Source organism: Haliotis rufescens, unplaced genomic scaffold (genome assembly GCF_023055435.1).
Source record: "Haliotis rufescens isolate VD_foot unplaced genomic scaffold, xgHalRufe1.0.p SCAF_70, whole genome shotgun sequence".
Lineage (NCBI taxonomy): Eukaryota > Metazoa > Mollusca > Gastropoda > Lepetellida > Haliotidae > Haliotis > Haliotis rufescens.
The window spans coordinates 1,609,791-1,715,309 of record NW_025964362.1 but is presented as its reverse complement, the minus strand read 5'-3'; the positions used below and the strand labels follow the sequence as shown (position 1 = coordinate 1,715,309).

At 39.0% G+C, this 105,519-nt stretch overlaps 7 protein-coding genes across 9 annotated transcripts; 6 read left to right on the top strand and 1 right to left on the bottom strand.

Annotated features, from left to right (window-relative positions):
* Positions 1-11,222: 11,222 nt before the first annotated feature.
* LOC124135370 (phospholipid-transporting ATPase ABCA3-like) lies at positions 11,223-35,094 on the top strand. 3 transcript variants are annotated; one of them, XM_046500689.2, is made up of 19 exons: positions 11,226-11,778; positions 15,517-15,753; positions 16,276-16,526; positions 19,419-19,656; positions 23,982-24,155; positions 24,414-24,595; positions 25,260-25,388; positions 25,687-25,816; positions 26,654-26,808; positions 27,529-27,684; positions 27,815-28,025; positions 28,168-28,417; positions 28,697-28,842; positions 29,152-30,162; positions 30,277-30,492; positions 31,130-31,641; positions 32,858-33,045; positions 33,184-33,354; positions 33,483-35,094. In XM_046500689.2, the coding sequence occupies exons 1-19, from the start codon at positions 11,463-11,465 to the stop codon at positions 33,934-33,936; spliced, it is 5,127 nt and encodes a 1,708-aa protein (XP_046356645.2). In that variant the 5' UTR covers positions 11,226-11,462; the 3' UTR covers positions 33,937-35,094. The 3 variants fall into 3 exon arrangements, with proteins under 3 accessions (XP_046356636.2, XP_046356645.2, XP_046356650.2); XM_046500680.2 differs by having other exon boundaries at positions 11,223-11,778; positions 29,152-30,492; XM_046500694.2 differs by lacking the exon at positions 29,152-30,162 and having other exon boundaries at positions 11,229-11,778.
* Positions 35,095-38,454: 3,360 nt separating this feature from the next.
* Positions 38,455-42,438, top strand: LOC125376715. The gene is made up of 3 exons (XM_048388419.1): positions 38,455-38,716; positions 40,656-41,832; positions 42,409-42,438. The coding sequence occupies exons 1-3, from the start codon at positions 38,622-38,624 to the stop codon at positions 42,436-42,438; spliced, it is 1,302 nt and encodes a 433-aa protein (XP_048244376.1). The 5' UTR covers positions 38,455-38,621.
* Positions 42,155-55,985, bottom strand: LOC124135418. The gene is made up of 3 exons (XM_048388407.1): positions 55,714-55,985; positions 45,729-45,775; positions 42,155-45,365 (listed from the first exon to the last, which is right to left on the bottom strand). The coding sequence occupies exon 3, from the start codon at positions 45,214-45,216 to the stop codon at positions 44,149-44,151; it is 1,068 nt and encodes a 355-aa protein (XP_048244364.1). The 5' UTR covers positions 45,217-45,365; positions 45,729-45,775; positions 55,714-55,985; the 3' UTR covers positions 42,155-44,148.
* Positions 47,347-51,828, top strand: LOC125376709. Its single transcript, XM_048388408.1, has 5 exons — positions 47,347-47,574; positions 49,216-49,350; positions 49,603-50,128; positions 50,461-50,642; positions 50,939-51,828. Exons 1-4 carry the CDS (start codon positions 47,457-47,459, stop codon positions 50,516-50,518), a joined length of 837 nt encoding a protein of 278 aa, XP_048244365.1. The 5' UTR covers positions 47,347-47,456; the 3' UTR covers positions 50,519-50,642; positions 50,939-51,828.
* On the top strand, positions 50,534-51,273 carry LOC125376714 (piggyBac transposable element-derived protein 2-like). Its single transcript, XM_048388418.1, has 2 exons — positions 50,534-50,642; positions 50,939-51,273. The coding sequence occupies exons 1-2, from the start codon at positions 50,534-50,536 to the stop codon at positions 51,271-51,273; spliced, it is 444 nt and encodes a 147-aa protein (XP_048244375.1).
* A 201-nt stretch (positions 55,986-56,186) lies between the features above and the next one.
* LOC124135386 (phospholipid-transporting ATPase ABCA3-like) lies at positions 56,187-73,460 on the top strand. The gene is made up of 19 exons (XM_046500705.2): positions 56,187-56,710; positions 57,859-58,095; positions 60,000-60,250; positions 61,076-61,313; positions 61,861-62,034; positions 62,274-62,455; positions 63,745-63,873; positions 64,303-64,432; positions 65,908-66,062; positions 66,450-66,605; positions 66,696-66,906; positions 67,158-67,407; positions 67,817-67,938; positions 68,694-69,707; positions 69,905-70,126; positions 70,463-70,974; positions 71,529-71,716; positions 71,892-72,062; positions 72,149-73,460. Exons 1-19 carry the CDS (start codon positions 56,407-56,409, stop codon positions 72,594-72,596), a joined length of 5,094 nt encoding a protein of 1,697 aa, XP_046356661.2. The 5' UTR covers positions 56,187-56,406; the 3' UTR covers positions 72,597-73,460.
* Positions 73,461-79,123: 5,663 nt separating this feature from the next.
* LOC124136782 (phospholipid-transporting ATPase ABCA3-like) lies at positions 79,124-100,877 on the top strand. The gene is made up of 19 exons (XM_046502815.2): positions 79,124-80,766; positions 83,669-83,902; positions 85,656-85,906; positions 86,794-87,031; positions 87,717-87,890; positions 88,333-88,514; positions 89,078-89,206; positions 90,460-90,589; positions 92,093-92,247; positions 93,004-93,159; positions 93,275-93,485; positions 93,743-93,992; positions 94,305-94,435; positions 94,732-95,727; positions 95,902-96,117; positions 96,316-96,827; positions 97,825-98,012; positions 98,246-98,416; positions 98,524-100,877. The coding sequence occupies exons 1-19, from the start codon at positions 80,475-80,477 to the stop codon at positions 99,002-99,004; spliced, it is 5,097 nt and encodes a 1,698-aa protein (XP_046358771.2). The 5' UTR covers positions 79,124-80,474; the 3' UTR covers positions 99,005-100,877.
* Positions 100,878-105,519: the final 4,642 nt, after the last annotated feature.

Here is a 105,519-nt window from a genome sequence, read left to right as displayed (position 1 = left end):
TGGTGAGTGAATGAGTTAGATTTGACAACCCTTGTCGGTGTTCAGGCGAGGTTGGGTAGCCTAGTGGTTGAAGCATTCGCTCGTCACGCTGACGGACCTGCGTTTGGTTCCCCACATGGGTAAAATGTGTAAAGTCCATTTCTGGTGTTACGTTACCCACCGCGACATTGCTAAAAGCGGCGTAAAACCATACTCACTCACTGTGAGTGTTCAGTATTAATATTTTATTCCGCCTGACACTCGGAGATTACACCAGTAGAATGGCTGTAATACACTTCAACAAAGTCATAGAATACTATCATATCTTACAATCGGAAGTATAAATCGATTACCCGAGCTTTATCGGTAAGCCAAACATTTTGATATTGTGACTTCGACGGAACTGCTTCATAGTATTTACTGGTCATTATATACAGATACTGTAGGGACAGGGGTGGCCCAGTCGTCTGAGGCGTCGCAATTCGCTGTGCAGAGTTGCGTCCCTTAGGCTCGCCAGAAATCATGGTCGTGGGTTCGAATCACGGTTCGCCCCGATTATATTTCCAGGTTTGTAATCACCATACCCGTGCTCGTGATCATGAGACCTCAATCACTTCGGGCTTTCCTCCCTAATTAAGCGGACACATCGTGATATAACTGAAATAAATAATAAATAAATAAATAACTGTTCAAAGCGGCGTAAAACCAAATTCACCCACTATACAGATAATGTGTACATATGACGCTCAGAAATCCTTTCCCTCGTTTGTGAGGTCTCTGCTAGCGTCACATGGTACTACTGCATTGGTCGCCCCACACGTTTTTGTTTGTTTATTTTATTGTTTTTAACCCTCATGGTGCCTGGACGTCAGTCAGCCTGCAAACCGCTGTGTCGCACTGTGCTGACGTCGCGGTTACAAAAACGTATACATTGTATCAAAAGTGTTGCAACGTCTTTATTGCTTCATACAGTGTAACCAAATTGTATAACATGCAACTCGAGTTGATTGTCTTTCCAACAGTATCTAAAGTCACCAAATCCAAAAGATCTATGCACTGCCCAGCCATCGATAAATGTGCTGGTATTATAAGTTTCCTACTTTTCCACATTAATCGTAATATGTAAATGACCAATAATTCATATCATTGGCAAGTACATGTCCTAACAGTGATAGACATATGATATTTATGTTGAAGTACACATTCACTGAGAATGTTCCGTGAGTTATATTTACCGATAAAAAATCCTGATGAAATTGTGCGTGTTTTTGACGTCAAAACAAAATTGACGGAAGTGGTCGTGATTAATTCATACGAAGACTGTTTCAAAGATTATGTCACAAAACGAATGACAGTTTGGAATGTATATCTTGAAGAAATCCCGGTTACATCCATGTATGTTTCAATGACCGTGCTCTTTTATTAGTGATAAAAACAACTTCGGGGTAACTGACATCGTACATTTTCAAAGGACAAAATGTGAAAGATCGCTAAACAGCCCTAACAATAGTCAAATTGACATCGCTCAATATCGGGCATCATTGTTATTTCTTAATAATTAACAATATTATACTAACGTAATACCACCCAAGAGTAAGTACATGTAGATTCAATCAAAATTGTTGAAACGTTTTCATGGGCAGCAAATCTATTCAACAAACCTATTTTCGATCACTCGCAACTCGGGCGCCATATGTCATTGTTTCACTATGTCCACCAGAAAACACATCCTCGTACCTTGGCTGCCTAGCTTAGACCTTTGCTCAAAATATACTTGTATGGCCAGTCCATGAAATACCACTTTTTCTTTCATTTATTCATTTGATTTATAAATACGATTTTAGAAGTGTATTTACACCTAGCTCTGCATGTACATGTACATTTAAGGACACACGTGATAGTTTATTTCCACTAGTTTCCCATTCCATCCCATATTCTACTGAAGGAAAAGTTTGAAAAAGATAATCAACATCGGTCAATGATATGAAAGTAATCGAATCATTTGTCCTAAAAGGAAAAATATATTCTTCGTATTGTGCTTCGAAAATTTAACCAGCAAAATCTTTAATAAAAATGGTTTATTATGTCTTTCCTTTTTTTTCTTAATTTTGGCCTAGCTAAACTAGCTTGGAGGGAAGATATACAAATTAAAATGGTAAAAATAAAATTAGAATGCATTGATTTTTCTCTTAGACAAATGTTTATTTAAAAAAAAAATCTATTTCATACTTAGAAATACAAAACAAAGTAGAATCTAATTACAACTATGTCACTGGTCGAAGTATTTGATAATTTAGATAATGTAGAGTGAAAAAAGACCTATATAAAACATGAAAACGAAATCACATTTACACTGAAAACTGTTTGTCTTTCAGAAATTGATTATCTATATATTGTGAGTAGATCTAATTACTTTTACTGTGTATGTTATAAATTGAACGATTCGAGATTAATAGATGAAGTTAAAATATAAAAAATCCAGGTTGTTTAGATATTGGATCCATTTTGACAGCTTTCTCATTGTACTCAACTGAATGCACATTTCTTGTTGTTGAAATATCAAGCCTTCAAACAGATATGAAAAGCACATGTCAACATACCAAAATTAGAAAACTGCGCCAAATATTCTAACACTGTTAGTCAAATGATAAGCGGTCTCATTCACTCGTCACTCGCCGTAGACATTTTCCAATCGTGGTGTACTAGACATGCTTTCTAGTTCAGTGAAAGAGAATATTGTTATTTGGAAAATGAAACCATGTGTATCCATCATACTGCCCAGCATTAGATCAGCTGATTCATGTGACGTCATCCACGTCACAACACGCGAGGTCAAATCACGCGCACCTGTCCAGACGACAAATTCACAGCGGCGGGAAATCACCGACCGTCTATTAGTCTATTTGAATAAAATTTAAGGATTGACTGTGTATTTCTTTCGGTTCATTGAGGTATGAATCGAAAAGCCGATATGCAAACTGTATGAATCCGCTTAGCGGATTCTTACAAAAGTTTGCACATCGGCTTTTCGATTCATTCCTCAATGAACCGAAAAAAATATACAGTCAATGCTTATAATTAAATTCGACAACGTAAAACATGTTTTATCTACAATAGTTTAACCCAAAACAGTTGCATATCAAAACAGACAAAAATGACGACATTGATAAACATTCCAGGTATAGAAATACATACAGTGGCGTGACATGAATCAGGTGATCGTTTAATTTATGCACATAACTTGACACGCCTACACAGTCAGTAGCCAATCAACGGAGAGTGGGATTAAAACAATGTTCATTTGACCTGTCAATTAAGGCAAGAGGCGAAAAGAACTGCAGAACAGTCAGACTGTAACGAACCGGAAGAAATATGTCCGAGAGAAGGCGGAAGTTTCAAATAACATGGTCATTTACTGCGTGATTCAAACATTACTTCCCTGATTACGGTAAATCACAGTTGGAGAAATGCTAGTTATAAATGAAACCCGAAGACATGAAAGTTGAACCGGGGCGAGCGGGAAAAAAACAGGCGAGCGAGCCTGCACGTTTGCTGTTTCATTCATTCTAGGCCTTCGGTTTCAAAGGGTAGTTTGGACAATGAATATGCATGAAAGTCGCTAAATGTCCTGTGCATGACGATACACGTGAGCAGAAAGGGAATTCCCTCGACTGTAATATTGGGATTCCCCGACATTCCGAAGTAATAAAAGTAGTGCGCCGCGGTGGGCGTGGCTTCATTTTTTACATTCATTGGGAAATGAATGCAATAACACGTGACCAATTCAGCTAATCAGAATGCAGGACTTTCCATGAACACAACGAAAATTTAATTATTTAAGGATTGTAACGAAATAAAATTAATTTTACTCATTGATGACATTTCAGATGACATATCAAATAAGATCTGAAGACTTGCAATATATTATCGTACGTTAATCGAGAGTAAAGTGTACATAAATGTTTTGTAAATCTAATATTATTTTTTTAACTAATATCCATGGCAGAATGTTTGAAAACGAGCTGTAATATGTTCCATTTTCTGAAGAGATTACTAATGTGTATTTGATTATATATATGCATACACAATTGGTTATCAATTATCTTCTACAATCACAGCATGTACCATGTACATTAGACTCATGGAAAATACTATTTCAGCAAACCAATCACAGCGCCATTATCACAGTTTCAATGAAAGGAAAAACAAATCGAAATCGAACCTAACAGCACAGCGTATCCATAAGCGGTTAATCCAAATACAAAAAGGTATTGATGTCATCATTGTAGAAGTTATGTTGATGTTTTCAATAGTTGCATTATGTTTGTATCGCGTGTACCATCGACAGAACGGGGGCCGAGCTACCACATGCGGGACAGACCTTGACACAATTTGTTTACAATATGGCGTCGACTCACGTTAGATGTCGTGGCCACACTTTTGAAATCTCCATTTGCGACAAAAATGTGAAACAGTTAGGGCAAGTCACTATCACGGTCGGGTAGTTTGAGCAATCACACATGACTCTTAGTCATTTCATATGAAAAAAGGAGCAGTTATTTGTCTGAACGGGCAAGTATGAAGGACAACCGGTAAACAAGAAATCGCGGCACAGATATGATGCGAATGTGCCCTGTCAATCACTTCGGGCTTGGCCATTCAATGTTTAGGTTTTGATCATGAACCTCCTGCCCATAAATATACACTATACCAACTTAATATTAACGATTATAGCTATATTTCCATATCTTTGTTTTGAATATTTTCTGTAAATCAGCATCATAAACAAAAAGACCATCTGCACTGTCGGTTGGTATGTAGCGCCGTGCTAAATCGCCATGACACACAGTCGATTAACATATGCAATACTTGAACAAAAAACTTCCGTGGCCGACTAAACGTTAGTACTCTTAAGCCAATAACTGTACAGTGGGGACTAGTAAATCTTTCTGACCTGTCCGATCACATTTCTTTTTCAAATTGGCTGTCTGATATAATAATAGTTACGTGTATGTGACATGGGTGCATAATAAAAAATTGCCTTCATTCGCAAAAAGTTCAACATGGCAGAAAAAGATCGAGAAGCGCGGTAACCACATTACTAATCTCGCCATATTTCGCAATCCGTAGCACTGCATAAAATATGGGTTACACGATATTAACGTTGAGATGATTAGGGTGATTATGGTTATAAATTCTTTCAATGAATGTCATAAATGTAATGGAAATACACACTGTCGTTTTCTCATATGTACCGACCATTCCGCCATTACCTATAGTCGATAAAAATATACAAAACGTGGAAATAAACTTGTTAAAGGAGTGAACAGAATTGTATTTACGTGAATAAGTATACAGTTGGGAAAAATATGTCTTTCTGACCACTCAGATCATATTTTTTCTTATGAACAAGGATTTTGTCTGAAAATATTTACGTGTTTGTGACATGGGTGCATAATCAAAATTCACCGTCATTCGCTTGGTGTTCAAACATGGCAAAAAAAGCCCGAGAAGAGCGGTAGCCGCTTTACTAATCTCGCCATATTTCGCAATCCGTAGCATTGTATAAAGTATGAGTTACACGATGTTAAAGCTAAGATGATTGGGGTGATGATGGTTATAGTTTTGACTTTGCGCACTCAGTGTTAAATATCAAAATTCACAGTTTAAAAAGGGCATTTTCTCGGGACCATATATGGTCCCCTGGCACTATGCGGGTGTGAAAAGTGAGGGACAGTATATGGTCCCGTGGCACCAAGAGGGTTAAGTCTAGTTATAATGCGCAAAATTCCACTACGTATTAATAAGTCTAGCTATAATGAGCCAAATTCCACTACGTATTAATAAGTCTAGTTATAATCCGCCAAATTCCACTACGTATTAATAAGTCTAGTTATAATCCGCCAAATTCCACTACGTATTAATAAGTCTAGTTATAATCCGCCAAATTCCACTACGTATTAATAAGTCTAGTTATAATCCGCCAAATTCCACTACGTATTATTAAGTCCAGTCATAATGCGCCAAATTCCTCTACGTATTATTAAGTCTAGTTATAATCCGCCAAATTCCACTACGTATTATTAAGTCCAGTCATAATGCGCCAAATTCCTCTACGTATTATTAAGTCTAGTTACAAAGAGCCATATTCCACTGATCAAGTGGATGCTATGCTACTGCGGTATTCATTCGAATCTCATTTTGGAGTATACAACCCAAGCTGCCTGTGAGGCGCTTGAAAATGAACAGTTATTTTCGAACTAACGGGTACCCATTTACTGCTGGGTGAACAAGGTCATACTTCGAACAAACACACTTGCCCAAGGTGACACGTATGTAACATGTGCATCAGTGTGGGACTGGAGTCACGCTGCCGCTGCCGCTGTCACGTGGTCACCCATCTCACCTCTCTCCGAGACCAACGTTGCTGAAGTTGTGCAACCTACAATACATACTCGGATCAATGTCACATCATGGATTATCTCTGATCTCACCAGTAAAATCACAGAAGTAAAAGACGTGCGTTAGGATGTGTAGATTTTATTTTCAGGTGAACAGTTGCCTTTGCATGCGTTTGTGACGGGTGCCACCGGTGGGGCAGGATACGCGAACACCTGGTATTATCACTGTTTGATAGAGATTTATAAACACATGCTCATGATATAGTCGGAATCGTACAATCGACTCTGCTTTGTGCAGAGATTTCTATTGTATATGGAAAGGGCTTTGTCGCTTTATGTGTAAGCATAAACAACACCTATGACACATGCCTTCAGCTGTTTTGCATTCAATTACATTATTTTTTTTTTGTTTACTTTGATGAAAAAAAGAGGCTCCACCTCCTTAACACTTATCATGCAGAGTGCACGTAATAGTTGAGGGTGTATTTCAGGGAAAACACTCGTTCTGCAGTTGACAGTTCCTTTGCAAACACATGTGTACACCGCATGTGTCCGACGCGGCTCTCAGCAGTGAGTGAGTATGGTTTTACGCCGCTTTTAGCAATATTCCAGCAATATCACGGCGGGGAACACCAGAAATGGACTTCACACAATGTACCCATGTGGAGAGTCGAACCTGGGTGTACGGCGTCACAAGCGAACGCTTTAACCCACAGGCTACCTTACTGTTCCCTCTCTCATCATCCATCTACGAGTGTGTCTGTTTAGTGAACACACCAATATTTATGTACGATTCAAAACGTTATACAAATCATTCTGGGGGCACGGGTGGCCCAGTCATCTACGGCGCCTCGATTCGCTATGCAGGGTTGCGTCCCTTGGGCACGCTATAAACCTATGATTGTGGGTTCGAATCCCAGTTCGCCCCGATTATGTTTCTAGGTTTGTCAGCACCATACCCGTGTTCGTGGGTTTCACCGAAGTCATAAACGTCTGGCATAGAGGATTAAACACTGTGTTTGGTTATTACCGAAAAATCTATACACGAGTGATTAATCTGTCACGATTAGAACGAGGCTTTGCTGAAAAGTATGCGAAAAACATAAACAACTGAAAGCCTTGTAATGAGAGAATAATAAATAAAAATACATTTCTTATTTTGTCATATGTCCAGTTTATCATCCAAAGAAATGCTAAATAATTATCATTGGAATTAAGCTAGCTATGCATATTGGGGCTCTTTATCTGCTGTGATAATATAACAATTGCATTATTAAAGAAGTGGGTTTGTTCAGTAATCATGGTAAATAATAAATCTTTGGTTTAAAGAATATACTTGTGACAAACCTAATTCTACATGTCTTAATACTCTGTATTGTCTGTTAATTCTGAAAATAATTAACTGTGATATTGAGTTTCTACCTAAAACTAATAATATGAAATTAATTTTGAGATTTTCTCATCCTATCTAAAATACAAAATATATTTTAAGATGCATAAATGTACATCATTGTTGAAAAAAAATATATTGTTTTTGAAAAAAATACGTAATAAGGTTGATTGGTGCCCACCATCTTTATCTTCATCATTTTGTCTGCTCCATATTATAAATCAAAATAGTTAAGAAAAAATATAAATACATATATTACGTTCTGGAGCTTATTTAGATTTAGGCATGACTTAATACATTCAAGTTTAAACGGGGTAATGTTGTTTTTTCATAATGAGTTTCTTAATTGTCCTGAGATAGTATGTTTAAATAATTGAAGTCTTCATGTTTAAAAAATACCATATACTTATTGCCAAAATACATCAATTATATTGATCTGGATAAACTCCACCCGTTGAAAGGGGAAACAACTGCTGTGGTTGCAAAACATCTTGGTCGTGAGATGTACGGTCCGCCTGGCAAAGATTGATCGTTTCCAGATTAATCACGAGTGTGTAGATTTTTCGGTAACAACCGAACACAGTGGTTAATCCTCTTTTTCTCCCATAACAAGGTTTACAGTGGTTTATGTTTTTCACATAATCTAATTGGCTGCCTGGGAATGGAAAGCTGTGTCGCAATTTTAATCAGAGACCTTAAGTTATTCTAATGTGTAAACTTTCAGAACATGGTAAGTAAAGAAAATTCAAATTTATGGGTGACGAAGAAATGACCAACAAGAGGTCCTCTTATAACATTTTACCATAAACCTCATTTCTTTACATTAGCAATGTCTAATTTTAATTTTAATACTTTTTACAAAAAGAAATCACATTTGAACAGATCACTAAAATACATATTTATTATTATGTCTTGTTTTCATGAAGATAAAAAGAACAAAATGTTATTTTTAAATTACCTATTGTCAGTAAGTCTTAACTTCTAATCTGACAAAATAACAAAAGAATAAAGTTTGGAGGTAACTGTTGCAGTAAAATAACAACGTAAAATTACAAGGGTATTAAAATGCAAATATTTGTAGAACATAGTGGTTAATCCTCTATATATATCACTTCGGGCTTTCCTCCAACATTAAGCTGACACGCCGCGATATAACTGGAATACTGTTAAAAGCGGCGTTAAACCCAACTCACTCACTCACTCACTCAACAAAGCGTCATTCACCCGACAGGTATTCCTGACTCTACGGTTGGGATGTTCCATTCAAAAGGCCTGTCCTCATCTTGCCTACACCTCATATCGCCTACACTACTATCAAAACAAATTTATGGATGAGTGCACACCACACTTGTACCCTTATCCCTTAAGTAAAATGAACTCTTACAACAAGATAACAAAGAATGTAAATGACTTTTGATACTGTTATTTCATTTTGTATATGAGATCATCTTCACAATTTAAATGTTTTCACAACATCAAATATCATAAATACACATGTATTATCACAGCACTGTACATTTATCTTCACAACTCAAATGTTTTCACAACATCAAATATCATAAATACACATGTATTATCATAGCACTGTACATTTATATCCATCATCTTCATGTTTTATAACATTAGCACTACATCATTTGTTCAAAGGCCCATGTACTCAGGTCATTAATTCATATTAATGAATGAAATCATTACTTGGTTAATGGACAGTACCATTCTACACAACAGGGGTGTGACAGTAACCATTTGTATTTAGTGTAGGCCATATGAGGTGTAGGCGATATAAGGTGTAGGCCAGATGAGGGCAACCCATTCAAAAGTAGGGATGGCTCGTTTCGCTGGGTTCGCCGTGTACCGTACTCGTTGCTTCTTCCCGACTCACATGGTTATTGTGTTTACATCCCTTTGTGTGACCTGTTCATAAAATTAAAATTAGACATTGCTAATGTAAAGAAATGAGGTTTATGGTAAAATGTTAAAAGAGGACCTCTTGATGGTCATTTCTTCATCACCCATAAATTTGAGTTTTTCTTCACTTACTATGTTCTGAAAATTTACACATTAGTATAATTTAAGGTCTCTGATTAAAATAGCGACACAGCTTTCCACTCCCAGGCAGCCAATTAGATTATGTGAAAAACGTGAACCACTGTAAACCTTGTAATTGGAGAATAATAAATTAAAATACATTTCTTATTTTGTCATATGTCCAGTTTATCATCCCAAGAAATGCTAAATAATTATCATTAAAATCAAGCTAGCTATGCATACTGGGGCTCTTTATCTGTTATGATACTATAACAATTGCATTATTAAAGAAGTGTTTTTTTCAGTAATCATGGTAAATAATAAATCTTTGGTTTAAAGAATATACTTGTGACAAACCTAATTCTACATGTCTTAATACTCTGTATTGTCTGTTAATTCTGAAAATAATTAACTGTGATATTGAGTTTCTACCTAAAACTAGTAATATGAAATTATTTTGAGATTATTTCATCCTATCTAAAATACAAAATATATTTTAAGATGCATAAATGTACATCATTGTTGAAAATAAATAAATATTGTTTTTGAAAAAAATACGTAATAAGGTTGATTGGTGCCCACCATCTTTATCTTCATCATTTTGTCTGCTCCCTTAAATAAATCAAAATAGTTAAGAAAAAATATAAATACATATATCACTTTCTGGAGTTTATTTAGATTTAGGTATGACTTAATACATTCAAGTTTAAACGGGATAATGTTGTTTTTTCATAATGAGTTTCTTAATTGTCCTGAGACGGTATGTTTGAATAATTGAAGTCTTCATGTTTAAAAAATACCAAATAATTATAGGCCAAAATACATCATTTATATTGATCTGGATAATCTCCACCTGTTGAAAGGTGAAACAACTGCTGTGGTTGCAAGTGAGGGCAAGCCATTCAAAAGTAGGGGTGGCTCGTTTCGCAGGGCTCGCGTGTTGTCCTTGCTTCTTCCCGCCTCACATGGTCATTGTGTTTATATCCCTTTGTGTGTACAGCCCTATCGACAATCGTCCCTCGTGTTTTAGTCATTGACGTATAATCTGCCGTTTTTCACTCGGATCCTGTTCACATAAAAAAATATTATGTGCATTGATTTTGATAATAAATCAATTCTCCAATGCAGTCATTACGTCATGGCGTCATGGACTGTTTCTTTAGTTCTATATTCAAAGGAATTGGATCAAGCTAATAATACCCAGGTTTGACTTGTTATTCAGGTTTGGGCGTTGTGGTCACTGACAGTCAATCCCCAGGACCAGATGTGAAGTGGCCCGTCTCACATTCAAGTGGGTTACATAACACATATTTTAATGTCTGGTTTAAATAAGACAACAGGGAAGGTAGATTGCGCACGGAAAGGGGAGACAACTAATGGAGAGAGAAATCCGCGGAATGTGTTTTGGCTTTTCCACGTTCGTATCATTTCCACGTTCGTATATTTCCGAGAAAGCAGGTCACGTTACTGTGTACACCAATCAGCCGTCAACGAGGAAAGTCATGAACGCTACCCGGATATTTAATGACAGCTACCATTTGACATATATATCCACTGAGGCGTCCCCGTAACAATCTCGTCATCTCGCGTAAAACACGTGATCAAGGTGTGACAAGTTTACATTATTAACGTAAGGTGGACAGAGGGACGGCTTATCAAGCAACATGGCCTTCTTTCGACAGCTCCGGCTGCTTATGTGGAAGAATTTCCTTCTACAACGTAAAAAGATTTGTGTGACAGTCTTTGAAATTGTTTTACCTCTCCTGTTTGGAGTGATATTCTTCAGCATGAGATTTCTGGTAGATATCAGACATGAACCAGCACAATCATATTACACCAGAGACGTGGCTCGACGAGTGTCGTACTACTGGTATGGTGATGTGACGGTTCTGTTCACACCTAACAATACCCTCATCAATGGACTTATTACGGATATTAACGGAACACTCCACAACCATACCTCCACATATGCTTATTCAAGTAAGTTCATTTTCTGTATTTCCTCAGAGATAAAGGTCCTGTAACCACGTGCACGACCAACACAAAGGCGATCATGTGTAATAAGACAAAAGTAGTGACGATTAACTGAGCATGGTGATATTGATTGGACCCGTCTTCTATGTGTGTACTCGCCATACGCATGCCGTCTCTTATATACATACAAATACACCGTGATGAAATGTATACAATGCGGGGATGAAGCAGAAAACCACACAAGAAATAGATATCTGCGTTTCGCAATATTCTTCTTTCTAAGGGATGTTTCTGAAAGTCTCACTTTTATAACCTATACTGTTGTGAGAAACAATATGCGAGGTATTGATGTTAATGTTAGATGGTGAAGGGATAATGTAAAATAAGTAAAGTAACATATCCCCAATGTCAAAACGTAACTATCAGCGAATTATTATTTATACATTTTATCATATTTTAGAAGCACAACCTGTGACCTGCTCAGTTACAAATTTGCTTGTCCATATTTTTTAAATTGAACGGACCAGCTCTTTGCAAATGATGACAAAGTCACATCAATTATCTTAATGAGCTCTCTGTGTCCATCAATCAATTTACTGTATAAACTTGATGTTAATAAGTATATATACCTACCTATGTTGCTTAGCACTATCCATCACTTGCTTGATAAAGGTGTTAGGATCTACACCGAAACGTCGCACTTATTGTAATAAAGAAGTTGTTAGTCCATAGAACTTGTCTTACTTCATCACACCAACTTCTAAATGCCACTGAAAGAAGTTAAAGTCACAGTCAGTTGAACCGCTTAATATAAATACACGATTTGGGCTGCCTCGCATTGCTATACCACCGCGTAATATGCTCTGGTGCAGGGTTGAGAGTACACGCCCAAACAATCAGAATCCCCTCATCTCTCTGAATCATAATCATTCGGAAGCATTAAAGATGCCCATATTATCTGCTGACATTTTCAAAATAAATGTGTTCATCAACCCCACCTTAATTAATATATTATATAACATAGTCAAAAGCTCAACAGTCAATTAGTAACACAACGTTTCTGCTACAAAATTAATCCATTAAGTTGCCTTTAATGTTATCTTACTGAAAACCATAACAAATATTTTGTAATGTATTGAACACGTGAGGAGGCAACTATTATGTCTAATATTCACACGTATATATGTATGTGCATGTAGTTAAAGGCACAGGTAACTGTGATCTTGTTTATCGTGTTGTAACTTAAAACTTCACTCATATTTAGAAGATTTAAGTTTTTTGGGTTTTTAACTTTTTTATTTGTCTGAATATAATTATTGATAAAACAGTTAGATTTGTTTAGGAATTCAAATTTAAATTCAGCAATTTCAGTTATTTTATTACCCATTAGCGATGGACGGCGATGTTTGTGCGACTGTCTGTACATCCTCATTGGTATTGATACATCAAGCTGGGGCACCTGTCTCGAAAAGCGATAAGCAGTGTGCACAGTTAGAATGTTAATCAATATGTAAAGCGATGTCGTCCACATCATCACAATTTTAATAAGTTGTATGTTTTCAAGAAATGTATATGATCACAGTTGCTTTTTATTGTCTGAAATATTTGATGTTTCTAGTATCTAGAAATGAATGCGAAGCGTCCACTCAATGATTGCCGATTTTTGACGCAGGTATATTTTGACGTAGGTAAAATAAATGGTAGAAATAGCTATTATTTTGAAGGCGGTGGCTCCCGTGCGACCCAATACACATACTTTGGTGAAGTATTTTCTTCCGCATTCTCCAGCAAGCGTACATTTTCCGTATGAGGTCATTGTGACTGTAACACAAACACACAATGTCGAAAACGAAACCATTACGTACAGGGAACTCTATTTTCGATATATTATTTTTACTGACAATTTTTTAACCAATTTTTCTCTGAACACGTATTTCAAATGTAAGCATTACGTCATAGCCATTGTGCATATGTTAATTGAGTAGCTGAATACAAAAAAAGTCAACGCCAGAAATAGACCAGTCTCAGGGGCAACATTATGAGCTGATATGCGGTTCAGTGGTTGCAGACTGGAGTGTTTAACTGTCTGTAGATCAGGTCTCTTTCGGTTTGAACGACAAACATGGACTTTATAGTTATTAATGTATGAGAATGGCTTTCCACATTCTTCACATACATAACTCTCATTGCCATGTATAGTACGCCTATGTCTCATCAGACCCTTGGCGTAGGTAAATGACTTGTTACACAAATCACAACTGTACGATGGAGACGAGGTGGACTGTCCTTGAGCCAATACAGAAGAAGAAGAAGAAGAAGAAGAAGGAATTATTTTTTTACGTGTCACACACTGTACAACAATGACAGTAAAAACACACAAATTGTGTGTACAGTGTCCGGCCATTATGGCCTACGAGACACGCAGGACGTCACATACATATGAGTAAAAATGAGAAATATCACAGTACATACATATACATAATAATGAGTTATCAACAGTGCAAGGTCAAAAGTTGAAAGGAGAACATTCTGATACCAAGAAATAAAATACATTGAACTAAGTTGCTAGAGACGAAAGACACAGTTGTCTTCGCTGATACATGTGATGAGGAATACACCATCATTACTAGCTGTTTGTTGAGCCATCGTCGTCACAGCAGTTATTAGTTGAGGCCCATGCATCCAAGTTGTCAACAGATGTCACTGTGTTACTTGCTTACTTTCTTGCTTGTCATTCTATTTAATAAGAAAAAGAAAGAAAAACAACAACAGTTTTTGAGAGAATTACGTCACATGTGTATTTTGTACGCCTACAGAATAATTTGTATGATCGCATATATAAAAAAATACGTTATTATTATCTTACTTTCAAGTCGCGTAATGATGATTTTAATATAATATCAAATTAGTTCTGAAAGTAAATAAAATTAGTCAAATGTAGTACAAATCAGGTTAATGGTTAAACAATATATTGGTCTCCGTCTTGACCCAACGAGATTCACCAAAGTATTTATATCTGTTTCATGACTTTACATAGAATTATGAAAAAAAGAATTCTACAATGTTACCAACAATACAAAAAAATCATTTTAACCTTGAGATGTTACTAAGCTGCATTTTCCAAAACGAATCAAAGGAAGTGCTATTGAGAGACTTCATTCTAGGTCTTTTCACCGTTGAGAAATGTCAAAAAGAAATGACACAGCCTCAAGATCTGTCTCTTTATATAGCATGTAGAAGGGTCAGTTCAAACCGGTTACAAAGCTCACTGATTCAAATATAACCCAGGCAATCTTCTACATTTTCAAACGATTCAAACACATCTTACAATCATATATAGACACAGACCCCTTTTTTGATAGCAGCTTGTACAAACAAAGGCCTAAGTGGCGAAGCGTTTTTTAGCGTGGAATCGGGGCACCTGGTGCACAACACCCCTATTCCTATCATCATTAAATACCATACTATATTGTTTGAAGAGAAACGTTTAGTGTAGTAAATCCACACTCCAGTGTTAATTCATCAACTAAAAGTGACTTTCTGAACCTCTACCTCGTCTAATCTGGTTCCTGAATATTTTCGTCTAACTTATAACACTTTTACCTGGATATCCTTTCAATTATTAAACGGTTCATCCATATGAATATATCTACTTGCCAACATCCAACACCTAACCCATTACTGTTTATTGATTCATGATATAGCATTGGATGCATTGCATATACATTTTTACCATTCATACAGGTTTGCCTACGTTCAGAGGATTTTCATCGAGAAAAGATATGCTGGACTACTACAGTTACAATTCTAAACAAGTTGGCTTTGCTGTTGAATTTGATAACGTTGCAATGACAGACACGGTCCTACCCAAGACATTGCGATGTGCCATTCGTCCAAAAGGGGACAGATATGGTGGTTGGCACACCACAGAGTCCACTCCCTTCGTGGCTTCTAGTGTTCCAAGATCCCTTTACGGTCCAGGTAACTTGTTGGTATTATTACATTAGAGCTTTCGCTGTGATAGTCGAATGATAAAAAGGAAAGGACACAGTAAGACAATTTACAACAGATAAGCAGGCAACAATGTTTGTCTTTTTGTCAGTTTCCGCGGCAGTTAGCAAACGCCCAGCTGTATCAAAGTCAAGGTACGATGGAACACTGTCTTCCGAGAGACCAAGTTTGACAAACTATAAAGAAAAGGTGACCATCGGGGGCAATTGTTGAACACACTGTTGCAATACTATTGGGATATAAGTTAATACCATTGCAATGGTATTGTTATTGTTTCTATAAGAACTCCGGCATGGGATATAAACTGTTCTTGCATTATATAATGTGATGATTTGCCAAGTTCCGGAATCAGCAGGTTGCTTTAGTATTTGTTAGGGAGGAAGACCGGTACCTTTGAATTCTGTCTGATATGAACTTGTGAATGCAGTGTGTTAACTGCTAATATAAACGCAAATGGAAACTCCCCTCTGCATGTCAATATATATACTTCAGATTATCAAGACTTTCTGGGTGTCCAGCGTCTTTTGCATGAAGCCATCATCAAACATTTCAACCCAAACTCAACTCCTATACTGAACGAGCTTGAGGTTCAAATGCTGCGAATGCCATACCCGCCCTACATCGTTGACACTATGAATGCCCTGCTGCGGTACATGTTTCCGGTCTTACTGATGCTGAGCTTCATCCTGATGGCCATCCAGACAACGAAGGGAGTTGTTTATGAAAAGGAAAGAAAGCTGAAAGTAAGTCTTCAGGTTTTTTTTTAATGTCTTTTGGGGTAAACTGGTCGGGGCATCAAATGTGGAATGACCATTTGACCAACAGTTATTTAGTTCCCAATCAGCATTGGCATGTCACACATTGTAAAACGAATGGACGTGTGTGTCGCAATCTGATTGGTATCACGCAGTTCCAAGTCGGGTTCTAAGTCCTAGCACTTTCTGGACTTTTCACTTACATTCATGTGCTTTTACTCAGTACTAAATTTGAAAAACTTGCCATTCGTCGTTGCGAAATGGATATTCTATTCATGCTGTATTGAATTTATTACCGGGTTGTCATGGGTGCATTAGCTTTCAGTGTGGCGTTATATTGTTGCACAGCTGCTCGAGTAGAACTGATGAACTGACAAGTAACTTTTGTTTTTTACAAAAGAGAATGTCAGCGAATTACATATACATTAACACCAACGAGTTGGACAACACTTGATGTTTACCTCCCCATTAATTTTAAACCGTTTGACAGACAAAGATTCATAATCAATCCATGATCGTAGAATTCTAGGACACCAATGAACTCTTCTGGGGCAAATTGGGACAACTTACACGACTTGGATAGTTTTAACTGGAGAACATATTGGCATTCATCAAATGGCAATAGCAGATCTGTCATTGAAGTTAGCACAACATATCACAGTTTTACCCCGAGTGCTAAGTTTTCTTGTGGTAAACTTAAGGGAAGCCCGCTTATTATAATCTGAGATAATATATGCAAACGCAGTGTGTGCTAAGTAAGGGGCGTCGGGTAGCCTAGTGGTTAAAGCGTTCGCTCGTCACGCCGAAGACCCAGGTTCGATTCCCGACATGGGTACAATGTGTGAAGACCATTTCTGGTGTCCCTCGTCGCTATTACCCCTTTGATTAAACATGATCTTGTAGAACCTCGTTTGTTATATGAGCATTGGTTTACACATTTCACACATTCGACATACACTCTTCAAAACAAAGAGAAACGCACGGGTAGACTTTTAGTAAATTTATTTTACCTAATGAAATTGATATATTAAATTTAATATCATAGATACAAATACGGAATTTTGGAGCTCGATAGTCACATGTTGTCGTACAGAGGCATTGAAAACTGTTCATTGTCATGTCACATAAGGCTACAAGGTTGCATTGAAAACTGTTCATTGTCATATCACATAAGGCCACAAGGTTGCATTGAAAACTGTTCATTGTCATGCCACATAAGGCCCAAAGGTTGCATTGAAAACTGTTTATTGTCATGTCACATAAGGCCACAAGGTTGCATTGAAAACTGTTCATTGTCATGTCACATAAGGCCATAAGGTTGCATTGAAAACTGTTCATTGTCATGTCACATAAGGTCACAAGGTTGCGCAGTGGCAACCGGGCAGCAATCACGGCTCTGCACTGAATCTCCTCGGCACTGACTGGATAAGTGTACGAATTCTGTCGTGCGGAATTCTGCGCCATTCTGCTTGTAAAGCGTTGGTCAGTTGTGGGAGTGTCTGCGGCGTATTCTGAGGTTGACGTACACGTCGATCGAGTTCATCCCAGAGGTGTTCGATTGGGTTGAGATCTGGAGATCTCGACGGCCAGGGCAAGTAGTTGATGTTATCATTATGAAGTTAGTCTACCGTGACACGAGCTGTGTGCGGTGGAGCGTTGTCCTTTTAAGCAGCTCCCTCTGGCGGTCAAGAAGTTGAGGTTGAAGAATTTGATTGATGTAGGGATTTGCTGTCAGATTTCCCTGAACCACAACCAAGTCAGATCTCATGGTGTAGGATGACACTACCGCCACCGAAATTGTTGAATTCACGTACACCATGTGGGGCAAAACGGTCATTTTGACGACGGTAAACACGTTGTCTTCCATCTCGCTGGTGAAGAAGAAATCGTGATTCAATGCTAAATCACACTCGTCTCCAGTTTCTCAAATTCCAATTCTGTAAGGTATGGCACCAACGCAAGCGTCGCTGTCGATGGACCTGTTGCAAAGCAGGGACGATAACTGATCTTCTGGGTCGGATTCCAGTTTCGCGAAGATGGTTCCTGACAGCCTGGTCCGATATACCAGGGGTGGTAACTCTCGGTCGGTCGATTCTCGGACGGTCTGCAGTGGAACTGATCTGATCAAAGGCGGCAAATGGTGCTGTGGTGGACGTTGAAGTGGCGTGCAACAGAAGACTGCGATTCCCATCTTTTTCATACGTCCTATGGCGATGTTCCGATCGGTAGCGCTGAGTCTCGGCAAGTTTCGAACTTGAAAAATGTTGACAATTGAATGACAAATTAATGTCTTATCCTTGCCTTTTTATGACCACTACCACGCGTTACGAATGCCATAACTTGCACGTGCATATTGCTTTACTGTTTTCCTCCATGACATTTTTGAACAAGTGTGAAAACAATGCCGTTTAAAACAATGCAAATCGACAATGGCTGCGTTTTGACGTACTGTTTGTCGAATATCAGGCCACCAACAGTTTCCAATAAAATACATCCAATTTATATACCGGATTTACCGGATGTGTAGTCAGGTTCATTGAATTACACAGTACTTGTGCGTTTCATTTGTTGAAGAGTGTATTTGGGGAACTGAACTCGGATCTTTGGCGTATCAATTTAATGCTTTTACCATTAGGCTAGCCTATCGCCCCTTATGAGTTAAGACATGATCGGGGGCGGTCGGGTAGCCTAGTGGTTATAGCGTTCGCTCGTCACGCCGAAGACCCGGGTTCGATTCCCGACATGGGTACAATGTGTGAAGCCCATTTCTTGTGTCCCCCGCCGTGATATTGCTGGAATATTGCTAAAAGCGGCGTAAAACCATATTCACTCACTCACTCACTCACTAAGACTTGATCGCATATATTTTTTCCTCCGCAGGAATCCATGAAGCTGATGGGTTTGAGTGCTTCAGCTCACTGGACGTCTTTGTTTCTGACCAGCTTTATATATGTGTTGGTAATCATGGCCCTGTACGCTCTACTATGTGGAGTAAATGCAAGTGGAAAGGGGGCTGCTCTTGCCAAATCAGATCCCTCCCTGTTCTTTGTGTTCCTCCTCTGTTACGGCGTCTCCATCATCTCCTACTGCTTCATGATCAGCGTCTTCACTCAAAGGGGTAAATATGCATCATTACGTGACTTTAAGACCTGACATTGACGTACAATATGATATGACCCTGACCATCCATATTGTTTTAGATATTATAGTTAGAAATAATACTTAATGTAATATCTTCGAGATTGTATTGTGGTGTGACGATTGTATTCAATTTTTTTCAGTTTTGTATTTGTCATTCACAGAACGGTGTTCTCACAATTAACCTATCGCCGTCAGTTAATGCATATAGCAAATAGTGTCAAAAACCTTTCATAATTATAAGAAATCCTTTGCAATAAGCAGAGTCTATGGTACACACAAATAATCTCATCGTCCATTGGAAGCAAAATGACTATCAGAGAAAACGACGACAAATTCTGTAATATTGTACCTCACCTCAAACCTGTACCTCATCACAATCGTTTTTCAGGTCAACTTTCAGAACAATATATTTTCTATACAGAGCAATCCCGCATTAAGCAACTGGGAGGATAAGAAATATGGAAGATGAAATCATTTTCAAACTGTATGGAGCTAAACTGACAAATATAATGATCTGAGAAATACATAGTAGACACAAATTTATGGATGACATAGAGGATAAACCAATGTGTTCGGTTATTACCGAAAAATCTACACACGAGTGATTAAACTGTCACGATTAGAACGAGGCTTTGCCGAGTTCTAATTGTGGCAGATTAATCACGAGTGTTAATCCTTTTTCTCCCATAACAATAGAGCCATAAAAAGTCGAGCTCGTAGTTGAAGATTTCCCGTGTTTAGTAACCACTCGGGATTCCCCCAGCCTTGTTTTTGAATATGTTCAGTAAGACAACTGCACCGTAAACAGATATAAAGGATCTAGCTAAGACAACTCACACGAGTTTTCCGTGACAGGCAAGCCACTTGTTAGCATTCATGTTATTTTGTTTTTGTTAACTAAAAAGCTGATGGGAGCAACGTTTTGAGAATTAGTAATGTGATTTGATATTTGTTAATGGTTTTGGATTACTCGGCTAAAATAACTTTATTTGCATTCGTCTCGCCGTGACTATCATTCTCAATGCGCAACACTAAATAAACCAACCTTTTTAGTGTATGTAAATACGTTATTCGTTTATTTGTTCGCTAGAAACAAATGTTATAAACCCATTTAAGAGGAAATTAAATATTGTCTTATATATTGTGAAATATTGTTAACGAAAAACAAGGGCCAAAAGGAACTGTCAGCAGGATTGATTAGGCAAGATTCTGTAAATACCAACCCAGGCAACTGATCAGCTGATTGCATCTTCTCAAATCCATCAATGGATTGTAATATTTTTGGACGAATTTTCCTCTTTAAAACTGATTGTACAGTGAATAATTTCATATGTGAAATGATGATGATTTCATGCCATCTTTTGTTGTTGTTGTTTTGTTCCTGAACATGGTGAGCACATGTTTTTATTATATAAAAAAAACCTTATTCAGTGGACAATTTTTCTTTTGAACCTAATATTGAACATCATGACACCAAAAGAGTTACTAAATGAGTCATCTAATTTCCCCGTATTTGTGAATGACAAGAAACAATGTGAATTTGACACAATACGTTATTGTGTGTGAAACATAAATACATAGGATATATGTAAACAATAAATTATCATTTCAGTAGTTCTACAAATATTTGCATTTTAATACCCTTGTCATTTTACATTGTTATATTACTGCAACAGTTACCTCCAAACTTTATTCTTTTGTTATTTAATCAGATGAGAAGTTAAGACTTACTGATAATAGGTAATTTAAAATTAACATTTTCTTCCTTTTATCTTCATGAAAACAAGACATAATAATAAACATGTATTTCGTGACCTGTTCATATGTGATTTTTTTGTAAAAAGTATTAAATTAAAATTAGACATTGCTAATGTAAAGAAATGAGGTTTATGTTAAAATGTTAAAAGAGGACCTCTTGTTGGTCATTTCTTTATCACCCATAAATTTGAGTTTTTCGTTACTTACCATGTTCTGAAAATTTACACATTAGAATAATTTAAGGTCTCTGATTAAAATAGCGACACAGCTTTCCACTCCCAGGCAGCCAATTAGATTATGTGAAAAAAATAAACTACTGTAAACTTTGTAATGGGAGAATAATAAATAAAAATACATTTCTTATTTTGTCATATGTCCAGTTTATCATCCAAAGAAATGCTAAATAATTATCATTAGAATTAAGCTAGCTATGCATATTGGGGCTCTTTATCTGCTATGATAATATAACAATTGGTTTGAAGACTATACTTGAGACAAACCTAATTCTACATGTCTTAATGATGTAAGCTTTGTTTTTGGGTATTGTGACACAAAGTCTGTGCTTCTGTTAGGGATACCATCAATACTCAGTTATCATTGTGGACACCCAATCAACATAACCCTGTATTGTCTGTTAATTCTGAAAATAATTAACTGTGATATTGAGTTTCTACCTAAAACTTATAATATGAAATTAATTTTGAGATTATTTCATCCTATCAAAAATACAAGATATATTTTAAGATGCATAAATGTAAATCATTGTTGAAAAAAAAAGAATATTGTTTTTGAAGAAAATACCTGATAAGGTTGATTGGCGCCCACCATCTTATCTTCATTATTTTGTCTGCTCCCTATAATAAATCAAAATAGTTAAGAAAAGATATAAATACATATATTACTTTCTTGAGTTTATATAGATTTAGGTATGACTTAATGGTTCAAGTTTAAACGGGGTAATGTTTTTTTTCATAATGAGTTTCTTAATTGTCCTGAGATAGTATGTTTAGATAATTGAAGTCTTCATGTTTAAAAAACACCAAATAATTATAGGCCAAAATACATTAATTATATTGATCTGGATAAACTCCACCTGTTGAAAGGGGAAACAACTGCTGTGGTTGCAAAACATCTTGGTCGTGAGATGTACGGTCCGTCCGGCAAAGATTGATCGTTTGCTGCATTAAAATTGAGTATTGCTTCACATCCAAATTATCTGAGTGTTTATTTTCTTAAATTATGAAATTTAAGTCTCGATTATTTTAATATAACTATGAAAGATGTTTTTGAGCGATCGGCTCTAGATCAACACTTCGTTATAAGGTGACATTTCTTATGTGGTTGATAGTTTGTTTTTTTTAAATACCAAACAATATGGTTTGTTTCACTATTTCATCGGTATTTTTACATGAATTAATTAACTGTTTCATAAGCTTTGTTATTAGCCGTGAAAACGCCCAGTAAATAATGTACCGGAGTTGCTCACCTGGTCCCGTAATATCGATGCGGTATCTCGCTTCGGTTACCGTCTTCTCATTCTGCAACTGAATCTGGTACATTGGGAAGCCGAAATTCCACAAATTTTCTCTCGGTCACGAATTTTCGGAGATGGAAACTGTTACTACAGCTGGGGATTTCCTGTACTAGACGACCTCGGGTATCCCCATCCGAAAATAGTGCCGTCAATTATTTTTAGCCAGCCAATCAAAACGCGATGACACAACTTTCCACTTTCAGCCAGCCAATCAGATTGGGTGAAAAAATAAACCACTGCGAATAAACCACTGCTTGCGATTGACGATTAAGCCCTGTTATGGGAGAAATCTTCTTTAATACTGTAAAAAGGGATGTTTCGGTATAGATCCATATACGGATGTCAAGCAATACTGAATGAGGAACATGGTTCAGAAAATATATAGTTGGTGCAGGATTCACAGAAACAACAATTGCATACATGAGTGGGATAACATGAGTAAGTAACGACAACAGAAGGATTATACAGTAGTGAGTGAGTGAGTGAGATTGGTTTTACGCCGCTTTTAGCAATATTCCAGCAATATCACGGCGGGGGACACCAGAAATGGGCTTCACGCATTGTACCCATGTCGGGATTCGAACCCGGGTCTTCGGCGTGACGAGCGAACGCCTTAACCACTGGGCTACCCGACCGCCCCGATTATACAGTAACAACATGATGGAGAAAGAACACATATCCATTATGTTATCCATAAAATTGTGTCTACTTTGTCATCCGTCAACTTCTAAGTAATGCTTATCAAACGAGATATACCACACACCAGTGTGATTATACCTCCGGATATGTATGATGTCATATTATTGGAATAATACACATGTGGCAAATATGTCCTCTGATTGTTGATGGCTAGTTGTCCAACATATAGAACCAAGCAGAGTGTTTTGATACGTTCTTTTGAAATCATACATGCATCTAATGTTTCAATAGTTTTTTTAAATATTTTTAGACAATGGTCAAAGTATAAGTTGTCATGCGTACACATGGTCCATGCTTTCCTTATAATTCAGCAAACATCGGTGCGGCAATCAGCGGGATCGTGTTCTTCATATCCTACTGCCCGTACTTCTACCTGCAGATCACATACCAGACAATGTCCAGGCCAGCTAAACTGGCTTCCTGTCTCCTGTTCAATGTGGGAATGGCGTTTGGTGCAAATGTCATATCACTCTACGAAGGAGCTGGTGTGTTTCTTTGAACTTTCAAAACGCATGTGTAATAAGGATAAGCACTGATGAATTTCAATGCATCCATTATAAATTGCAAAATAGAGTTTCAATAATTCTTTATAAATTCGAAATTCTCTGAACCTCAGGGAAAATATTGTTGTTTATTTGTCTTAACTGCAGCCTGATATATTACATCTGAAAAGTATATTCAGCGTTTCTATAAGGATACATATTTTGACATGTTATTTACAATTTTATCTTCATGAAATGTAGGCTCGGGTGTGCAGTGGTCTAATTTTCATGAGCCCGCTACTGTGGATGACAACTTCTCCCTGCTGGACGCAATTTTGATGTTGCTAGGCGACACGGCAATCCACCTCCTCATCACCTGGTATATGGACAATGTCTGGCCAGGGGAGTTTGGTGTGCCGAAACCATTCCATTTCCCCTTCACCGTAAGTAATTGTTGTAGCATGTATACCAGTTCATTGTGACTCGTGAAGATCCGGGGTAGAATAGGCCTTCAGCAACCCATGCTTGCCGTAAAAGGCGACTATGATTGTCGTAAAAAGCGACTAACGGGATCGGGTGGTCAGGCTCGCCGACTTGGTTGACGCATGTCATCGTATCCCAATGGCGTGGATCGATGCTCATGTTGTCAATCACTGGATTATCTGGTCCAGACTCAATTATTTACAGACCGCCGTCATATAGCTGGAATATTGCTGAGTGCGGTGTCAAACAACAAACAAACAATGTTTTCAGTTGATCAGACTGTCACCTTATTTTACAAAGTAACAGTGAATAACCATCTCTGGAATATCAAAGGACAGGGTGAATTGGAGAAGTGCCAATCACGCGGGGGTAAAGGTTTGTAAAAAGGGGACGGCCTGTACTCAAAATACAAAACGACAAATGTTTACTTGCTTGTTTTGTATATGTCAACGTGATTAATACGCTCCCAAAGTGGGGAAGTTCACCCCTGCAAAACATGATTTTCTCATTTCATATTAGACGTCTTTCTAATAGTTCTTAATGCAAAATGAAAATGTTTAAATAAGTTTTGTATGTTTAATTTTGCATATTGGGCTGTAATGGTTTTGGACTTTGTAATGCCAGGCCTCTTATTGGTGTGGAACTAAGCAGAGAAATGCCGATTATTCAAGTAATCAGCACTTGGATGAGAAACACTTTGAGAAAGAACCAAGTGGCATGAAAACTGGAATATCCATCCTAAATCTCAAAAAGGTGAGAACATTGAATGATCATAATTATATGCTTGTTTTGGCATTATGCATTGGACTACTAGAAACTATTCTCAAATCTAAATTTATAATTGACAATGTGTTTATTGGTAAACCACATTGTACACACCATCTTTGACCTATTATTAATCATCTCAATGTGGAATGTCTTTAAGAGCAGAATATGTTATACTCATTCTCCATCAGTTTGCCTTATAAAACAGAGCTAGTTTTCTTAATTAAGATATCATTCTAAAACAACAACCAATGAACAATCAAGCAAATGTGTTCTTGCCACAAAGGTTTTCGGCTCTGGGTCTAAGAAGAAGGTAGCTGTGGACGGGATGAGTCTCAACATGTTCGAGGGTCAGATCTCTGTCCTCCTGGGTCACAACGGTGCTGGAAAAACTACAACTATGTCTGTTCTTACAGGTACATACAGTTCGCGACGGGTGCCACCGGTGGGATAGGATACGCGAACACTTGCTATCATCACAACTTGATAGTGATTCATAAACACATGCTTATGATTTTCTCAGAATCGTACAATCGCATCTCTGTTTTGCAGAGATTTTTCATGAATATGAAAAGTGTTTTACTTTAAAATTCAGCATCCATCACTTTAAATGTGCTTGCACATATATAGCGGGAAACATCATTGAGTTTTGATCACGTGGTTACAATACAGGCAAGAATCGACAGCCTGGTGACTGTAAACGGTTATGTTTAGCAGTGACCTTGGTCACTGGCCCTTTGAAATACTACATCTGCACGTATTTTACTTTCAGTTTGTGATGACAGTGTACGTTCGCTGCACGCACTGCTAAAGCCAGTTGCTTGCGGTCACCGATCCTCAGTCGATTGTAACCACGTCAGCGCAAAGAAAGTGGTCATTTCTTGAAAAGCGCACTTTGCAATTTTTGTCATTACTCTAAGCAATATCCCTTATCATCGGAAACGGTTATTTTCACCTTATAAGTATTAGTACACAAGCACCTATCTTTGTTAATTAATCATCGCAATATTTCGTGATTTTAAGTGGTGGGGACTATAGGACTTTATTATTAGGAGGCTACAGGTAAAATCTGTCTTGTAACTGCCGTCTGACTCGAAGTGCGAGCATCATCAAATGTGACGTGACAAGCAGGTGGCATCATGATATCCGAACATTGCCGACCAGTCGTGTATAGATTTATACAAGACGGCAACTGGATGACTTATGTCTTGATCTGGTAACAGTGATGATAACTTTTGTGAATCCATTCAAAGGTTTCATCCCTTCATCTGGAGGCACCGCCATTGTGAACGGTTACGACATCAACAACGACATCCAGAGTGTCCGGCAGAGTCTAGGTCTCTGTCCTCAACACAACATCCTGTTTGACAGCTTGACTGTCCAGGAACATCTCGAGTTCTTTGCCTGTGTAAGTTTCGTTTTTCTTATTTCATCTCCATGATCAGAATGCTGGACTAAATTTGTGAACACTGATTAAGCACTTGTTAAGTGTTATATATCATTATATATGTGCCCAGCAATGGTCGTTATATGTCATGGCGAGATGTGATAGTGGCCAAGTGATAGTTGCTTGATCATCTATGTTGATATTTCCCATGTGGACAGTGCACATCACCGGAAATATACCACTCCTTTTTGTGTGGATAGTCCTTACATACACGCATGGTTGATAACGTGGCCAGTTATATAACACTGAACTCAGTTTATTTAGGTGTTCTTTACCGTTTTGCAAATTTGTACAAGTTGTACCATTTTGTTGGAATAAGATCTCGATGATCACAAACACTGGTTTCATATTTTGCCCCTGAGTCTGTCGTACCAATGTTGCAAAACCAAATCAAGTAATCTTCTGTATACATCTCTATGTCGTCGAAACAAGGTGTAACAGATATTTTACTTTTGCAAACACCCGATCGTTTTTCGTTATTATTTTGGTAGATGAATTCATTTCATGACAGGACACTCTAGAAGGAAAACAAAAGTGAGCGAGTGGGATTTAAATCCGATTTGAACAGTATTTCAATATATTTCAGTAGAAGAATGACTGTAAACTCAAGACGTTTTCCAATTGGTAAAACCCACGAGTACAATAAAAGAAAGCAATAAAATGTAGAATGTCGTGTTGTAGTTGAAAGGTTGTCCGAGTAATGCTGTTCAATCTGAAGTTATCACCATGATAAATGAAGTTGGCTTGAGTCAGAAGAGATTCACCCAGTCTCAGCATCTATCTGGAGGACAGAAGAGGAAGCTTTCTGTTGGCATTGCTCTGATTGGAGGATCGAAGGTAGTCCATTCCCAGCTAATCAATATATTTTATCCTGATGAAAAATAATACAGTTATCAATGTCGCTATTTGCATTTGTATCATATCATTATTATTGTACAAATGATGCTGAAGAAAAGTATGATTTTAGATCGTGATCTTGGACGAACCGACTTCCGGCATGGATCCTGCGGCCAGGAGACAGACATGGGACATCCTTCAGAGGAACAGACAGGGCCGGACCATGCTGCTGACCACTCACTTCATGGACGAGGCTGACCTTCTGGGTGACCGAATCGCCATAATGACAGAAGGGGTGGTCAAGTGCTGTGGGACATCATACTTCCTAAAGAAACTCTATGGTACTACTGAGTTTTTATGCTTGTAAATTATGTATATATGTTCATGTCGAATCCTATGTTGCCTGAAACGATTTCACGTTACCTATTGTCTGTTATAGTTCTGTCATCTCATAATGTCTCTGGCTACATATCTGTATTCCAGGAGCTGGCTACCACCTGGTGATGGTGAAGGAACCCACCTGTCAGGTGCCGTCAGTGACCGCTGTTGTCCAGCGATACGTCCCTACAGCAGTCATGGAGAGTGAGATCAATGCTGAACTTTCCTACCTGTTGCCTGATGACCAGTCAGTCAACTTTGCTGCTCTCTTCACGGAGATTGAAATCCACAGGGGGAAGCTTGGCATATCCAGTTTTGGCGCAAGTGCAACCACTATGGAGGAAGTGTTTCTCAAGTAGGAAGTGTCATCTACTAGTATTTTAAAACATATATGGCGTTTGTGAAAGGAACAGGTACAATATGTCATCAATAAAGTGTCGTTCAAGTCACGATAAATAAGTTAGTCTTTTATGTCATGTCATTTTAAGACATTTTGTACTGCCGATATTGCTCAATTAGGCATACTGGTGATATGATTACAGGTATGTCATGACTGACACTAAAAACACATACCAGCACAAACATATCTGACAGTATCAATCTAAACATATTGAACATTGTATCTGTTTGATAGAGCTGGCGAGGAGGAGCAAAAGGAGGATGGAGATGTCAATGAAGACTACCCAACAGGATCAAGAAACAATTTGATATCTAACGGAACAAATGGTTGGACCAATGGCAATTATGAAATGAGAGAAGCGGGAACGGCAGATATATTAGGTCAATAACAGTTCAATAAAGCATGTGGTCATTTTATAGTTTCCCTGTCTAAACATTTACATCTGCATTCTTCAACTGAAATAATAACCACCCCACCCCCACTAACAATTCGCAGTCACGACCTACAAGTTCCCTAAGTCAACAAGTGGTTTGTTGAGCATTATTATGAAATAATTATCTCTAAAGCAACAAATAATTCATATCTTCATTATATTTCTTAAATTTCAGTCAATATGATACATATGGAACAGAGAGTATGCTTATATCTTATTGATTGTATTTTTTAAATGAGTCATTTATTTATTTCAGCATTCAATCGGGGTTTCACTAAAACCAGAGGAATAATGTTGGAGCTGTCTCGCTTCATAGGAATGTTTGTAAAGAAGGCTCTTCACACATGGAGGAATAGGACCATCACCATTGTCCAGCTTCTGTTGCCAGTACTTTTTGCTATTGCTGCTCTGGCAATCAGCAAGGTAGACCCAGGGGAAGTAGTCGAGGTTCCGTTACCTCTAGACTTGGCACCATTCAAAGGCACCTACGTCCCATATTTTTACGACCCAAACCAAAGAGGTCGAGAACAACTACCACAGCAATTTGCACAGGCATACCGTGATCAGTTTGCGGGAACTGAAAACATACCTGTGATGATAAATCTGTCGACATATGATGTGACAAGCTATTTCTTATCAAGAGCAAAAGAGCTTGGCATCGGTGGCTACAACAAGAAAGTGATCATTGGTGCACAGTTCAAATCTAGCAAAGAAGCAATTGGTATTTTTAATGGACAACCTTACCACGGCCAGCCAATAGCTTTGTCTTTCATGATGAACGCAATCCTCAAACATTTTACATCTCAGGATCATTCCATTACCACAATCAACAACCCTCTTCCTCTTGATGATAAAGAGACATCAGATGAAATAGAGGGACTTGCACTTACACTTGGCTTTTCTATTGCTTTTTGTCTCCTGTTTGGTATGGCCTTCCTAACTTCATCCTTCGTGTATTTCCTCATCAAGGAGAGACAGGTTGGCGCCAAACATCTTCAGATTGTTAGTGGAGTTGGACCATTTGTCTTCTGGTTGTCCAACCTGGCCTGGGACTACATCAACTACCTGATTCCATCCCTGTTGTTGCTGGTTGTGTTTGCAGGATTCCAGTCGCCAGCATATACAGAAGATGGGAGATTAGGCATCGTGTTCCTCGTCCTGCTTGTGTATGGTTTGGCAGTTCTGCCATTCATGTATGCTCTTCAGAATATGTTCAAGTCCCCTCCTACCGGGGTGGTTGTCATCATCATCTTGAATATTATCACAGGTGCGGTATTTAAGAAGGTACTTACAATAAGAAGAGATAGTGTCCATAAATGTATGAGTGAGAGTAATGGTGTTCCATTTTATCATTTTATGTTTTCTTTCTTCTTTCCAACAGGTCTTGCAACTCTGTTATCAGTATTTATGATGACCACCCTAGATAAGAAACCCGAGGCTAACATCGCAGATTGGGTATTTCTAGTAATTTTCCCTCATTACAATTTTGGGAAGTCCTACATGGATATGTACAGCAACTATTTATACCTTGACGGATGTATTAAGCAAAACTACACATCACTTTGTGCAACACCACGGAGAAATGGTTGCTGTAAAGGTTGGTTTCCACATCTTGTTTGTTTGTTTGTATGTCGTTTAACGCCACACGCAGCAATACTCCAACTATCTGACGGGCGTCTGTAAATATTTGGACCAGACAGTCCAGTGACTGACATCAGGAGCATCGATCCAAGCAATTGGGATACGGTGACATGAATCAACCAAGTCAGCAAGCCTGACCAACCGATACCATTAGTCGCCTCTTACTGTCAAGCATAGTAGCCTTTTACGACAAGCATGGGGTTCTGAAGACCTATCCTACCCCGGATCTTCACGGGTTGGTTTCCATATCTTCTTCTCTATGGACACAGGGGCGGTCGGGTAGCCTGGTGGTTAAAGCGTTCGCTCGTCACGCCGAAGACCCGGGTTCGAATGTGTGAAGCCCATTTCTGGTGTCCCCCGCCGTGATATTGCTGGAATATTGCTAAAAGCGGCGTAAAACCAATCTCTCTCACTCACTCTATGGACACACATCATGTGGTTCATAAACAACGAATGCTTTGTAGCAATATCATAAAGATACCCAAAGTTCATGGAATCGAATTGAATGTTCCATGTTACAACTGGACATTTGACGGATTTTTCTTCTTTTCAGGCATATAGGATTTGTTCATTTTCCTGTTGTTTTCTTGCAGATTCCTGTGGTGATTCCTGTTATCCATTCACTGAAAACTTCCTGGATTGGGACTCTCCGGGTGTCGGACGCTATGTTGTCTTCATGCTGTTCCAGGGTATAATGTATATGTCTGTGACACTGTTCATTGAGTATCAGATACCACAGAGAATCTGGTATGCCTTCAGACCACAGGAAACAGAAGTACCACAGCCCGGTGCACCGTCCTTCAGTCCAATGCAACAAGTTCCAGAGGATGGAGATGTTCTCCGTGAGAGGCAACGCATTGATGAATTTGCCATTGGAGCTGGGAACTCAGATGCACTAGTCCTGAAGGACGTTTACAAACGATACGGGAACTTCGTTGCTGTTGATCATCTGAGTGTGGGCATACCTGAGAAGGAGTGTTTTGGTCTCCTTGGACAAAACGGTGCAGGAAAGACAACCACTTTTAAAATGATAACTGGCGATGTGATGCTGACACATGGAAATGTTTTCTTGCGGTCCTTTAACATCAAGAATCACACGCAAAAGGTAATTGAAGTCTTTTATCAGGAATAGCGGAATGAATGAGTGTAATATGTTTTCCGCCACAATCAGCTATATTAAAAGGGAATCAAGTCTTCGCCAGGCAGCTCATCAGCAAGGGGGCATGTCGTTGATGGGCATGTCACACGATCACCCAGATGGTATGGTGCATGCATTCAATTCTCAGTCTGAAGGTCTTACGTCAATAGTATGCTTCTTAACCCCTGGTGCAGTGACTTAAAACAGTGGAAAAGTTAAATATAAACTTTATTTGTTCATATCGTTATGTCTGTTGAAACTATCGATATTGTAAATCAGCACTGATTTTGACATGCCATCAATATGTTGCAAGGCCATGGACAGTAGCGATGCATCTATAACGTGATTTATTTCTTCACCCATAGAAGTTATTGTCATATGTCGATTCCAAAATTCAAACAGTATGTTAACCAAGAAATCTGTATGTAAAAGAACTTAGTGTGAAACCAACAAACAGCCACAAAATGGTATGAATTAATAATAGCATTACAATATTAAGGTTTACAAATCAAAACAAATTATTGCAAACAGCAATTACAATATAGCAGTAGACAATAGGGTGGTGGTGCATTATTCAATGGTAATACATAATATGATGGCAGTGATCAGTATCAAATACAAACAAAAATACAGTGGTGATAGCGAGAGTCAGACTAATATATATTCACTCAGCGGCAACAGCGGTCAAGCTTCCGGGAGTGGCCGAGGCATGGATTCAGGGGTAATGAGTGAAAAGTGTGAGAGATACCTAAACACGCTCTTGTCCCATATATACCAACCTAGCCAGCTTCTGGAAGTTTCTACACAGTACCCTCACCAGTCAAGCGGCACTGGCACATTCCACATGTTTCTGTAGCATACTGTCACCCGCGGTATACCGGACCGGAAGTGTACACACCACACTATCATCTAAATATAACTTCCTGACGACTGATTACTCTAAGTAGTACTAAATTCTTGACGACTAATCACTGCCCAAATACAATGCAATGAGCGTCAACTGAATCATTTAAAAAAAACAATGTAATACAGTGTTTCAACAATAAAACACTCTGCCATATAACATTCTAAAGTATTGCATCACTTAAAAACATTATATTCTACTCATTAAATTAATGTCTCTGTTATACATTAACCCTGTGTCGAGTTCATTTATTCAATGACCTTCACTACTTTACTTCAGGTGCAGGAGAACATGGGCTACTGTCCCCAGTTTGATGCTCTGATTGACCAGATGACAGGACGAGAGACTCTCACCATGTACGCCAGACTCAAGGGAGTGCCGGAGAGCTGCATCAAAGGCGTTTGTGACAACCTTCTGGATATCATGATGCTCAGGCAGTATTCAGACAAAGCAACATCGGAGTACAGGTGAAGGGCTTTACATAAGTTTTGTATCAATTCCTTGAATTGCTGAAAAATATATTCCAGTTTGTATTCACGTGTTAACTTGTTCAACAGTACGTATGCATTTCTTTCATATTAGATGTATGTTAATTATATCTACAGTGGTGGTAACAAGCGTAAGCTGAGCACCGCCATCGCTCTGGTTGGAGACCCGGCCTTCATCATGCTGGATGAGCCGTCCACAGGGATGGACCCCAAGGCCAGGAGGCAGCTCTGGAACGTCCTGTCAAAGGTCCGGGAGTGCGGCAGGACCCTCGTGCTCACGTCTCACAGGTTAGTATAAGGTTGATCTTTAATCTAATAAATCTTTCTTTGTACGATAATTCTTGAAATTGCAGAAAAAAACTGAAAATGGCAATAAATAATACTAAATAGCACTAAATAATATCTGATCTTTTCAGCATGGAAGAATGTGACGCTCTTTGTACAAGAATTGCCATTATGGTGAATGGAAGATTCATGTGTCTTGGAACACCACAACATTTGAAGACCAAATTCGGCCAGGGCTACACACTGATAGCTCGGATGAAAACAGTTGAAACTCAACCAGGAGTATCAGATGAAAGAGCTCCTGCCCCAACAGAACCGCTGGTGAACTTCATCACATCATCCTATCCCAACACCCACGTGTTCGACGACCACCAGGGCTATGTTCACTTCCAAGTTCCTTACAACGCCGTCAGTCTCGCCCAGGTCTTCACACTGATGGAACAATCCAAGGTGCAGTTCTCTGTCGAGGACTATTCAGTTCACCAAACTACCCTTGAACAAGTGTTCCTCTCATTTACACGATGGCAGATTCCACCAAAGGAGGATAAAACAAGCCTTTGCAAAAGAATATGTTGCTGCTGTTGAGGGATTTTAGAATAAGTGTACCTATGAGGAATAACATCACAGTGGAAAAATGTTATCGTTACTATTGTTACAACACATCCGGTGTAGAGACTTGGTCATGTGATGCCTAAGTACTCAAGATCTGGTCCATGTCATCTAAATAATCATAAACCAAGCTGTAGGGTTTCTGATGCAGAAATGTTTTCCCTGGTATAGCTATTGACCATCACTTGTCATCATTCTATATATGCCGCCTTTAAAATGTCGTTAAACGATGGCATCAAATGTCAGGATAACAATTGTTCATGGATGTTGAGGACAGAATCTCTTTTATGATAAATGTGTTTAACGTCTAAATATATAATAATACTAATATGCTAATAGTCTATATACTAATACATTTCTAACATATTCTCTTAACACACGAATATGTCTCTGTATGTTTAGGCAGCGGGTCGAAGGGATGATCCCTTTTTAGTTACTATTAAGAAGCAGTATGCAATAACAACATATTCTGATTAATGTTGACATTGACATTTAAGAATAAGATCAGAGTTAGCAGAAAGAGTTGAAATAATGTTAAATAGATCATCTGAAAACAAAGATCTGAAAGTAAACAGGGAAAATATACTATTTTCAAACTTTAATGTTAAATGACGTCATCCCTCTCACAGCATCACAAAATAACATTGTCAACAACTGTTCTTCAATAAGAAACCAATTGTACATTCTAGTAAACTTATACGTAAACGTAAACCTATACAAAGTTAACTTCAGCTCCTTTCCCACAGTATAACTGTTCTTATATTATGTTGACATTAATGGACATATCATGTTGGCGATTCCTACACAGAACACTATGACATATTATGATGATTATTTTTTAACCTCCTTTTGATTTTTAATGGTTTTACCCGCTTCGCGAACAGCGTTTATCATAATATTAGTTTGCATGATTTGTTTATTAATTGCTGGTCATAAAAAAAACCCGTTCACATACGCCTGTTGACATCATCTTTGTCTCGTGTGAATTTTGAATGCTTTACTTGTTCCACCAGCAATTTTTATCACAGAGTTGAAAAGTCCACACACTCATAAATGCTGCTTGTTGCAAAATGATAATCTTGAAATCAGTTTAGATGTGTGAAGGAACATGCTCAATAAAAGAATTTTTTGCAATACTGTTTTGGAAGGATGTTTTCTTTTATGATTGTTTATCGAGATATGTCCACCTGTACTATCGATGCATCACGATAATAGTTTGTTATTTTACTGGAATAGGCTTCGTGAATTACACTCTTGGGCATTGTCTGCTCTTCCTCTGAGAACGAGGGGCGGTCGGGTAGCCTAGTGGTTAAAGCGTTCGCTCATTACGCAGAAGACCCGGGTTCGATTCCCGACATGGGTACAATGTGTGAAGCCAATTTCTGGTGTCCCCCGTCCTGATATTGCTGGAATATTGCTAAAAGCGACGTAAAACCATACTCACTCACTCACTCCTTTGAGAACAACAGGGTACCTGTGGAGAATCTGGGTTAAAATTGATCCCCAGTGGAGCTTGTTGCAAATGGACAACAATGGATTGCGCAATGAGCCTTTAGTTGTGGGCGTAGTGTTTAGCTTTATCACGCGCACTGACCTTGCAATAGTGTTCTTGGTATCATATTCAAAATTGAAGTTTGGAGACAGAGTGATTATCTCCCTTACCCGAATAGCTTATCGCGCGCTACTTTTACAATGTATCGTATGTTATTCAAGCAGCCAGCGAGAAAAAATCCAAGGAGGAATTCAGTTTAAGCATTTAACGCGTACTCAATCTTTGTGTACACTGCTATTGCAACTTACTGTTAAACACGATTAAATACCAGGCTTCTACAAAGTATGACTTTGTTCAATAAACAACAGATGTAAAACAACGGGTTTGATATGAGAACTTTGTAATTAGTTGTCTTCATACTCATTTGTATGGTGCTTGCTGTGCAAGTAGTTTCTTGTAGTAATGTATTATTGATACGTCAGTTTACGGTTTTACATGGTTCATTGTTTTGACTTTTTTTTTTAAATTCTGGCAGAGATAATGCACCCGTATATGTTCTTTCTTCTGGATACATAGGAAATAAACAGGTTGGTCTGTAGTCTGCAATTATTTTCCTCACAAATAGTACGATATATTCACGATGTTGGGTTGAACATAGTAACATTCTTCTTAATATACTTCAAATCTAAGCCGAAAGTAATCATAACACAAACCCAGTTAACCAAACGAAACCGTACACAATGATGAGTGAGTGAGTGAGTTGGGTTTAAGGCCGCTTTGAATAGTATCACGTCGTGTCAGCTTAATGCTGGAAGAAAGCCCGAAGCACCACTTTGGTGAAACCCACGAGCACGAATATGGTGCTGACAAACCTAGGATAATAATCGGGGCGAACGGGGATTCGAACACACTCTCACAGGTTTCTGGAGTGCCCAAGTGGCACAACCCTGCATAGCGATTGGCAGCACCTTCGGCGACTGGGCCAACCGTTCCCCCGTACACAACTGTAAAAGACCAACATACAACAAATACGTTTTAGATGAGATATGTATTGCATAACATTCAACGAAGAAACAGTGGCAATATTACACTGCTACAAACTACAAAATATATACACAGCAAGTATATTATATCAATTTCATTTTATAATAAGTGTATTATAATGATATGGAAACAATATGAAAATTGAGCAAAACTATGGTCATGTTGTACATACCAAGAATGTGTTTATAATTGTAGATGTGATAACATATCTGGGAATTTGTTTCTAGATAACTGTTGGTAAAAATATTAAGAATTGTTCCTTTTAACAGAGTGTACCAAATTCTATATCCTAATTGAGTGATTCTCTTTTTTGATTGTATTTTGTACAAGAGGGTGCATAGTATTTCTCATCTTCTGAGACATCACTTGTTTCACAGAGAGGTTGTTCCAGTGAGGTTGGTGTTTTTGTATATCTACCAGTTTCAATTTTTAGTTTGTGATGACTTAAACGAAGAGACATATGAGCTTTGTTTTTACAATATGTAATATGATAATCAATATTTATAGATGACTTGTCCAACAGTTCTTAATTTTCTATTGGATATAAGATAATCCCGTATGAATGCTTGAACATATTTTGACATTTGGACTGAAGTTTGTATTTGGATTCATTACATTTAATTGTGTTTACTATTTCCAAAAGTTGTTTTATTTAACCCAGCCAACATTTTGACAAGACAGATTGATATTTGCTTCCAAAGCATGTTTAAGAATGACATTTGTTGTGTTATCTATATAGGACTTCAAAAATAGGAATAATCAATTATTTTATATATTATTGGTACCAATAGTGGGTACATACCAAGTTCTGCCTGACAGGCCCAGTTATGTGTTTTCTTGTCTACTTCTACTAATGACTTTTACACTTGAAGCTGTAGTCTTCTGGAATGGGTATCAATATTGTTTAACATTGCAAAGTCTACACCCCAAACTTCACAATTGTATAAGTAACCTTCCACTAAATAAACACGACAAAACCCCTTCCATATTCATTAGGGGCGGTCTGGTAGCCTAGTGGTTAAAGCGTTCGCCCGTCACGCCGAAGACCCGGTTTCGATTCCCGACATGGGTACAATGTGTGAAGCCCATATCTGGTGTCCCCCGCCGTGATAGTGCTGGAATATTGCTAAAAGCGGCGTAAAACCATACTCACTCACTCACCCACATTCATAAGAGACGTCGACGAGCAAAAAAGCTAATAGCGGAGTGGATTGTCTGATTCCGACTACATGATGAACATATATAGATAAAAGTCCGTGATACAAATTAAGACCCGTGAAGATCGGGGTCAGAGGTGGTCAAGCATGCCTCTGTTAACACGTGATTATGCTTGTCGTAAGAAGCGACTAACGGAACCGGGTGGCCAGGCACGCTAACTTACTTGATGCATGCATCAATGCTCATGATTTCAATCACTGGTCCAGACTTGATTATTTACACTCTGCCGTCATATAAATGGAATATTGCTGAATGTTGCATTAAGGAACAAAAAAAAAGGATTATAAAAAGTAATTGTAAAAAAACTATCTTATTAATTTTAATCAATTGATGATTTAATGGAGTTGCAAGGTTCGTCACAATACATGTCTGAACACCACGTTAAGATTATCGGAGACAATTTAAATAGTTACATACGAATATCCACCCCTTTTAAATTTTACCGTACACTGTGTACGTATTCTCCTGTTTGGTGAAAAATCCATTAGAAGGCAAAAATGGGTATCGATGATTGACAGGCAACAGTATGGTAATGAGTTGCTGTTTAGAGATTCACACTTGTAAATACCACAACAGTTAGTATAGCCTATTTTTAGAAGAGGTTCAAGATAGTGGGGCGTATGTTTATGCATTGTGGAGTTATGTCCCTTTTGTAATTATATACACCTCTCGGCTGTCACGTGCAATACGTTTCAGCGATTATATACATCTGTCATCTTATGGACACTTTTTATCATCGTTATGGCAAACATTCCTGGAGTTGCGCCCCATTGCCCGCTTGGCGGCGCTGCGGTAGTTACGGTCCAACATTCATCGTTGTATCCGCGGGAATATATAAACTTCAGTCGACATTGACCCACTTGCTTTTCTGTAAACAGCCGGTAGTGCTTGAAGGCCTATTTCTATCATGAATTACGGAAGCTGGAAGTTGCCCAAACTGAAGACTGAGCTCAAAGCACGAGGTGCTCGAGTGTCAGGAAGAAAAATCGATCTGATAGAACGGTAAGTTTCTGATATTGCTGTTTCTCGGCTTTTCTTACTGAGCAGTTATTTTATAAGATTGTAACAGTAACTATTCCCCATTTTGTCACTTTACACAGTGCAATATTGGTATCATGGTCATTGGTAGAACATATGTTTAGTTTAGACAACTGAGATCGCTAAACAAATAACGTCAGCATCGACGCGATAATGCCGACAACATAAGTGCTTCAGTTTTCGTTCACGTAAACAACATGCCCCCGTTGCTAAGGACGCTTTGAGATGCACTGACAAGGGAAAGAGCGGTGACCACGGATCTTGTACGGAAGGTAAGTGTCAGTCACAATAATTTATTCTTCGAATTAATGACTCACTGGCAGTGTGCAAAATAGTACACCCTTTTACATGCGGTTGGGATAACTTCCGGTTTATAGATTCTATAATTATTTGGGCAATCATTCAATAATACATCGTTCTTCGATACGAATATACATAGTAAATTTAAGCAGAGATAGTATCTTGGAAGCGGTCTAAGGACTGCATCGCCAACTCACCAACCCCCACACAATCCATGTAACATTTTCTCCTATCTCCCCACCCCCCAATAAATGACAAGTCCCCAAAAATGTATCTTAAATAATCATAATGCCCCCGTCCCTTTCTTCGTTTCTATACACATATTTGGAATTGTGATTCATCTGTGGCCAAAACATGATGTAACAAAGCGTGAGGTAGGTACTGAAATATTTGTAAAACATTACAATTGCTTGAGCTCTGCACCATCCGATGGCTGAAGAAAGGCTGAGGGTTATCAAGTTCATCGTCCTTTACAGGGAGTGCCTTTTAGATTTTCATATAGTTTTATTTATTTTAGCAAGTGTGATGGGTTCACACATTTATTATTTCAACAGTGTGAAAGGTACACACATCTATTATTAAAGCCAGAAGTTTGAAAGGTTCACACATTTATTAGGGCTGAAACGATACATTGGTGCACTGGTGCATCAAGTTTTCATGCATGATACACAGTACTTTTTTACACTTGCTAAATTAAGTTTCTTACTACTTGTTTTATGACACCCAAGTGTCAGTCAAGTACTGCAAATATGATGTAATTAGCATTTCAAATTCACTACTAGAAATTTACTTTTGAACCTGCTCTGAAATATTTAGTCAAGAAGTTTCAACACAATTTGACAAAAAAAATGTGACCTAATGTACTGTGATGTGACCTCCCTGTATCGTTTCACCTAGAACATTTATTTCATCCTCAAGTGTGAAAGGTTCACACATTTTTTATTTCATCCACAGGTGTGAAAGGTTCACACATTTATTATTTCATCCACAGGTGTGAAAGGTTCACACATTTATTATTTCATCCACAGGTGTGAAAGGTTCACACATTTATTATTTCTTCACAAGTATGATGGGTCCATACTTTGATGTGCATAACAGCGTTTATATTTCTAATATTAAAATTAGATGTAATGAAGCTTTTGAATGGTAGTCTAACAGAGTAATCTTTAGACATCGGTTCGATTCCGGTCGAAGGCAAACACATCAAGAATCCTTATTCACTGCATGTATTTTTATTTTGTGACACAATGTCTTATTCTTGTGTTAAAATTAATATCCGTATTATTATATGTTGTTTGTTTTCTAACAAAAAAAATTATATACAATTACTATAGTGCAAGTAAAGATATTATTACTGTACAAAAGTCAAGTTTTAGTACTGATAACAATACAGAGATGGCTTAAGCTTCCTTACTGACAGAAATACTGATTTGTTGACTTTGGAGTTACAGGGATCTGTTCTTAAAATAATTGTACTTTTTGACAAAATGGAAACTAAGACATTTGTGTACTCCAAAAATAATTTAATAGTCCATATATTTTGCAGTGATTTTTTTCAATTAGGTTTTTTCTTTTACAGTTGTTTATTTCAAATGTTTTTCAGACTCGAGAGCTATGACCGAAACTGCAATTTTGGGAGAGAGCCAGAACTTGAAGCTGAGTTTGAAATGACACTGCCCCTAGTTGAAACTTATAGGGATGTAAATGGTGACAGTCATCTTCCTTTTTTAGCATATGAAGCTATAAATTATTACTTACAGCCTTTTCAGAAGAAACTTGGTTCAAGTTCAAAGAATCTGTACACCAGTAGGTTTTTGAAATTTTTCCGTTATTCAAAACCTAATAACATGTGTTTCCTGAAGTCTGAGTGCTGTGCTGAAATGAAGAAGCATGTGACTTACAAAGTCGATGTTGCAATTGATGACGATGGTTCTGTTGTGGAGGGGCAGTGTGAGTGTGCTGCAGGCCAGGGTCCATCAGGACATTGCAAACATATTTGTGCAGTGTTATATGCTATGCACAAGTTTTCAACAACTGGCGATGTTTTAACTGAAGAAACATGTACTCAAAGATTGCAAACATTTCATAAAAGTAAACCCTATAGGGGCAGTCCCATAAAGGCGACTGACCTTGATTTATGCAACAGTGAACTGAATGTTATATTTGACCCACGACCAGTTCAGTATCGCAAAGTGCCAAATTACCCTGACTTTTTCCGCAATGTTTGGTTGAACCACCCTAGTGTCAATACATTTCCAGTTGCTCAAATGTTTCCTCCAGCAAATCCATTTGCTGTTAATCATGATCATGATTATCTTAAGTTATCTTTAGCTGACCAATACCTGAAATCCCAGAATATATCAGAAATATCAGATATGGACAAAACCAACCTTGAAATAATAACCCATAAACAGTCAAAGAGCGAGGAATGGAAAACTGAACACACAAAGAGAATTTCTTTTTCCAATTTTGGGAAAATTTGTTTGGCAACAGACAAAACTGATTTTCATAAACTTGCTAGATCAATGACTAAGCCTTTCGAGGACATTCAAAGTCCACCACTTAGACATGGCAGAAAATATGAAAAGGTGGCAATAAAAGCTTTTGAAAAGTCAAGTGGTTTCAAAACCTCACCATGTGGCATGTTTGTGTCAGATGTTCATCCATTTCTCGCAGCTTCACCAGATTCACTTCTCGGTGATGATACTACCATTGAAGCGAAATGTCCATTTGCATCTAAAGACCGTCTAATCTCTGAGATAACTGTTCCCTATTTGAAGGTATCTGAGGGAAAACTTACCCTTGACAAAAGCAAGCCATATTTCTTTCAAGTGCAAGGGCAGCTCTACTGTACTGGTAGAAAACAGTGCATTTTTATTGTATACACGATGAAGGATTTGAAATATTTTACTGTATCCCGAGATGACCATTTCATTGAATCTATGGTTGAAAAACTTGTGGCATTTTATGACACCTTTTTCAAAAAGGCACTACTTGACAAATTCTATTTCAGAGATTATGACAGGTATTCCTGGTAAATTTCAGTTACTGCTGATACTCATGTGTCAATGGTCATCAGCCCTATAAACAAGAAAGACAGAATTGTAGTCTCAATGTTTAATGCTGAACATATTATATTCTGCATATACATGTATGGACATTCACAAACAAAAAGTTATGAAAAAACTTGCAGGGCTCCATTTAAGGATGATATTTCACCAGATGCATGTTGACGTGAAAAGAGTTGCATCAGACAAAACCAGGTTGAACTCTGGTCCCATACATTGATGCATTCACTTGTGTAAATAAATACAATCTCAGATGTTTATTAAGACATTTAGTACTTACTGTTACAGTACTATGTGACAATGGCAACCATCTCTTAATCACTCCAGTAGTTATAAGTTGGATAATCTAAAAATCACAACGTACACACTGGTCCCATACATGGATGCATTCACTAGTCTAAATAAATACAATCTCAGATGTCAGTTCGTACTTACTGTTACAGTACTATATGACCAGGCACCTCATTATCAACTACTTGAAAGAAAAAATGGTCTGTAAAAAAAAATAATCTAAATATGTATGTGAATCATTAATTGCCTGTTTTTAAATTTGATGTGATGCTATAATCAACTGACATCATTGCTGACTGGCTAGTATTGAGCACAACCACCAGTGGCTTAGTTAATGACATAAATCCTGCTGGGGTATCGTGCAGGAAGCAGAGGCACCGTAAGTCCCCATGATCCCCGGCGAGGTGGCCTAGCTTTGGTTTCTGATGGCCTATAACCTGTGTTTTAAAACTGTATAAATGATATTGTTAAATATACCTTTGCATTCATGAGTAAATTGTGTATATCAACTTGGTCTCGTCGCTATATGGCTGAAATAGTATTGATGTGACATTAACTTTTAACTCCTTTTGTGACAATGGCAACCATCTGTTAAGTACTCCAGTAGTTAATAGTTGGAAGATCTAAATATAGATGAAGCTACAGTGCAATACATAATCACAATTCAGTGTCCATACTCATAAATATCATCACTGCTTGAAGCATACTCCTTCAGCTCTATATCTGAGGAATTACAACTGTCATGTGATTATTATCTGCAGCTGAACTGTTTGAGGGAATGATAAAAAAACATTGTCATTGACTTCTTGCTTGTCATGATTGCCTTTTATAACATCTGAGAGAGCTGAAGCAACAGCACTAAGATGTGCCAAATATCTGGACAGGTCTAGCTGCTGCCAGTATCATATGAAGAATACACAGCCATGGGACACATTAGAATTTTGTCCTCATTACAGCCACAATGCACAAAGTAACAGATTTAAACATGGTCCTCCTAACTTAGGACAATTAATTACAATTTGTTTCTCAGTAAACATGTATCCATTGAAAATATAATGGATATATGATCCAGAAATATACACTTCAACTTATTCAGATTTTAAGTTCGTGAAATAAAAGCAACCAGTATTTGGGTTTAATCCAAATTGCTGCCATGGAAAACAGGAAAGGGCACCAGTTCAACTTGTGTTTGATACATGTGCCAAGTTTCATAATAACATATGAAACAGTTTCCGAATTATGCTCAGACAAGAAATGTGTCTCTCCCACTTTGTGGCAGGGGATAATGTAACAGTACGCACCAAACAATGTCAACATTCTTAAATTCATGTTACTGATGTCATAAATTTAAAACAAATTCAGTGAGTGAGTTGGGTTTAACACCACATTGAACAGGAAGTTGAGCATTACATTATCATAATCTCTGATACTAACACATTTATGTTTGTACCTTGACAAAAGAGTATGATTGATTGTGGCTGCACAAATGGTAAATTTGCTTCAAACTTGCTTTTTGACCACAGATTCCCATTCTAGTCTCAACATGATACATAATCGATAACATGTTACATTCAACTTTATCCTCATGAATATTTAGCAACAATTATCTTTAATCATGTAGCAAACGCAAATAACAGGCCTTTTTGAAAGAAATTAGAAACAAATCTCCATACTCTACGTCTGACTAACGTCCGACTGGAATGAAAGATATTTTTAATGATTTGCTAACCAATATGATTAGCAAGTAGAGGGAACAATGCACTTTTTGAAAGAACAAAGCATGAAGCAAACCGTGGTTATTTCTGTGGCTAATTTGGTTTCTGAACTGTTAAGAGGTTCAGTAAGTATTTTGAATGTTTTTGCCAGACCAATAATACGTTCAATGTGAACTCTTTTGCTTGATATTTTCCTATCATGCATAACAGTCTTGCCAGACATACGGTTTTTCTTTGAGAAGAATGTTGGCATATTAATGGTAACATCTTTTGATGCAAAAATATCTTGTACGTTGAAACCTTTATCGGCCATAATACCATCTCCTGGGTCACACATCACTGTCAAACCACTACGCTCTACTATTTGACGATCACTCGTGGAGCCACCATACGCAGGAGACACATACGACACAAGACCACCTGGTGTGGATCCAACAAGTATTTTGATAGTATTTCGATTTTTATACGTTGAGTAGGTAGACTGCTGAGCTATGGGGCGTTTTGGTTTCTGGATAGGGCATTCATTACCATCAATGATAATTCGTGTGGATGGAAATTTGGATTTGAAATCAGAAGGACAAAAATAGTGCACTAAGTCTCGTTCTGGCCAGTTATCAAGCTCACTCCACTGTCTATACATAAAATTTACCCAGGTGATCCATACATTTAATACAGTTTTCTCTGAAATTCCAAAATGAAGACCAAGTTCAAAGTTAGTCTTATGTCGGCGCAGTTTCATAAGTGTTAAAAGCAATTGATTTTCCACACTGATAGTCATACTGTCAACTTTGCTGTACAAATAATTTAGGTGATATGCACACGGACCCAAACTTGCAAGTACAAAGGTGAAGTCTGTATAGTTTGACAGTCCTGTATAAAACAAAATTGCTGCAGCATTAAACATAATACTTTGTATTGAAAGCATTGGAAATTTGTCTGTCTGAGCTGATGTACTTTCATATTCAACCTCTGCACTATCTGCAGAACAAATGTTTAAGTCGGTATTCATGTCATCAAACTCAACATTGTCAATTATTTCCTCCCCAGCTACCTTACTGATATCACATTCAATATCACAATCTGTATCCATTGCTTTAAATGTCCTCTTTTGACTCTCACGTCTTTCAATGCGGGATTTCCTTAAGCCTCCATCGGCCTCAAGTGCGTTGGCTGATGCAGTCCAGGGAAAGATTGATGGTACAGCATCTGGTTTTCTCTGTTTCCTCAGAGGTGTACACCCTGGGGAAAACAGCAGTAGATTATTATTTTCCAAACAGATATTGTGCAATCTTTTTACTACCAGTTGTGATATAGCTTTTTATGATTAGATTTAAGTTAATTTGCAGGGAAAGAAAAAATTTCTATGGGCACGATATGTTTTGTCACATTATGAACATAATAGTGATACACATCAATACATTAGAAAAGTAAACAAACATTTAAATTAAGGAAAATTATGATATAAATTAGCTGACAATTTTCGTAGATATAGTCTCAACATTACATACATATAATGCCTGATACAGAGAAGTGTCTTCAAGTTCAACACGTACACATGACACTGTTCTGACAAATACATATCAAAAGTGAACAAACATGAACCTGTATTCTTGAATCATCTGTGCCTCATCTCTGTGGAAAACAAGCACCTGCAGGAAAATGTAACATGATGCATTAACCCCCTGGATGCCATTTGGACATATATGTCCCTACACAAAACGCAGTTGCTGTGCCAGAGGGACATATATGTCCTTCTGAAACATCATGTTGAAAGAATTGAAATAAAATATTTTTGGATTACCCCAAGCCCATAGCAATTGCAACATCGCAAAAAGCAGTAAATTTCCAACACATCTGTGTCATTTTCACAACTCTACTGTCAATAAATAACGCATATGGAGTTAGTCAAATTCCCCTTGTTTACACTTTCGTTCAAATGTGCCGCCATTGAAATATTTTTCATTTCTAACAAATTGCACCGACTGATTGAAAATCCACATGCGAAGGAATGTTTGAAACCTTCATAAATATTTTGGTTAAAAGATTGAAAATGGTCAAATATCTACGCATCTATGTATTAATTAGCTAATGAAACCAACTAAATGCCCAGTTTATCGATGGTGAATGGAGTGTATATTATTTTTTTACAGTATTTGTTCAAGGCCTCGTACATCACATTCATATCAAAGCGTATTCAAAAACATTCATACAGTTATACATACCTACTGTCATCTGTAAAAAACAGTTTGTGTGAAAATGTGCCACTTCTCATATTCATACGTATACTTAGAAATTCCATTCATGCTTCCTGAACCTCAAATTCTGCAAAAACACAGAAAAGGTACCGCAACTTTTTAGCCGAAACTTAAAACAAAATGGCGACCGAAGTTGAAGGTCGCTTAGCGGTACTTTTCATGAGAGAAAAAAAGTCGAAAGCATGTCTCCCAGAAGAAACGAAAACGCACATGATAAACGTTGACACACCCTTTTGGGTCTGTGTTGTTCATGCTTTGTGACTGATTATATGTAAGTCACGTTTTCGTATGTTTAATGAGGCGTGTCAATTTATTAAAAGACGTTGAAAAGTAGGTTGGTAGCAACGGCACATAGGAATTTATGCAGTGTCGAATATATTTATAATTTATTGGTTATATAAGTATATAAACAAGAACTATTTGATGTTGAAGTATGAACGTGTAAATGTCAGTTAAAATTACTTGAATACCGGTCCCCGATGAATCTATATATTTATTATTAGTTCGTTTGTCTAAATATAAATAGCTAGCTCTTTGACAGTAGAATTCATTACTAAATTATTAATAATCTTTCGTTTAATGTAAGTATGTAAATTTTGTATTCATGCGGTTTGTTATTGTTAAATACCTTATTATTATTGCAAGACTAAGTTTTTTTATTTCACGAAAACAAATGAAGCTGTTACGGTTATCGACAGTATTTGGTTTCAATCATCCACCGTAACGGGGTTGGCAAGAGCGGCAAATTTCCGATTGTTCGTCTGGAACGAAATACCGTGACCCGCGACCTTTGACATGACACGTCACAGAGGTTACAGGTGCCCGAGTAAAACAAAACAAAGTTCGATGTTGAAATCACCAACAGTGTTAAATATGACATCCAATGTAAATATTTATACATTATATGCTTTAATCTTTATCTTCGTGCTTTGTTTATCGAATCAGCGCGATTAACACAAATCAAATTTTAAAAAACGTTCGCCTCCCGCCGAGAGCATGAATATTCATCGGGATAAAAATAGCCCCATGTGACAGACGACAACATTGCGATCGAAGCTGTCCTTCAACAAAGATCATGTCAGCGGTTGGTGTTGGAGACGACGATGATTTGGGGGAGTCGGACTTCGAGTCGGACATATCAGTCGATTCTCTCGATTCCGACTCCGAGTCCGACTCCCAGGAAGAGATAAGCGGTAAGTAACATTAATTCAGTTTCATTAATAATTGAGTAGGTGTACTGTCAGTGCCAAACCAATGGCGGGAATAGGAATTTGTTATGTTTTTGCAATTTTCGAAATTGTATGGCTAGATGTACTCTTGACAGTTGTGATGTTTCAAATGTTAAAAATATCTACCATACCATGATCGACATAGTAGAAACAGCCAACTTCCTTGTTAAGTATTTCATGAAATATGAATCTTAGAAATGATTTGAACATGTTGAAAGAAAGGCTCTCATGGTAGTGAAATTTTAACATGTCAATATGTGGCCTACACGTGCGTTTGCTAAAGTGCAGTAAGCAGTAATATTAATGGAAAAATGTCTTTGTTAAAAATTAAATTTATCTTGAAGGACACACTAGTTCACACTTTGGACCTGAAGCCATATTTTTAAAGGAGTATAATGTGTCAGTCCTCATAAATCTGAAAGGTCTTACTTATTTTGAAATATTAAAAATAAATGAATATGTGTCATACATTTTAAATGTAAATTGTTATTGATATATCATTGAGGATGTAGATTAATATTTATTATAACTTACTAAGGGGAAAGGGGAGTGGCATTGCACCAAGTGACTGTTGTCCTTGCGCCAATGGGTTGGGGGGTCAGCGCACTGAACAAATTTTCCCTCACCGGGCAGGTAGCCCGGAGCCGCGGAAGCTATGGCCAATTTTTTTATGAAAATTTACCATCATTGTAAAGCTTTTGATTTTAGTTCTAACCCTGAAAATGTTTGTGTCATGATTACACAACTGTTTCCCTGTGACTACTCAAGGAAGCCCTTCATTTGTCATTAATAAATTCATGTGGTGCACATAATGATATGATTATCCTAATCTTATCTTTATCTAGTAGTAATGAAGAATAAGTCTTTCAACATGTTCAATCTGTACTGAAACTAAAAAGGTCAAAGGGTATACATATTAATTAAAAGCAAAATATTAGTCTTGATGAAAATAAAGTTGCCACATGATTATTGATACTGTGTTGTAAAATATGCACTGGATCTACAGGGTCTGAAAAAGTTCCTTCAATAAACTAAATATATGTCTATAGGTCTATGTGTATATATATAATATATTTTTATTGAAATTTAAGATTGATAACAAACATAAAATACATTGGAGAAATGACAAACTTCCATGAAGCAATTTGCAAAATGGGAGTACATTCAAGGGAGAGGGACATTAACAAATCAAATTATCTCCCCTTGATCAATAAATTATAATAAAACATGAGTCAGCAGTTGGTGAGTTCCAGTTATGATAAGAAACATCCATGAAAATTTGCAAATGCAGCGATAGAAAAAAACATTTTAGTCCACCAGCGTTAGAAATTGGCACTAGTCCTGTAGTCCTCACCAAACTGCCCAATGGTAAAGGTATCCTAAGGACTAGTAGAAATTGGCCAATTTTAAGGTTTTGCTGTATGTTATCATCATGAGGACTAATGGACAAAACTTGTTAGTTTCTACCCCTGTCCACTAGTCCATATATTATAATGATAACGTAAAGCAAAACCCTATAATAAGGAATCCTTTCCCTTAGCACTGTTATATGTGATTGTTATTAATAAGAAACATTATTTCAAATTTCATTATTTCAAATTTCAGATCATGAGACTGAAGAAGAGGCAGGGGCCAAACCAATGGTCCGTGGCCCCTGGCTGCCCGTGCTGGACACGGACAGCTTTGACCTCGGCAACAGCATTGACTTTGCCGAGGAGTGCGGCCCTGTCAACCCTCCAGGTAACAGGAATTGATAAATAAACATATCATTAAGTGCATGAATTAATAATCAACATAGACAATGCCTGTCATCCAAAACTGAGTAAGGAATTGTTTCATATTATATTTCACAAGGTTAATTAGATGTTTAGTTATAAATGTGGATATAAGCTGTATGATATTGCGATTATCATTATATGTACATGTATGATGATATGTGTCAGCACGATTAATAATAATTCATGTGGTCATACATTATGATATATGTTTCAGATTACCATGCCCCTCCTATAAGCTATTTCGACCAGCAACTCAGAGGAGGGGATGGAGGTGTTGATTTGTTCGACCTGCTGGTCAGGGAGACAAACAGGTATGCTGAGCAGTACCTGCAGGGCCGCACTCTATCACCGCAGAGCAGGGCTCGGGCGTGGAGACCCGTTGACCGGGAAGAAATGCGGGCATTTCTTGGACTCTTGTTGGCCATGGGTGTCGTCAGGAAGCCAACCATCGCTTCCTACTGGAATGAGGGGGACAAGAACTGGCTGGCATCAACACCTTCCTTCGGGGGGATCATGCCGAGGAATCGCTTCCAAGTCATCATGCGGTTCCTCCACTGCAACGACAACTCTGTTGCAGTGCCCCGAGGGCAGCCAGATCATGACCCCCTCCACAAGATCAGGCCGGTTCTTGATCTTGTGAATGGATCAAACTCTCATGTGAGAAGACAGGGTCCACTGCTGGCAGTGCTCTTTTCAGACAGGAAGGTCTTCACAATCCTTTCTACCATGGGTAGTCCAAGGTAAATTCAAAATAGTAATATACTGCTCAATATCCTGTTCATTGTTCAGCAGCGTTAGAAACTAACAGTTTCAGTCCACTAGTCACATACTAATAACATAGAGCAAAACCCTTAAACATTGTTAAAGAAGGCACATTTCTAATAGTCCTTATAGGACTAGTGCCAATTTATAATGCTGTCAGTATGATTCCTACTCCAAGTGTCCATTTTCTTTCATACATGTTCGCTTTGATGAGTGTCAATTACTTTAAATTTTTCATAAAGATGAAAAGAATATAGAGATTCTATGTGCATGTTTCTGAAAAAATTAATATGAAATATTTTATTTACAGAATGGAGGATGGGCTTAACTCACGGGGCCGGTCTGTCACTCTCCCCTCAGTCGTTTGACTGTACAACACCCTAATGGGGGGAGTTGACCTTGGGGATCAACTCATTGGTGTCTATGATCCCCAAGTCCGCTCCGTGAAGCTGTGGAAGAAAGTTTTAATCAACTTTCTTCTCACAGCATCAGGTAAGAATTATTTTATTTATATGAAATTCAGAATAAAATAATTAGGTATCAAGGAATTTAGGAATAACTTATAATTCTAGACCTATGTCATTACTACCAACTATACAGTCATTATCCTGATAATATCAACCAATATGTAACAAATGGCATGAACTGAATACAATAACAGAATAATTTCGCATCTGGTACCACTTCCATTGTATTTTCATTGTACTGATTAATCAACGTGAACCTTATCTTCTGAACAGCTATTTCATAATGTTTGATTTTAATGTTTCATACTCATTTCATTTCAGTTAATGCCTATCAGACATTCTTGAACACCCATGGTAGAACGACCTCCCGTCTGGACTTCCACATGTCCCTTCTCCACTCACTCGTCGGGAACACTCAGGTGAAGAGGAGGACTGGCAGGCCCAGGACCCAGCCTCCTTCCCGACGACTGACTGGACGTCACTTCATAGAAGTGCTGCCTGAAGGGAAGAGGAAACAGTGTGTTCTCTGCAGAAAGAGACAGAGGGCCATCGATGGCTCTGCAGGAAAGGTCAGGACCTGGTGTCCTGACTGCCACATTGGCCTCTGTGCACGCTGTTTCCGTCAGTATCACACAGCTGATCACATTGAAGAGTGAAAGGCTGTGTGTACTGGCATATGATGGAACATGACTCATGTTCCATCATATCAACCCTTCAAGCAGTTTCCCCATCTGTGTGCTTCATTGTAAATAACTAGTGAGTGAGTAGGACTTCCCACTGCATCTGCAATATTCCAGCAACATTGCAGCGAATCTTTGTAAATACATGATAAATATATTGTATATATGTACTTATTGTAAATATTTCATATGTGTGTATATATATTAAAGGATGTTTTTGTGAAAGAGTATGACCTAACGCCGTATTTGCAATATAACAGCAACATCATGGCGATTTTATTGTAAATAGATCATTGTCTATTGTATATGATTATGTACTTATTGTAAAGAAGTGAGTTTGTTTTATGCCTCTTTTAGCAATATTCCCGCAAAAATATGGCAGTTTAAGGTACTTATGTTCATATTATGTTCTCTATTTATTGTACATGTAATTATTGTGTGTATGTAAGGATCTGTTTATGAGTAGGACTTCCCACTGCATCTGCAATATTCCAGCAACATTGCAGCGAATCTTTGTAAATAGATGATAAAATATATTGCAGCGAATCTTTGTAAATAGATGATAAAATATATTGTATATATGTACTTATTGTAAATATTTCATATGTGTGTATATATATTAAAGGATGTTTTTGTGAGAGAGTATGACCTAACGCCGTATTTGCAATATAACAGCAACATCATGGCGATTTTATTGTAAATAGATCATTGTCTATTGTATATGATTATGTACTTATTGTAAAGAAGTGAGTTTGTTTTATGCCTCTTTTAGCAATATTCCCGCAAAAATATGGCAGTTTAAGGTACATATGTTCATATTATGTTCTCTATTTATTGTACATGTAATTATTGTGTGTATGTAAGGATCTGTTTATGAGTAGGACTTCCCACTGCATCTGCAATATTCCAGCAACATCGCAGCGAATCTTTGTAAATAGATTGTATATATTGTATATTGGTACTTACTGTAAATACTCTATTTGTATATTTCAGGATATATCTGTGAGAGTATGACTCCATGCTGTATTTGCAATATAGCAGCAACATCACAGCGATTAATTGTAAATAGATTAAATTCCATTAATGATATATATTATATATATTTACTGTAAATAGAAAATGGATTTGTGTATATATAAAAGGACATGTTGGTGCGTGAGTATGATTCAACGCCACATTTACAATATTCCAGTTAATTCGTGGCGATTCATTGTATATGGATTATTGATCTTTTGTTCACAATTATGTACTTCATGTAAATAGAGTGAGTATGATTCATGCCGCTTTCAGCAGTATTCCAGCTAAGATGCGGCCTTTTTTTAAAACTTTATTGTACAAAGTTTATATATTATTCACATGTAAATACTGTCAATAAATATGTATAGATTGAGAGATTTGTACATTTGTCTTATATATCTCATTTAAACAGTTACACGATTTTTTACTGATGATACTTTTCAAAATATTAAATAAAGGACATTAAGGACAGTAAGTATAACAGTAAGGACCTTGGAATAAGAATTAATTTTCTAAAGTATTTCAAATTACAGCCATATGAAAGTGTGGTTGTTCCCCTGGAATATTAACAAAATATTCAAAAATGTTCACAGATTATTCATGTATGCATATGTAAGCATACATTTTAATTATTAATTGATATATGGAAATCGATTCTCCAATGTTATCATAACCAATGACTTACATACATCTACACAACTAAAGAAACTTTTTACTTCTAGTCCATATTATGATAAACCCTTAAAAATTGAAAATTTCTTCTTGTCTGTATTATACCTTAACTGTTGGTCAGTTTGGCAAGGACTATTGGACAATTGCCACGTCTTTGCCGTAACGTATTCTGATAAAGTTCGCTCAACAGACATAATGTTATCCATAAATTTTAGCGGTAAATGCCACGAGCAAGCGCGGACGTGAGAGAAGACAGCAAGCCGTGAACGTATTTGTTACGGCTTGCGCAAATCTGAAATGATGCCCGTTTTTTTCGAGCGGGTAACCTGTGCCTTTTGGTGTTTACAAATTCTTCATAGATTACCTTTTTTTCAAATTCGTCAAACAGTACCAGGAATACATGGTTTGATTTGTATTAAATGTCCGTTGAAATATACTTCGGATAATGGTATTCATAACAGCTAGTCTACCACATCGCCATGGAAATCATTCGTCAAAAAGTTCCCGAAAGAAAGATTAATTATCGAGATCAATTTTGATTATACTTTGAACATTTCATGACAAAAATCGCATATACATCCATCTGACTGTAATAAATGTTAGCTAATACAGTTCCTTTGGGTTTGTGATCAGTGGATCCATGTCTTTAATACTGCTTGGTGGTCACTCAGTGGCTGCTGATGTAAGCAGGGACGGAGATGGAAATCGGGAAAATATGACCAGATCGCAACGTTTGAATCTTTGATGAATCAATGCGTTTATCATCTCCAAATTACGACAGATTTCAGACCATCACTAGAACACTAAGGTTTGCTTACAGAATGATGTTCAAATGTACTTACTATCTCGGTTGCTGTCAAAGATGTTATAGTAAATCCAAAATCCCAAACACCGCTGAACACGGTCGACGACATTTTGAAATATTCAAAACTAAAGCTGTCGACAACACAAAAGGCATTTTCGTATTGTTTCTACTTCATGTGATTTTTTTTATTGTTTTGTGTTTGTATAATCGTTATTAGTTAAAAATGAAAATAAAACAACGTTATTAAGGATTCATAAAGATACGAGACTAACTCGTTCAATCGTCTGTATGCAAATTTTGTCGACGTGCAAATGGACATGTCCGCCATCGCCTGGTAGGAGTATTTACAGTGAACTGATTGACATGGGCCGTGAGGAATACCTTTCGGTGCAAGAAAAGTAAAAATATGCCATGCATAAGGGCATGTTCTTTGCAGATTACATGGTATGATTTTCTTACTAAAAAATGAATAATGACCGAAAAGAAAAATCATTTATTGCAATGAAGAAAACACAACACCGCGTATAAGTTTTAGTTTGAAATGCGATTTCGTTCTCTTCTTTCTAAAAGTACGTAATTTTGAATTTCATAGCTAAGGTTACACGTTACAATTTATATCAGCATGTAGGTAATAAACCACAGATTTTAGGGATAAGATTTTATTCCTTATTCATAAATAGTTTTTTCATTAATATGCTTTTTCCGACATGATATGCAAACGATAACGTTACAATTTCACTAATTTACAGACAAAATGGCGTCACACATATTTGAACAAATTCGTAATCGACGATTTCGCGGACGATTTTCCACCGAGATGTTTCATTTTCAACACGGTAATCGGGAAACAAACGGGCTTTCGCATAATGTTTTTGGTTTTTACATTGGTGGAGATTTACAACCTGACAAGACGCTCAAAGTATCCAGTGCGCAATGTCAACAAAACAGCCGCCATGGACATTTTGTAAAAAATCGCATATTCAATACGTTTGCCGAGCTATAAACTACTGTTAATAACGTTAATGCTTTACAATATTTACATAGACAGTTAGGGAAATGGTTGTGCTGTTATAGTGTGAAATTTGAAAATTGTGGGTTTTATCGTTGTTACGTTACGTCGTTTTTAGACGAAAGTGTGCAGTTTCCAGAACGTCACTCGCAAATAAACTCGGCACAGCGATAGTACACAGGCTATTTTTAGGTGGCAGCCAGAGGGTTAAAGGCAAAAACGTCAAATATGTGTTGACATTCCTGGTAATCATCAATTCAACAAATAAAAGAAGAAAACTAAGAAGGGTTATGGTCAAACATCAACAACTTCATAAACAGGAATATAATGGTGGTAAACAGGGTTTTACCGTAATTAACTGGGTATGCACTAGACCCCCAGTAATTGATTTCAAAGGCCCGTGCATGAAATATATGAGGGTCAAACCTAAACATCACCATGATCACTGACTGGCAAAAAAATGGCTACTATAGTAGGGCCTAAATGACACATTATTTCTATCTTGGTTTTAAAAAAACAATGAAATATACTCATAGGTTCACATGCAAACACACACAAACGTGATTACATTAGAATTAGCCAATACTCAAATTTACTCGCCTACTCTGACAGGAGGGAACTAAAATTATTGTGAAAAAAATCACACACTTCGAAGTTTTAAGAATCTGAACTCAATTTAACTCAATGACAAAATCAAACTATCTGTGAAAATAAGTGTGTCCCGCGGGACGGAACATATTCTATTTTGTCTGCGTCCATTCTTCACATTTCTGCATACTGGATACACATTTCTGAGTCACGTAAAACCCTCTTCGTAATTTCAATGCAAGAAAATATAACAAATATAATTGGCATGCACGTTAATTAAATCTGCCAACGAATAGAAACATAACAAGTTACCCAAATATCTTACCATAACTAGTTACAGCAATGAAATCAGACGGTCTGAAGTGGGAATGACACACAACACTGTGAGGTGACGGTTTCCACATCTTGCCTTGGTTTGATTCGTCGCTCCTCCGAATAGCAATCAACCATCGTTTCAGCAACAAAGGTTCTCTCGGAAACGACAAACCACCTCGATTGCAGCATCCCGGGACACAGCAGCACGTCGAAGGCATCGTAAATACTTCGTTGTAGTTGTTGGTCGTGCAAATATCTATGAAACGCGTAATATACCGGAAGTACGCGCAGGACCGTAGCGTTTGGCGCCATCTATTGGCGAAGTAGTAAAGGGGCATAACTGAGGAATGTTGGCCAAAGTTAAGGACTCAATTTCAAGAGGTCAGAGTTCATAGTATCCTTTGTGAAAGTAGGTCAAAACATCGTCACAGTCAACAGTTTCTTACAATACAACAGGTGACTCAACACTCGTGACATTTGTTCCGGGTACAGAAAGCTTCGTGATGCGCTGTCGTGTTTCTCACGTTGTATGGACCTGTTCAGGAAGTGGGATGTGTATACACTATTAGACCGCGTAATCTGAGCTATCTAACCACATGATCATTAGCACGACTATTACGAATACGCTTGTGACAGTGTACTTCGCCTGAGTAGCGTGTCTGTTTACCACATCGCCGACCAGGTAACGGCGACTTCTTTCAATATGGCCTTCTTTCGCCAGCTCCGGCTGCTTATGTGGAAGAATTCCCTTCTACAACGCAAAAAGATTTGTGTGACTGTTTTTGAGATTCTTCTACCTCTCCTTTTTGCGGGAATATTTTTCAGCATGAGATTTCTAGTTCCTATAGAACACGAACCGGCAAGTATCTACCCACCTTCGGTCGTGGCCCGAGGCTTCGACGATTTTTATGAGGGAACTCAGATATTGTACTGGCCTAACAATACACTCATCAATGGCTTGATGACTGACGTGAATGCTACTGTAATTAACAACACACATTATCAACGTAAGTACAGCCTGAAGTATTACCATGCTATTTCAACTGACAAAATTGGAACTATGTAATAAAAAATGAAAAATTCATGACTTTTGTCCTGATGGTGGATTATTGCTCAATGTATAAAACTGCTGACACAGTGGAATGCTATACGCAGGGATTAAATGTCAAGGAGACATTTAAGTATTCGAGTATTAAAAAAGTAACTTAAGCTGAAGGAAAAAAATACACCAGTGAGCATTTGACATTACCGATAGAAGGACGATATACCGTTAAGATTTACCTCCCTTGATTGTAATATTCAAATGTTCTAACACAGGGCAGTGCACTAATCAAGGGATTTGTGTATCGGCTTTGTAAAGTCAAGAAGCCATGACTCGTATTTCCTGTCATCCATGGAATGTCTTTTTCCTGTCGAGCAGTATATAGAGAATCTCACCCTCGTGTCTTTTGATATCAAATATATCAACACGAGTTGATAAAAGTGGAAAAATTCCGAGGCTTGCCGAGGATTTTTGCGACTTTTATCAACGAGTGTCGGCTGAGTCTGAGTGGGATATTCATGTTAAACTGCGGAATGGTATCTCAGTGACAAGCACTATAAATCGGCATTAGTCCGGACTAGTACAAGCAGCCACACACACAGGTGGTAGCATACCTAGCCCCGGGGGGCACGGGGGGCCCAGTCGTCTGAGGCGCCGCGGTTCGCTGTGCAGAGTTGCGTCCCTCGGGCACATCAGAAACATATGATTGTAGGTTCGAATCCCGGTTCACCCCGATTATGTTTCTAGGTTTGTCAGCACCATACCCGTGCTCGTGGGTTTCGTCGAAGTGGTAAACGTATGATGCCTGCATCACTTCGGGCTTTCCTCCCACATTGAGCTGACACGCCTTGATATAAATGGAATACTGTTAAAAGCGGCGTTAAACCCAACTCACTTACCAATCTCCGTGGTGTCTTTAGATCCACTATGTCATACTGAAGGGTGTTTGACGCCACAGGCAGTAATATTCAAGCTATATCACCGTCAGCGGTCGAATCTGGGCCAGGCATGAGCATGAGACTAACTGGGGACCTATTCTCCAGGAATCCCAATGGGCTTCATTCAACCATATACATATGTTACATAAACATTAAGGTGACGGTCTTGTTTCAGATACACATTCGTTCAAAGGGTTTTCCGCCAGAAAAGACATGTTGGAATACTTCAGCATGAATTCTAACAATATTCCCTTTGCTGTTGAGTTTGAGAACGTTGCAAAGACAGACACGGTTTTGCCCAGGGAAGTGCTGCTCGCCATACGCCCCATATCGTATGAATACGACAACTGGCACACAAGAGATACCTTCCCTTTCATGGATTCAGGAACACCACGTTACGCCGGCAATCCTGGTAAGTAGTTCGTCAAAATCTGTATTATTTGGTAAATTTAATTATTCCTGATGCAAAACTACTTATGAATTGGAGCTTTAGTTCTACATTCAATCACCCAGTGAATACTCATGGTTCGGGACATGGATGTGGCAAGACCCAGACATTGAACGGCAATACTACCGTCACACACAAAAGGTGACACAATGCCATAGGGCTACAAAACAACAACGCATCAACAAAATATTTTTTCCACGACACAAACAATGAACAAAAAAAAAGAGCACACGACATGACACGTCAAAGGGGAGGTGAAATGGGGATTTACGACGCGTTCAAGATTATTGAAATAATACAGCATCGTTCATGCACGTGTGTTTAGCTGCTTGTGCTAGTCCGAACGTATGTCGCTTTTATAGTGTTAGTCCGCTGTGATATCAGTGAGTGAGTGGGTTGTGTTTAACGCTGCTTTTAACAGTATTCCAGTTATATCACGGCGTGTCAGCTAATGTGGGAGGAAAGCCCGAAGTGATGCATGTCTCAGACGTTTACCACTTCGGTGAAACCCACGAGCACGGGTATGGTGCTGACAAACCTAGAAACCTAATCGGGGCGAACCGGGATTCGAACCCACAATCATAGGTTTCTGGCGTGCCCAAGGGACGCAACTCTGCACAGCGAATCGCGGCGCCTTAGACGACTGGGCCACCCGTGCCCCCTCGCTGTAACATCAAGTGGCAGTTTAACATGAATACCCCACTTAAACATTGTATTCTGACTCCGAGCCGGCCAGTTTATATTTTATCTTCTGAATTCCCAGCCCCAGGCGCGGGTAACAACAAATACATTTTAACGTCTTTGGCATGACGAGGCAAGGAGATCGAAACCACGACTTCCCGTTCGTGAACAATCCGGGGAAATAATGTGTAAAAATATTGTACCTTTGGTAAAACATATTGTATTACTTTGTAAATGTAATTTTTGATTATGTACATTTAACTTTGATATTAATTATTAATTGGAGCTTCAACTACGTGAATCTTCGAGGCACAGGATATGGATGTTGCATAACCCAGACATTTAACGGCAATACTACCGCCTCGCAAAACACGTGACACAAATCCACTACATCATTGTTCCAAACACATCAACGACGATGAACATTACACGTAACACGACACATAACACTTATAACATCGTGATTCACATCAAAGGTGAGGAGAGGCGGGTTTTAACGAAATGGCGTTCAAGTTTAATGCATTTATTTAGCGACGTGCATGTTTAACGCCGCACTCAGCAATATTACAGCTATATGATGGCGGACTATAAATAATCAAGTCTGGACCAGACAGCCAAGTGATTGAAACCCTGAGCATCGATCCACGCAGTTGGGGGAATACGATGACATACATCAACCAAGTCAGCGATCCTGAACCCCCGATCCCCTTAGTGCCTTTTGCGACAAACATGGGTTCCTGAAGACTTGCCTCCACACAACCTTCGCAATTAAAAGCAACAAAGCCACTTCCATTACCTTAATAATTCAAAAGAGTACAAACTACGATTACGACTGCATCATGAGCACGTTTAATTAGTAATGATCATACGTGTTCGCAAAAGGTTTAGCGTATCCTGCCCCGGTGGCATTCATCACAGACACATGCAAAGGCAAGTCAAATGTTCCCTTGAACACACGAACATACAGTAGGGTATTGCATCGCACGCATTGTGGCTACTGATGCGTCAAGTCCTCCACATGTTTACCTTAAAACACTTTAAAAGCCCTTTCTAGGCCTTCAATGCTGTCCCGCAAACAACTTTTGACGGTCTTTAAAATCATACCCAGTTTTTGAAACATACCACATTCCATCAACAGATGTATCCTTGTATTTTCCTTGTATCAAAATTCATGTTCCTATTTTCAGACTACACGAACTTCATGACTGTCCAGCTTCTTCTATATGAAGCTATCATCAAACAACTCACCCCAAACTCAACTGATGTAATCAAGCAGCTGAATGTTCAGCTGATGCAAATGCCATTCCCGCCCTATATCGATGACACCATGATTCAGCTGCTGCAGTACATGTTTCCGGTGTTGCTGATGCTGAGCTTCATCCTGATGGCAATCCAGACAACGAAGGGAGTTGTTTACGAGAAGGAAAGAAAACTGAAAGTAAGCTTACGACCGCAGTTTCTATGCTAAAAATCGGACATATATGGATAGAGCCTGAGTGAGTTAAACGTCACATTATTTCACATTATTAAACGGCATTATTTCAGCCATAGATAGATAATGAGTGAGTATGGTTTTACGCCGCTTTTAGCAATATTCCAGCAATATCACCACGGGCGACACCAGAAATGGGCTTCACACATTGTACCCATGTCGGGAATCGAACCCAGGTCTTCGGCGTGACGGGCGAATGCTTTAACCACTAGGCTACCCGACCACCCCCATAGATAGATAGATAGATAGATATATGGTTTATCATTGAATAAAACTAAAAGAAACCTAAGGAAGAGATTATATGGATGTCAACTTGTTTATTATGAGGAACACAACGTATCGGAGTATTTGCTTACTCCTTCATCAGGTGAAAATGATGTGTTCCTCATAATAAACAAGTTGACATCCATATATTTTCTTCCTTATGTGAATCACGTCTAAATGCCTTTCAAAGACCTAAAAGAAACCTAAGTTTAAGAACGATTTACTTCACGAGGAAAACGTCACGTGAGTCACAACTATTATAACTGGCTGTATTGGGGTCCAACGCCCCTTGATCAACAATTATAATCGGGAGAATCAAAGATTCATACCCAGCGGATCCTTTTACTTATTCAAATGTCAAGACTTGACTTCATCCATCTATGTCACTGCAGGCATCCACGAAACTGATGGACCAACACAATGAAGTAACACAATGATCGTGGATCTTTCACCAGTTTATCCAATTTCGAATATTAAAACTTGACCACATCATCTATTTCTCCACAGGAGTCCATGAAGCTGATGGGTCTGAGTGCTGCAGCTCACTGGACTTCTTGGTTCCTGACCATCTTTATATATGTGGTAATAGTCATGGTCCTGTACGCTCTGTTGTGTGGCATTAATGTCAGTGGAAATGGAGCCGCTCTGGCCAAATCAGATCCCTCCCTGTTCTTTGTGTTCCTCCTCTGTTACGGCGTCTCCATCATCTCCTACTGCTTCATGATCAGCGTCTTCACTCAAAGAGGTAAATGTGTTTCAGTAGTTATTGGTTATACGTTACGTTCAAAGTACAGGATCGTAGCGTTTGAATTACGTTTGTGTGAAGATAATTGTTTTACACAAATCAACTGTTGTAAATATAAATGTTCACTGGATATCTTCTTTTGTCCGTTTGTTGTTTAACGCCGCAATCCAGCTATATGACGGCGGTCTTAAAATAATCGTGTCTTTACCAGGCAATCCAATGACTGACATCATGAGCATGATCAATGCAATTGGGATTATTACATAAGATGACATGCATCAACCAAGGCAGAGAAGTCTGCCCGTTACGACAAACATGGGTTGTTGAAGACCAGTTCTAACCCGGATATTCATGGGCCGGATATCTTGATATAAAGATATAAATGTACCCTGAAAAAGCTCCTTAGAAAACTCTTAACAAATAATTTGACTGGTATGATTGTCACAAGAGGGCGTTTCAATTTCCTGCAAGGCATTGACGTGAACGTTTTGAATGAACGCGGAAATGTAATAAAACATACTAAATCTTTTTCTTCCTTATAATTCAGCAAATATCGGAGCAGCAATCAGCGGGATCGTGTTCTTCATATCCTATTGCCCGTACTTCTACCTGCAGATCACATACCAGACAATGTCCAGGCCAGCTAAACTGGCTTCCTGTCTCCTGTTTAATGTGGGAATGGCGTTTGGTGCAAATGTCATATCACTCTATGAAGGAGCTGGTAGTTATATTCCGATCTGGTTGAATATTTAAGAGGCACTATCTAATATCTCACACTGTTACACTACAAAAATATAAATATGTCATCGATGTGAATCTTAATTGAAAAGGTCTTATATCTGTCAGATAGTTTAACATACCATACATATAATATCTGACAGGGGCACATTCTGTGATCTGTCAAATTGCTTTCATACCGTGTTTTAAACCATCTTGACATATAGATTTCATTTCCTGCAGGTTCTGGTGCGCAGTGGTCTAATTTTCACGAACCTGCCACTATAGATGACAACCTCTCCTTGCTGGACACCATGTTGATGTTGCTAGGCGACACGGCAATCCACCTCCTCATCACCTGGTATATGGACAATGTGTGGCCAGGGGAGTTTGGTGTACCGAGACCACTCTATTTCCCTTTCACTGTAAGTACATGAAGCATTTCAAGCAACATACATCACTGTAGGAATGACCTACTTTATACTACTCTGAATCAATTCAAACAACCTGAGGCATGGTCACGATAAAAAAACGCCAGATAATCAGTCTCGATTATCTTCCACTGGGCGTTAACGGGTAACTGGCGGCGAATTAACACCGGGTGTTCACGAAAAGGGTCAGACTGTCCTGCCATACCGGTTACACCCGCCACTCGCACATCTGGTTTGTTTGTTGCGTGATGTCGCACACCAGTACTCCTGAAGTACGATGCCACTGAGGCATTACCAGTACAAACAACTAGCCCAACCGAAATCAATAGAACTTTGAGCAACTCTACCAAGTTTCATGCAACAGTTGTAATTTCGGGGATTGGACATCTTCCCGAGGCAAGGGAGGTAACTGACTATAAAAGTGCAGTTCCCACCCTTGCCGAACTAGGCTGGTATTATGGAGTTACATTTTGGCTGGACTAACGAGTCTATGCATAGTCCAATCAAAATCGCGCAACGAAATCGGAATCCGGTTCGTAAACTGTCGTGCAGATTTCGGTCGAGTGCGGGATTTGCAAAGCAAGTGCACCGCCAACTCGTTGTCAACAGATATTTTCCAAACCTTTTCATGTTTTTAATCAAGGTGCTCGCGTGATTTGATGTACTTCGCGATATAAGACCCCTTTTATAACGATATAGATCTTCGATCGATCAGATCGTCTTGACTGGGCGCCGCCATTTTGGTTGAAACAAATGCAAGTGATGGAATCGGATTGGTCCATAGGAGAGGCTGAGAAGGGACATAACCGGTAATAGTCACTGGGGGCGCTACGATCGAGCCCAGGAATTCAAGTCTAGTTCGGCAAAGGTGGAAACTGGACTTTTAAAGTCAGTTAACTCTCTTGCCTCGGGAGGATGGGGATTGAAAGGTCCTGTGGTATATATGTATATCCACCAGGAAATATGATGTATATCCACCAGGAAATATGACCATCTTATTACATATCTGAAAGCACCATCACAATATTGAGTGATCATACCTGAACACTGAGTTGAGAGACACCATTTGGTATCTCTAATACAGTAAACTACGGTTATAACGAACTCAAAGGGACTGCTAATTTTAGTTCGTAATAGCCGTAGTTCGTTATAAGCATATATACAGATTATATTCAACAAATGGCCTGACTGAAAACTAAGTTCGTTATATCGGTCAATTCGTTATAAGAGTGTTCGTTATAAACGTAGTATATTGTATATTCAAATATTATTTGTTGAACCAGAGAACATACTGGTGTGGAACAAAGCAGATAAAAGATGATTATTCGACTGTTGGACATTGGGATGAGAAGCACTTTGAGAAGGAACCAAGTGGATTGACCACTGGAATATCTATCAATAACCTAAAAAAGGTATGTATAAAAAGGACGGTGAAAGGTCGTACGGATTGATAACATTTGTTCTTGTGATATTAATATTACAATTTTCAAGACTGAACATGTATTCGATGTACACCGGAAACACATTCATCATATACCACCCCACCTATCCTATGTGGGCGATTGTGTAGTAGTTAAAGCTTTGCTCGTAACGCCGAAGACCCAGATTCCTTTCCCTACATGGGTACGATGTCTGAAGCCTATTTCTGGTCTTCCCCCGTCGCCGTATTGCTGCAATGGTGTTGAAGCGGCATAAAAACACACTCACACACGCACTCACTATTTTTCATGTGTTTTACCGTTGCTAAGTAACCACCAACCATCATGTTGATTGATATGCACCTGCTCTGTTACTTTGATGTCTTGAACTGTTTTACATTTATATGATATATTTCCTGGAAGGTTTTCGGCTCCGGGTCTAAGCAAAAGGTAGCTGTGGACGGGATGAGTCTCAACATGTTCGAGGGTCAGATCTCTGTTCTCCTGGGTCACAACGGCGCTGGAAAAACTACAACCATGTCTGTTCTGACAGGTACATTAAAGAAACTTGTTCATTGTGCTATGTAGCAAAGTTACACAGTGGTATATGAAATACATTCAACACTGCTAGCAACAGATTCATCACACACTCAATTGAGTAGGGTTTTTGTATATTAAGGTATTTTGTGGGATAACGGGCTGACCCTTTCATATTTAGGATTCTTTTAGAATTCAAGGATATATTGTCATAAAGGCCAAAAGACCCAAAGTACATACATGTTGAAGGTCACATGACTCACAACAACGCAGACCATTAGCAGCACACATGGTAAGATAAGATTGGTTTGTTCGTTATTTAACGCCACACTTAGCAATGATACAGCTATTACGTTTGTGTGAAGATAATTGTTTTACACAAATCAACTGTTGTAAATATAAATGTTCACTTGATATCTCTTTTGTCCGTTTGTTGTTTAACGCCGCAATCCAGCTATATGACGGCGGTCTGTAAATAATCTACACCAGACAATCTAGTGATTGATATCATGAGCATCAATCCACGCCATTGGAATACGATGACATGCATTAACCAAGTCAGCGAGCCTGACCACTAGTCGACTCTTACGACAAGCATAGTTGCCTTTTACGGCAAGCATGGGGGGTTACTGAAGACCTATTCTACCCGGGCCTTGAGTATATTAAGCTCACAGGTGATTTCTTATTTGAAATAAATGATAAGCATATGTTGCAATGTTCAAATTCATCTCATGTCACGGTTTAAAAATATGTTTACAAATATTTACTTATTTAGAGGACAACTGAAGATTCTGCGCCCTTCATTTTTAAGCAAATTACATAATGGACTCAATCATCTAAATTATCAGAGAAGTATTTCTTACGTATTTCAGGACACCAAGTATATTATTACCAATTTAAGTTTTAATAATGCAGTTCTATACTTAGAAATATTATTATAGTTCCCACGTCGAAAACGTGATTTAAATTGTGTATAAAATCATAAAGAGGGGTTCGAGACCATTGATTACTGCTAATCTTGAAAATTACAATCTCTAACTCGTTGTTTAAATAGCTGGTCTTGTTTTAGTTCTTGTAGCTGTGCGCCTGTTATCCGTGTTTGTGTTTGTACTTGTATTTTATATTGAGTTCAGTGGATTTTTTTTTAAAACATATCAGTTGTTTCAGGTAATAATGGAACATTGATTTTGCTGTCAAGAAATTATGTCTTGAAATTTCAGATAATACTTACATTCCTTGTGACCTCGTGTGAATTTAATATCTTATAAAATTGTGTTTATGTCGTCTGTGATTTCACGCTGGTATGGATACTTTATATTGCGTGAAATGTACACAAAACCTGTCCATGTAATCTGACAGGAAGGTTAAATATAGTATTATTTGGTAATCAATCCAAACCATTACCATTCCGCATTCGTATTAGGCATCACTTGGTGCATCCTCATTTCTTAACTGGAATAAGAAACAAAGTGACACTTTTATAATTTGAAGGTTTTATACCTGCTTCTGGAGGCACCGCCATTGTGAACGGTTACGACATTAACAACGACATCCAGAGTGTCCGACAGAGTCTAGGTCTCTGTCCTCAACACAACATCCTGTTTGACAGTCTGACCGTTCAGGAACATCTCGAGTTCTTTGCCTGTGTAAGTTTAAACTGTTTTCTGTCGGGGTATGACATGTGAGGTATTTTCAAAATACAAGGTCCGTTATGTTCAGTACTATTTATATGAAAATTGAACATGTACCGTTAAAGATATAAGAGATCGTATTCATTCTCGTGGAAAGATAACTGATGAATGTTGAAAGTTTTTTGGTTGGTTGAATATTTCAAACTTGGTGTTTTTTTAAGTGCTGGTTAGACATGATTAAATTATATTGGCAGAATGTCAGCACAGTGCATTTACTTTTATCCTTAGAATAGACATACATTATGATTGAACGAACGAGATTTTGTTCGTAGAAGAGGTATTATTGTGTAAACGAGACATCCAAGTCAACAGTCAACATTTATTGCACAATCTTTTTTATAGTTGAAAGGTTGTCCAAGTACCGATGTTAAAACCGAAGTTGACACTACCATCAATGAAGTTGGCCTGAGTTTAAAGAAACGCACCCAGTCTCAGCATCTATCTGGAGGGCAGAAGAGGAAGCTTTCTGTTGGCATTGCTCTGATTGGAGGCTCGAAGGTATGTCATCAAAAGCACACGCAAAGCTTCCTGTGTAAACGCATTTGTCTTTGTACCAAATTATTTATTGTGTATGATATATGATTATAGATCGTGATCTTAGACGAGCCTACTTCCGGTATGGATCCTGCAGCCAGGAGACAGACATGGGACATCTTCCAGAGGAACAGACAGGGCCGGACAATGCTGCTGACCACTCACTTCATGGACGAAGCTGACGTTCTCGGCGACCGCATCGCCATCATGGCAGAAGGGGTGGTCAAGTGCTGTGGGACATCGTACTTCCTGAAGAAACTCTATGGCATGTGATGTTCCAAAAAACTTTGCACATTATTCATGACAGCTTATACAAAATGTAACCTGACCTACCTGCAACATGTATCAGTACTTGAAAAAACACACCGTCTGTACAGTTGTTATAACGTTATGTCGGGTTACGTTTGTGATAGAACATAGAATTATTTTACTTATGACGTGTTTGTAATATACTACCACGTGTTTCCCAGCGCTGCAGAAAAACAAACTTTCTAAGGTGTCATTCCGTCGTTTCAGGAGCTGGCTACCACCTGGTGATGGTGAAGGAACCCACCTGTCAGGTGGCATCAGTGACGGCAGTTGTCCAGCAACACGTCCCTACAGCAGTCATGGAGAGTGAGATCAATGCTGAACTCTCCTACCTGCTGCCTGATGACCAGTCAGCCAAATTTGCTGCTCTCTTCACAGAAATTGAAAGTCGGGCAAAGGAACTGGGTATTACCAGTTTCGGTACATCCGCCACAACCATGGAAGAGGTGTTTCTAAAGTAAGTGACCAAGTGAATTTTGTTTAAGGCTGCAGTCAGCTTTTGTCTGCCTATGTTATTTTAAATAGTAAATATGTAAATAATAGTGTCGGTCAGACCTGTCGTTGACAGGACGATCAGCGTTCAACCAAGTAGGGTAAAACTCAATAAACTAAATAACACATTGCAAATATCCTACCATCATTATTAACTATGGGCATATTCTTGGGAAAAAAAGGAAGGATCACCTGTCATATTATTTTTGCTCTTCACTGTAATGGATATGAATATTTATGTCATACATAACAGCAGAGGTTATGTGTCTTAAAAACTTATATTTTATTAGTATACAAAGACATGTATAAATACAAGCTTTAATTTAAATTAGCTCAGTATGGAAAATATTTCACTGAATTTTCCTCTTTGATAGGGCTGGTGAAGAGGAGCAAGTTGAAGAGCAAGGTTATGACAACGACTCAGTGGGATCCACAGACAACTTGTTATGTAACGGCGGCTACAATCATCAAGCTACAGGGTTGGCGGGAATTTTAGGTATATAAATATACACTGTCGCATGTCAATATTCCAGCTATATGACGGAGGTCTGTAAATAATCGAGTCCGGAACAGACAATCCGGTGATTGATAGCATTAGCATAGATCCACAATCACCCAAGTCAGTGAGCCTGACCACCCGATCACGTTAGTCGTCTCTTACAAATATTAATGGAAGGACCATTAGATATTCGAGGGGGGGGGGGGGGGGGGTCCTTGGGGGATATCAAATTGGGGTGGGGATGATGGGAAGGGGCTGTGATTTCATATCGAGATTAGATTTATTTTCATCTGCAGCTACAAAATCAGATATTCTTTTTAATCTTTGAGCATACAGGGTTTTTTTTAACAAATACACCTGGGAACAATGTGGCAGGCATTGTGGAATTTTTGAATCCATACTTCATACAATTTATGATGTTGCGACTACACGAGACTTTGCAATGAAGGTAAATTTTACTTCACAAAATATCCCTTCATAGATAATGGATCTAGCTTTAATTCGTGTTTTATTGTTTTTCTAATGAAGAGAATGATTAACAGCTGATTGAATGAGGCTTACGTGGGATGAAAATTCAATTATGAAAACCAAATGCATAGGTAAATGACGCAGTAACTTACATGTTGTGATCAATAATACATATAATGCACATTTCAGAACATTTCCATCACCCTATGAACATTCTATTAAATAGTTGTCTCCCCTGAATACGATAAATAATCACTCGCATGTAATATTTTTTGTTGGTCCAGAATTCAATGAGGGGTTCATCAAAACCAAAGGTGTAATGTTGGAGCTGTCTCGCTTCAGAGGAATGTTTGTGAAGAAGGCTCTTCACACATGGAGGAATAGGACCATCACCATTGTCCAGCTTCTGTTGCCTGTCATATTTACTATTGTTGCTCTGGTTGTCGGCCAGATAAATTTTGGAAGAGAGGCTGACGTTCCACTGACTCTGGACTTGAAACCATTCAAAGGAACATTTGTCCCATATCTTGATGGTCCAACGACAGGAGACCTGGGATCGCTGCCACAGGAGTATGCCAAGGCATACAGTGATCAGTTCAGGGGAACTGTCAACAAAGTCGAGAAAGTTGATCTGTCAAAGTATCACAATGTAACAAATTATTTCTTAGCAAGAGCAAGAGACCTTGGCATCGGTGGATACAACAAGAAAATGATCATCGGAGCACAGTTTAAATCTAGCCAAGGCGTAATTGGTTTTTTTAATAGCCAGCCTTACCATGGTCAACCCATAGCTTTGTCTTTCATGATGAATGCAATACTCAAACATTTTACATCTCAGGATCATTCGATCACCACAATCAACAACCCACTTCCTTTTGATGCAAAGAGATCATCGGATGACATAGAGGGACTTGCAACTACACTTGGCTTTTCTATTGCTTTTTGTCTCCTGTTTGGTATGGCCTTCCTAACTTCATCCTTCGTGTACTTCCTCATCAAGGAGAGACTGGTTGGCGCCAAACATCTTCAGATTGTTAGTGGAGTTGGACCATTTGTCTTCTGGTTGTCCAACTTTGTCTGGGACTACATCAACTACCTGATTCCATCCCTGTTGCTGCTGGTTGTGTTTGCAGGATTCCAGTCGCCAGCATATACAGAAGATGGGAGATTAGGCATCGTGTTCCTCATCCTGCTTGTGTATGGTTTGGCAGTTCTGCCCTTCATGTATGCTCTTCAGAATATGTTCAAGTCCCCTCCTACCGGAATGGTTGTCATCATCATCTTGAATATCATCACAGGTAAACATGTTATTATATTGTATAGAAACCGTAAAGAAATGTTGCCCTTACAAAACATGTAGTGCATTAGCACTAGGCTTTAAGTATAATCTTATGTTGCTTCAAAGAAACCAAACGTCTCGACTGTATCAAACGGTCTTTTTTTAGATCTGTGGGCGTTATGTTTATTCATGTCTCTATCATTTTGTTTTCAACAGGCTTGGCAACACTTTTGACAGTATTCATGCTGACCATAGTGGAAAAGAAAGCAGAAGCTGATACTGCAGACTGGGTGTTTCTACTGATATTTCCTCACTACAACTTTGGCAAGTCCTACATGGACATGTACAGCAACTATTTGTACCTGGATAGTTGCACCAAGCAAAACTACACTTTCCTTTGTGTGACATCGCCAAGTAATCCATGTTGCATACACAACGGTGGGTTAATATAGTCATTCCATATTTGATATGCAAGATTTAGAAAGTGAGTTACAATTTACTGCTGCATTGGCATTTTTACTCTTTTAACAGACGAGGATAATTTGGTGAGTGAGGTGCTTGCTAGGCAGAAATACAGATAAAAGTGTAATTAAGAAAGGGCTTAATACAGATTATCGGAAAGCGCCAATAATGTTTTACCTATTCACAAGCTATAATTTCTATCAGGCCCTGGTGATAGAGGCCTACATTTTGTAAATAACAAATGTTTAAAATGTCAGAGTGTACTGTCTGCGCAATATGGAACATACAGAATAGTTGTTGTTGTTTTTGCAGGAACGTGTGGTGACTATTGCTATGAATTTACTGAAAACTTCCTCGATTGGGACTCTCCGGGAGTCGGACGCTATGTTGTCTTCATGCTGTTCCAGGCAGTGGTTTATATGTCTGTGACACTGTTCATTGAGTATCAGATACCGCAGAGAATCTGGTATGCCTTCAGACCACAGGAAACGGAAGAACCACAACCCGGTGCATCGTTCTTCAGTCCAATTCAACACGTTCCAGAGGATGGAGATGTTCTCAGTGAGAGGCAACGCATTGATGAATTACCCATTGGAATCGGGAACTCAGATGCACTGGTCCTGAAGGACGTTTACAAACGATACGGGAACTTCGTTGCTGTTGATCATCTGAGTGTGGGCATACCAGAGAAGGAGTGTTTTGGTCTCCTTGGACAAAACGGTGCAGGAAAGACAACCACATTTAAAATGATTACTGGAGATGTAATGCTGACACATGGAAATGTTTTCTTGCAGTCTTATGACATCAAGAATCATACACAAAAGGTAACAATGTTCTCAGTGTTTTGCATGCCATTGTGACGTTAATGACACCACTAATAAATCTGCCACTGACTTTGTATTATTTACACGCACGACACTCGTTATTGATGTTTACAAACAGACAAGGGATGGAGGAATGATTTTAGATAATAACTAGAATCTCACCCTCATGTCTACCAAGCTCAGATATATCAAGACTCGTTGATACATTGTAACATATGACAACTCAATGTCGATATGTTTGATCTCGTTTGACACGAGGATGAGATTCTATGTTCATACTGCAGTATATACCATTAGTGAATTGTGCTTTATGACGCTGTCAGCATCAGACCAGCTATATCACCGATGCCTGTAATCAAAATTGCCAATCCACTCATTAAAATGTTTTCTTGCGGCAGCATTTTGAAAGTATTCAAGAATCGAACTCAAAAGTTTGCACACTTCATAAGATACATTTTTAGTATACATGATGGTATACTTCTGACTAAATTATATGTTCACTTTTTACATTCGGGCAAAGAATCTGCTACATATGTTTCTCTTATTGATGACAGGTGCAGGAGAACATGGGCTACTGTCCCCAGTTTGATGCTCTGATTGACCAGATGACAGGAAGAGAGACTCTCACCATGTACGCCAGACTCAAGGGAGTGCCGGAGAGCTGCATCAAAGCCGTCTGTGACAACCTGCTGAATATCATGATGCTCAGGCAGTATTCAGACAAACCAACATCGGAGTACAGGTTGATTGCATTCAAACACATTATGTATATATCCAATCATCACTTGAGTCTTGTGAACAAACACTTCCGAAACACTTTGTAATAATTTATGAGATCATACTCAAGCCAAACATGTTGAAATTCTTTTATTTCTTAACTTGCTACCTTATGATATAACAAACGTTGTTTGATACAGTGGAGGCAACAAGCGTAAGCTGAGCACCGCTATCGCTCTGGTTGGAGACCCGGCCTTCATCATGCTGGATGAGCCGTCCACAGGGATGGACCCCAAGGCCAGGAGGCAGCTCTGGAACGTCCTGTCAAAGGTCCGGGAACGTGGTAGGACCCTCGTGCTCACGTCTCACAGGTTAGTGAAAAAGGTTTTAATTGATGTAAAGTTGCTGTAGACCTTAAAAGTTACCCTGCAATTAACATGGGTTCCTGACCTTTCAGCATGGAAGAATGTGACGCTCTTTGTACAAGAATTGCCATCATGGTGAATGGAAGATTTGTGTGTCTTGGAACACCACAACATTTGAAGACCAAATTCGGCCAGGGCTACACGCTGATAGCTAGGATGAAAACAGTTGAAACAGGAGTATCAGAAGAAAGGGCTCCCGCTTTAACTGAACCTCTGGTGAACTTCATCACAGCAACCTTTCCTGAAACCAAGGTGTTCGACGACCACCAGGGCTATGTTCACTTCCAAGTTCCTTACAACGCCGTCAGTCTCGCCCAGGTCTTCACGGTGATGGAACAATCCAAGGCGCAGTTCTCTGTCGAGGACTATTCAGTTCACCAAACTACCCTTGAACAAGTGTTCCTTTCATTTACACGTTCGCAAGTTCCACCAAAGGAGGATAAAACAAGCCGTTGCAAGAGACTATGCTGCTGCTGTTAAAAATATAATTATAGAGTATGGGGAATAACATCACAGTTGAGAAGTATTATCTGTTATATTATTACAACACATCCGGTGTAGAGACTTGGTCATGTGATGCCTAAGTACTCTAGATCATAGCTTAAATGTTTTCTCGTCCAGACATTTGTTTCCTGGTACAGAGAGTGACATATCAACATTCCATGGATGCCACCTATAAATTCCAATGTAGTTAAACGAAGGCATTTAATGTCAAGGTTTAACTCTTTTTTTTCACATTTGCATCAAAATGTATTACCTCATACATACATTACAGACATTCTGTCAGCATATGAATATGCCTCTTTGTATGTCGACATGACATGACATGTATGAGACAAAAGGGATGGTAATTTCTTTTCAGTTACTATTGTTATGAACTATTTAGAAACAATCTGTAATTATCACATATTCTCATTAAAGTTTCCAATGACAATTAAACATAAGATAAGTATCTAGAAGAAAGAAATGAAAAATATCAGATAATGCCATAAGAAAACAAACATTTGAAAGTAAACAGGGAAGTTTTATATTAAATGACTGTATCCCTCTCACAGCATCACAATATCACATTATTAATAAATGTTCTTGAATAAAAACCAATTTAGAAATTATATTTAGAAATTACAAGAAATGTAATCATGCAAAACTGTACTAGTCAACCACATTGTTGCCTACACTTCAGCTCCTGTTCTACACTGTAAATGTTCTTACTTAATGTTGAACCGCCTCCGTGGTCTAGAGGTAGAGCGTCCGCCCGGAGAGCGGAAGGTCCGGGGCTCGATCCCCGGCTGCGTCATACCAAAAGACGTTAAAAGATGGTACTTGTTGTTACCCTGTCTGGCGCTCGGCATTAAGGGGCTAAAACAAGGACTGGTCGGCTCGGAGTCAGTATACTGTGTCTGAGTGAGGTATTTTATGTTAAACTGCGGCATGGTATCTCAGTATGCTTGCACTATAAATCGGCATCAGTCCGGACTAGTACAAGCAGCCACACAAACGCGTACATGCACGTCGCTATGTAAATTGCAATAATCTTGGTCGCGACGTTAAACCCAATTTCACCTCACCTCACTTAATGTTGAGAAATAACTGTGTATGTCATGTTGGTGAGTCTAAAATGGGCAATATTCTTAAATATGTTACCATAATATAGTTTGATACAAATAATGCTTCTTCACAAACAACTTTTCTCAAAGTATTTATGAAGCAATCTATAATAAAAGTGTTGTTCGACTCTAGTTTTCGTTGATCACCTGTTCTCAAGGTTTGGGGACCCGTGAAGATCCGGGGTAAAATAGGTCTTCAGCAACCCATGCTTGCCGTAAAAGGCGACTTTGCTTGTCGTTAGAGGCGACTAACGGGATCGGGTGGTCAGGCTCGCTTACTTGTACATACATACATACATACATACATACATACATACATACATACATACATACATACATACATACATACATACATACATACATACATACATACATACATACATACATACATACATACATACATACATACATACATACATACATACATACATACATACATACATACATACATACATACATACATACATGCATGGGTTTCACCGAAGTGGTAAACGTCTAAGACCTGCATCACTTCGGGCTTTCCTCCCACATTAAGCTGACACGCCGCGATATAACTGGAATACTGTTAAAAGCGGCGTTAAACCGAACTCACTCACTCACTCACGGTATGGGTATACACCCATCTGTCTCAATAGATAACTGATGTGAGCAACAACGGAACTGTGCAATAGCATATCCGAATTTACTTGTTGTTATTGATATAAGGCTCAAAAGAAATTTGATTTTTGAACAATAAATAATGAAAGATCTGAGAACTACCCCACATCTCAGTATGCCAGACCTGTTGGTGGGTGACATTTAATCTACAAATAAATTCTGCTGTGAACGATTCCTGACTGTCAACTTTATGGTTTTCCCAAATAAATATATATTTTAAGGAGGGACTTAATCTTTGATGTCAAGTTGTTTTTTTCCATTGTTAAATGCCTGATATAACATTTCATTGGGTAAACATTGTTTTGGATACCGTGAACCTGGCGTTTATAACAATTCACAATAATATTTAATACAACTTTTAAACGCCACTATATAAAGTGGATATCTACCCCATTATCATCACATATCAAGCTGTATGGCATGTGGGTGTAACTGGACACCAGGTCCAGAGTTCTGTTCTATATCTCTTGCTAGATATCAATAAATCCTCTAAAAAGAAACGGGCTTAAAATGCACCTTTGTCGGACTCCGAGATTACTTAATATTACAGTAGGCGGATGGGATTAAATAGCCTTGATCGGTTCATTCGCAGGACGACGACCCCCTGTGTCGTATGAAAACAAACTAGCAAAAAGTGAGGTCGTCGTCCTGCGAATATTTTAATTCGCAGATCTAATTAAACAATGGGTATCGAGTATTTTAACAACTTGAGCAAGTAAAAACGTGGAATTGGATTTGAAACGAACGAAAGAAAGACAATTAGGGTGGAATATTGATTTATTTACAAATAATTTGAATGTATATGTACAAAATGACGTACATATAAGATTCACAAAAGTCATGGGCAATTAAGACAGTTTGAGAAGATGAGAGACTGAGTCAGCAAAGAAAGTTACGCTGACTTCATTCTTCAACCCCCTTGATCTTCCCATCCGCCGACTCATTAAGCAATAATCACTACACCTATAAACATATCCTGTTTAACTGGCTTCGTGTCCCATTGGCTTCCTCCTATCAATTCTCTGCCTATCATGTTGTTACAGTTTTATCCTTCTGTTGTCATCACTTACTGGTGTTATCCCACTCATGTATGCAATTGTTGTACCTGTTAATCCCTAACTGTGAATTCTCAACTACTACATATATTCTGTACAATGTTCCTCATTCAGTCTTGCTTGACAACGGTATAAGGATTTATACCGAAACGTCGCCTTAACAGTATTAAAGAAGTTGTTATCCATAAATTGGGTCTACTTTGTCATCCGTCAACTTCTAAGGAATACCTATCAAACAAAACGTTCAGTCACCTTTCGTGAAACACCATAATGCCAATTTTTAAGCACAATCCATTAGAGCCGACCGCTTTTGAGAAATCAACAAATAAAGTATACTTTCTGTGAAAGGTATCTCTGGATGATAGCCTATAAAGTAAACAAAATGTCAACGCAAGAGTGTCCACAACGACATCCCGCCTGACACTCTGACATTTTGACTCCAAGACTGTAATCTTTTGTTGATAATATGAGTATTTAGCTTACTAAAAACACTCAATATTGTTATACCTCTGCAATTTTAACTGGCAACCTGGTTTTTCCCCCTTTTTTATGAGAAATGTAACCAGCTGTCCAAGAATTTGGAAACAGTTGATTCAAACATACTGTTAATCAGGAATGTGAAAAAAGAACAATAATGTCAGACGAATGATTGAACATTTCTACAATTAGCTTATCATCACCCGCTGATTTTCTAGTTTTAAGACGTCATAACGACTTGTTCAATAGGAAAGTCTAAGATGGATTGTGTTACATCATCCCGACTTATACTATCAATCAATCTCATTAAAATCATATCTTAGTTCGCACTAGCGCAAAACAAAGATCTGAGGACATCCCATTAGGGGTCACGTCAGAACAACCTTTTATCCGACCAATCAGAGCGTCCCTTACCAGATCATGAAAGCGTCACTCGGAATGTGATTTCTAATCTAATCGGAATGTAGTTTCTAAACCTCGAAAACTTTAACAGGGGGTATTCCGAACGATAGTTACGGGCTTAACGACTACAATGGAATCAAGACCATCTATTAGCTATTCGAGAATGTTCTTTTGTTCAGGTTTCAAATTTTTAATCGAGAATTTGTCAAAATATGTTTCGAAGCGTAGTCGCCTGATTTTAATGAGATTGTATTATCAATACAATGTTCTTCGTCTGCAATTTCCTCGGATTCAGAATCAAGTAAAATCAAAGTACTCATAACTAGCTTCATACTAATACTAAGTTTATGTTTGACAGTACCTATTGATAGGCGTTTCAATGAACCAAAAATCTTTACTATCTACAAGTTCTTCAATATTTTACATTGAATATTATCCTGATAAATCTTCCTCTCCTCACGAAGTTTTTGTCTGTTTAACAGAATATAACCAGCTAATGATTGTTTATTTTGATGTAATCTAAATGCCTTCAATGATCTTAATTTCTCGCAACGGTAATAGTAACATTTATTATCAAACCAAGGTTCTTAAAGGAACACTAAATCTACTTCTTGTAATACAGCTTGCAGTAGAATACTTTATATAGCTAAATAACTGCGTCATACAGGGAATTCAAATATATTACTTCAGAACAAGTATCAAGTATGGATACAGAGGTGAGGTGAAATGGGGTTTAACGTCGCGTCCAAGATTATTGCACTTACATAGCGACGTGCATGTACGCGTTTGTGTGGCTGCTTGTACTAGTCCGGACTGATACCGATTTATAGTGCTAGCACACTGAGATACCATGCCGCAGTTTAACATGAATATCCCACTCGGACACAGTATACTGACTCCGAGCCGACCAGTCATTGTTTTAGCCCCTTGATGCCGAGCGCCAGACAGGGTAACAACAAGTACCATCTTTTAACGTCTTTTTGTATGACGCGGCCGGGGATCGAGCCCCGGACCTTCCGCTCTCCGGGCAGACGCTCTACCACTAGACCACGGAGGCGGTCTGGATACAGAGTCTACTAAGAGTAAAAAGTCTTCAAATAAACCTACCTTGTCCTCGCTCCACACAACACGGTAACTGTCACCTGGTTACCGTGCATCACAGACACAGGAAGTCACCTATCCAGACGTCAGTACCACAGCGTCCATTAAATATGAATAAATTCGAAATATTGCAAGTATTTAGTAATGGTTCCAATACTTGTTCACCATTTTATCACAGGAGGACCTTTTAACATTCATACTGTCACATAATGCTGAAAGATATTGTATTTTAAGTCGATGGGCATCATCATCATCATCATCATCAACCACACCAGCGATGATCCTGTTCGCCCGTTGAAATCTCCACTAAGTAGGATATGAAGATGCCCAAACTTTTGTATTAAATCTAGCAGTGTTTCAAGCAATGTATACCCTAAAAAAGAAAACGTAAAAGTGATTTTACTTTTAGATTTTATAGATCATATGAATTATCAAGAGATGGTAATCGATTGTTCAAAACTGTCACACATCACTGTCATTGACCCAGGTTCCATATGGCACACATGGAACAGTTGATTTTCAAGGTGAAGGTCATCTGTTCTCTATGACTTGATACTATGTCTTGGCACTATTGACGCCGCAGCCGAAGATGCAGGTCAGTCAAAATGACACTTCGAACTGGTAGTCTAGCGTTAGTGTGTTCCGGCGTCAGGCTCTCCCGTGATCGTGTTTTTGAGATTTTTTCATCTTAGTTTCAATTCCAGAAACATTCAGAAGATAAAATCTAGAGGACGTCTGCGCGTTTGTTCTGGCTCAGGTCCGTGGCCATACCCCAATGCACTGTTAGTCTCGTTGGGGTTGGTGGTGGTGTCTCTGTGTCACGGGCAGGCGGAAGGTGGATTCTGTCCCGGGCATGGGTAGGCGTTTTTCGTTTCGGATTCTTTTCTTTCACCAACTGTCCACTTTTACAATATCCTCTTTTATTGCTGAGTCGCAGGTTCTGTTGCACCTACATGTATCTCTGTGTTTAGTAAGGTCATAAGCAAGTTATTTTCAATAACATCTATTCGTTCAACAATTATAGCGTGAAGGCGAGGCGTAGTATTTGCTGATAATATATATGTCAATATGTATCTCATTCATACACCTGTTTAATTTCATGATATCCGCTTCGATGTTCTCATTCCTCTGGAGGGGCGGTCGGCTACAATGTGTGAAGCCTATTTCTGGTGTCCCCTGCCGTGATATTGATGGAAGATTGCTAACAGCGGCGTAAAATCAAACTCACTCACTCATTTCTCTGGAGGGGCGGTCGGCTACAATGTGTGAAGCCTATTTCTGGTGTCCCCTGCCGTGATATTGATGGAAGATTGCTAACAGCGGCGTAAAATCAAACTCACTCACTCATTTCTCTGGAGGGGCGGTCGGCTACAATGTGTGAAGCCTATTTCTGGTGTCCCCTGCCGTGATATTGATGGAAGATTGCTAACAGCGGCGTAAAATCAAACTCACTCACTCATTTCTCTGGAGGGGCGGTCGGCTAAAATGTGTGAAGCCTATTTCTGGTGTCCCCTGCCGTGATATTGATGGAAGATTGCTAACAGCGGCGTAAAATCAAACTCACTCACTCATTTCTCTGGAGGGGCGGTCGGCTACAATGTGTGAAGCCCATTTCTGGTGTCCCCTGCTGTGATATTGATGGAAGATTGCTAACAGCGGCGTAAAATCAAACTCACTCACTCATTTCTCTGGAGGGGCGGTCGGCTACAATGTGTGAAGCCTATTTCTGGTGTCCCCTGCCGTGATATTGATGGAAGATTGCTAACAGCGGCGTAAAATCAAACTCACTCACTCATTTCTCTGGACAGCTCATTTTTCATCGTTCGAAGTTCGATTAAAATATCATCTTTCCCTGAAAAGACATGTTGGATTTGGGTTTGGCTTGTAGTTATCGGTCCTGGGCTAAGCTCTATGTCCCTCGATAACAAGAACTGACAATGTGTGTGAGGCACAACTGCTCCCAGACTCAACTACAGCACAGGTTGTACAACAATCCGAAATATTCCGAAATTACAATTTCTTGGTTGGACTGATTTTTTTTATCCGTGCAAAGTTTGGTCAGGAAATATTGAACTGGTCTTTATATTATGCTCCGCAAACGCGACGGGCGGAAAGATGCACCGACTTCACCCATTCCAATGTACCAAATTTGTGGCGGGTGATTAGGATGTGTGTAATTGGGTAGTGGCGGTATTCAGAAGAAAATGTTCACAGCGTTAGTCACTATTAATGTTTATCAAAACACACAAAAATAACCCATCAACGATTCATATGTAGCACATAAGAAAATATTACAAAAACATATATCTGAGATTACCCCGTTCAAAGTTTCCTGTCATCCAAGGCGCCGCAATTCGCTTAAGCGCCAGAAGTCTATCCTCCACATGAAGTCTTAGATGATGCAATTCGCTCTGTAGAGTTGCGTCTCTTGGGCAAACATGAAACCTATGGTCGTGGGTTCGAATCCCAGTTCGCAACAATGCTGTTTCTTGGTTTTTCAGCGCCATACCCGTCTTCGTTGGTTTCACCAAAGTGGTAAACGTCTGAGACCTGCATCACTTCGGGCCTACCCCCTACATCAAGCTGACACGCCGTGATATAACTGGAATACTGTTCAAAGCAGCGATAAGCCTAACTCATTCACTCATGTTCCAATACTATCCAATAACTACAAATGCCGTGACCGCATTCCCGACCAGGTCGTTATCAGCAGAGGAGAGATAAGCGTGTCTACAGTTCGGCAACACACTGTGAGCAGCTATAACTCTGCAAATAGCTTGCGAAGGCGTTGTGACATGTGATTAATATGCATTTCGCAAGGGGTACATCGGTCGATCATATACACCAGTGAGCAATACACTGACCTCGACAAACAACAGAAACGACCATCCTCGTGGTGTATGGGATTCATATACCCAACAAACATATCCACTGAGCAGTCTTCATAGCCACGTTGCTAGGCGACCTTGCAATCTCGCCATCTCACGTAACACACGGGATCAAGGTGTGACATGTTTACATTAATGTAAGGTGGACAGAGGGACGGCTTATCAAGCAACATGGCCTTCTTTCGACAGCTCCGGCTGCTTATGTGGAAGAATTTCCTTCTAAAACGTAGAAAGATTTGTGTGACAGTCTTTGAAATTCTTTTACCTCTTCTGGTCGGAGTTATATTTTTCAGTATGAGATTTCTGGTAAAGATCGAACAAAAGACAGCGACGGTATATTCCCCTGATGAAGTGCTTCGACGATTGTCGTACTTTGGCAACAATGAGGTTCTGTTCACGCCTAACAATTCCCTCATCAATGGACTTGTTGCGAGTATTAACGAAACACTGAAACATCCACTGGGTAAGTTAATTTCCCATATTTCACGAAACGTAAACGCGATACTCGACTTACCTCACCTGCTTTCGAAAACCTGATTGGTTGGTAGTTTAGCGGGATACGAGGTACTCGAGGTCACGCCTTTTATCGGGGTTCTTTTCCTGTGGCTAGATAGCTTAATTCTGTTGTTGAGGGCATCACTTACCGGTATGAAGACGAATTTAAGTTATGAATATTTCATCTCTCGAAATGTCAGCACTGTTAACTTACGAAAATAGGCTGTGAGAGGATATAAGACAGAAAAAATAATGATAACTAATAAAAAATATAATAAAAATATTGTGTTATGTTTGCATTCACGGATTGATCCGTCGTCTAAGGTTGAACACAAAACAACCTGCCGAGAGTTCAGAAGTTATAACCAACAGTCTTCACCGTTGAAGAATTAGACCTAAATAAAATCTTCTTCTTAAAATGCTCCTACGGGGAATGTAGATGACGTATCTTGTGTAAGGAACACACAATTGAAAAATTGAAAATCGTTGAAATGGCATCGGTCAATCTCCGTCCCAATTAAGCAACTTGGAGTCCTCTTTAATTCGTGAGTGAGTGAGTGAGTTGGGTTTAACGCCGCTTTTAACAGTATTCCAGTTATATCACGGCGTGTCAGCTTAATGTGGGAGGAAAGCCCGAAGTGATGCAGGTCTCAGACGTTTATCACTTCGGTGAAACCCACGAACACGGGTATGGTGCTGACAAAACCTAGAAACATAATCGTGGCGAACCGGGATTCGAACCCACGATTATAGGTTTCTGGCGTGCTCAAGGGACGCAACTCTGCACAGCGAATCCTTAGACGACTGGGCCACCGTGCCCCCTCTTTAATTCGTGTGTGACATCTAAGACATCTAAGACAACAAGATTTGATAGATGAGCCTTGTTCATAGCTACTTTTTGTTTGGGGTACCTTTTCACAAATCCCTATCATCTTTTGTATTGACACTCCCTATCAATATTAATACCAAGCATATTGTTACACGCGTTTCTTAGTCATAAAAGTAACCACGCCCGTTTGTATGTAGAATATTGCGTAACTTATTTCACTATTTGACTAGTTCCGTTGCAGTATTGTGAAACTCGCATACCTTCACTGATAAGTACACCCCGATTACATTCCTATCGATCTCATGTTAGTGCTTACAGCCAGTCACACGATAGTGATAGACGGACGTTTTGGATATCTGTTGTAATTGTAGCTATGAAAGGTCCTGTGTCAACATTTGGCAAGACTATCGTACGTTGTCCCCAACCCTGTTAATCAGCTGTTGAGTAAACACAAACTCTACGTGAAGAGTACGTCCGATAGTCTTTCACAACATTGTGAGTCGTTCAATTTAGTGAGGGAGTTGGGTTTAACGCCGCTTTGACAGGAATTGTATCACGGCGAGTAAGTCGTATTACCAACGAGCACGGTAACAGTGCTTACGAACCAAAGATCATTATCTGGAATTCGATCATAGAATCCATACATATTGACGCCAGTCTGAACACCGAAATGTAGCGTTAGAAACTCGGTAACCCCCGCCGTCCCCGTTTGATTCAATATCTTCTTTAATATGATAATAGGAATTAATTGGTACTCACATTGTCAATCTGAAGCAGAAAACACTAACAATCAAACTGCGGTAGATAGGAATTCCCCATAGAGTGTTAACAGGACCCCATGGGGTCACCATCCCCTTCACAACTGATAGGCGATTTTCCAGCATTTATTGATATTGAAACCATATGCTTCAAGACGAATATAACTTTTACCGTACTCAATAGATAAACATTGATCGGACCAGACCAGTTGCGCATACTTTCTTAGACAACAAAAAGTAACGGTGATCATAAGTTTGTGTATTCAACTATTACCGTAATCAATAGGTAAATATTGATCGGACGTGCGTGCGTGTGTGTGTGTGTGTGTGTGTGTGTGTGCAACTGTGTGTGCGTGCGTGTGTGTGTCTGTCTCTCTGTGTATCTGTGTCTGTCTGTGTATCTGTGTGTGCATGCGTGCGTGTGTGTGTGTATGTAAAATCTCTGTATATTTATCCGAATAGTGGTGTACAAAAAGTGCCTTTCAAACTGCTTACGTTGCTGTTAATCACTAATCGGGAGGCATATTCCACCTTGTCTAAAGAAGAAATTGTGATATTCACGGACAAATCCAGGAATTTTTCTACATTTAAACAAATTACATTTTGAATTATCACAACATGATGAATAACAAGATGACAATGGATATTTGACATTGTATAAATAGTTGTTTCTATACGTATGGAATTTATTCAGACTTTTTTGCAAATGCTTTCAGTAAACTAACATTCTTACCAACTTAATAAAGAAACGAAATAAACATTATTTCTGCTTCAAAGTAAATCTATCATGTTTCTTGTTGACTATTGATTGTTTGTCTACGTTATATAATCGAAACATCCTTTCGAGGTGACATCATGCACGAAATGAGACTGTGGTGTTATTACAAATATAGCCGCACACATTATTCTTGTGGCGCTCAAAAGAGCAAGGCAGTTGAAATATTATATGCTTCTGAAGATGTGTTGTTCAGAGCGATCAGGGAATTCTGATTCTGGGATGTCGAATGATACCTAAAACGCATATTTAGTATGTACACAACAATATAGAACCAACAGAAAACTTAACAAATTGAATGAAAATCAAAGTGTATCACATGTGTTAAAGTTAAACTCTGTGTAATAATGTCTGAAGAGAAAATTAATTCATCAAATAAAGGTGAGCTATTGAACATCTGTCTTTGGTACTCTTTTTCCCGACTCCATCGTGATTTTTGCTTGTTATTTCTTATCTTTAATTGGGTTATCATTTTCATATTTATTTTACATTTTTACCATTCATACAGGCATGCCTACGTTCAAAGGTTTTTCATCGAGAAAAGACATGCTGGACTACTTCAGTGTTAATTTAAAAAGGTTTGCTGTTGAATTTAAGAACGTTGCAATGACAGAGATGATCCTGCCCAAGAAAGTGCGATTGGCCATTCGACCTAAAGGGAACGCTTATGGTGGTGGTTGGCACACCAGAGAGACCACACCCTTCGTGGCTACTACTGGACCAAGAGACGATTCCACTCCAGGTAACGCATTGGATTAATAATGTTAGTGAGTGAGTATTACGCCGCTTTTAGCAATAGTCCAGCCTTACACGGCTGGGAACACCAGAAATGGGCTTCACACATTGTACCCATGTCTGGAATCGAATCCGGGTCTTCGGCATGACGAGCGAACGCTTTAAACACTAGGCTACCCGAACGCCCCTGTAATAGCATTAGAACAGCTTGTCATCTAGCCTTCAAATTTTAGCTGATGTCTGAACACACGATGGAAATGGCAAAAAAAGATAATGCACCACAGGTCATGCAGCAAGGATAACGTCATCCATGGTATACTTTCAGCACAGTCGAAAGGCATGACGGGGCTCCTGTGCAAGGCGTCACAAATAACTAGATACTATTTGTTTCATTTCCAAAACAACAGATCGTAATCAGCAGCGAAAGAGTAAAAAGTAATGTTTGTCTGTCTTTTGGGTTACACAGTCAAATGGTGATGCTACTAAGTGTTTGCGAAAACGTAGTGATTCCTAAACACATGCTTATGATACAGTCGGAATCGTACAATGAACAATGTTTTTCAACAGAAATGCCAAATGGTTATGGAAGTGAGGTGAGGTGAGGTGAAATTGGGTTTAACGTCGCGTCCAAGATTATTGCACTTATATAGCGACGTGCATGCACGTGTATGTGTGTGTGTGGCTGCTTGTACTAGTCCGGACTGATGCCGATTTATAGTGCTAGCTCACTGAGATACCATGCCGCAGTTTAACATGAATACCCCACTCAGACACAGTATACTGACTCCGAGCCGACCAGTCCTTGTTTTAGCCCCTTAATGCCGAGCGCCAGACAGGGTAACAACAAGTACAATCTTTTAATGTCTTTTTGTATGACGCGGCCCGGGATCGAACCCTGGACCTTCCGCTCTCCGGGCGGACGCTGGTTATGGAAGTGATTTTGTCGGTTTTGTTTATTTGCTACAAAGGAACTGCAAAAGTATATCTTTAACTTTATCAGTACCACAGGTGCCCATGATGAAATAAATATATAAATCACCTTGATGCATTACACCACACAGAACAAAGCGCAGCAATGTGAAACAGATTTACATCAGGTACTGCGTGACACAACACCAGATACGCCCCAAGACACAGACCAGAACATCTTGCCAAAGACCGAGAATAACACATGATGCAAATCTAAACAACATGACAGAACCTATAACAACATGAGACAAACCAGAGAGCGACATGACAAAACCCAGAACATGACAGAAACCAGAGCAACATAGAACTGCCCAAAACAACATCATACAACCCAGACCAACTTGACACAACCCAGAACAACATAGAACTGCCCAAAACAACATCATACAACCCAGACCAACTTGACACAACCCAGAACAACATAGAACTGCCCAAAACAACATCATACAACCCAGACCAACTTGACACAACCCAGAACAACATAGAACTGCCCAAAACAACATCATACAACCCAGACCAACTTGACACAACCCAGAACAACATAGAACTGCCCAAAACAACATCATACAACCCAGAACAACTTGACACAACCCAGAACAACATAGAACTGCCCAAAACAACATCATACAACCCAGACCAACTTGACACAACCCAGAACAACATAGAACTGCCCAAAACAACATCATACAACCCAGAACAACTTGACACAACCCAGAACAACATGATAAATGTAATGTAATGTCGTAAGAGCGTATAACTTAATAATATGTTCCTCTTTTTATCTGTTTCAGACTATGAATACTTTGTGGCTCTCCAGCGCATGTTTCATGAAGCCATCATCAAACATTTTAACCCGAACTCAACTGCTATACTGCAAGACCTAAAGGTTCAAATGCTGCGAATGCCATACCCGCCCTACATCGTTGACACTATGAGTGCGATGCTGCAGTACGTGTTTCCGGTGTTGCTGATGCTGAGCTTCATCCTGATGGCCATCCAGACAACGAAGGGAGTTGTTTACGAGAAGGAAAAGAAACTGAAAGTAAGTCTTCAGGTTTTGTAATGACTCAAATGGCTGTTATTTTCCTCGCGGTTTCAAATATGGAGTGCACCTATATAGAGGAGTGCATCGCCTGTCAATCATGGATTTAGAATCAGACCAACTAATTTTCGTTCCTAATCAACAGCGAGATATCAGCACACAAAGCAACATGAATACACGTGTGTGCCACAAACCTCTTTTAGATTAATGGCAGGTGATCCTGTCCACAGCGCACAGGTCACAAATCAGGTGAATTTAAGCAACGTGGAGGTCTCGGATAGAAGTTGGATGGGTGTCTCCTCAAGTATGTGATTTTTTCGAAATGTACCTCTATTCACCCTGCAGCGAATGGGTACCCGGTAGGACGAGATGGTAATGTGGCGGTTAACCTTCTTCCGCCACATCCTGGGTAATATACTCACCAGGTAGCTGTTGAAGCTCAACGCAAAACACGAATGAAAGTAAACTTAAGCTGGGCTATTTGACAGACCTAGAGTCATAATTGGAGCAAATAGTGCATTTGAACCCACATTCACCGGTTCCTGCTATGGTAAAAGGATGGAACTCTGCAGAGCAAATTAACGTCCCTTAGACTGCTGGGCAGCTACACAAACCCCGATAATTCCCAGGTCTTTGGTGAGACAGAAAGGACATCACTCACACACGATCATTTACAACTTTGTCCCTCATGGGAGTAGAGTTTACCCCGCTTTTAGCAAACTTCAAGCCATATCACGACAGAGGGATACAATGAGATTCACATATTGTACAAATGTGGGGAATTGAATCTTAATGTTCTGTGTATCAAGTTAACGCTTCAACCGTCATTCCAGCCTACCACCCCCTTGAAAGTTAAAACTTGACTACATCCATTTCTTACTTCCCAGGAGTCCATGAAGCTGATGGGTCTGAGTGCTGCAGCTCACTGGACGTCTTGGTTCGTGACCAGTTTTCTATATGTGTTGGTCGTGGTGGCCCTGTACGTTCTGCTGTGTGGAGTAAATGCAAGTGGAAATGGGGCTGCTTTGGCTAAATCAGATCCCTCCCTGTTCTTTGTGTTCCTCCTCTGTTACGGCGTCTCCATCATCTCCTACTGCTTCATGATCAGCGTCTTCACTCAAAGGGGTAAATATGGATTATTTTAGACCTAGTATTGAAATACAATATGACAATACCATTTATTTACATATTATTTCCAATAGACTAATTTAATATCTATAAAATTTATCAGTGAGTGGCAATTGTATTTAAGTCGGGTGTTTTTCCGTCTCGCATTTGTCACAATTTACCTTACGCCGTTTGTTGATTGAACCACTTGATTGAACAATCAGCTGTGATATGGAATCTGTAATTTGATTTGACAACCTCAAACCTGTTCCTTTAAGGCGATTATCGAACTCGTTATTCATATCAACATTCAGGACAACCACACTTTTAGAATTATGTGTTACCCCCACAAAGCATTTGCCCATCAAATACATTATAAGACATTTCAAGTAACTGAAGGACATGAAAAATTGAAGGAAGATATTTTCAAAATATATCACAGATAAAAACATATTGAAATGCATTTGCCGATGTCACTCAAAGTGACGGCAACATCAATATCCACGTTAATGGCTCATGTCTTATTGAAATAATACACATATGGACGTATGGATGGTTGGTTAATGATCCCCTGATTGTTGATAATAGGCTCTTTGTCTTTAAAGTTCTTTAAAAAGGTCCTCTGAAACCATCCATTGCATTTATTACGATATTTCAGGTAATTTAGAACATCATCTTCTTATGGCTTTCTTAATATTTGCAGCAAACATCGGAGCAGCAGTCAGCGGGATCGTGTTCTTCATATCCTATTGCCCGTACTTCTACCTGCAGATCATATACCAGAACATGTCGAGGTCAGCTAAACTGGCTTCCTGTCTCCTGTTCAATGTGGGAATGGCGTTTGGTGCAAAGGTCATATCACTCTATGAAGGAGCTGGTATGTTTCTTTCATCCTTGAGTGAGTAAGTGAGTGAACAGGGTTTTAGGCCGCTTTTAGCAATATTCCAGCAATATCTTGGCGGGGGACACTAAAATGGATGGGCTTTACACATTGTACCCATATGGGGAATTGAACCCGAGCCATTGGCGTGACGACAGAAAGCTTTAACCACTAGGCTATCCCACTGCCCCTCACCCTGGAAAATTCAATTCCAATATAAGTATGGACAGGATAAACACTACTAAATATGAATGTACTGGATATAGGTTCTCATCTCCTTTAAAATGCAAATGGGGTTTAAAATTTGGTAAATTTGAAAATTGCTGCTGAACTTCAACGTAAATACTTTTTTTTCTTTGGCCCATAAAGTGCATCTGAAAAATGCTTTCAATGTCCCAATTCCCATAAATATTTCCATGTGTCTATGTTGAATATATAGGCTCGGGTGTGCAGTGGTCTAATTTTCATGAGCCTGCTACTGTGGATGACAACTTCTCCCTGCTGGACGCCATTTTGATGTTGCTAGGCGACACGGCAATCCACCTCCTCATCACCTGGTATATGGACAATGTTTGGCCAGGGGAGTTTGGTGTGCCGAAACCAATCTATTTCCCCTTCACCGTAAGTAATTGTTATAGCATGTACACAACACACGTGCTTGAAGAGATTCAAAGTTCACACCCTATTTTAGTGCAAAAATGAGAAAGTAATTGCGTTATTACGTATTTAATTATTTTTATGTTTTGCACATTTTGTAATGCTTTTGAACTGATTAATTAATTCTGATTACTTAAGATCTCTTATTAATTCATGTGAAGGTTTTGCATATTTAGTAATGAGTGAGTTAGGTTTAACGCCGCTTTAAACGGTACTCCAGTTATATCGCGGCGTGTCAGCTTAATGTGGGAGGAAAGCCCGAAGTGATGAAAGTCTTAGACGTTTACCACTTCGGTTAAACCCACGAGCACGGGTATGGTGCTGACAACCTAGAAGCATAACAGGGCCGAACCAGGATTCGAACCCACAATCATAGGTTTCTGGCGTGACCAAGGGACGCAACTCCGCACAGCGAATCGCTGCGCCTTAGACGACTGGTTTTTGAACTTTTGAACTGATTTATATCTCATCAATTCAAGTCACAACGTTAGTCACGTTTGCATGTGCACACTAATCTTTAATACCAGGGCTCTTACTGGTGTGGAACTAAACAGACTAATGCTGATTGTTCAAGTACTCAGCACTTGGATGAGAAGCACTTTGAGAGGGAACCAAGTGGTATGATGAATGGAATATCCATCCAAAATCTTAAAAAGGTGAGAAAATTGAATGCTTGTGAGAAAAACCCGTTTTATTGATTTTGAAATATAATATCAACATAAATTATCTCAAACCTGGGAAATCAGCAAAAACTAATATAAACATGTTAATCATAAAGATACTATGATTGATAATATACTCTAAGAAAAAAAGAAAAAAAGAAAAAAATGGCTGAAAAATTCAACCCTTGGTGGGTGTATTTCAAAGCATGATACGAAAAGATTTCTTCCGTAAAAGATGAAATTTCACATAATTAGAGCAACAAGGTTTGTCCAGATTTCATAACACACGGATGTCGTGCAGTTGGTCAGTGGTGACGTCAAGTTCAATATACGTCCCTGCTTAACCGTATTAGTCTCTGAATTTTGGCCTGGGGAGACCTTCTCCGTTCCTCCTGTAGTGTTCGAACCAGTTAATGAAGTGTTGCAGACTGTGGTTGACGCTGTCGTAGACGTCGACCGAGTTCATCCCAAAGATGCTCAAAGAATGTACATTTACGTTGTTGTTGGAGGGAAGGCTCCCGTGTGCGGCCTGACGATATCATTTTTGGAAAATCTCACATTGGACGTCAATTACAGGAAGGAAGCGTTGATGCAAAATTCGTCCAATGGCGCGGATTCAAGATCTGAACGTTTGTTCACCAAAGAACGCGTTGAAGGCGGTGATGTCGTTGACATACGGAGTCCAAATGAGGTCTCTTGGCTCTCAATCCAACCTTAGCGAAGGCGATTCCGTACAGTCAAGGCGGACATCCATCGTCGTCCTGGCACATTAGCAGCTGTGTGTTCGGCCGTGACAGTCCAATCACATAAATGAAGCACCCGGATGTACCAATCTCGGGCGGGTGAAGTGACTTGTGGTCGGCCGGAACGTGGACGGTCTCTGGTTGACCCAGAATGTTGCAATCGTACAATGAGACGTAAAATTGTTGTCTGCTCGACGTTTAGACGACGAGCAACTGATATCTGGGACTCCCCAGGTTGAAATGGGCCTTTGGCGATTTTGGATGTTGCAGAGACAAGTCAAATGGCACAATTTATAATACCAAATACTCATATCCGTATATGTACATGATCCATGGCGTATTTCAACAATTTTAGAGCAATTTTGGTTAAAGAAACAATATTCATTATAATGCAATCGGTTATGCGTTTCTTTTTGGGGGGAGTGAATACATCCATTGGTAATACACGTTCTACACACCCTCTCTGACGTTTTGTTAATTATCAAAGTGCAATGTCTTTCGAAGGTTTTCGGCTCCGGGTCTAAGCAAAAGGTAGCTGTGGACGGGATGAGTCTCAACATGTTCGAGGGTCAGATCTCTGTTCTCCTGGGTCACAACGGCGCTGGAAAAACTACAACTATGTCTGTCCTTACAGGTATAGCTACATATTCATACGTTTGTGTGTGTGTTTGTGTGTGTGTTGTTTGTTTGTTTGTGCGTGCGTGCGTGCGTGCGTGCGTGCTTGCTTGCTTGCTTGCGTGCGTGCGTGCGTGCGTGCGTGCGTGCGTGCGTGCGTGCTGATATGATTCATCACGAGCGTTTTTACGTATGGTTAATATCAATCAATCGTTTTTTGCCGAGTATTTCAACTATAAACGGCACAGTCTTGATATTTCACATATTAAACCACTAGAGTGGTTCTATCTCTTTATCATTTCGAACTTTTTCCCGTTTAGAAATATATGCAATTGTTGAAACATTACAGAAAATGATGTGTTGCGGTGCATATGTCCCAGAGCTGTGTAAAACAAAACAAATAACTCTATAACTTCTGTTTCGGAACATCCATTCTCCGTGTTCCATATGTTGCAGCGTAATTAAATAAATAACGTGTCATTCTGTTTGTATCTCACTATATCTGTGGTATAATTTCACAGTTTTAGTCATTTAGACAAAGTCGCGCTCTCAGTTTCGGAACGTCACACGTGCGGATAGTTCACAGTGGTTAATTTTAGTAATTGTTACTGTTACATTCCATGAACATCCGGGGGACTTGGGGGAATGTCAAGATTGTTGATCGTTTTCGGCAGTCGCATCGCCAAACAATAGGTAATTTGAGAGTGCTGACCGTAGTCTCCTTGCAATTTTATCATTATGCGTGGGCCATTAGTTTCAGGAACAAATCAAGCTTGGGTTTCAGACCACTGTGTTCATGTGTTGGATGGAATGCTTCCTTAAATTATTTTGGATATTTGTTTGTGCTGACGGGGATTTATGTTGCCGTAATTAGTCACAGAAGTGTCATTCTTTTAATCTGTTTTGTCCATGTTTGGTCATTCATCTATTGTCCAAGATGTGTACGCGCAGTATGATTTGCACGTCTTGTAACAGACTTTTCGAGGTAGCATAGTATCGCTGAATTTGTTATGAGATAACACATTGGTCAGACAAATGACAAAACATTGTGTTGGTAACATTTACATCACTTAATATGAAGCAGCTACTTTTTTCCGTTACAAATAATTGTATATTGTCAGGAGGAGTGTATGCCACATATACTTTAAACCTTCCCCTTGTGGAGTGTGAGTTACATATGTCACCCGCGGAGCTTTTACGAATGTTCGAGCTGAAAGGCTTGTACACCATGAGACCAGAGGTCGGTAGGAAAACACGGGCATTCAGCTCGTAAATCCCGTACGCTAGTGACACATGTAACCTCATTATAAGGTCGCAAGTTGCAGGATTTCTTTCTGCCTTAATATCTGCCTGTAACAATTAGATTTATCTTGCAACCACAATCGGACTCGAAGTGTGAAGAGCACCAAAGGTGACAAGCAAGTGACGTCATATCAATATGGAGTTGTATAAGGCAGCAACTGCCCAATCAGATTATGCTTTTTCTTACAAATTAATTATAATTTTTGTGTGACCGTTCAAGGTTTCATCCCTGCATCTGGAGGGACCGCCATTGTGAACGGTTACGACATCAACAACGACATCCAGAGTGTCCGGCAGAGTCTTGGTCTCTGTCCTCAACACAACATCCTGTTTGACAGCTTGACTGTCCAGGAACATCTGGAGTTCTTTGCAAGTGTAAGTTTCGTTTTTCTACATAAGACTACATGATCAGAATCCTGAACAATATGTGTCAATATTATGTTGTTGGTAAATTGATTTAAGCAATTGGGATACGTTGACATGCATCAGCCAAGACCACCCAATTTCATTAGTTGCCTCATTCGACAAGCATGGGTTGCAGAAGACCAATTCTAACGCAGATCTTCACGGAAGAATTAATGAGGTACTATGATATAGGGTGGTCAAAAGATACTGGGTCGATCATTTATGTATGTTTATGTTGATCAGCTTCTGATATGGCCAACTCAAGTCACCGGAAATATATATTCTAGCTATTGATTGTTTTGATATTAATCTTATGGTTGATCAAGAGGTCAGTCACACCATATAATGAACTTACTTATATCTGTTTCTGTCGTTGGGGGGAAAGGGACACGTTGCGTGTATTTATCTTCAATAGGTTGTTTTACTTAACCTTGTATAATTTTGTTAGATTATGTGGAGCATCTCGAATTTGAGATGTACCATTTATTTGCAAACACTTGCATATAACGCCGAATCGTCTTCCCAAAAATGTTTCTTTAGCTTTAGTGAGAAAATCTAGAAGTGAGTGAGTAGGGTTAAATCCGATTTGAATAGGATTGCTGTTGTATTATGGCTTATCAGCTTCATATGGAAGAAAGATCTTGTGTTTACCCATTAAAAAACTGTTGGCATGGGTATGGTACTTACAATTCAGAAAGGAAAGCAATACAAGTTCTGTTTTTGCAGTTGAAAGGTTGTCCGAGCAAGAATGTTCAATCTGATGTCACCACCATGATGAATGAGGTTGGCTTAAGTCTGAAGAGATTCACACAGTCTCAACATCTATCTGGAGGACAGAAGAGGAAGCTTTCTGTAGGCATTGCTTTGATTGGAGGATCGAAGGTATGAGGCCAATATATATCATTTCATACAAAATTGAAAAAATGCACTTTATCACTATACCATGATATATTTATGATAGAAATAGAACTATGTCTGATCAGAAAACACATTGCAGATCGTGATCTTAGACGAACCAACTTCCGGCATGGATCCTGCAGCCAGGAGACAGACATGGGACATCCTTCAGAGAAACAGACAGGGCCGGACAATGCTGCTGACCACTCACTTCATGGACGAAGCTGACCTTCTGGGTGACCGCATCGCCATCATGGCAGAAGGGGTGGTCAAGTGCTGTGGGACATCGTACTTCCTGAAGAAACTCTATGGCATGTGTTGTTACCAATAACTTATACATTTATGTTTGAAGATGTCATTTTCCACATTGTTCATAACAGCTGATAGAAAATGTAACCTGGCAATGCAACATGTGTCAGTACTTGGAAAAAAGCACCTTTTATACGTGATAGAATTATTTTAATCTTGAAAATAATTTTGACATGTTTTTTTATACTCTTGTGTTTCCCCAGAGCTGCAGAAAAGCAAAATTTGTAACGTGTCATTTGGGGACATTTCGACATTTCAGGTGCTGGCTACCACCTGGTGATGGTGAAGGAACCCACCTGTCAGGTGGCATCAGTGACGGCAGTTGTCCAGCAATACGTCCCTACAGCAGTCACGGAGAGTGAGATCAATGCTGAACTATCCTACTTGCTGCCTGATGATCAGTCAGCCAATTTTGCTGCCCTCTTCACGGAGATTGAAACCAAGAGGGGGGAGCTTGGCATATCCAGTTTTGGCGCAAGTGCAACTACTATGGAGGAAGTGTTCCTCAAGTGAGTAGTGTTTCTTATTTCAAAACCTATATTGAGTTCGTGGAAGGTACAAGTATAATCAATAAAGTTTCAGTTTACAAAGACAAAGTACCGTTAGTTTTCTGATGCCCTGTCATTTTAGGACAATGTTTAAATTTAAGTGCAACAATTTCATAAATATATTCAGGAATACAATAGTGTCAGGTTTACTCTACTAAGTACTCACATGCAGGCGATATGGTTACATTTATGCATTTTCTTTAAACTGTTTCTGCTCAAACATTATGAAACAATACCAAAATAAAAGTCTTCAAATTTGTATTTATTGGATAGAGCTGGAGAGCAGGAGCAAAAGGAGGATGGAGATGAAGATTACCCAACAGGATCAAGAAACAATTTGATATCTAACGGAACAAATAGTTGGAGCAATGAAATGAGAGAGATGATAACGGCTGATATATTAGGTACATACTTGTTCAACACAGCAAAAGTCAGTTTTACGTAAACTGTTTATGTTAATATGATAATTGTTAGTGTGATATTGTGACTTTTATCTGCATTTAACAACTGAAGTGGAACATACCACTCTATTTCTATCTAGGCATAGATTAGGGCTGCCAGTTGCCTGAGTCAATTGACAAGTGGTTTGTTTATCTGTAAAGCAATGTATAGTCCTTAGACAGCATCATTTTCATTACATTATGGTCATCAACATGTTCATATAATCAGTTTTGTTTATACATTTATGTATTTATTTCAGCATTCAATAAGGGTTTCACTAAAACCAGAGGAATAATGTTAGAGCTGTCTCGCTTTAGAGGATTGTTTGTAAAGAAGGCTCTTCACACATGGAGGAACAGGACCATCACCATTGTCCAGCTTTTGTTACCAGTACTTTTTACTGTTGCTGCTTTGATTGTAAGCGAGGCAGATCACGGAGAGGTAGTCGAGGTTCCGTTATCTCTAGACTTGACACCATTCAAAGGCACCTACGTCCCATATGAAGGTGGTCCAGAACAACTACCACAGCAACTTGCACAGGCATACCGTGATCAGTTTGCAGGAACTAAAAACAAACCTGAGGTGATAGATCTATCGACATATAATGTGACAAGCTATTTCTTATCAAGAGCAAACGAGCTTAGTATCGGTGCATACAACAAGAAAATGATCATCGGAGCACAGTTCAAATCTAGCAAAGAAGTAATGAGTATTTTTAATGGACAACCTTACCATAGCCAACCCATAGCTTTGTCTTTCATGATGAATGCAATACTCAAACATTTTACATCTCAGGATCATTCCATTACCACTATCAACAACCCTATTCCCCTTGAAGCCGCAGACAATTCAATTCAAACAATTTCCTCAGTATCTGCACTTGGCTTTTCTGTGGCCTATTGTATTGTCTTTGGCATGGCCTTCCTGGCTTCATCCTTCGTGTATTTCCTCATCAAGGAGAGACAGGTGGGCGCCAAACATCTTCAGATTGTTAGTGGAGTTGGACCATTTGTCTTCTGGTTGTCCAACCTGGCCTGGGACTACATCAACTACCTGATTCCATCCCTGCTGCTGCTGATTGTGTTTGCAGGATTCCAGTCGCCAGCATATACAGAAGATGGGAGATTAGGCATCGTGTTCCTCATCCTGCTTGTGTATGGTTTGGCAGTTCTGCCATTCATGTATGCTCTTCAGAATATGTTCAAGTCCCCTCCTACCGGGGTGGTTGTCATCATCATCTTGAATATTATTACAGGTGAGGTATTAAAAAATGTCCTAAAATTGAAAGACGAAAATTGCCATATACTTTTCAGCTGTACTGCGTAAAGCAATTATTGGTCGTAAATTGACAGCTTCTAAATAAAGCCATGGTATTGGTGAATGAGAGTAATTGGTTTTTATTTCAGTTGATTAATATTTCTCCCAACAGGACTTGCCACTCTTTTATCGGTATATATGCTGACCGTGTACAGAAAGACATCTGAGGCTAAAGCCACAGATTGGATGTTTCTCCTTATTTTTCCTCACTACAACTTTGGCAAGTCATTCATGGATATGTACACCAACTACATGTTCCTCGATGGATGTACAAAGCAAAACTACACCTATATGTGTGCTATATCACAGAGAGATCCTTGCTGTAAAGGTTGGTTTCTATAACTTTTATATATTTATAGATAAAGTCGTATATGATTCTGTAAAAGCTGAGTGTTTAGCTTTTTGTTTGCAACCGTCAGCAAATGTCCACGGAAATGGTATACCTCTTTCACTTCTAAACTTGACAGATTTTATTATTTTGTACATGACATCAGAGTTAAATGTTTTTTGCATTGTTTGGTAACAGACACTTGTGGGGACTACTGCTTTGAATTTACTGAAAACTTCCTGGATTGGGACTCTCCGGGTGTCGGACGCTATGTTGTCTTCATGCTGTTCCAGGCTATGGTGTATATGTCTGTGACACTGTTCATTGAGTATCAGATACCGCAGAGAATCTGGTATGCCTTCAGACCACAGGAAACAGAAATACCACAACCCGGTGCACCGTCCTTCGGTGCAATTCAACAAGTTCCAGAGGATGGAGATGTTCTCCGTGAGAGGCAACGCATTGATGAATTTGCCATTGGAGCTGGGAACTCAGATGCATTAGTCCTGAAGGACCTTTACAAACGATACGGGAACTTCGTTGCTGTTGATCATCTGAGTGTGGGCATACCTGAGAAGGAGTGCTTTGGTCTCCTTGGGCAAAACGGTGCAGGAAAGACAACAACTTTTAAAATGATGACTGGCGATGTGATGCTGACACGTGGAAATGTCTTCTTACAGTCCTTCGACATCAAGAATCACACCCAAAAGGTAATACACGTCTTTTTATCATGTAACACAGATTGGAATATGTATATTCTGCTGTACGCCACAGTCGGCTTTACTTACAAATATACGAGTCTTACATACTCAAGTGGGGGTGCAGACATGGCAGTCGGGGTGTCGACCATGGCACCACAGTTCCCAGAGATTCGTCGATTAGGAGAGAAACTCACCCATAACTCGGCCAGTGTTTAGGTTAATGAAGCCGAAACAGTGTCAGAGGGATAATAATTAGCTGAGGATTTTGATGTAAAATAAATGTGCGTTGAAACTACTTTTTTTCTAAATATTCATGATAGCAGCACATCTGTTCACTTTAAACAATATTTGACAGAAACAGATCCCAGTGTAGCTGTATATATTGACGATAGTACAGGTGGAAGACCACTGTCGCGTGTATATTCGTGAATTTATTACAAGATTCGCCCTAATTATGATCCTTGGTTTTACATGCTTGTAGGTTTCCTCACACTGGTAAACGTCTTATAACTCGCTCGCTGACTCACATACTCACTCACTCATTCATTCACTACAGTTACAAGAAAAGTATTGACAAAGATTCATGAGTACCTTCACGCGGAAGATAATCATAATTTGTTTTCATGTGTTCGGACTGTATTGAGTATTAGATGTTTCATTTTAACATAATTAAATGAGGTTTCAGTGTTAACATTTCTGGGCATCGAATATTTAATAAAAGAGTGTGACATAATCAAAAGCAATATCTGTTGAATGCAGAGTCTGTTGTACGATTCCGACTACATCATAAGCATGTGCTTATGAATCACTGCCGAATAATAATGGTACAAGGAGTTCGCGTAAAGGTTATCATACCCAGCCCACTGATGCCACTCATCACAAACACATGCCAGGGCATGTCAAGTGCTCACAAGAACAAACTCTGCCCTGATCCATATATCTTTCTGTTACATTTTAGATCCATGTGGGGATGTATTATTTAATTTCATATACCTCTTGATAACAGATGCAGGAGAACATGGGCTACTGTCCCCAGTTTGATGCTCTGATTGATCAGATGACTGGACGAGAGACTCTTACAATGTACGCCAAACTCAAGGGAGTGCCGGAAAACTACGTCAAAGGCGCTTGTGACAACCTGCTGGATATCATGATGCTCAGGCAATATTCAGACAAGCCAACATCGGAATACAGGTTGAGTTCATTCACACACATGATGAATATACCGAATCACCACTTTGAATTTTGTGAACGGATACCAGTACTTTCGGACACATTGTTGTGTTTATGAGATCTTACATAGGACATGTTACATATTGAAGTACTTTGGTTTCTCATGTTGCGGCCTTATCATATAAACATAAAATGGTTGATGATGTATCGTGTATATTCAGAACAAAATTGATGTACTTTCGTCTATTTCACAGTGGAGGTAACAAACGTAAGCTGAGCACTGCAATCGCTCTTGTTGGAGACCCGGCCATCATCATGCTGGATGAGCCGTCCACAGGGATGGACCCCAAGGCCAGGAGGCAGCTCTGGAACGTCCTGTCAAAGGTCCGGGAACGTGGTAGGACCCTCGTGCTCACGTCTCACAGGTTTGTAAAAACGATGCTTCAAACCAATTTAATGTAAAAAATCTGCTACAAAATTTATTGTATCCTATAAATTATACTACAACTAATTCGGATTTATGAATTTTCAGCATGGAAGAATGTGACGCTCTGTGTACGAGAATTGCCATCATGGTGAATGGGAGATTTGTGTGTCTTGGAACACCACAACATTTGAAGACCAAATTCGGCCAGGGCTACACGCTGATAGCTAGGATGAAAACAGTTGAAACAGGAGTATCAGAAGAAAGGGCTCCCGCTTTAACTGAACCTCTGGTGAACTTCATCACATCAACCTATCAAGAAACCAAGGTGTTCGACGACCATCAGGGCTACGTTCACTTCCAAGTTCCTTACAACGCCGTCAGTCTCGCCCAGGTCTTCACGGTGATGGAACAATCCAAGGCGCAGTTCTCTGTCGAGGACTATTCAGTTCACCAAACAACCCTTGAACAAGTGTTCCTCTCATTTACACGTTCGCAAGTTCCACCAAAGGAGGATAAAACAAGCATGCTAAAGAGAATATGCTGCTGTTTGCTGTTTAATAATGATTTTCACAAACAAATTGAATAATTTATGTTCAAAAATAACTGTCAGTGTCCGGTATATGTATATACACGCTCTATGATATTTATTGATAAATCGTTTTTATCGAGGTGTTTTATTGATAAGAAATGACATCAGACATTCATTAGAAGACGCGCTGCCTTGTTGAAGTTTTATAATAGAAGTAAATACATACTCATACCAATTAACAGTATTTCGGATAATAATTCGAAACCATCCACCACCGAAACGATAACAGACACTACATGTATACAAACCCTGCTCACAAACCCAACTCAAAATACCACACACACACCCACACACACACACACGCACACACACACGCACACACACACAGATAACTAAACAGAAAACACTCACACACACCCATCCTCCTCACTCACTCCCGTCCATCCAAAATACACCCTCACCCCTCTACCTCCGATCCACACAAACACGAAACATAAACACAAAATACACACCACATCCACTCACTCACCACAGCCCCATACCAAACACATCCACGCACCTACAAGATACCGTTCAAAAGAAAGACCTGTGATTTTATCCAAACAATGAATTGGCAAATAAATGTCTACAGTGGCGTAGTGTAGATTTAAGGACATCGAGCGACTTCGACATTTAGTATTGTTTTTCAGATTTGTCTGAATTCTCATAATGTGTTCAACATGACAAGGTCACTGGGCCTGATTTTTTTCTCACCTGTGTTGCTCATTTGGCAGGTAACTCGTCTTTTCGGTTACCTGAAAATCTCGATTTTTACCTGACAACGATGACGAGAAACATAACTGGGCCTAACTTAAAAACGAATCTGTATATCAAATGAATTGCATTTCATTATATCAATAAATTGCAAATGATTCCAAGGCTTTTAACTGGCTAACCAAGAAATCTTGTTTGCGTGGATAAATAGGCCACGCCAATCACCTGACAGCTGTTCCTGATTGGCTGATAATAGAATGGGCGGGGCTATTGTTGCATTACTGGGTTGAACGATGTCACTGATTTCGATCTTTGGCTACTGCTTTTTGGGGTCAGTGATTGAATAAGCAGCCCGTCAGTAAGATATTATTTTTTAGTTATTTATGCATAAGAATGAACTTCAACCTTCCTCTTGAAGTTGTTCCGCACTGTCCGATATCCTTCACAATCCTGGAATTTCGGTAACACAATTGGTCGTTTATGCGTTTTGATGACATTTTTTTGGTAACAAATATTTATGCTTCATAAATCTTCATGCTTTACAAATCGTATATGTGGTGATGTCTTTCATATATATATACTTTCATCACAGGATTGAACAGCTTGTAATTCTCTGTATTATCCTTTTGTTCAAGACAGGCGAGTAAATAACAAACAATCATGAAATACTCACATTCCTCACCAATAGCATGTTCTGTTGAGTGCAAGCCACAAGCCCCTGACCACAACAGCCGCCTGGCGCTTGTTTGAGTGAGAGAATATGGTTTTACGCCGCTTTTAGCAGCATCGGGGCGGGGGACACCAGGAATGGGCTTGTCACATTCGAACCCTTGTCTTCGGAGTGACGAGCGAACGTATTAACCACTAGGCTTCCCCCACCGCCCAGCCTGAAGAGTCAGAGACATTGAATCAAGAACTGATGATAAGATACTGGAAGCTGACGGGTACCTTCAGCCATCTCAGTCGGGCAGTCGTACTGTGAGGAGACTACTAGGAGCAGTGTCTATCACTAAATACATAGGGCTTTCCGGGTTTTTACGATGGAATTAGAAACAATATATGATAGATAACAAATTGAAAGAAACATGTTAGTCCGTATATATTTTATTGTTTGTGTACGTGTTTTATTGTTTGTGTATGTGTGTTTAGAATATAATAAACATTTTCTCTCTCTGAATTTTATTATATACATGTATTGTTAACTGTAGTAGATACCTATATCACTGTATCTCAGAACGCAGAACTTATTGCATCCACACATGTTATTGTTATATATAATTTCCTGCATATTCCTGCTTGAACAAGGACCTACCTGTGTGTTGTAATCGGTGCAACTGTGTGTCCACATGTGAAAACTCAGCTGGCTCACGTCACACGTCACATCTCCCATTAAGTCAGCTCTATTTCTCAAGCAGAATTTAATTTCTGTGGACATTTTGAATGAAGGGGAATTCAAACGAAATTCGTTTTATAATCATATTTAACAAACCTGCATGTATTTTACCAAATTCAAACACTTATACACCCTTTCTACATTTCGTTCCTTGGGCCCTAGACCATTCAACTCGCTCGCGAAGGTAGAAGGTCTTTTACGAATACATTTACAGTGTTCATGTAAATGTATAACTTTTAACTGTATATTATATAGTCATGAAAATCAATTTTCTCGTTCCTCCATAAAAAAACGTTTCCGCCACATGTGTTGATTAACACGGCTCTGGCGATAATGCAAACTAGACAGATGAAAAAACATTTAGTGCACTCTAAAACCATAAAGTTTCGACACTGACGAAGGTGATTTTGACTGTTGCACGTGTAACTTATTAATGAATTACAATCAGGTCATCACTATGGACTAACCAATCATGGACTTGGAATTTGATATCTTTGAGACCATTTATCTTAAATGGTTTCTCATTAGCACATGAATTAGTATTATGATACTTGTTGACACACCTTTATGTATTTGCAAATCAGAAAAACACGAGTTTTGATTAAATGAAACTTTGCTCGCTCATGGGCGAAATAGTATAATAACCCCACAAAGTAGTTGGATTAAGTTAAAATGAGTTGAATTATGTGTCGTGATACTTTTCGAAACACCTTTATATATTTCCAAAAGAAAAACATGAGTTTGAAGCAAAGAAAAATGTTCTCGCCCATAGGCCAAATATTTCAATAACGCCACAAGTTATTTGGATTAAGTTAAAATAAGTTGAATATTTACGATTATTTACAGACTCCCGTCATATAGCTGGAATGTTGCTGAGTGCGGCGTTAAACAACAAACAAAAAGACGAGGTCGATATCTCCAGTTTGTTCATCCTTGCAACACGCTATGAGCAGCTACAACATTGAAAATATACCGATTCGCAAAAGAAACGTCACCATGGATAGATATAGGAGAAACGTTATTTGTCCAAACACTGTAAACATACTTTAAGACATGATATTAAAAGGATGAAACTTGGCATCATCAAGGTTGAAATTAAAGTGTCAAATGTTCTTAAAGTGAAACACAACACTAGTCTCACTGGTATCATAAGTCAGTATCTCGTGTGTCCGCCATGTGCATTGATGACTGCCGTGCAACGTCGAAACATGGAATGGATGAGGTGGTTGATGAAGGCTATAGGCACATGAGCCCACACTCTGACGAACGCCTGACGCAGTTCACTTAAAAGCTTGCAGTTGTCGGCCTTGGTCGGACGTCATTCAGCAGTCTTTGAATCTCGTCCCACAGGTGCTCAATGTGATTTTAATCGGAACTGAGGGCAGGCCACTGCATGGTTCTGATGCCATTCTGATGGAAGAAGTCTCTTGTTGCTCTCGCAGTATGGGCACGGGCGTTATCATGCTGAAACACGTGGTTGCGGCGACGTGCCAAATGACGTATGGCGTCTGGTCTTAAGGCTTGATCAATGTACCGATCTGCTGTGACGCCATTGCCTCTCCCTGGACCGATGTTCTGGAAGACCACAGGGCTGACCCTCTGTGCAAGACCAATTCCACCCCACACCATAATGCTCGTACCACCCCATGAGAGTCTCTCTCAACAACACAAGCATCCGAATAACGTTCCGCACGGCGTAGCCAGACTCTCCCTCTCTCTGCCATCTGCTGTTGAGATACAGTGACGGCTCTCGTCTGAGAAGAGGACACTTCTCCACTGCTGGTGGCGTCAATGCTGGTGCTGTGTTGCCCACTGAAGACGGGCCCGGCGATGACGTGGTGTGAGAATGGGTCCTCGGCGTGGCCTGTGACAGTTGAGATGTCTGTTCGTCAATCGTCGACGCACGGTGTCCGCACTGGGTCGCTGGTGTGTCCCCATGGTCTGTCGAGCAGTTTCCGCAGCAGTAACAAAGGGCTAATCAAAGAGCTACTTGCCGGGCGGTTTGTCCAGCTTGCAATCGCCCAAGGGCTTGGTGACTCTGATTTCTTGTCAATCTTGGCATGTGGTAGCAATTCAATAATGAATGAATGTTATCCGATCTGGGTGGGTTTTTATAGGTCAAGAAATGGGGGAACGCATGTGCATTTCAATTTGCACGGAACTCACGTGCATCGGGTCACCATGGCCGTTGCCGTGATGCGTTTGGGCGATCGGTTGTATTGTCATCTGCTTGGGGTTTTTTATCATCAAATTTCATTTTTCCGGACAAGGTATTGTTAAATTTTAGAAACTTTCACAAAAATTACCCAGACATTTAAATGACAACTTGTCATGCAATGTTACTTGGGCTGACGTTTCTTTTGCGGTTCAGTATAGATTGATAAGGCGTTGTGTCATACCAGACGTGATTAATATGAATTTCGTAAGAGATAGATAGGTCAATCAAAGAAGCCCAGTGAGTAATATTAATATGGTCATATCTATAATCTAACCTCGACAAACAATTGAGTTGACTCCGTGTTGTGTATAGTATACGTGTATAGCCACGTGATGATTAGTTGCAAAGTGATCACGCTATCGCATCTTCTCGCGATAAAACATGTGATGAAGGTGAAACATGCTTAAATAAGGCGGACAGAGGGACGGCTAAGTTAATTTAATGTGACCTTCTTTCGACAGCTCCTGCTTGTTATGTGGAAGAATTTCCTTCTAAAACGTAGCAAGATTTGTGTGACAGTCTTTGAAATTCTTTTACCTCATCTGGTGGAGTGATATTTTTCAGTATAAGATTTCTGGTAAAGATGAAACAATAACCAGCGACGGTATATTCCACTATTGACGTGCCTCGACGATTGTCGTACTTTGAAGTCAATCTTCTAACAATACCCTCACCAATGGACTTATTACATGTATTAACGAAACACTCAACAACCATACCTTCACACGGTATAATTATCCAGGTAATTTGCCCTCTTTTCGACATCCTCTATATCTTCAGGGCTCGTCACATTTCAAGAAAGCTTCACTAACCCCCGCATCCATGCCCGTGGTTCTCGTGATCTCAAATTACCCGTCACTATAATATTAATACCAGGGAAGGTGGGGCAGTGTTAAAGCGCTAGCTCGTCACACCGAAGATTCGGGTTCGATTCCCCACAGGCGTAAAATGTTGTAAGCCCATTTCTAGGGTCAACCCTCCGTGATACTGCTGGATCATTGCTCAAAGTGGCGTAAAACCATACTAACGCATTCACTTATCAATAGGGCGGTCGGGCAGCCTAGTGGTCAAAGCGTTCGCTCGTCACGCCGAAGACCCGGGTTCGATTCCCGACATTGGTACAATGTGTGAAGCCCATTTCTGGTGTTCCCCGCCGTGATATTGCTGGAATATTGCTAAAAGCGGCGTAAAACCATACTCACTCATTCACTTATCAATATCAAAACCAACTTGATAGATTAACTTGTAGCAGAAAGTGAGTGAGTGAGTGAGTTTGATTTTACGCCGCTTTTAGCAATATTCCAGCAATATCACGGCGGGGGACACCAGAAATGGGCTTCACACATTGTACCCATGTCGGGAATCGAACCCGGGTCTTCGGCGTGACGAGCGAACGCTTTAACCACTAGGCTGCCCGACGGCCCCTGTAGCAGAAAGAATGTTTAGTATGTTTCTTGTTGACTATTGTTTGTTGGTCTTTGTTATATATAATAAAACTACCTGTCCACCTACTTAAATACAAATAAAAGTGTATTATTATAAAAAAAATTAAATAAAAAACCTGTATGATAATGTATTACGAAAAAACTCTAATTTATATTAGTATCTTCATTCAGCTGTTTTTCAAATGTATGAGCTACTGAACATCTACCTCATTGGTTCTCTGTTTCTTAAATCTGTCACGGAGATTGTTATTCTATCTTATGTACTATTAAACAGGATATCATTTTCAAAACAATTCACCCCTTTCAACATACATTATACTACGTTTATTACGAACACGCTTATAACGAACTTATATTTAAGTCCCGACCATTTGTTGTTTATATGCTGTTTATATGCTTATAACGAACCCTTGTTATTACGAACTAAAATTAGTGGTCACTTTGACTTCGTTATAACCGTAGTTTACTGTATAAGTATCGTGTCCAAAACTACAGTGGGCACTTGACCGTTTCTCAATTCATGATAAGGCATTGGATGCATTGCGTATACATTTCTACCATTCATGCAGGCAGCGTTACGTTCAGAGGATTTTCATCGAAAAAATATCATGCAGCACAACTTCAGTTCCAATTCTTAACGTGTCACCTTTCAATTTGAGATCGTTACACGGTCGTACCAAAGAAATTGCATTATGCCATTCGTCCTAATTATAAAGGCAACGCTTACGGTGGGGGTTGGCACACGACAGAGAACAGCCCCTTC

Coding starts and splice junctions, on each gene's coding strand:
- LOC124135370 (XM_046500680.2), top strand. CDS start 11,463: ATGGCCTTCTTTCGACAGCTCCGGCTGCTTATGTGGAAGAATTTCCTT. Junction 11,779..15,516: donor CTCCACATATGCTTATTCAA/GTAAGTTCATTT, acceptor CCATTCATACAG/GTTTGCCTACGTTCAGAGGA. Junction 28,843..29,151: donor GGGAACGGCAGATATATTAG/GTCAATAACAGT, acceptor TATTTATTTCAG/CATTCAATCGGGGTTTCACT.
- LOC125376715 (XM_048388419.1), top strand. CDS start 38,622: ATGAATTACGGAAGCTGGAAGTTGCCCAAACTGAAGACTGAGCTCAAA. Junction 38,717..40,655: donor AAAATCGATCTGATAGAACG/GTAAGTTTCTGA, acceptor AATGTTTTTCAG/ACTCGAGAGCTATGACCGAA. Junction 41,833..42,408: donor TAACTGTTCCCTATTTGAAG/GTATCTGAGGGA, acceptor TTACTGTTACAG/TACTATGTGACAATGGCAAC.
- LOC124135418 (XM_048388407.1), bottom strand. CDS start 45,216: ATGGATACAGATTGTGATATTGAATGTGATATCAGTAAGGTAGCTGGG.
- LOC125376709 (XM_048388408.1), top strand. CDS start 47,457: ATGTCAGCGGTTGGTGTTGGAGACGACGATGATTTGGGGGAGTCGGAC. Junction 49,351..49,602: donor CGGCCCTGTCAACCCTCCAG/GTAACAGGAATT, acceptor TATATGTTTCAG/ATTACCATGCCCCTCCTATA. Junction 50,129..50,460: donor TCTACCATGGGTAGTCCAAG/GTAAATTCAAAA, acceptor TTTTATTTACAG/AATGGAGGATGGGCTTAACT.
- LOC125376714 (XM_048388418.1), top strand. CDS start 50,534: ATGGGGGGAGTTGACCTTGGGGATCAACTCATTGGTGTCTATGATCCC. Junction 50,643..50,938: donor CTTTCTTCTCACAGCATCAG/GTAAGAATTATT, acceptor ATTTCATTTCAG/TTAATGCCTATCAGACATTC.
- LOC124135386 (XM_046500705.2), top strand. CDS start 56,407: ATGGCCTTCTTTCGCCAGCTCCGGCTGCTTATGTGGAAGAATTCCCTT. Junction 60,251..61,075: donor AGAAGGAAAGAAAACTGAAA/GTAAGCTTACGA, acceptor ATTTCTCCACAG/GAGTCCATGAAGCTGATGGG. Junction 66,907..67,157: donor CTTCCTGAAGAAACTCTATG/GCATGTGATGTT, acceptor CCGTCGTTTCAG/GAGCTGGCTACCACCTGGTG.
- LOC124136782 (XM_046502815.2), top strand. CDS start 80,475: ATGGCCTTCTTTCGACAGCTCCGGCTGCTTATGTGGAAGAATTTCCTT. Junction 90,590..92,092: donor AACTATGTCTGTCCTTACAG/GTATAGCTACAT, acceptor TGACCGTTCAAG/GTTTCATCCCTGCATCTGGA. Junction 98,013..98,245: donor AAGCCAACATCGGAATACAG/GTTGAGTTCATT, acceptor TCTATTTCACAG/TGGAGGTAACAAACGTAAGC.